Source organism: Pseudoliparis swirei, chromosome 2 (assembly GCF_029220125.1).
Source record: "Pseudoliparis swirei isolate HS2019 ecotype Mariana Trench chromosome 2, NWPU_hadal_v1, whole genome shotgun sequence".
NCBI classification, from domain to species: domain Eukaryota; kingdom Metazoa; phylum Chordata; class Actinopteri; order Perciformes; family Liparidae; genus Pseudoliparis; species Pseudoliparis swirei.
In genome coordinates, this window is record NC_079389.1 from 4,322,400 (window position 1) to 4,466,578 (window position 144,179).

The following is a 144,179-nucleotide window of genomic DNA, read 5'->3' on the forward strand; positions in this document are numbered from 1 at the left end:
CCAGGGGAACATGATGTGATAAATAGCATATGGCATTTTACATTTAACGTCCAGGGACTACAGACGAAAATTAACTGTGTAGCTGCAATCTGTACAGTGCATTTATGTTTTAACCGTACATGTTCCCTTTTAAATAAAGATATACTTTTTTTTTTAAAGGAAACGCATACAGTAGATGGTCCATTTAAAAAAAGGGTTTAAGGATGTGAGCAAAGTGCCACTCAGGCCAATAAAAAGCATCCAGATGAACCACAATAAACGAGACACACAAAGTGGCTTTCAGCCCCCCCCCCCCAGCAATCTCCTGCTTTGCTGATGATGATCAGCCTTGTGGTTCACCTCTCTCTAATCTTCACAGTAAAGCGTCTACTGCCACACAGTGGACACACACAGTGGAGACTCACAGTGGTCACACACACACACACACACACAGTGGACACACACACACAGTGGACACTCACAGTGGACACTCGTCTGAAGCCTCCACAATGAAGCTGGAGGCTTCCTTTGGGATTCAAGTTTCAAGTTTCAAGTTTCAAGTTTATATTGTCACATCCCCTTTTATACAAGTATAATCGGTTTGTGAAATTCTTATGTGCAAAACACCCGACAGCAGTAGCAGACTAAAAAAAGAATAAGAATGAGAATAAACTATACGATATCCACACAAAAAAGAAGAAAGTATTAACAATATATATATAAAACAATGTAATAGAATATACATCATGACAATATATATATATAAAACAATGTAATAAAATATACACTTTTTTGAGACAATATATATATATATATGTATATACATACAATATATATATACAATATATATATATATAAAACAATGTAATAAAATATACACCATGGCCATAGATATTCACAGAATATGTTCTGGTGTATAGTGTTAATGAGGGTCTCAGTCCTTGTCTCAGTCCTTGTTCAGCAGCCTGTTGTTGTTGTTGTTTTTTCTTTTTATTGTTGTGTGCCTTGTTTTTAGCTTCTTCGCTTATTTTACTGGCCCATATTTTCATAATTCCACCTTCTTATAATCCGTTTAAAGATTCAAAAATCTATACTGTCACCTTTTTTAGTTTGGTGTGTGAACGTGTGTGTGTGCACGTGAGTGTGTGTATGTGTCTATGTGTTCATTTAAATACGCCTCCATGTACACTGCAGTAGTGTACTATACCTCTACTACTGCTTCTTCATTCATTATTATTATTATGATTATTATGATTGCTATTATTATTATTATGATGATTATTATGTACTGTACTACGACTCCCACACAAGTGGGCCAGCGTGCTGCTGCTTTTGTTGTTGTTGTAGTAGTATTTGCTGTTGTTGTTGTTGTTGTTGTTGTGCATCCACCACGGACTCCACAGATCCGCAGCTTGTCACGTGGTCAACGCCGAGCATCCTCCAGCAGAGCCAGCGCAGGCTGCGAGGCGCGCGCGCGTCCTCTCTCCCTCCCTCTTGCAGGTTACCGGCGTGGACCCCCCCGCCCCCCCCCAGTGCACCTCACTCCCCTCTAACCCCCCCCCCCTCGCCGCCGCCGCCGGACTACCCCTCCGAACTCGCAGGTAAATCGGTGTCGCGTGACGGCGCCAAAAAGGAAGAAGGAAGCAAACTGCGACTGCGCATCGAGGCTCGGCTACAGCAACAAAGACACGCACGTGGGCGAGCAGCGGAGATGACTGGCGAACGTTGTGGGTATCTTTATCTCTATTTTGAGTGTGTGCATGTGTGTGCATGTGTGTATGTGTATGTGTGTGTGTGCGCGCGCGCTTCAGACTGAGATATGCAGTTAGCAGGTGTGGGGTTGCAGCTCCGCAGGCGGTGTGTGGCTTCTACCGACTGTATACAGTGTGTTTACGGCGTCTAGCTTAAAAAAATAAAATACATATATCTATAAATACATATGAATAATAACATTAACGAACATCTGATGCCGCGTGCAACAGTGCTGAGCCTCTAGCTCAGTCGTTGAGGTGGAGGTGGACTCAGGGTCACGTCTAGTGATGACTCAGCAATATCTCGACGTCAACTAATGGCGCCTCTGAGTGATCTTCCTCCACTGGACGGCTGGAAAATGCTGGTCGTCGTAACCCAACAGGATTGAGTGCACGTATTGATTATTTGTGGGGGATGTCCAAAGCCAAGCAGGGTTATATAACATAACCAATATGAAATTGTCATCTCTATTTTTTTTCATTTTACATGCAATGACACCGCGACGGCACCTTTTGGTTTCATCTGTCCTTCTGGTCAGCGCTGAGATTTATGCCCACGACCAAATAACAACAGGAGATGGATCTAAATGTTGTATTTGGGGCACGGTGTCGAAATGTCTCTTTTTATAACAAGACGTTATCTCTCCAATAGCCAGATAACGCCCGACTGCTCGATAGTGATCGATATCAGTGAAGGTTGCATAAAGATCAACTCATTAAAGACTCTGTGGACATTTATAAACATAGGGTTTGAGGTGATAGTCCATGAACGTCCATTGGGGGAGGGGGGCGTGAGCGTATCTAGTGGTATCAAGTCCCAGAGGGTTGAACTTCATTGAGTTTTAGGGATGGGCGCTACGACCACGGCCATATTGACGGGTGACTCGGTCGAATGCTGGATGTCCGGGAGCAAAAGAGCATATTTTTGATGCCGTTGGCTGTAAAAGGGTCTACGGTCATACGAATATTTCTAGTCGCTCTACTTTCGTCTTTGGCTTTTTCCGCCGTTGACGTCTGACGCCGGTGTAGAACTACGGTGACTCTTGAGTTATCTGGCCCAACTGGTGTCTAAGGGTACGATCACACCAGACGCGACTCTCAAAAACGCGTCGCTAGCAAAACCATTTATACCCTATGGTACGGCCTTTCAGACGCGCCTTTTAAATGCCGCGCAGTGCGTTTTTCAGGCGCGCTTAAAGTTAAAATATTCTAAATATTCTAACTTTAAGCGCAAGGCGCAAATCAATGTCACACTCGGCCAAGGCAGCCAATCGGATCAAGCAAGAGGCGGGCTTTCCTTCCTGTTTTCCCGACGAGGCAGCGGTATTTAATTCCGAAGAGCTTTATAATTCTAAATCGAAACACGACTCCAACTCACTCCTGCTAAGTCGGAAGTGCAACATATTTTTTGATGCCGTTGGCTGTAAAAGGGTCTTCGGTCATACGAATATTTCTAGTCGCTCTACTTTGGTTTTTGGCTTTCTCCGCCGTTGAAGAACTATGAAGAGTTACCGTGACACGATAACTCTTCATAGTTCGTAGTTTTCTGGCCCAACTGGTCTCTAAATATAGATATCTCCATATCTCCGGGGGCAAACGAGCATATTTGTGACTGATTCGCTGGCTGTAAAAGGGTCTGCGGTGATACAAATATTTCTAGTCGCTCTACTTTCGTCTTTGGCTTACTCCGCCGTTGACATTTGACGGCGGTGTACAACTATGAAGAGTCATCGTGATATGGTGACTCTTCGTTTTCTGGCTGGATTCGGCCTGGAGTTCGGGGGGTGGGGGGGGGACCGGTTGGCAAAGACCCGTTAATGAGGACTCTGCCGGTGGCCTCCAGTTCGGGCGTTCTGGTCGACGTGATTGCATTGTGCTCGCACAGATGGTATTTTTGTCAGCGTTGGCCTCGCTGCAGCGTGTTGGTGTGGGTTAAACATGACGACTAGATTTACAGACTCGTGATCGTACGTTCTCATTATGGACCGTGAAAGTCTGCGAGATGTCTTGGGCGCCGATGCCAAGAGTCCGTCTTGTGTTTCTGATCGTGGGTCTTAGGTTTCTTTCCAAGTTGCCGTTTCATTTCCGTTCTGATATTATGCGATACAGCAAAATTATGTCTGCAGTTATTTTTTGCCCTTCAATTTCATCGAAGAAGTCCAGATGTAAAGCAATCGAATTAACGGCTTGAAGAAATTATTGTTTATTGGCGTCGGCGGTGTCATCGTGCTACGCAAACATAATCGAAATGTATTTTATTTGCAACTTTATTAGTCACTTAACCCAACGGACAATATAGAGCCGAAACGGTTATTCAGTTAATATAAATAATGCACCGAAAAATGTTAGGTCAATATCTTTACATCAACACAATATGACATTGGATAGAGTAAGAAATTAATGAAAAATGTCCCTTCTTTATCTACTTTTATCTTCTGTACAAAATATTTGTGTTCACATTTTATTAATATTATTACTATTAAACCAGATTTTTTTCACAAAATAACTGTTAATTCATCGGCCACATATTTAATTATTATTAATATTATTATTCAACCTATTATATATATTTTTCGCAACATAACTATTAATTCAGTCACATATTTAATTAACATTATTATTATTCAACCTATGATATTATTTTTGTAAATTAAAATGTAAATGTGTCTCGGCCCTCATCCCTCGCTCTCTGTATTGTAGCCCTGTTATCCCCCCCCCCCCCACAACACACACCCACACACCACAACACTATCCATGTCAGTCACTTGTAAGTCATCGTCACCCTTCACACAGTTAAAGGGCGTGAGCCTTGCAGAGCTCTCTGATTACACAGCTGGTATGAAGGGGGCGGGGACTTCTGATATTACTGTAGACATGGAGGTGGCGGGCAGGAGCTCTGGCCAAGGTCGCCAACGCACTACGTCAGTGGACCAATCAGGACACAGACAATATAAGATACGGGGGAGACATGCATACAGGGCTCTCAAGTTTTGAAGACAGGCAAGAGTGACATTTCCATCAGCACTTTTTTTTGAATGGCTGATAAGTGGCTCCTCACAGCAGAACTCCAGGGGAGCGCTTGATTCCTCCACGGTGAGGGCGGCGCGGCCAGCTCATGTTTGCGCTCTTCGGCACATTAAAACATTAAATAGCCAAGAGTTTTTTTCAGCGTGAGAAATACGATGTGTGGCGGGAGTGCGTGACTTAAGACCGACATGCGTGAGTCTCACGCTCAATGCGTGACACTTGAGAGCCCTGATATATCCCATATTTACTTTTATATCCCGTCTATTTTGCCATCATTTGGCGTATTAAGCGGCCCCGAGGTGCCCTTCCCTTCCCTCGTTTGTTTGTGCTTCACTTCGCTCCAAATTTAGACCTGGAGGCAAATTTTAAAGATGAAAATAAAAAGGACTTTCAATTTTTATTATATAATTTTAACCTTCAGCGGCCTAAAGGTCAGCGATGACCGCGAGAATTAGTCGTGGTGGCGTAGAAAAAAACGCCACCGGACTAAAGACATGAATGAAATGCAGAGCACAGCGGAATTTAATAAATAAAATAAATAATCTGTTGAGGGTTTGATGGTTATTTATTTGTGCTTCAAAATGAGTCTTACGTAGCTTCCTAGTTCTTGTTGTACAAAAAATGGGCTTTAGCTCACGCATGGCGAAAAATAAATGAACGCTATTATTGCTCTGTGACGGCATCAAACTGGGGCAATTCATACCTTGATATTCATGATATAGATATACATGTCTCATCGTGGGATACCAGCCAGATGTAGAACAATCATTTTGAAATTAAGAATGATAAAGATCTTTTTTTTTTTTTTACCAGTACTCATTTTGCACATGGCGAGAAAAACACGACGATGATATATTTATTTTCATTTACGGTTTAAATCCAGCTCAGAGAAGCGTCTGCAGGAGAGGAACGGGGATGAAAACATACCTTAAGCATGTGCATATTGCACTTCGATGTGGCCAATCAAAACATTTGTTGGTTTCCCTTGTTGCAGGTTCCTGGCATATATGATTTCACACTCTTTTGTTAACGTATCTGTGTCCCCATCAATCATGATTGACAGATAGGAGCATCCTTAATCTTCTCGTACGTCTTCCGTTTCAGTGTATCTGCGATGATGCCAACAATGCTCTCAGGGTCGTAGTACATCGAGAGCATCACGTCCCCCTGGAGTCAAGCGACGAGGGGGGGGGGGAGCACCCTCTCTTTTGAGTCCAGGCAGCCCCCTCTCTGTCGCCATGGCAGCTGATATAAAAACACAGCAGGGAACCAGTGATTTATGACCGATTTATTTATTTATTTAACAAAAACACACATATATCCAGGGCTCCAGACTAACTTTTTTTACTAGGAGCACAGTGGCCCCTAACTTAAAATTGTAGGGGCGCAAGCAGAAAATGTAGGGGCACACACTATAAATCGACTTCCAAAGTTTTCCCATCATTTTTACTGTATTACTGATAAATAATTTGACAATATACAATCTTATAAACTTGTGCAATAGTTTTAATAACATACACCAGTTATACAGCTTAAAAATACAAAATGAATATTTATGCTCCACTGACAACAACAGAACAAGTTGTAGACATAACTTGTGCATTAACACTTCCTACAAAAGATCACCCCTTGGTGGGGGATAAGGTGCCTGTGTTGGCCAGCCCTTGTAATTAGGCCTCCTTGTACGTTGAGCCTGATTGAGCCACATGTCAACAGCCTCTTTGGCATCAAAATCATCGATGTTCGGTCCCTCCATACTAATTCTGATTAAGTCCTCAACAGTGTCCACATGAAGAGACCCCCTGACATCTGACTTAATCCTCTTCTGGGAAGAGAATCCTCTCTCGCACACAGCAGAAGACACTGGGAGTGCAAGCATCATGTGTACAAGATGTAGGATGTTCTACAAAGAATAGAATAATAGTTTAGGTTTCAGTCAATCAAAAAGTCATATGCCAATTAAATTAATGAGAATATCATATTTACTTTGTCGTCAGAGCAGAACGGCATTTTGGTCAACATCATCCCCCACAGGGCATGGTATGACTTGTCCATGTAGTTTGTAACAATGACAATTTTCATCGACTGATACTCCTCTCTTGCCAGCTTGGTATCACAGCCATTTCTAAAAATAGTGAAAGGAAAAAATTATCAAACTAAGTTTCTGTAGGATCAAGGTAAATGTTTGAAATGCTGTTCTGTGTTATAATTAGGGATGCACCGATCTGATCGGCGCCGATCCATATCGGCCGATATTCCCATTATCGGTTTTGATCGGCGTTCTCAAAACGGCCGATCAGATGACGTCACATCTGCGAAAACTATCAGACGTTTCAATCGCCGCGCAACGGAGACGATGCGCCTGGCGAGGGCCGCAGAGTGAGAGGTCAGAGGGGATCCTCACCACCGAGCGGCGTCCCCGTCCCCCGAGTTGAATCTCTGGGTCGACTCAGCCGACTCTCACATGTCTGAACCCCGATAGACTGATGCTCACGGTAAACGCATTCGATCGGGAGCGAGCGAGGGTTTTGATAGAGTTAGTGGAAGGATTTATGTGACAACATCCGGTTTTGCAAAGTTAGCGGAAAGAACCACGTGAAACAACATCCGTTTTTCAAAATAAGATGACGACAAATCATACACGAACATATAAAAGTAAACAATGAACTGATTTTGTATCTTTATAGATCTTTTCTGAGATTTAGCTTAAATTATGCTAACATTAAAACATGTTTACTGTACCAAGGAAGAGTTTATAAAAAGTCAGACTTTTGTATGTTAAGAAAAGTCCTGTATATAGATTTCCCCAAGAGTTCCAGGAAATGAATGATGCAGATGTGTTCCATACATATCTGAAATCCCCTACAATAGCAATCAATCAATTTTAATGTATCAATCAGGACATTTTTCAAAGTAAGTCCAAAATGTTTAAAGAAATCGGTAATTTCTTTAATGTTTGAGTTGCTTGATATATGTATTTCCTCATAGTCCTAGGCAATAATGCTACACAACAAATAGAATGCTTCAATCGACACCGTGATCGGTGATCGGTATTATCGGTGATCGACAGATACTGATTTCAGTGATCGGTGATCGGTATTATCGGTGATCGGCAGATACTGATTTCAGTGATCGGTGATCGGTATTATCGGTGATCGGCAGATACTGATTTCGGTGATCGGTATTATCGGTGATCGGCAGATACTGATTTCGGTGATCGGCACCAAAAACCTGATCGGTGCATCTCTAATATACACCTTAAAATGAAATCACATATTGAGCACAATTATTTATGTGTTAGTCCTACCACCAGCCTAACAGCTTCATCATTATGGTGCCTGTTTGCCTTCATGAACTGCAAAACATTCACAACAGAGAACTCTTCAGAAGTTACTGTATTGAGTTTAAACATCATTTGAGAGAAAACATACCTTGAGCATGTGCATGTTGCACTTCGATGTGGCCAATCAAAACATTTGTTGGTTTCCCTTGTTGCAGGTTCCTGGCATATATGATTTCACACTCTTTTGTTAACGTATCTGTGTCCCCATCAATCATGATTGACAGATAAGGAGCGTCCTTAATCTTCTCGTACGTCTTCCGTTTCAGTGTATCTGCGATGATGCCAACAAACTGTGCGCATGCTGTGTCGTTATTGTATGTTGCGTTTAGTTTGACACCATTCTTCCTTTGTAGATCAAGTTGGCCTTTAAATTTCGTAAAAGGCAGTTCTTCTTTGGCAATGAAATACGCCGTGTTAAACTTCAATCGCAATTCGGCCTCCTCGGCGCACTGGTTAGCCTCTTGTCTTCTAAATGCGACTGGGAGTGGAGCTGCACTTTCATTGCACAGGTCGCGGCACATTTTATGTTTCAGACTGGCGTTGTGTTTGATCAGCGTGTCGTGTTTTAATTGTGTAGTGCCAGTCTTATCAGCACATTTCGTGTTCCTCGCATGTTGTGGGAATCGACAGCAGAATTTACAGTTCATTGAATTGGTCTCCCTGAAATACCTCAGCCAGGTGAACTCGCGCAGCCACTCATCGCCAAAGCTGAACTTCCTGCCTTTTTTCGCCACGACTGTTTCCTCACAATCTGAGTCGGACTCATTCTCGGGATTTGTCTTCTCTATATCATTAGGTTTAGGAAGAAAGTACGAACTGATAGTCCGCTTCGCCATTGTTTACAGGAGACACCGCTATGTAAAATCTTTAGATTTGTGCGATAACCCCCAAGACCCGCCTCTTTTCACACATTAGCCTATAACCGTGATCATCCCCCCCTTCCCGCTGTCAATCATCCCCCCCCCCCCGCTCTCACACACAGGCCAGCCTTCTTCTTCTTTTTTCGTCTTCTTCTTCTGGAGTTGATGTCGCTTAGCAAACCAGTCATTCAGGCATTACCGCTAACTATAGTGGGCTGAAGTGTAGAACAAGTTTGTCAGCAACAAAAATATTTAATAACAAAAACCAAAAAAAATCTGCTAATTTACTGGTCGCGCATGCGGGAGTTGCTGAAAAATTTACTCGCACTGTGTCTAATTTTAGGCGCAAAATGCGACCATTTGGTCGCAGTCTGGAGCCCTGTATATCCCATCTTATGGGTTGGAGGGGGGGGGGGCAAGATGGATGATATTTGCAAACTGACATCTTGACACATTTTATTCCCGTCCACTCTCCTGCAGGTTATGCCCCCCCGAAGGCTTCCTGGACCCACAGCCGTGAAAGAGAAGGGCTGATCCTCGTTCTCCCCCAGGTTCCTGTTGCCCTGCGCCCCATCTTTCCCTCCCTCTCTCTCTCCTCCCAACAGCGCTGACACCCCCACCCGACCCCATCACCACCTTTTTAAGTCCGTCCAGACCCGTTCCTCCCCAAAGCCACTTCACACCCAGTCTCTCTCCACCGTTTAGTCGAGCTATCCTCCCCCCCGCTGGCTGCACGCCAGGCCCCATGGCTGCAGGAGGTCATGCCCCAGAGATAGATGTGTTGATCAACCTGCGACAGGTAAGAATACATAGAAAACACACACCAGACAACTTTAAATAAACCCCACTGTACATTACTTCAATGTCTGAAGTGTTATCAGCAATATCAACTGGTGGAAATATGTATTTTACAGTTCTAATAAGATAATCCTTACATTTTATATGACAAGATACAGGCAAGTCAATTCTGAGCTGCAGGGATTCTGTTACCTCTCAGGAGGTTCACTATCCAGAATGGCATCAGCTTGTAAAAAAGCCAAAGAAAATGTGCCCTAATTAGAGCTCCCCCAAGCAACTAGGTGAGTGAGAACCGCATTCCAAAATGTCAAATGATTCCCTGACCAGAACCCTGAAGAAGAATATCGTATTATGTCACAGTGGAAGCAGACAGACAAACCCCATCCGCGGTATGCAAAACAACTGGATGCAAACCAAATGATGTGATATTTTCTTTGCAGCCGGCGGTGCAGGTTTGCATTATGAGATGTAAAAGTGAGGGAAATGAAGCGAGGTTAATAGTTCATTTAGGAAATTGACTTGCACCTTTTCAAGTTTTATAAAAAAATGGATATGCAGAGTGCCGAGAACTAGAGGAGAATTTTGACTTTTCAATCCAGTTTATTTTATATAGTCCATTCTCACAAATTAAAATTTTTCCTCAGAGTGCTTTACAATCTGTACATATAGACATCCCTGTCCCAGAACCTCACATCGGATCAGGAAAAACTCCCAAACAACCCTTCACGGGGAGAAAAATGGAAGAACCCTTCAGGAGAGAACAGAGGAGGATCCCTCTCCAGGATGGACAGAACAATAGATGTCATGTGACCAGAAGGAATCATTTCAGAGTTACAACACAGTCAATGAATATGACAGAGTGTATGAATAGTTGGTAGTAGTCATGGACCACGATCCAGACCTCCATGATCCATCAGGCAGATGGAGGTAGAGAGGAGGGGGCGGGGCATCAGCAGGGCCACGGCATAGTTGGTAGTAGGCATTTTGATGGTGTCACTCTCATTGAGCCAGTAGAAGAAGCCTTCGTAACTAGAGCGGAATGCTTGCAGTGTATATTTTATTTTTCGCTGCATATTCCAAACATCAACTGCTGAAGCCAACAGAACGGCATCATCTGCAAAGAGTCGGAGGCCACCGAGCTCCCCTCCCACGCACCCTGAGATAATGTCCATCACAGTTTTGGTTGCAAGGGTCAATTCTAGGGGATACCAACACAGCTCTCACTTTTGGTTATATAAAGGCCGAATGGCTCACGCCAATGCACTCCGGTCCCACGCATAGGACTCTACCAGGAGACGGATTTGTAAGCCTTATCCGAATCCATCCCTAGGTTCACGAAACACACGGGGACTCAAATGGGCAAACTCCCATGTCCCCGCCCAAATGCTGGTCACTTTAAGAGAGCCAGTTCACTCCAAAGCCAGGAGGGAATCCGCATTGCTTGGCTTGTATCTAAAACAAGGTTCAACAACCTCTGTTCCTGATTGTTCAACGATGGCAAAGAATCCAATTTTGTGACCTTGAAATTGAAAGTCAATGGATTGGCAGAATTATGAGCCTAGAATGCCTTGAGGACTGATTCTCTCCCTCCAGTGTCACAAAGGGAAGAGTCACACATGGGTCTGTGGGATATGGTCACGCCATGGATGCTTCCGAGCTATTAGCTTGTGTTCTCAGGGAGAAATAGCGGTGCCACCTCGGTAGGTGATGTGTCACTCCGCACAGCGGGCACCATGTCATCCACAGTGTACAGCATACTGTGACACTGGCTTGAAGGAAATAATAGGCTGATTGCCTGGCTACATAAATGGACACTTCAATTCCCTACCCTCAATTACCTGTGCACTCTACTTACAGCACACACACACACGCACACACACACACACAGCATCCATAGAGAGACAGAGCAGCTTCTTTGCAGCATTATTGCTTAAAAATGATCGATGTCACTCTAACCTCTGACCAGCTTGAGTTATTTAGTTTTCTATGGTAGTTTGGTGTGAGGGTATGTGTGTGTGTGTGTGTGTGTGTGTGTGTGTGTGGAGGATATGAAAGCAAACCCATGTGGCCCAGCTGAGTGTGGGTTACCACAGAAACATCACCAGCTGCTGCCAGCTTACGTCAGCTGCAGTTTTTCTGAAGAGATCCTCTAATGCACAGGTGTCAAACGCAGGGCCAAATCCGGCCCGCCGCATCATTTTATGTGGCCCCTGACGGCTTGAAAGACATGTGATCCCCATTTCTTAAAGACATTCAAGAACATTTTCCCATGCTTTTATTTTGATGGTTTCAAATTAAATGGATTTATGTTGTAATATTAGAGACATTTTCTTCTGTACAATATTTCTACACTCAAATCAACAATAATCAAATGCAAAGAGAGTTATATAACAATGTTCGAGGAGTTTATAAAGTGTTTCCGGCCCTTTAAGTGGGCAGCCATGATGCTGATGTGGCCCACTGTGAAAATGAGTTTGACGCCCCTGCTCTTATGGGTGTTGGTGACTTTGGTCATTGCTTGTATAATGAAGATGTGAGACCGTAGGTGTTGGGTTTTGACTATGAGCTACGACAAGTTGCATTGCCTTAAGCTCCATTAGACACCGTAGTAAAGCCTCATAAAAAGCAACATGAAATAGTTCTTATTGTCGCAGTTTTATGTCTATTTTATTACTATAAGAGGGTGAGGATTACGGAGAATCTGCTCTGCTGAATCTGGTTCCTCCGTGTTGCTGCTGTTTGATGGCAGATTAGAAATGAAAAGGAGGCAACAGCAATGTGTGTGGTAGTCCGACGTTTGTGTGTGTGTGTGTGTGTGTGATTGGACCATATTTAAAGGCAAACTTGCAAACAATCCTAATCAGTGATGCGAACGTTTCGAAAATAATGGCTCATCAACATCAGCTGTGTGATGAAAAGGAAAAGCAAGACACTGACGTCGATATTTATGTTGGTTGTGATTTTGTGTCGACGAGTGCCAGCTCCTTCAATCAATGACGTCGAGATGATGGGAGATTTAAACACTGCAAAATAAAAAATATATAACAGGAAGCAACAGAAAGCGGCGTAATACCGAAAACACACTGATTGCATATTCTCATCCGTGTCACACTTTACACCGACTCTCTGGTGCTATACGATCCGCTCTTCCCGGCACTGGATTTTACAATTTTAGAATATAGCCGTGTACGTAGCGAACATACAAGTGACATGCTATCAAACAGTGTATCATACAATAGCCGAGGGCACGGGTGTCAAACACAAGGCCCGCGGGCCGAATCTGGCCCGCCACGTCATTTCATGTGGCCCCCGACGGCTTGAAAGACATACGATCAACTTCATGTACAATATGTCTACACTCAAATAAACAATAATCAAATGCAAAGAGAGTTTGTGGCAGCTGTGTCTGATTTGGCCTCGGCTGCTGGTGATTGGCAATCAGTCTGCAGCCGAGGCCACCCTTATAAAAGCTCCCACTTGAGAGTGGAGGAAAAAGGTGAGCAGAGGCGTATGTTTGGCGGTCTGCTCGGTGTGTGTTTCGAGAATAAAAGCATGTCTTCGAGCAAAACCTCTCTGTGTCTGGCAGATCCTTGGTGCTGGTGGGGGAAGCCCACGGGTGGCGGGGTCAGGCCTGCTACAGAGTTATTTAACGATATGTTGGGGAGTAGTTTATACATTTATATACTTCTGTTACAACCGGCCCTTTAAGAAGCGTTGTGGTGGCATCCATGATGCGGATGTGGCCCACGGGGAAAATGAGTTTGACACCCCTGGCCTAGAGGCATACACATAGACAACTCCCTTGCATGTGACACCATTGGGTTGATCCAAGGGGTAGTAGCCTCTTGAGTTGCGTCTCTGGCCATCTCGTGAATGCAAGACATTCACTTTCCTTTTAGCTTTGGTCTCCAAGAACTCCGGAGGGCACTAAATGCTAAAGGGATTCCTGTTTGGTGCAGAGCGGGTAGCGTACAGAGCTCTTTGAGGGTTATACTTAAGCACAGCTCGAAGTTGGTATGAACCTTTCGTGGAGATGAAAGTGCGAAATCTCGTGAGTCCTTTTACGTTACTTGGTTACTTGATCTATTGGTATCACAGCAATTTGATTGGCGTCACTTTCAAAACCAATACAGCCCACGATCACTGCCGACAGATATTTTTTTCGATATTGTTTCCAGGGTTATTGTAGGACAGAGATTCTTCACCGGGAACAATGTCTAGAAGAGCGTGACGCATGTCAGAAGGTTAAATACTCCCTGTGAAGGTTCAAGGATTTCCATATGCGGTCGATGCTTTTACCTTTTTGAAAATGCGAATGTTTTGTTGTCGTTGCCTCTTCGGCTTGAAAAATAGCTTTTACCTGGGGAAATTAAAAAAGGCAGAATGGGTATGATATTTCCTCTCGATGTGTGACTCATACAGAAGTAATCCCTCGAAATCCCTCTCGAAGTGTGTGGTGTTGGTGTCTGCATCTGCGGAGTCGGCGCCCTCGGCTTACGTTCACTTTTATTTCGCCGTCTTTGGAACTGGACAGAAAAAAACAACAGCAAATATGGCGAGTCGAAAACACCGAACACCGTTACCCAAACAGCCGTCAGGGGGGTCGTGCACTTCTTGGTTTCATTCGTCGATTGTTCCAACATCTGTCGTATCAGAGAGAATACAGCAAGCTACTGTATTATTTTGATTCAGTAGATACTGTAAAATTGTTACAGTAGAGATACTGTAAAATTACAGTAATTTACAGGCGTAACTACTGACAGTAATTTACTGTAATTTTGAATTATTACAGTAAATGACTAGAGATACTGTACATTTTTACAGTAAATTACTGGCAGCAGTTTCACCTGTAAATTACTGTAATTTTACAGTAAAATGTTTTACAGTGGAGGTTATATACAATGCCTATAGTTGAATTCATGGCTTGCACAGTGATTGCAGTTACAATAGTTCCAGGTTCTAGCATCCATAATTGAATTGTGTGTGTATATATATATATATATATACAGGACTGTCTCAGAAAATTAGAATAAAGTTCTTTATTTTCTGTATTAAAAAAAAAAAAATGCATGCATTCTTCTTTTCATACAATCAACTTGAAAATATTGCAAGCCTTTATTTTTTAATATTAATATTTATTTATTACTTAGCAACTCAAATATCCTATCTCTAAATATTAGAATATCATGAAAAAGTATACTAGTAGGGTATTAAACAAATCACTTGAATCGTCTAATTAACTCGAACACCTGGAAACACATTTTCAAATGTTTGATTTTGTTTTGCTGTTATAAATCTTTTTACTTGGTCTGAGGAAATATTCAAATTTTATGAGATAGGATTTTAGAGTTTTCTAAAGTGTAAAATCATAAATATAAAAAAAAAAAAAAAAAACTGCAATATTTATTTTTCATGTATATACCAGAATGCATGACATTTTTTTTTTTTTTTTTTTTTTATTAAATAAAGAGAAAAATTCTCAATCATCATATTTCTCTTGAGTATATAATTGAAGGTTTTTGAGGGAATTTGCTCTGCGTATGTTAATGGAAGTTTGGGTTTGGCAAAATGGAAGAGGTGTATTACAGCATTACATTGGTGGGCTGCCAGTTTGTGGGCAACTTAATCTAAAAGAGGTATGTGAAATGACATAGACCTCTCATCAGCGCAATATTGCACCTAATACACCATGATCCCCTGCAGCTGAGGCCAATTAGGCCTCTTCCTGGCACCTGTTCCTCAAGTCACTCCAAAAACAAGGCAAACACCCTTTTTCATATTAGTCAGCAGATGATGAATATTTTAATGCAGCACTCGGGCTCACCCATTCCATTAAATATGAAATATTAATGCTGCAGTAGATGTTGGGCAGTTGGCTCATGAGAAAAGGTTAAAGGCAGCATGTGTTTTCCTGAACAGTGATCACACTGTTAGAATCCTCCTCAGAATTGATTAGAAGTGGCCAAAGCAGCCACAGAGTAGTGCATGGTGACCCACGGTGCTAATACTCCTAAAGATGAAGAGTTCTTATCCGGTATTCATTATTTGGAGATTTCCTTCTCTATGTTGGCAACGCCACCTACGGAAATTGGATTATTTGATTCCTTTGTGCTGCAGTGGGTTTGTCTGTTGACGGCTGATTATTTTTTTGTTTTATTTGTTATTTTTGGTCCGACCAATAGTCTAAAACTCAAAGATAAATTTAAAAAAAACAAGTATTCATAGTTGAGAAGTTGAAACCAATGATTTATTTTTGTATTACTGCTCAGAAAATGACTTTTAATGATTAATCAATTTATCAAATTGTTGCAGATTTGGCCTTAAAAACACCAAAACATCAAATAATAATAAAACAAATGAAGCCGGTATTGATTATTTCTCCTGTGTTGTCCAGTTATCTCTTGTTACATTCAAACTATTTTCTCTCTTCTTGTAAAATAGGGGCATTTATCTTCACGTTATGATTAGGAGCAACTAGATAATCCTTGACAAGAGACCGTCAGCTGGTGGGAGGTCAAATAAAAAACATCCTCCTGATCTATCTACAACTCCATAACTCACTGCAGCTCATATTCAGACTGTATTTCCTTTTGAGAGACCCAACGACATTTTAAAGATTCACTTTAAATCTCTCTCGTAACAATCCCGCCCCGTTCTCTCCGCTCTCACATGGTGATACTGTATCGTTCGGATTTTCGATTTTTGTCTTCTTCTCTCACATCAGAGTTTCTCGCCAGACAGACCGACCGGTCCATCTGTGTCCGTGTGGATGAAAGTCTCATCTCGGTGTATCCCAAACACACCGGAATAAGAGCCTCTTCTAAAAAAGGCTACCGCTTCCCGTCGTCCAAAAAATCGGACTCGCGTCATGCCTCCGCCACCTGGGCACGGGTTAGCCCTCCTCCCCGTGCACCTCCACCTCCAACTGACTTCAAAGATGACATGAAAGAGTGGTGTGCCAACGGAGGACGAGCTAAAGCAACAAGCAGGTCGAGAGGATAATCCTTTTTGTTCCTGTGGCGTCTGCCACAGTTTAGTATTATTCGCTATGTGTTACATTCACACCATTATATCCAGAGCAAAGTAAGCAGGGGGATGACGTTAGAGGTGGAAGTTAAACCAGTATGGCTTCACCGGAATATAAAGCGACGAAAATAATGAGCAAAACGGAGCTGGAAACACCTTCTACTGCTCACTGGATTGAAAATACCCTATTTTTTTTTGGTATACTCTCTGGCTCCTTGTGTAGATAGGTAGCTCAGATCATTAAAACATATCCCGTCCCTTCCTCCCTCTGGTAATTAGGGAGTAATGGAGTCTCCTCGGCTCATGGGAAATTGGAGACCGCCAGAGTGCTCGCCGCTCTCGCCAGCACCAATCTGAGGCCCCCCATCCCAAAGATTCGACCTATCAGAGGCAACCGAATGGCAGGACACGCCTCCCCCTCCAGCCCCACGCCGGTCTCCAGGGGCTGTCGAGTGCATTAGTTCTTTGCTGCTTAGCACCATGTTGTATTGATCTGATGTCGTCAGGTGCAGTGGACGGTGGACAGACACAAGGTGCTTATCGCGCTGGAACAGGATTACAGGGCGCTACCTTCAGCACTCCGAGGAATGCAAAGCAAAAAAACAGGGTTTTGGGCCAACTGTGATTGTTTTTTTGGCATAATATTCTTTTCCGAGCGATATGCAATTCAAGGCAGTTTACAACAGTATATACAGTCCACACTGTAGAGGTTCCCACAGTATTTATTCGAGGTTTTCCCCTTTAAGGAATACTTTACCCGTAAAATTACCAATTCTTGAATAATTACTTTTTTTCTCATATGGCTTTTGAGCAAATGGAGACTCCGAAAAACACGGGTATCCAAAGACGTGCTTTTTTCACCATGATCGTACTATTCAAAACACTTCCTCCACGACCGTCTCAGGCACAGACCTGCAGCAAGCATGATACAGGAGTAGAGGAATTGTTTTTAATATATATATATATACTTACTTCGATTCGTCAAGAGTTATCTCTGTTTTTATGATTCTCCGTAAATCCGTCCGTGTAACTAATTAATTTCGTTGGGTGAAGTATTTGTTACCGTAACCAAAGGAAAGGGCTCTCCTCGTTCCGCTTTTTCTATCCGGTCCTTTTTCAAGTGAAAAGTGTTCTCCTTCTCCAGGTGAAGGTGGAGGAGGAAGATGAGGGTGGCTCGGCGGAGGAACCGGAAGGAGACGAGGAGGAGGGAAACTGGGAGAAAGCGTTGTCCGTCAAGCGCTTCGGCGACATCATCAGTGATTCTGCTTCCGCCGGCGGAGACAAGATGGGCCGGCACTACACCGAGAAAGACTTTGAATGTAAGCAGTAGTACTTGCAGCAAGCAAGTACTACGTAAACATTAAGATACAAGTCCACAATAACGTCAAAAAAACTTTATTTAATTACTCTAAATTACTATTAGAAGGCAAACTACTCAGTAATATAGAGTTCCTATAGTCATTTGACATCAACATTTTTTTATAACAATATCATAATTCGGTCTTTACATGCTCCTTATATTTTACGTTGTTCCTATGTATATCTTAGTGGACTCAAATGGACCACTTTTGTACAATATTTTGTCCATTAGATGGATTGACATTCATTCCACTTAACACAACGTGGCTGTCATCATCGTCACGTCACCCATCGGTTCGTGTAATGCCGTATTTTGAAGCCTTGAGTTTGACAATTTGGCGGTCGCCAATCTTGGTTTTTTATCCATCGCCATCTTGGTTTTTTATCCATCGCCATCTTGATTTTTATCCATCGCCATCTTGGTTTTTGACCATCTATATTTTTGTTTTGGAACATTGCATCTCGGTGGCTGGATGTCAACGTATCCGTGGCCTATTATAAAACAGATTATCGATTATAGATCTTTGGGACTACAGATGAAAAATAGCCTCTTGGCTAACTCTGGCACATTTACTGCAATGTTTTTATCAATGTGCACTGTCCCTTATTAAATAAACCATTTTTAAAAATTAGCTGACACTACGTTGCTCTAGCGGGAGATAATAGTGGCTAAGATTAGATAGCAGCGCCGCTTTCATCTGATGTGGATGAAACATTGCATTCCTCCATTATTGCACGTTAATTAAAATCTAAAGCGTTTGTGTCTTTCAAGTGCTTCATAGGGAATTCGATGGGGAGAGAGCATTTCCTCTGAGAATAACAGTGGGTTTTTTTCTGTGCAATTTGTAAATGATTGGGATCAAATCAGTAAGAAGTCAGTTTGTGGTTCTGTAAATAACAACGAATGTGGTTGCAATGTGTATAGAGATGCATTATTTTTGGTGAACATTTTTTTTGGGGATTGATTTGGAGTTTTTCTCACACATGGTAATTTCAGATTAAAATTTAAAACCTCATTCCCGACCCGCCCACCCAATGTGGGGTTACAGGCTATGGGACTCATACATTCAGGTAGATTCAGGGGACGGAGATGTCATGAAAGTTAAATAATTGCATTCATCAATCAGGCAAAGTAAAGCAATTTGGAAATGAAAAATAATAGAGTGAGAAGTTGCATGTAAAAAAGAGAACGAGTAATGGCTAGAGGAAAAATAGTAATAGGAAAAAGAAAGTGAAAATAGAAAAGATGCATGTTTTTGTGAGGGAACAAACATGAATAGGGCCACTAGCATTGTGACAAAAGTGAAGTACCTCCCCGTGTGATACTGCTGTCGTCATCGCGTGAAGACATTTAGAGAGCGATGATGTGTCAGCCGATCTCATTCGCTCTCCTGATTCCATTTGTCAATGTTGTTGAACACAGATCACAGACACACTTTTCACCACACGCACCACCCCTTATCCACCCACCTGCCCCTGCCCCAGCGTCTACGAAAGAGGGTGCACGGCACGGACCGGCGGCGCAAGAAGAAGCGGAAGAAAAAAAAGACCTCGCTGCCCCCGTCCGACGTCACGCCCACCATCCACGAGGTAGACGAAGAGGAGTCCGACGCCGACGGACGGGGAGTGGCCGCCATGCCCACGGAGCTGCCCGATACCCAACCACAGGTAAAATAGGACTGAGGAATCACAGAGGGGCTCTTGGGGTACAAGGTGATGAGATACACTCATACACCTTGAGATGCCCCAGGCAAGTTGGCACATTGCTCCCCTCTCACTAATCTTCATCTTCCTCTCAGTTTAGTTTGGGGAGCCAAGAGGACTTGGTGGAACCCCTTCCGCTCACCGCCTTCCACACGGAAAACGAAGAGCGTCCGTTGGCGAGGAAAAAGTCGCCCGTTCCGATAAAGGAGGAGGCGCACAACAGGGGAATTGACGTTCTCGGACCCAACGAGGAGGTGGATCGCAACAGGTGGGCTATGAGAACATCGCCGGGCTTTTTCCATTTGTGCAGAAGACTGTTGGCTGTTGAGCGGTACGACACCATCAGTAAGACCTGTACTTGCATCAGCGCCTTTCCAGTCTTCTGAGAGCTCAAAGTGCTTTTGCACTACGTGTCATTCACACACTTGAGGGCTACCATGTAAGGCGCCACCGGCCAAACAGTATTATGTCATCATTCATACACCGATTGCACAGTTTTTGGGAGCAATTTGGGGTTACGGTGTCAGGGTGTCATAGTCAGAGAGAGATTGAACCCAAATGTCGACATCCTTTCCACAGAAAGATGTAATCCTTTACTCAAAACAGGTCACGGACAAACACAAACTAAACTATACGAACCCACACTGGGGAATGCGATAAGCAGAGTTTAAATACACAGGGAAGGTGCAAGTGATGGGACTGAAGAAGGAGACACGGGTGGACACAATGAGGGCGGGGCTAGCAATCACACAGGAGAAAACAATTAGGAACAGGGCAGACAATCACAAGGGACAGGAAGTGCAGGGAAACAGATGACACGAGAGACAAGGACTTCAAAATAAGACACAAAAACTCTGGATCATGACATACGGGTCTTGGACAAGAGGAGCCGGGGCTAGAACCGCCCATATATTTTGATTGAGGGACGAATTGACCTTTTCAATTAGTTGCCTTTTGAGCCACACTCGGTACAGGTAGATAAGTAACTGTTACACTGATTCAGTTAAAAGAGAGGATTTGGAACACGCTTTGATATTACATAACCATTTGTGATACGAAAAGGTACCCTGAAAGGACTAGAAAGGCAGCTGTCTGCCGAGGCCAAATGCCCGATCTAGCCGGTTTTGAAAGCTTCCTCATTGGCCCTTCATCCGAGTTCAATGACCATCGGGCAAGTCGTTTTCCAAACAGACAAACACAACCTCGTTGGCGGAGTGAATTATCACCCGACTCTCCAGTTCCTCTCGCCTCCGCTAAGTCTTCCTCAGCTTAGCAGAGTTTTCTCTCTCCCGCCTTCACAGTCATTGAGCAGGAGTTCTTTTCAAGTAAGTTGTCATATTTCTTCTCTTGTTTTGACCTCCATTAACTTCTCATGTCTGTAATATATCTTTGTCCCGAGCTAAATGTCCATCGTGTCACTCTGAGGTCTGTTGCTGGTGAGGTTGCGTATAGTGGAATCAGAAAGGCCTTTTTTCGTTGCTGCTTGCTGTGCCTGGAAACGAGCCGTATGAGAGCAATGAGAATGAAATAAACCCGTGGGCCATGAAACCAAAAACAATCAGCTCGACGATGGTGAAACGCTCTGTGGAGCTAGAGGGCCTCGGCAGTGTGGGCTGAGCATTTCATTTGGGTTCGTATGAACAAGTCCTTCGACGTGACTGTATCTCAGTCCATTGCGGATGGTTTTCTATTCAGGGTTCCTTTTACTGGGGAGAGTGTGTTCTGGTGATGTTGGATGGTGGACCGCAGTTTAAAAAAAGCCTCAGATGAACAAGTTCTCTGGATTTATGTGTCGTCCGCCACGGCACAGGAGAGGATACCAAAGATGGAATTATTCAGAGGTTTATTTTTTTGCATCTAATATATCTATGAATCCCTTTAAAAAAAAAAAAAAGCGACGGATACAAGCAGCTTGACTAGAATAGAGCGGATAAGAGCTTCGGGTCGACTGTGGGTCAGTGGTTAGCAGGTCCGTCTCTCAATCAGGGGGTTGGCGGTTCAATCCCTGCCCTAGTCCATGTGTCCTTGAGCAAGACACTTGACCCTGAATAGCTCCCCATAGCTGTGTCTACGTGTTAAATATGATTGTTAGTAGCTTTGGATAAAAGCGTTAGCTAAATGACATGTAATGAAAGGAATAGCTCAGAGTTGTTTTGCATGTGCCGTGTACATGTAGGAATGTAAGCATCGCAGAAGTCAACACTAACTAGAAAATACATTTCCTGCTGAAAATATGTTGGAATGCTAACATCTGAAAGCTTGAAGCTGAAAAATAAAAACTAAATTGCTGAAAATGTTTGAAAATAGCTCAAATATGAAATGAACAACTGAAAATGTCTGGAAATAGCTGACAATGTCTGGAAATAGCTGAAATATTTTTTTTAAAAGCTGAACATGGCTGAAAATAGCTTAAACGTCTGAACATATCAAAAGGGAAACTTCCTGCTGAAAATGTTGAAGCACAAACATATTGGGTGGAAATGTATAACTGGAAAAGATAAGCAGAGCCTGTTTTCCATTACGGGGAAAGTTATAAAAAAAGTTTACAAAAGTTCTAAAAAATTATTAAAAAGTACTAAAAAGTTATACTTTTTTAAGTAATTAAAACGTTTTAAAAATTGAAGTATATAATTGAAGAAATATAAAGAAGCGAGGTTCATTCTTAACTAATATGAAAAACAAATACAGCTACTAACCAAGTAATTTACTTGGTATGAGTCTGCATTAATCTTCAGTCAGGAGCAGCCCCACCCATCTAACCGAAAAAACTAACCTCCATGTAAAAAAGTATGAAAAGTTATAAAAAGGTTACAACAAGTTAAAAAGTTATAAAAAATGTTAAAAAGTTATAACAATTTAATAAAGTATTAAAAACCATTCACACTCACATTCACACCTATAAGCAATTTAGAGACCAATTAACCTGAGCATGTCTTTGGACTGTGGGAGGGAGCTGGAGAGGGAACCCACGCTGCCAAGGGCAGAACACGCAAACTCCACACAGAAGGACCACCCCGACCAGGAATTGAATAGTCAGCCCTCTTGCTGTGAGGCGACAGTGCTAGCCACTTCAAAAAATATCTGAAAATATACAGTAAAAGTTGAAGATTATGTCAACATTTAAAAAAATAAATGATTGAATAAGCTGAAAGTATGAAGATCTTAGAAGCTTTTAAAGTTGAAGACTTTCTCCATTGTGATCCCATTCAAAATAATAAACATTAAATATTTATAATATCAACAGCTGAAGAGTTAGAAATATGAAAAGCTGCATTTTTTAAATATTTGAATGGTTTAAATAGCTGAATATATGAAGGACTAGAAGAGGGACAAAAAAGGTACGGAATAAATAGAATAATAAGTTAATTAAAGAAGACCAGAACAATAGTTGGACTGCTGAAGCATTCCAACTAATAACACATGCAGCAGCTCATAAGGATGGAGGTCCAGCTATCGGGACGAGGGATGGGTGTCGTTTTTACTTTTCCTTCGATACCGGTGCTAAATCGGTACTTTTAAAACGATACCGGTGCCTGAACCGATACTTAAAAAAATAAAAAAGAAGCACAAAACGAGGTTGACAATGACGACATTAAAAACGTCTTCGGTCATATTCCCTGTGAAAACCGTTCACATGAAGCACTGACAAAAAACGGATATCAGACTGTCGCGCTCGTAACTTGCGCTAGCAACGAGCTATGAGCTAGCGCTAGCTTAAACATGTTTATAATGGCTAATTTATTGTTGGCCTACTTTTATGAATGCAAGACTTGCAATCAACGTCACGGTACTAATCTGAGTTCAGGCTGCTCTTGTCATCATCGGTCTCCACGTGTTCAACGGGACCGTCTCCCCATCGCGCCCAGCCTGACGGTGATGTGTCGGCACAGGCTCAACACGGCGCACGCCTACGCTTTCAAAGTTCAATGATAGGCTATCGTAACCTGCTGACAGGGCGGAGTCACCAGAGAAGTTCAAAATAATTGTGTTTTTTAAAATTTCAATCGGCTCCGGCACCGAAAGGAAGCACCGAAACGGGAGACCATCTGGCCTGCACACATGCATAACATCGTAAATCATTGTTTGTGTTATAAAATATGGATCTTGCGACTCGGAGGTCAAGGGCCGCATGTTGAATCTGCTATTTTGGTCTTTGCTGATATCATTGGATTAAAAGCACAGAAACCCCACCGTGCCTGTGTTTGAGTGGAGGCAGCTGAGGATGACTCGGAGGGTTCGGTGAGGAGGCCCAGCCGTCCTGCTGTGTTGTGGAGCCCTCTAGTGGCGAAGAGACGGCAATGCAGCCGAGGAGCACAGCACAGCATTGTGGGTCAACGTGCTCCATTTGAGTTTGGAGTAAATCCCAACATCTGAACTGAGACACTTTGTATATGACATCATTCCCCGAATGCCTTTTATGACATGAAGATCCTCTCTGCAGCATTTGACAATCTTTAATCTCCCTTTAGCGTCCCTGCAGGATCGGACCCCACGAGCTCGACCCCGAGCCGCGGCTGGTTCCGCAGGAAGCCCGTCCACCATCGCCCGGCGGGCGTCCAGCGGAGCAACTACGACCTGCGGGAGCGGATCTGCATCGGCAGCATGACCGCGCTGGAGACCGCCGTCTACCAGCAGGTGCCCACCGACGAGGCAGAGGCCCAGATGTTGGCCAGCGCCGATCTGGACGACATGAAAAGTAAGGGAGGTGTCACGGAGGAGTGTCGAAAATCACTACTTTTCACCTCTGCTACTGTGGGGCATATTTCTGGGGGCCCACAAATATATATTTATCATTTATTACACAACTTTTTATCTTGATTATATAAAGGCTTAGGAGCAGGAGAATGGGAGATGATTTACTCTGTTTTGCTAAATGGAGAGATGACTCAGTTTCTACTTTTCACCCACGCCACAACGACAATGTGTGTGTGATTGTTACATAGCAGCCAGTCTCTGGGCTCTACCACTTCTCCATCAGATCGACATGATATCACCTGGTGTGGTTGCTAGGATATGTGTGTGATGTAACCTGCCAGGTCCGTGTGGCGGTGAGATGGAGTCATGTTTTTATAGCATGGGCTGCTGATTCAATTTCCAAAGGCTTACGTCCTCTTTTATTGTTCATTAAAGTGAGCAGCTGGTTAATTTTGCTTTAATACACACTACGCTGGTGATTATGGGCACCAGCTTAAAATGAGAATGCTAAATATTGGTATGATCAGAGATATTGATGGATGCCAGCGTCTGTTTTCACCTGACGGAGAGCCGGATACCGTTTTCATTGTTGTCTCAATGTTGTTGTGTGGAACTTGTGTTGCTTTGATTAAAACATGAGTGTGTTTTTTCCTGGTCATGGTAAAAACATGGCCGGGTCTCATCAAAGGATCAATGTCAGCAGGACAATATATTCAGTTTTGGTTTCATAGCTTTTTGTCACCTCCTTTGTGGTTTTGAGGCTGGATTCATTTCATTTCAATAACGTTCAGCGCCCTCTGCTGGCAGTGAGGAGAATATCTGCCAGACAATTTAATTTTACAATTAAAATATTTTAATGACTTTTGCCTTCTAACCTTCTAACCTACTTTCTTCTGTTTTTAAATGCTGGGCATAACATTTTAAAAAAAAAAGTAAATTACCCAATGACACAGACACACACAAACACACACACACACACACTGACTTTTTAAAAACTTTCTGCAGCTGCTTTTTAGTTTTCTCTCCAAAAAATGGAAAATAACTTCAGAAATAACAGCTTCATCTTATTTAAGAAACCTTCACTGTAAATACTGACTTTATGATTTGTGTGCATACAACATATATATATATATATATAGTTATATTCAGATATATATATATATATATATATATGTTTCTAAATATAATCTTTTCCATTGTTGCTTCCAGTTTAAAGAGAAAGAGTCAAATAACACATTAAAAGTAAGAGTACTTGTATTACACTTTTCTACTGAGCCTCAGTCACTGACCCATTCTAACTAACTGTACACTAAACATTAATACAATATTTTAACAATGAAAAAAGAAGAAGATTAGAAACAATATTACAACCGTAGAAATGTAAAGTAAAGTTAATGCAACAGACCTCTTGGACTGAACAATACTCCGTACTAGAGCATGTTCAGGATGTTCACAGTAACATCGTTATCATCTAAAAATCATCCTTTCATCTAGATTATAATAAAGTGTAATCTAAAATATAACTGGTCTCCACTGTGGGCGTCCCCACATCTTCTCTCATGAAATCAGCCACGCGGCTCCACGCGTTTCAAAATGGCACCATCCACTCGTGAGTTATACACATGGTAATCTCATTTACGGGATGATGATGAAGGGAAAACTCCGGGTGGATTTTCATTATCGAGTTCCTTTCTCCGTAGACGTGTAGACTCAGTGATCAGATATTGAATCCAATGCTTCAAAACTATGTTAATGCAGTGAAGAGTTGTTCTGAGGGGAGGGAGGAGCACAACTAGAGCAGAAAACAACAAACACATGTAGCTACACGTCTTATACCTCCAAAAGGCATCCCAAAATATCACATTAAGAGACATTAGGTGCAGCTTTTCATCCCTCTGTCTCTCTCTCATCTCTCTCTCTCCCTCTGTCTCTCTCTCATCTCTCTCTCCCTCTGTCGCTCTCTCTCATCTCTGCCTCCCTCTGTCTCTCCCTTTCTCCCTCTCTCTCTCCTTCCTTCTCCCTCTTTCTCTCCCTGTCTCTCCCTCTGTTGCTCTCTCTCATCTCTCTCCCCCTCTGCCTCCCTCTGTCTCTCCCTTTCTCTCCTTCCTTCTCCCTCTTTCTCTCTCTCTCTCCTTTCCCCTCTCTCTCTCTCTCTCTCTCTCTCACCCGGCATCCAGAGGGCATTAATTAAAAGAGGTTGTGGTCGATTCCCCTTCAGCGGCGACCCTGCCGGAGAGCCGAGTGACCATCGACTGTTGAGGAACCGGAATCCGGATGAACCCCGCGGTCACTCCAAAGCAGCGATCCGATTGGTCGGGAGCGCCGCTCCGCATTGACGTATCCCCGCTGTGTGTGGGCTCTCAGAGCTCCGGGTGTACGTCAGAGTGTGGGCTGGTGTTCGTCTGACTGAAGCTGAAGACACGAAACAAATGTTTTAAGTAAAAAATGTACCTTTTTTGATGCCGCTAGCTCCGTGATAACTTCCGCGAGCACTTCCGCTAATACCTCCGTTAATACATCGACTTATAAAGTGGATTCTGTATGTTTTTGCCGTCAAACTTTTGCAAGACCCGACTTGCAGCATTTATCGCGACTTTAGTTTTTGTGTGTTTGGGCTCCTCTTGTGAGAAATGCATACGGAATAAAAGGAAATCGATATTTTCTTTGCAAAGATGAGGATGTGGTGAATGCTGCGATACCAAACATGCCCATGTTTATTGACGTGGTCTGCGGGAGCAAGCCGTTCAAAGAGAAGGGGAGGGTCTTAAGGACGCCGGCGTCCTCGGTGGAGTGGAAGAGGTTCAAAACCACCACAGTGCAACTTTCGTAACTTGCAAAATGCCCTTTATCATATGTGTACTTTACAGTTTCTCTCACGACGTTATCCACTTCAGTCATCAATATGTTCACGCAGTAGGATTTATAAGCTGCCTTTTGAGCATCTCAGGACAATTTGCTTAGCTCCGCCCACGAGTCGTGACGCACAAAGAAAACGCAGATCATATTCAACAGTGTATTCAGCATTTCATTGTTCTTTTATTTGACTCTATACACTGAAAAGTTTGTAAATTAGTAAAAAAAGAAACTCCTGCTTTTCTATTAACGCTTGTACACACACACACACACACAAACACACAATATTCAAGCACGTCGAGCAGGTTTTAGAGGGTTGAGCTCACACTGGGCCACCTGGACCACGACATCACAGGGGACGCATGGTTTCCATGGAGACCCAGAGGCGGGAACGGTGCTGATTCTAAGGTGTTAATCTCATATTCTCGTCCTGTAGATTTCACACTCGCCACGACTTGTTGTCGGTATTCGTTGAGGCAGATCTCGGCGTAGACTTCTGCGCTGGTCTTTTTGGTGCTTTTTCTTTCCCCGGTTTCAATGAGTAGGCCACCTTTTTTTAAACCTGACCCTCATGCTCACATCACGTGGTTGAAAAGCGATGATGGCGGCGCTATGGAAACGAAAGGGCGTCAACTCTTCTGCTCGGATCCATTTTAATGTCGGATTTCCAAAAAAAGCTACCCGGGATCAATGGGACGTCGTTAAAAGAGGGCGGGGCTGCTATTGGGCTCTCACAAAGTAGACCACCCCTCATCAATACTCCCCTGTTGGAGCTGCAGCCCAGTTGAACGTTGCCACCGTTGATGCACCGCTCTGATTGTGGATACAGCGGGGGACTTCCTGCCTGAAGGGTGTAGCGGTAGGGTTTGGATTTAAGGCAAACAAACAACTATTTGGGACATTGAGGATCTTTTTTTTAGCTTTGTAGGACTTCCTTTTCAGAAGTTGGACTCCCGAGCGCCAGTTATTCTTTTCATGGCTGCCTAAGGCCAAAGTCTTTCACAAAAACTTCTGATACTGGAGCTCCATTTTCCAAGTCTACACACAGGTTATTTTTGCACCACCTGGAACATACAACCGAGGTCGGCTAGTGAGAGCCGGGCTCATCAGAACAGTGACCCCAGGGCGGTCAGGAGTTGGATGAGCAGTGTGTCCAATCGGAGATCGGAGGGTAGGAGGAGGTACCGACTGTGGGGATGACAGACGTTGAGGGACCGGAGAACCAGGGTCACAGGACCCCCGATAGGAAGCCCGTTATTGCCCACCCTGGACTGGAGCGTCAGCGCAGTGTCCAGAAAGGCTTGGGCACCCCGAAGCAGAAGCAACGGGACCACCACGGCTCGACGTCCAACGAGGAAGGGGACGTCGAATTTGAAGAGTTTGTTTTGGATTCCGACGACTATGACTTGCTCGAGTCGATCCACACTCAGCTGGGGTCCTCGCCCGAGACAACCCGTAAGTTGTGCGTCCAGTAATGCGCCTGTACGCTCTTGTCCGGTCAACGCAGAGCTTTCAGTCGTGGACGTTATTTGACCGCAGTGAAAGCTACGTCTCGCGTCCGATGAAGGAAGCTCTAATGCAATAGCAACTAGAAATTCCCATGGCTGATTCTATTTCCATATGACTGATCAATAGTCCATTGATTGTGTAGCATGCCACTCACTTAACGAATGGCAGTGCAACGCTCGTTCAACGCACAGAACAAAGTTGCCCTACGGTATTGAGCCAATTGACAGGGCGCTCCACTCTTTCCTGCTTTCCTATCGATCCAGTCGGCACCCATCTGGCTCCGGGTTGAGCCGCAGCTGGAGCGGAAAGACATTTCATTGACCAGCAATGTGCGGTTCCACAATTGTCATCCCGGGGTTTGGAACATGGGTGCGTATAGATCACGTTGCCATGTAGTGAAGTCGGTTTCCAACACATACAAAAGGTGATGTGGCTGTAATACCTCGGCACGGGGCTAATTGGTCAATTACCAGTAGATGTAGATAGGCCAAACAGTTCTATCAGCATATTTAAAAACAATTTTATTTCATTTTAGCTTTTGGCAATGATGCAGTTTTAATTTAATGGAAATAAATGGAAAAAGTAATACTTACACTTATTAGTTCCTTAGCACACATATTCAATTCAGTTTAATTTGTATAGTCCATTCTAACAAATTACAAATTTGCCTCCGAGGGCTTTACAATCTGTACACATAGACATCCCTGACCTTTGACCTCACATCGGATCAGGAAAAACTCCCAAGATATAGAAAAAAAAACTTTTACGGGAATAATAAAGGGAAGAACCCTTCAGGAGAGCAACAGAGGAGGATCCCTCTCCAGGATGGACAGATGAATAGATGTCATGTGACCAGAAGGAAGCATTACAGAGTTACAACCCATTCAATGAGTATGACAGAGTGTATGAATAGTTGGTAGCACTTCCCTTCTTGTGGCGGTCGTTGGACAGATGTTTTAGAAAAGCTTCTAAGTTGCGTCACACGAGAAAAACATCGATTCGGGAAACATACGATTGGCGTAGTCGCCCGATTGGTACCGAGCTGGTGCAACTCAACAGATAGGAGAAGAAAGCCAGACGCCTCACTTACTAGCTATGACACTATGAAGTGACGGGCCGGTCAGGGTTTATTTAATACCCACAACCACCCAACCTGCAACTATATGAATGAATGAATCAACCACCGGAACACAACCTGCAAACCACCAACTGTCAGGACTAAAACAAGAACAGAACGCCTGAGAGATGCTGTGAGACATACGACTGAATTCCGGATTCAGTAACTCACGCTTGGTCCTCCATGTTGCCTTAGAAATAATGCACATTAAGTATGAATGTCGGATATAAAATAGGCTATTTTCTAGCCCTAACCCGAAGTTGAGTCGTTAACAGTAAAACGTTGATTATGGCATTTTCCGGAATCTTCCGTCAGATATTTGGATAAAATTGAAGTACAATGTCTCCAAGTCTTTTTTTGTTCTTCTTTTTCTTTTCACATTTGTCATTTGTCAGTTACAACTTTTTAACTGCTCAACCAAAACCTCACACAGCCAGTTGCTGTCAGATGTTTTCAGCTACGATTTATTGAATCCTCGAGGCCGATTGGTGATTATAAATATTCGATTGCCGGGCAACTCACTGGGTCCCGAGGCGACATTACACTGGTCCAGCATTACATGAATCTTGTAAGTTGCTCTTGAAAACTTTCCCGACAGACATTTCCGGTTCCCGGAGGATGAATCATTCTGACGTTGTTGACCGTGATGCTTCCTATAGAGAGCCATCATCAGCTCAAAACATGGATGTTCAACAAAATTGCTATAAAACAAAAGAAAGTCTGGTCAGCTATAGTTTAGTGATAATTATCAAAGCCAGCTTCCAAAAGTCCTAAACGAAGATGGTGCATGACAACGTTTGGCATTTTGGTAACTATACTTAAAGAGTTTTGTTTATCGTCTTTGGGTGTCTGTCGCCATGACAACTTGTTTCATCAACAAGTCAAAGGAACCAAAGTGTGTTAGTTCTTCTAAATAAATATCCCTCTTCAGAACAACCCCTTCCATCCAAAAGGTTCATGACATGTCAAACGGTGAAGCTCTTCTTTTTTTTAAAGCTCCGAGCTACATGTCGGATGACGTGGTTAGAAATAACTTGTAAATTAGATTTGTACAACCATTTTGATTTCAGTCAGGTCCAAGAGGCCAAAGAAAGAAGACGATCAGATATCGGTTCCTGGCAAGGCGAACGCGTTGGCTTCACGACGTATTGATATTGAAGGGATTTGCCTGATTTCTGAAAAATGCACGTAGATCGGCGATATCAAAATCAGATGGTTGGTTACACTGAGATAGTTCAGCTGTCTGGCTCTACAATGTAGAACATGTGTGTCTCATCGGTGACACCAGAGAACAATGGAGTCCAGCCACGAGTCAGCTCGCGTTGCCAACGCTATAAGTCCTTTTCACAAAGAATAGCCAAAGGGTCTTTTTTTCTTCTTCTTCCAGCCCACTGGAAAATAAACAATAATCAAAAAAAGGTCACAAATGTAGAAAATAAAATGGGTGTGTGAACTTCTCGGTAGACGTGACATTGACTTGAAACGTCCCCGTCTATGATAGTCCCCCCAATTAACTTTTTGGTTTTTTTAAACGGTATATTGGTTTATTCGTATTTCCATTTATCTTAAGTGTGAATAATCTTCGGCAAATAAATTTGGAAAAAAGCCCAATCATATATTTTTTAATATAGATCACACGTATTATATATTTGGCTGCTGATCTTCCAAATAACCCATTACCTCACATAAAAAATAAAAAAAAAGGAAAAAAATTACATAGCAGCAAAACAACCAACTGTACAAAAAATCCGACAAGGACAGAAAAACACAGACATAAATCCTCTTGAATCATCCTCCTCCACATGGAACTATAATAATTATATTGATCTCATTCTGCTGATCTAAATTGATTTCAGGAAACTCCTCAGAGATTAAAAACATGATCATGATCGTGTAGTGTTGTTGGATCTTGACAATATGCGGAGTGCAATTTGATATTTTAATCACAGAGCTGTTTAAGATCAAAGACCTCATCCTGGGTTAGGTACCAGAGGAGGAGAGGGGGCGTTGGCGCTGTCCGAGAACATACAGCGGAGCGCTTCATACGAGGACGACTTGAAGAGCTTTTCGAGTTATTCGAGCTTCTAGACCTATCTAGAGCTTCTAGACCTTCTCGAGCTTCTAGACCTTCTAGAGCTTTGAGACCTTCTAGAGCTTCGAGAGCTTCTAGAGCTTTGAGACCTTCTAGAGCTTTGAGACCTATCAAGAGCTTCTAGACCTTCGAGAGATTCGAGAGCTTCTAGAGCTTTGAGACCTTCTTGAGCTTTTAGACCTTCGAGAGCTTCTTCCTCGCGAGAGACTCTGCATCATGAAACACGGCCAAACTTCGTCTGGATTTCTCTCTCCCTCTCTCTCTCTCTCTGTGGTTACCTCCGGCAGCTCATGTAAAAGATTTTAAAAAGTCTGTGTTCATTGAGTGTAAAAATGATGCATGAATGTTGATTTATAAACACCCCCAGATCTTTACTTCGACCTTAAATATCCCATTTTACAAGTTCACCATATATAACCTAACACATTACCCATAATGCCTACTTGCTGCCTGGAAAAGGATAATCAATCTAAACACTCTAAAGGTAGATAGTAGAAAGGCTAATACACCTGATTTGCAGTTAAGACATGTAAAACTACTGTTATGTTCCTTTAACATCTAATTTTCTTGTCTAAAATCAAGTAAGACATCCTTTTCTATTTCTTGGGAGTTTCTCCTGATCCGATGTGAGGTCTAAGGTCAGGGATGTCGTACGTGTAGAGATCGTAAAGCCCTCTTAGGTAAATTCATAATTTGTGATATTGGGCTATACAAAATAAACTGAATTGAATTTTCCTTGAAGGTGGTCCGCCTTTCTTCTTCTTCTTCAGTTCCCCAGTTGACCTCACAAGCTCCGCGCTCTCTTCCGTGGCGCAGTGATAGCCAAGGACATCGCTGTAATAAAGAAGACCTCCTTGTGATGCTACGTTCAATAAAATGTGATTTGTGGCTGAAGGAAATTGAAAATGAAATGACTCTTTTTGAACTGACAACATGTCTGCAGGCCAAAGCAACAGTTTCCCATGACTCACACTCATACACTGTGGATTCTCTCTCACCCGTGGAGCTGTCGCCTTCTCTCAGTGGATGTTTCTTCCGTCAACTGGAAACTCAAACCGACGGACCAATTACAATCCGGACTTTCCGGCCCGCGAGCACATTTTCTGAGTTGTAAGAAAATTATTATTCATATTATTCATTCCCGGTCCCTAGAAGAAGAGCATCTCAAACCTAAGCTAAGATTGGATTCTAGAAAAGTCTCCCAGAAAATCATCAGGACCTTTTTAAAGTTTTGTTGAGCGTGTACATTTTGACTTTAAAAAATAAATAAATGCTTGTGGCTATTGCAGGTCACCGATTTGAGGACAACCCTGGGGTGAGACGCCACCTGGTGAAGAAGTCATCGCGGTGCCTGGTGACCCGAGCCAGCAACAGCTCCCTACCGCTGGCGAGCCTGAAGAAGAAGAAGAGAGCGGCCGATAAGAAAACCCACGAGGTTTGCGGCACAAATGTTGTCCCCCTCCCTATTGGCGCTAGGGGAACACTTCATATAATGCAGGTCACGTAGAAACCAAAAAGTTTCCATGGCGTACATTTCTGCTAGAAACACGCTTAACCAGAGCAGTGAGGATGAACAAACAGGTTGTGGGCCAGAAAAGCTAAACAATAAGCTGAAAGAGGCTAAACTGTTTGAATCTGATCCATTGAAGATGTCAAAATGTCGATTTGTACTTGTTGGTGAGCGTTCGTGAGTCCGTTGATGGTTCTTGGAGTGGTGTCTTAGTTTCAGCCACATTTCTCTTCATTGACCTAAAAAAAAAACGTGCTCCTTGTGTTCCTCCTCATGCTGACCGCAGGAATCCCACAAGAAGCACCAATCCAATGAGTCTTATATTGCTTTGCTCCCAGAACGACTTTGCTAAAGGAATATTAAGTTGAAATGAGACCGAAGTCTTTCCGAACCATTTGGTTATCCTCTCAGTCCAAACCACTCTGAGATGGATCCAAACCACTCGGTTGCTCCCTACACAGTTGTGGGTCAGCCATGTCATTGGATGAGCTGTCTTTCAATGTATTTTCCCTATCAATGTAATGTTGTGTTTTTGAAGATAAACTATCCAAGATAGGTAGTAGAATCATTTGTAGGCTATAGGTTCTAACCCTTCCGTAGTTTTACAGTAGCAGATACGAGATGAGAGCTTTAAATGCTTATATATATATATATATTATATATATATTAGACATATATAAATATATTTATAATATATATATATTATAAATATAATATATTTATATATGTATATATATATATATTATATATAATAGATATATTTTATATCTATATATGTATAAATAAAGATATATAGATATAGATATACAGTATATCCGTGCTACTTCTTCTGCAGATGTTTGTGGAGCTGAACGAGCTGATTGTGGAGAAGGACCATGAAATGCGTTGGAAGGAACGTGCCCGCTGGATCAAGTTTGAGGAGGATGTGGAGGAGGAGACGGACCGCTGGGGCAAACCCCACGTGGCTTCACTCTCCTTCCGCAGCTTGCTGGAGCTTCGCCGCACCATCACGCACGGTAACTTGGCGACGGCGAGGCAGATGTGTTCACAGCGCCAACCGGTCTTGTGGTTTTTACCTATTTCCCCAATTCCATCTACAAGATAGTCACGATAATCAAAAAAGCAAACTATTGGCAAACGATATCTACCGAGTGCTGGATGTGACTTCTCATCTTCTTGTACCCTCCTCCCCTTTCCTCATAGGCGCCATCCTCCTGGACCTGGAGCAGAACACTCTGCCCGGCATCGTTCATCTTGTGGTGGAGACGATGATCATCTCTGACCAGATCAGAGCGGAGGACAGACCCAATGTTCTCCGGGCTCTGCTTCTCAAACACAGGTCAGCAAACCATGCTGACAAGTGGCTTTTTCATTTTATTTTGAAAGACATACAATTTAATGCATCTTTCTCAAAGAGAACATTTGAGTCTTTTAAGCAAACCTTTGACCGTATCTGAGGCTTATCAATCCGGTTTAACTTAGTCAAGACTCTCTTTGACACACACTAAGCGCCACTTAACCGAACATTAACTATTGGCATACCTATAAATAAAAAGCGGCGGAAAGAATTGATGAAATTCTACATTCTGGGATCGGGTTCTATAGGCCTCCACGAGTGGAACATTTAGTTAAAGACGCTTCACCTGATGCAATCGCTGTCAGAAACGCTGGAAAAGAACATTAGGACCAGCGTTATACTAAATGTTGCTATTTTCTAGAAACCTGGTTTTATAGACATTTAGTTTGGGTTTTATTCATGATCTAAACAAAAATCTTTATTATTTACATTTTTATATTGTCTGTCACAATGTTGTATTGTCTGAAACTTTGTGTAATGTGCTACTGCTGCTGTCTGGGCCAGGATTCTCTTGTAAAGGAGATGTTTAATCTCAATGAGGCATTTCCTGGTTAAATAAATGTAACATAAAAAATAAAAAGTAACATAAAAAAATAGTATAATTCTAAAAATGTATATTGTCTCGGAAAGTATTGCTACTGGTATGAAACGCGTTGCCCCGTGCTCTTACATTTTTTTTTCTAAATGCCAAAACCAAAAATTTATATATCCTATTAAAAATCCCCAAAATATGATATTCCTCTTAGCCATACAACTCCATTGTTGGTCCATGAATTATCTAAAACACATCAGTGAGCCAGATTGTTGCACTGGGTGACCATGAACACACAAACGTACTGTAGTTTAAATATATTTACAAGATAATAAAGTCCACAAAAAACGCCCCATTTATAGCTGCATGAGTTACGTTCGTTAAAAGCTACCGTGCGCAGCTACGGAAGGACATTATTTAGACTTAAACTCGACTAAAACATGCGTATAACCATGATTTATTTAAAAAGATTTATTAAAGGTTACGTTAAGAAGTTAGGTGACCATGAACACACAAACGTACTGTAGTTTAAATATATTTATAAATACTACAAGATAATAAAGTCCACAAGAAACGCCCTATTTATAGCTGCATGATTTACGTTAGCTAAAAGCTACCATGTGCAGCTATGGAAGGACATTATTTAGACTTAAACTCGACTAAAACATGAGTATAACCATGATTTATTTAAAAAGATTTACTTAAGGTTATGTTAAGAAGTTAATATTAAATAATACAGCCCGCCTTATCCTATAAGCATGTCTTTTAATGCCGACACATCATTATTTTTGACTGGTAGTTGATTGATGAGGACTTTCCTCTGTTATACGTTGTTATGTGTTAGATCTGAAGGCCTGTTTCTGGTTTGTGGTGTTGGTTACTTTGGCAACAGATCTCGATTGCATTCCATGTAATAGTTAGTTGTTTCTTTATCCGTGTATTTAACACACCTGCCAGTGTGGATGCAGCTTTGTTTACATTTTGAACACAGGGATTGTAGGTACGGCAGCATAAGGAATAAAACCCTAACCCTCATTAATCATTGGAGGTTGTTGTAAAAAGGCAAACTCGAGCAGGGGATTTCCAAATTGTGATGTTTAACACTTGGCTCATCCCTCTGGTGTACGTCCTCGAGGGATGACTGAGTTGCACATGATTAAAACTTTGATTCTTCATCGTGTGAGCTCTTTGATTTTACGTGTCAAAAATGTTTGGTTTGAAATGAGACAGAGTTTTAAAAACCTGGGATTCCAGATGAAAGGAGGCTGACTAAACATCCGGCCTTTCCGGTGTTGTCATTCCGAGGTTTTACTGTTTCTCGTCAACAGGGTCACTTGTTATTTTAGCCTTTGAGGTTTTTTGGGTGGTGTTCTTTTTTCTCTACCATCGCGCCCACTAAAACCAGTGTTGGTATCAAGTTCAAAGGATGTTGTTGTGAAATTATTGAGCGTGAAGTTGTCAAACCAGGAAGAAAAAAAGTGTTTGTGTGTAGATCTGGAGCGGTTTGTATTCGTCATGGGACACCACAACCTTTTTTACAGGTGTCAGCATCTCGATTAAAAAAAGACATCAGTGACCAGGACTGGCTCACTAGAAAAAGCTCAAACACACAAATTCCCTCAACTGAACATTTTACTTTCAAATCAATGAGAAATATAAAGTAAATTAAACACCGATGTGTTGACCGTGATGTCATCCACGCTCTCTAAAATGGCCACCGCCTATTGATTAGCACACGCACATGTGGCTAGGGATGGGTATCGTTTGTTTTTTCCCCCAATACCGGCGCTAAATCGGTACTTTTAAAACAATACCGTGCCGGCACCGGTTTTCGGTACCCAACCCTACATGTGGCCAATGCCATAGTCCGATACCACAGTCAATTATAGATTCCTCACAGTTACGTAACCCCCCAAAAGCTAAAGGAGTCAACTAAATATCAGCTGTCAAAATAAAGTCGTAGAGGGAAAGGTTAAAGGATGTTGTCATCATGATCCCTCCTTCCCCAGTTATTTTTAGTATCATCTCAGGCGTCACTTTAAATGCCACGCCGCATTGAATGGTCATTAGAAACATACAATGTATTATTATCTCTTAACCATCACTGTTACCATTGGAAAGGTTGGCATTACATTTTTATGTACTGGCATTAAAGGTCCCCAGATGAAACCTAAGGACTTCAGTGCTTCCCCGGACTGGCCCGCCGGTGCCACCATTAGTCGTTGTTGTCTCGACAACTTGGTTTGCCATTAAAAGGCATAAGATATTTCCCCAGAAGATACATCCAAATGATAATTGTTGGGTTTGGAGATTCAAAAATTTGCCAGACGATGAATCCTCGTAAGGTTTCTCCGGAGCTCCCGGCAGCTTGGCATTGGGTGAATAATATTTCTTTCTGCTTTTGGCATATATCAGTTTTTTCTTTCTTTTGTGATGACATCGAATGAAAGGTTTCAAGTTCAGAGATTTGGATTATCTGGGATATGCACACATAAAAAACAACTATAAATGGCCTTGACCATTAGCTAAAGGCAGACTATACCAATATGCACAAATAAATATGCCATATGCAAAGTTCATATTTCAAAGTTCATGAATTCATACCTCAAAAGATATCCGAGCGCATTACTATCGTTCTTTGAGTTTTCTTATCACATGAGACAAATACGTTTGATACCACCCAGAATTATGTTCCTAGTGTTTCACTTTAAACCAGACAGTAAATCAGAGGCTTCATAATGAGAAGTCTATTGAGAATAAACATCCACTCAGACCTGTTTCAGTTTTGTACGCCCCTCTTCTTGCATGGACAATGCATCCGTATGATGACGTCACAAAAGCTGCAGTAGATTTCTGTAAATAATTCAACATTACTGACATTGCGTTGACTTGCACGGGACTCATTTTCACACGCACACATACAAAGTGACTCGACAGATGCACACACAAAAAAAAAAAAAAAAGACATCCAGCAGACGCGGTGTGTTTATTCCATCTTTCACAGCCATTCCACATAAAGTCACAGCATGTACCCTGGCTGCTTACACAGCCGAGACGAAACACTCTCACTAGAGTCATCGCCGTGTCTGAGATACCAGATTTATGACGTGGAAACAAAAACATAAGAAAGGCCGCTGAAAATCTCGCTCATCGCTTACTCGGACCACTTTTAACCCTTGTGTTGCCTTAGGGTCATTTTGACCCGAATCAATATTACACCCTCCCCCCGACTATGGGTCATTTTGACCCGATTCAATGTTTCACCCTCCTGTTACCTTTATATTTACTAACATATTTTACCCTTTGGGTTCAATTTGACGCCAGCAATTAAAACCTCCAGAAAATTATTTGAATTAATATTGTTTTCCAAGTTTAAGTGTGAGGCACTTTATGTTTGTTTGTTGACTACCGAAAGAACACCGACATTAAACATTGAATGGGGTCAAATTAATCCTAAGGCGGGGGGAGGGTGTAATATTGATTCGGGTCAAAATGACCCTAAGGCAACACAAGGGTTAAAAGATTCTCTGGAAACTATTCGAGTACAATTCACTTTAGCGTCACACCTCGTTCCCTTTGTCCAATCTGGGCGCCTTTCTTATTGGACCGTGTGGACCTAATGAGGTGATGTCACCAATGACCGGAGCATGAAGCGGTGTTTAAAACCCCGGCCGGTTCGACCCACTAAATACCTCTCGCTAAGAGAGACAGAGAAACGTGCTGCACAGATTAGTCTCCGGGCTATTTTATTAACGTTTTAATGCACATTTTCCCTTCTCGAGGAATTCCCGCGTCAACTCCGATTTTTCCTCGTGAGAGTGTTCTAATTAACTTAAATTGAAAAGTGCTTTGGATTTGGATTTTTGCGGGGTGACTTTCGTATATTTATGAGCTGCATTGCAACGGCATGAGGTAAATGCTCTTCAGCGTAGATTAGGTTAAAAAGAATCGCAGCTGTGCTCGTCGTCGCCAGAAATGAGCCCTCTTCGTCAAATGTACTTTATGATGATGACTCTTCATTTTGTTTACGAGGTATACACGTACACTACCGTTCAAAAGTTTGGGGTCACTCAAAAATGGCCTTATTTTTTTTTTTTAAAGCACTGTTTAAAAAAAATTAAATGAATCATAAATACTCTCTCTACATAGTTAATGTGGTAAATGACTATTCTCTGGTGTTTAATAAAGTCTCTGAATAGGTGTATAAAGGCCCATCGCCAGTGTTCTAATGGTACATTGTGTTATCGCCTTAGAAGACTTACGGAGGGGTAGAAAACCCTTGAAACTCCTTTTTATGAGCGTAGCTGAAAACAGTTATGCTGGTGAGAGAAGCTATAAAACTGGCCTTCCTTTGAGCCACAAGTTTAAAGAACAACATCAATATTTCAATTAAAAATCATTATTTCTAACCATGTCATGCTATTTTTTTTTTAATGTATGTTTTTTTTTTTTTTTTTTGTACAGCCACCCGAGTGACCTGAAACATCGCTTTCACCGCCGTCAGTCGACGAGCAGCCTCCACGGCAGCTTCAATCACAACAACGTGGACAGCAACCTGCCGCTGGTGGCCGAAGAGCCGGAGGATAGCCACGACAACAAGGGGCCGGTGTACGACCCCAAACAGGACGTGTTCGTCAGCCTGTTTGTACGTTTCAAGATTCAAGATTCAAGATTCAAGATGTTTTATTTGTCACATACACACACAGGGTGTGCAGTGAAATGAAAGTGGCAATGCTCAGCAGGAATGTGCAAGGGCAACAAGTACACACTATTTACAATAAAAAACAACACAATATTTACAGTAAGTGTGTGTGTGTGTGTGTGTGTGTGTGTGTGCCTAAGAGGGGCAGTTGTGTGGGTCTATGTGGGGGTCCTGGTGAGGTCGGAGTTCACAGTCCTGATGGCCTGAGGAAAGAAACTCCGTCTCAGTCTCTCTGTTCTTGCAGCGTGACTACGGAGGCGCCTGCCTGACCGCAGCAGCTGAAACAGTCTGTTGTTGGGGTGGTGAGGATCCTTCATGATCCTGCCGGCTCTGGTTCTGCACCTCCTGGTGTACAAGTCCTGCAGGGTGGGGAGTGTAGTTCCAATAGTGCGTTCAGCCGAACGCACTACTCTCTGCAGAGCCTTCCTGTCCCGAGCGGAGCAGTTGCCAAACCAGGCTGTGATGCTTCCTGTCAGGACGCCTCTACAGCTCCAGAGTAGAAGGACTGAAGGATCCTCTGGGAAACTTTAAATTTCCTCAGCTGCCTGAGGTGGTAGAGGCGCTGCCTTGCCTTTCTCACCAGAGTGTCTGTGTTCGTTGACCATGTCAGATCCTCGGTGATGTGGACTCCCAGGTATTTATACCGCTCACCCTCTCCACAGTAGTCCCGTTAATCCCCAGTGGTGAGTACGTCCTCTGTTGTTGTACCCTCCTAAAGTCCACAATCAGCTCCTTAGTTTTGGTGACATTCATGATGAGGCTGTTGTCCTGGCACCAGAGTGACAGATCAGCAACTTCCTCCAGGTAGGCCTTCTCGTCGTTGTCGGAGATCAGGCCCACCACCACTGTGTCATCCGCAAACTTGATGATGGTGTTGAGCTGAACCTGGCCACACAGTCATGTGTGTACAGGGAGTACAGTAGGGGCTGAGGACGCAACCCTGGGGATCCTGTGTTCAGGGTGAGGGATTTGGAGGTGTGTCTGCCCACCCTGACCACCTGTGGCCTGGCGGTCAGGAAGTCCAGGATCCAAGCACACAGGCGGGTGTTCAGTCCCAGCTCAATCAGCTTGCCGGCCAGTCTGGAGGGACTATGGTGTTGAAAGCTGAACTATAATCAATGAACAGCAGTCTCACATAGCCCCCTCTGGCTGTCCAGATGAGAGAGTGTGGTGTGCAGTACCTGGGAGACAGCATCATCCGTGGATCTGTTTGGGCGATAAGCAAACTGCAGCGGGTCCATGGAGGAAGGGAGGAAGGCGCAGATGTAGTCCTTTATCAGCCTCTCAAAGCATTTCATGACCACCGAGATGAGGGCCACCGGTCGGTAGTCATTCATACATGCTGGAGAAGCATTCTTGGGCACAGGGACAATAGTGGATCTCTTGAAGCAGGCGGGGACCACGGACTCAGCCAGGAGAGGTTGAATATTGTGGTGAACACTGGAGCTAGCTGGTTAGCACAGGTCTTCAGTACTCGCCCAGATATGCCATCTGGACCTGCAGCTTTCCTGGTGTTCACCCTCAACAGAGCCCTCCTCACACTGTGCTCGGTCACAGAGAGTGTGTGTTCATCCCCAGCGGTAGAACTCACCTCGGCTACGCTTAACGGTGTTGTTGTTAGCCGGCGAGCTAGCGCTGTTGTTGCTAGCCTCAAACCGTGCATAAAATGAGTTCAGGTCGTCCGCTAGGGATGCGTCGGCACTCACCATTGCGCGGGTCTGCTCTGGTAGTCTGTGATAGTCCGTAGCCCCTGCCATAGGCGCCTGGTGTCGCGCTGCTCCATCTGTGATTCCACTCTGTCTCGGTACCTCCTCTTGGCCTCCTTCACCGCCTCCTCAGTCCATAGACCGCTGCCTTGTACTCGTCCATGTTGCCGGATACAAGACCGGAGTTATAGGCAGCAGTACGGGCGTTCACAGCTTCACGGATGGATCCATCAACCCACGGCTTTTGGTTAGGAAAGACCCTAACTTTTACCGTGGGGACGATGGTGTCCGCTAGCGTTGCTATGAGGCTCATTGCTACTCAAGAACTCGCTGACGCCACTGGAACTGGATTGGATCATGTCCCAGTCGACGACACGCAGAGCGCCCTGTAGCTCAGCCTCTGATTGGTCAGACCACCGCTTCACGCCCTCGTCACTACCGCTTCCGCGATCTTTTGCGGTACTCGGAAGCAGGAAAATGGCGGCATGGTCCGATTTGCGAACGGAGGGAGAGAGACAGCCTTGTAGCCTCTCTTGAATGGCGATAGCAGTGGTCCAACGTTCTTTCCTCTGGTAGCACACGTAATGTGCTGGTGAAAGTTCGGCATGACTTTTTAGGTTTGCCTATTAAAGTCCCCAGCCACCACCACAGCCGTCGGGATACTTGTTCTGATGCCGACATAACACATCATGTAGGTCCGATAGTGCTACGTCGGTGTCCGCTTGTGGTGGTATGTAGACGGCTGTGGTGATGACCGAGCTGAACTCCCGGGAAGGTAGAATGGACGGCATGAGATCGCCAGATGTTCCAGGTTCGCGAGCAGGAACGAGAAAGAGTCTTAATGTCCTTGGGGTTGCACCACTTGTTGTTAGTCATGAAGCAAACCCTCCACCCTTAGATTTACCAGACTCTTCCGTTCTGTCTGCACGGAAAACAGAGAAGGACTCGGTTGGGCATATGACTCGATCCGGCACCAGCGGGTCAGCCATGTTTCCGTCAGACAAAAGATGTTACAGTCCTCATGTCCCGTTGGAATCTGATCCTTGCCCTAACATCATCCATCTTATTTTCCAGAGACTGGACGTTAGCAAGAAGGATGCTGGGCAGAGGTGGACGGTGGGCTTGAACTCTCAGTCTGTTCCGAATTCCGCCCGCTTCCCTCGATGTTTTCGCTGCCTCCCGTAGTAGCGGCTCCACTGTTGTTGTTGTGGTTCGCCGACGATCTCTGCCGCCACGCTGGATCGATGGAAAAAGTGGACAAAACCCTTGTTTTGCGCAAAGTTTATGTCCAAAAGTGTGCTGCGTTCGTATGCTGTTAGTGCCGATGTGTTTGTGGCAAAGAAAATATTAAAAATAAACACAAAAACTAAAAGAGCGCACAATCTCCGCGGAGCTACCACGACGGCGTCTGGACACAGCCGCGCCATCATATCCATTTCCCTGGTATTTGACTGTAATTCCCTCTACAGGCGATACTTGTCCTACACACCTTCACTCTTTGAGTTGTACTCCACATTGAGCTGTCTTGTACTAGTTTATGGTTTGCATTAAGTTCTGATAATCACCAGTAAGCATGGATTTAAGAGCGATTACGCTATATTCCTGATTGTTATTTGAAATTCCACGAGGTCAAAGGTCATATTGGTGGTGCTTGAAGTCAGAAGGAGAAAAGTCTCTCTGTGCCACATGTGTTGAATTATGTTCTTAGTCAGCTTACAGGTGCTTCTTGTTAAAGCTTCTCGATGCGTTAACTGTGAAAAACGTGGTTTTTCCCCATGGCTTAAAAATGTTGGCGAATTTAAAAACAGCCTATTAAAAAAAAATGTGTGCAAACTTGAAGAAGCAAGTCGTCCCAAGTTGGGCGGTTTTAAAGGGAATTCTGCCCGGGCCATTAGAATATTACCGTGTGCCGTTCCCACAATAAGTTGATGTTATTGGTCCCGTGCTACGTTATGGTGTCACGTCGCCCGCAACAGTGTGGATAATCTTTGTTCTGTTTCTCCTCCCAAGAAATCTCTCCACCCACTGCCTCCCGAGAGCCATCCAGCTGCAGCCAGATCGATGAAACTCCTCGCCAAGATTCCCAAAGATGCCGAAGCGGTCATTGTTTTAGTTGGTACGCTCCGAGAGGTTTTTTTTCCGACTAAGTAGATTAGTTGAAAGGAATTATGTATTTTCTTTTCAATCTGCTTCTGGCACATTCCCTTGGAGACTGCGTTTAAAATACCAAAATCAAATAATTAAATGACATCAATATGACACCAGGTGGTTTTTTAGTGTGTCACAGTGCTGTTAATCTGAAGTCAACCCTTCTGCAGCTGCTTTTCTACGCCCCCCGAAGGACCTCGAAACCTTTCGTTGTGAAGCTGCAGGACGTCTTGTTTTTCTTGAATGGCAAAAAAAAAGAAGTCTTTCAGCGAAGAAGAGATTCATGTTGAGATATTGGAGAACAAACTGTGTGCTGAACGTAGCAATGGCTGAAGCCAAATACAATGTATTGAACTTTTTCCACGTTTCCTTTCAGGCTCTGTTGACTTCCTGCAGCAGCCGGCCATGGCCTTCGTCAGGTTGAACGAGGCGGTCCTTCTGGAGTCCGTGCTGGAGGTCCCGGTCCCCGTTCGCTTTATTTTTGTCCTGCTCGGTCCAAGTCAGTCCAACGTTGACTATCACGAGATCGGACGCTCCTTCTCCACGCTCATGTCCGACAAGGTAGATGTGAAACTTAAAAAAAGATGTGATATTTAAGCCAACCCTTTTCTCTTGCATCTCTCAGGGCATTTTGAGCTTTTTTTTATGTTCAGAATGTCCAATCATGTTGTCTGTGTTGATGCATAAGGAATGCAGTTCAGGCAAAGGTGGGAGTTTTGAAACCTTCTCGACGGTCAGAAAAGGTTGTTTTTCGTATTTTCAGATTTTAGAAGTTCAACCTCGGCTCTTATAATAAGTCTGTAATAAACTGTGTGGCCAAACTACAGAACTACAACTCTTACCCAGTAACATATCTACTGATATGTACACATCTGAACAAAACACAAACATGTTTAACCCTTGTGTTGCCTTAGGGTCATTTTGACCCGAATCAATATTACACCCTCCCCCCGCCGTTGAGTCATTTTGACCCGATTCAATGTTTCACCCTCCTGTTACCTTTATATTTACTAACATATTTTACCCTTTGGGTTCAATTTGACGCCAGCAATTAAAACCTCCAGAAAATTATTAGAATTAATATTGTTTTCCAAGTTTAAGTGTGAGGCACTTTATGTTTGTTTGTTGACTACCGAAAGAACACCGACATTAAACATTGAATGGGGTCAAATTAATCCTAAGGCGGGGGGAGGGTGTAATATTGATTCGGGTCAAAATGACCCTAAGGCAACACAAGGGTTAAAGAGGTACAAATTTAAAAATTATTAAAATAGCCCTAGTGGTTGCTGAGATACAGCCTTTTTAGTTTGGGTATGCACTTTTCGGAGCAGAGGCCTAAAACAAAGCTTGGTGCTCAAAAGGTTAAAGACAAACATGTTGCCATTGCAAACTGTTAAAAGCAGACGTTTTTATCCCACGGCCATTACAGCACAACATATTGTATTCTATTATATCAGACTTCTAATCTAGAGCACTGGTTTAAACATTTTCCACCAGATTAAACCATTTTCTCATGTATGCCTTAGGGGCCAAATGCATGCTATGTTCCTGGCTGCCTTTCATTGACGTGGGGGTGGGGAAACATTGAAAAAATCAGCTTACTTATCCCCCGTAAAATAATGTATGAAACAGCCCTCTGGATGTCTTCGTGTTACATTCCAATTAATTCCGGCGATGACACTCGATTGTACGTTGTCGCAGAATTTCCACGAGGTGGCCTATTTCGCCGACGACAGACAAGATCTCCTGAACGGCATCAATGAATTCTTGGACTGCAGCATCGTCATTCCGCCCTCGGATGTGGAGGGCAAAGACCTCCTGAAGACGGTGGCCGACTTCCAGAAGCAGATGCTGCGCAAGAGGAAGGAACGTGAGCTCAAGAGGCATCACTCCACGTTCGGATTAGAGCAGAACAACAAAGGTACTCGGTCGAGAGACAAAGGTACTTGGTCGAGAGACAAAGGTACTCGGTCGAGAGCCTCTTTGCAAAGCCGAATAGCACGATTACGAGGTTTTGCAGGAGGCACATTGGTATCTACAAACTACTGTTTGTCCTCTTGTGCAAACACAGATCAATCCGCAAAGACAGATTTCTTTTAAATTGGGTGCAAACTAGTCCTTTCAAATCAACTGAACAAAAAGAACTAACTGAGAAAATCTGTTTTGGAACTTTTAGTTGTTTTAAAATTAGATAATTCTTCCCATGACCTCAGTAAACACAACTCAAGTGATCTATTGGTTAGACTTGTGTTTCAGTTCAAAGAGCTTGAATTTCATTGATTAGTAATTACCCTCTCCATTCAAAAGGAATGAACCCTGGGGTCAACCCAGTACTCTATTTTTCTTATGAACTACACTAATCCATCGCTCAACTGTGTTAGCCAACTAAAGAGGAACATCTTAAAAAACAGCCCCAAAATTTTATTTTTTAATTCTCGATAATCGCAGCTGGCCATTGTAGTTGTCTTTATATTTCACGCAAACAGGAGTAAAGATTTTTTTTTTCATCTGCAGATTATTTGTTGAGTTTTCTTAGGGTTCCAGGACAGTAAAATGCTCAATTATAGTGACGCCGACCGGTAGCAGCTTGTCTAATGGAGTCCGTAACAACCCCCCCTAGAGGTGATTCCAGAGGAAGAGGAGGAGGGAGACCAGGAGGTGGACCCATTGACGCGCTCCGGGATCCCTTTCGGAGGCCTGATCCACGACATCCGCCGCCGCTACCCACATTACGTCAGCGACCTCAAAGACGCCGTGGACATGCAGTGCCTCGCCGCCGTCATCTTCATCTATTTCGCTGCGCTGTCGCCCACTATTACTTTCGGAGGCTTGCTGGGTAAACTGAAACTATGGAGAAAATATATATGAATATAGATCGATTCCATGTCGCTGCGCTCTAAAAAGGTGTGTTTTTGGTCTGTTTTCTCATCCAGGAGAAAAAACAGAGGGCATGATGGGGGTGACTGAGCTCATTGTGTCAACGGCAACTCTCGGAGTTATTTTCTCGCTACTCGCTGGTCAGCCTCTTCTCATCATCGGCTTCTCTGGACCCTTACTGGTGTTTGAAGAAGCCTACTACAAGGTGCGGAAAAATATCACGTGTTTTTGATAACATATTTCCCATTTTTGCTTTCCCTGAACATATGACCAACATGTCCGTCTCCTCGCTCAGTTCTGTCAGGCCCAAAACGTTGAGTACCTAACCGGTCGCGTTTGGATTGGCTTCTGGCTCGTCTTCATCGTCCTGCTGATGGTGGCGGCAGAGGGCAGCTTCCTTGTTCGCTACATCTCACCTTTTACCCAGGAGATCTTTGCCTTCCTCATCTCCCTCATCTTCATCTATGAGACTTTCTCTAAGCTCTTCAAGGTACATCGTACTGGCACAATGAGCTCCAGAGGAATTTGGACAATAAAAGACACTTTTATTGTCACAAAATACGTTTTAGTTGACTGAGCCACTGCAAACAATCAGATACGACTACCTTCTTGTTTTTAGGTGTTTAAGGAGAATCCACTGATGGCAATTTACCCCAGTGACTTAAACCCGGCTACTGCGCATCACAAGGTGGATGACCAGATCTACAAACAGCCCAACACTGCTCTCCTGTCTCTGGTCCTCATGATCGGCACTTTCTTCGTTGCTTTCTTCCTCAGGAAATTCCGAAACAGTCGTTTCTTAGGCGGCAAGGTAACCCAACCCTAACCCGAAACAACTGATGTCCGACTTATCACGGGGCCTTTAAAGACACCCTGTTGTGTAAATACACAAATGCATCCAATGTGTATGTGATCAGACGTGTGCTGGATGTTGATTGATGTTGGGTTTCTCAATATCCTTCAGGCTAGAAGAATCATTGGTGACTTTGGCATCCCCATCTCAATTTTAGTTTCAGTGTTGGTGGATTTCTCCATAACTGACACTTACACACAGGTAACGTCAATGCAAATTACTTCAGCCTCGGTAACTGTTGAAGTTCCTCTTCATTAAGAGTTCCAACAAATCTTTTTTACTTCTATCCCTAGAAACTCAATGTCCCGTCGGGCTTCTCCGTCACCTCCCCCGACAAGAGAGGCTGGTTCATCAGTCCATTTGGCGATAAGAAACCCTTCCCCACCTGGATGATGGGGGCATCTATTGTACCTGCCATTCTGGTCTTCATCCTCATTTTCATGGAAACACAGATCACTTCGTACGCATATGATTATCTCGAGTCGTAATGTTTTGGGTGTAAAACCTGTGGAGCTATTTCTAACCTGTTAAATATTTCCTCCGATCTACCAGGTTGATAGTCAGTAAGAAAGAGCGTAACCTGGTCAAAGGCTCCGGCTTCCACCTGGACCTTCTGCTCATCGTCATTCTGGGTGCCTTCTGTCCTCTCTTTGGCCTGCCGTGGCTCACCGCGGCCACCGTGCGCTCCGTCACTCACGTCAACGCGCTCACCGTCATGAGCAAAGCCACGGCGCCGGGCCAAAAGCCCGTGATCCAGGAGGTGAAAGAACAGAGGCTGACCGGGCTTTGCGTGGCTGTTCTCGTTGGTGAGAGAGGGGAAAGGGATTCTGGGAAGCTGACATGAGTAAATAAAATTTTTAATCACCTGCCAGAACTCTTCCCCCCCCCCCCCCCTCTTTTTCCACAGATGAAAAAAAGCAAATCAAGTATGCGAGTAACATTTTGTTGCGTCTTAGGACTCCAGAAGTGAGCTTGTCAATACATTTCCAGGGTGACTGGGGGTCAGTGGTTAGCAGGTCTGTCTTTCAATAAGGGGGTTGGCAGTTCAATTCTCGCCCTAGTTAGTGTGTCCTTGAGCAAGTCACTTAACCCTGAATTGCTCCCTGTAGCTTTGTCGACGGTGTATGAACGTAACATGATAAGTCGCTTTTGATAAGTGTCAGCTAACTGAAATGTAATGTAATGTCAACACATTTCATCCAGTTTAAAAGAGACTAACTTTCAATTAAAGTTCAGATCTGACTAGTTAAACACTATAATTCACAAACAATTCTGCTCCATTATCATAGACTGGTGAGAATGCTAACTTTTTGCCCGGGACATGCCTAGTTGTTGGTTTTTTTAATCGTGGGAAAAAAGCCATGCGACTCTTGTACAGAGTTTCTTGTTTCTTGTTAGTAATTTCCTGGAAAACTACAAAAAAACTAAAACCAGAGACAGAGTTTTCGACTAATGTGCAGAGTTTCAACGTTAGCATAAATTCACACCGGCTACGTTTGGAAAACCACGCCAGCAAAGTCCACGGTTGTCGGCTAGAAATAAGAACCCTGCCTTAGTTTGCCCTCGGCGTGTAACTGGAGACCCGTTGTTTCAACACCGAGAATGCATCACCGTTAACTTCAAACACGCTATAACAAAGAGCTTCTAAAGACAAGGCAACGGTAACCGGGGGGGGGGGGGGGGGGGGGTTGCGGTTTAGCAAACAGTCAATTGGTTGGTGGAATTCTCCTCTTGGGTACCGTCTCCAATTTCGTCTTATTATTAAATTTTTTTTTTTGAGAAACAGTTCAACTTAAATCATAAGAGGTCTTTCATTCTACAAAATAGTGCTCTCATTAAAAAGTGGCAATAAACAACCAAGTGCAACTGGATGGAGCTGGAGGAATCTGAACTGCTGACCACTTGCAGAGAAACTGTTTAGTTTTATTTTCTGGCTGCGCTTGTTTTCTTTAACCGCATTATTACAGCGCTGGAATTTCCGTGCAATTATTTGTCTTGAAAGGAAACACAAGCTCCAAAAAAGGCACAGGGTGCCACCTCTGCCGAGACATTCGCAACCTATGAATCAGCCCATTGCGAGACCTCACAACGATTTTACAACCCGTTTACAAATTGCCCTCAACGTAAACCGAAAACAAGACATTTTCCCAAATGAAAATTGTTTAAAAAAAAGAAAATGACAATGCAACATTGTTTTCATCCACTCAGGAGCACTATTTGGCCAGCAGGATATCGTATTTAAATTACGGTAGGGTTCCCAAAGTAGTCCGAATTATTCATTTAATCCAGTTTGGGTAAACAACCACAAGGACTCATCGTGATTGTTGAGCCCTTGTTTGATTGAAGTGCTGCTTGAGCTTTTTGAAAAAGACGTTTTTTGGGATTAGCCCAAAGAGTCTTTCAACCCTTACAGCTTAACTGTGAATGTGCCGGATCGACGAGCATGTTTGTCACGAGGGCTGTTGGCTGAATAATTCTCTCCGCAGTTGCAAACAATTGTTTCACGTGTGCCTTCGAAAACAGTAAGACTGCCATTTGCTAAAAAAATAACCCTTTTTTGTCCATTTTCTCCCCATCAGGTATGTCCATAGTGATGACGGACGTGCTGCGCCTCATTCCTCTGGCGGTGCTCTTTGGCATCTTCCTGTACATGGGGGTCACCTCTCTGACCGGCATCCAACTGTACGAACGCATCACACTCATGGTCACGCCCGTCAAGCACCACCCTGACCACATATACGTCACCAAGGTAACGTATAGACGAGTCGTCAAGCCGCTCGTCTTCTATACGATGATGTTGTCCACTGCATTGCCGCTGTCACTTCAGCGTGTTGATCGACATCAAACCTGGATACGGTCTTTACATAACGCCCAGGGGCAAAGTGTCAGGTGCATGCACCTACAAAATGTCAAATAGACACAAATAGAGACAAAAAATGAGACACAAATACGTCAAAGGACTACAAAAGACACAATGATCTCAAAGAGACACAAAGGAACTACAAAGAGCCTCAAGATGACCACAGGGCCTCATTGTACACATAGAGGTAATAATACAAGGATAGGCTCACAGTTTAAAACAACAGTTCGGATCCCAAAGTGACCATAAACACTAGGTTGTAATCATTCCTCCTCTCCATAGAGGCGATTACGAGATTCTCAATTTCTCACTGGCTTTCATTGGAAGTGATGAGGGCATTATCTGCAGTCCCTGCTCTGTATAATGTAATAAATCTTTTGGTTATGAACTGCGTACTTTGTATTTCCACATCCCAAAGTTTCCTTGCTGAGCTTCTTAGTGGAGGGAGAGTAAATCAGAGTGAATTTAATAACACAAAAATGTACCCATTTATTATGTCTATCTCTATGGGTTGCAGCCTCATATGAACTTTTAGATAAACATAAAAGTGTGTTTTTTTTCACGGCACCTACAATAAAATAACCTTTATTTAAGCTTGGGGGAGGCTTACATAATAAATGGAAATATAATAATATTTTCACATAAACAACAGCCAAAGCACTGCAATACTAAACTAGCTTACTCATTACACTGAGAAGAAAGTGGGAGGATGACATACACATGACTAGAACCAATTCCAAAGGAACAGTACATTAAATCACTCCCACGTGAGCGGGAACGTCTGTATTATGTCAGTTGCAATCAAAATGTACTCGGAAGATCCCGCTAATGACACATGGCCCGCCCCCGCATAATTGTTCACAGTACTGGCAGCAAAATTATGGATTTTGATCTGCGTTTGCCTTAGTATCGGATTGAAACCACATTTTTTTTGACACATGGAAAACAGGAGAAAGACAGGAAAGGTTGACACAGAGTTCAGTTTGACTTGACATATATTTCAGGAAAAATCCGATGCAGGATTTTCCACTAGATGGCGCCATAAATATGTAATACTTTCTCAGCGCAAGGGAATAGTTTTGTGAGTATCTCTGTACATCTGTACCGCGCGGCGATTTGTTTTCGACCCTCTAACCACCTCCTGTGTGTTGTTTTTAGGTGAAGACATGGCGCATGAACATGTTCACCATCATCCAGCTGGCGTGCATTGTGGCTCTGTGGGTAGTGAAGTCCACCGAGGCCTCGCTGGCGTTCCCCTTCGTCCTCATCATGACGGTGCCGCTTCGCCGCCTCATCCTCTCGAGGATCTTCGAGGAACGGGAGCTCCAGGCGGTAAATTGTCTTTGCCACAATAATCTGATCTCCACATTGCTCCCCCCTCTCCCTGGACTACTTATTATTTTACAGTAAAATGTAATATATGGATGTTGGCATACTTTTTCTCCTCGGTGACGATAAACAGCTTGCATGCAAATATTTTCAGATGATGTGCAGATATTTCTTTTTCGAAACCACAAGGAGATTCAGTCCGACCTGAAGCCGTGCTCCATGTTTTCTTGGTTAGATCCCCTAAACCCATACATGTCAACGCTGTCAGATTAAAGCCTTCCACTTCCAAAATGTAGACTTTTTCAGGAGCTAGTATAAACAACTTTGTTCTTAACTTGACCACCGTCCGTGTTGTGTTCATCCAAAGGTCCCATGAACCCCGAGACACTGGAGAATCAAACTACATGGAAATAATGCAAAAAGTACCATAATTAGACCTCCATGATATCAAATCCGTCACCTCTCTAACCGTAATCTCTATATTAACCAGATTGTACACACCATGTGCTCTCTTTCTATTCTTTGTTTTCTTCTTTTCTAACAAACACGTTTAGGTATTTCTGAGTCTTTCACACCTTGTTTCATCTAGTCAGGATTACGGAAAAAAACACCCAAAAAAACCATTGTTGCCCTTGTGTTATGGTCCACTTCCTTTTCCTATCAAAGGACTAGCACAACGTTTCAGAAATACTTTGGCTTTCATGCTGAGAGTTATACGCCGATATCGAAACGCAGTCATGTTTGCTAAGTATGAAGCTATACCGCGAGCAGTTGGCTAATTTAGCTTAGCACAATGATTGGAAATAGTCCGGCACATAGCACTCCGTGTGACGGTGAGTTGTTTTTTACACTTTGTTATTTGTAATACATTGTGATGCGTTTGATTAGTGGTCTTCGGTAGTGCCAGGAGGCGCATTGCGACACAGCCAAGATAGCTGATTCTACTAAGCTAGGTAGTTCTTTATTATACAGTTCTCAGATAAGCATAAAGTGGTTTAAACAGCATCAAAAGAGTTTCAAAAGTATCCTCAATCCGTTGCATAAATTGGGGCCTTTGAGCAAGTTTTGAATGAACTAAAATTATTGAAGATAATTTTGTCTTTTTCGCAGCTGGATTGCGACGAGGATTCTCCCAACTTCGATGAAGATGGACGAGACGAGTACAACGAGATCCACATGCTTGTATAAATATAAAAATTGGACCCCGCCAGTTTGAATTTCTCCACCCTCCAGCTCTGACCAATCGGAGCGAGCCTCTCCGGAAAACCTCAGTTGTCTCTGAGTAGTGACAAAGCGAAAGGAGCGACAGTACACGGTGCTTGTAAAAAAAATATACAAAAACTAGAGCTGGAAGTTCCCTTCAAACCTTTGTTTATTCCAGTGTTGTGTTCAACTCCCTGAGTCGGAGCACCCTACCTGAAGTGGATGGTGCAAAATCTAGCAAAGGAATCAGCCTACATGAATACTTTATTGAACTTTTTTTATCCTCTCCTATCCCTTTAATTACTCTGCAGGTTCTGGGGCTCGAGTGCAATGATCATGGCGACCTACGGCCGGATCATCTAGACTTATTTTCGTCCTGAAAGGGGGATAGATTTGCTTTCATTTAATTTTCTTCCAGGAACCAGATTTTTTTTTAATCAAAATGCATAATGATGAATAACTTCAAACTCAAAGCCCTTGAATTTCACCGCCTGCGTTAGCTTAGCTGCCTTTATACTACTGCCCTCGCCGATAGGTTGCAATGATGTGCAAACAAGGAGTTAAGTAGTCCTTTCCCTTTCTGTACAGACTTTTAGTAATGATCACTTTGACTGGGCAAAAGTTCACTTCGGTGGCTGCCAACTGAGCTCCTGGCTCAAAGCCTCCTCTCTAAATGTAGACTCTCCCCTTGAAGCCAACCAGAGACTGTGCAAGCTTCTTCAAGGGGGGGGGGGGGGGGGTCAACGCCCAGCATACCAGCCCACTGACCCCGTTGTTGTGAACTCGGATGTAGAAGCAAATAGTGGACACGGGTGGTGTCAACCTTATTTTTCTACTCTGATTTATTTATTTTGTGACCTTTCGGGATTCAACGCCATGCCAGAAGTTTGTACTCCCGAAAGTTCAAATCGCTGGGAGAGTTATTATACAATTTAAGAAAATAACATTGTGTAGGTGGACAGATTCAGACGTTTATTCTTTCAGCTTCATCCGGCTATATTTCCAACGCGTCGTGGTGCATTTTTGTCAGGGATGTCGTGAATAATGTAGTAACGCACTTATCATAGGCACTGAGCGCACACACAAGCACTGGAAACACCGGGACACGGGTAACTGATGCGTTATACGGTAAGCTTGGAATTACAATGTACCATCTGTTTTGAAATACCACAAGATTTATTCTTCGCATCCCGTATTGCCGAGCCCGCTGTAGGATTTGAAATAACCGAATAGTCCTGACACGTGATCGGAGAAACACCAGTTGTCAGAGCTACTGTACATAGAAATGAAATAAATTTTCACAAGAGACTTACACAAGTAAAACACTTTTTATTTTTTTGCGACAGTCGTATTTTATGAAGAAGAGGAAGACGTTGATGGGATTTGGGCTCAAAGGCCGGTGAGTTAAAGACTCCACTCTCACACACTTTCCACTCCAAATACTTAGTTTCGGAGCATTCTATGGATGTTGTTGGCGCTAGATAGGAAGTAGAAAAAAGGTGTTGGCACTGTCACTATAAGTTTATATTTTGTCTCTAAACATGACTTTTTAAGTAATTTGCACGGTCCTTCTAGCTTCTATCTTTGCCCCTTTTCATATTTATGTGTGTTGAATTCTCCACTGTTAAAGACATTTAAGGTGGATTTAGGAAAAAGACACCGTGAGGTTTCCATAAATAACTATTAAAAATGGCAAAAATAGAAAACAAAATCATGTTTTTACCTGATAATAATGATTGCTCCTGCACGTATACACTCAACTCCAAAATTAAAGCAAAATTGCATTCTGAGTGAAAAAACAAATATTCAGGGTCAGAAGTGAAGAGTAGTTTTTGTATGCAAACCATATTAGTGTATTTCATTTCACATAACCATGTCCAAGCGAGAATTCTGTCTCAGGGGAAACTGACCTTCGATCTGTAAATATCACTCCCACGCCTTTTAGTTTGTTGTCTCTTGTGTGTACACAAAGCGGTCAAGGCAATCAACACTCGCGATGTAAAAACATAGTTATGAAATGGAGAAAATGAATACAAGTGAAGAGAATTGATGTGGAATTATGCTGTGAATGAATCCCCCAATGCTACACCTGCTGTGGTCTGTATTTAATGATGCAGCGAACGGGTCACAGAATGTGGTTTAGCGCTCTATAGGAGCGTCATTCAAAAATAGGCTCAATGGACCTTTTCAACCACGTGTTTATGTGTCAGGGTTTAAAAATACAAGGGCAAACAGAGTTATCTTCGTTATTCTCCATTACACCTTGGCCCGTGATATTATTGAATGTAAATGTTTTCCACGTCGGAACTGGCAAAGCTGATTTCCCATTTTTCTGCGGTCCAAAAGCTATTGAGTGACCAAAAAAAGACGTTTGAGCACACAAGAGCTATTTACGTTGTAGATACAAGCGATTTTAAATACTGAGATTTAGCTAACCAAAATAATTGTAAAAAATGTGTAATATAAATAAATTACCCCCTCTATTCAAATAATCTACAGTTCTATTATTAGCCTATTTTTGTAACGTTTGTATTCATTTTGAACAATTATATGGAAGAGTGACATTATCACCCCGTCTTTTGATCAGTTTATTAACATAAAATAGTCGCACACGTAGCATTGCTCTACAGCGCTACTTGTGGTGAAAAACGGTTCTTTCTTAAATCCACTTAATTAAAAGGTTTAAAACCAGCGCACCATATATTTAGTTTCCTGGTTGTGTGTTTTATTACAATCCCCCAAGGCGCCACGTTAAGACCGATCCAAGGATATCGGAAAAGTAAAAAAAGAAAATTAATAATGTGATTTGCAAGGCGGTGGCGATGTGACTCCTGATTGAAAGATGAACTGTAGCTACAATTCCAAATTCCAAGAACAAAATTCATGAACTCTGTTTTGCTGGAAGCGAGGCTTCCTCTTCACTCCATCTTCGAAGTCACGCTCCGGGTTGTTTTTGGCTCTTCCCATCCCTTTGATGTTAACTCTAGCTGAAAGCTGAACGGGCCAATGTAATTGACCTGGAGTCTCATCTGGTAGGAAGATTTTAATTGTGACCTTAATAGCTGGACGCGTCTACGTCTCGTTGACGGCGGTTGGCCGACGTGTGCTGGCGAGCAGTTTGACGTTTTCAAGACCTCAGGCGGCTGAATTAGCTCGAGAGAACAGGGTCTTACACAACAACTTTATTTCGGGGCTGATGAATCGGTCCATGGCGACTCTCAACTTTATTGAAACGTTGAGTAATGTTATGCTCAATTCCCCGCGACCCTAATGAGGATGAAGCGGTATTGATAATGGATGGATGGATGGATTTTACATTTTTGTTATTGATTGACTTCCATGCTAAAGCAGCAAGCTAACAATCTCATAAGTGGACAATGTTCTGAAAAAACAAGTATTAGATGGGACACTTTAGGATTAAAATCATGATTCATGACCTTTGACCCCGGTAGCTGGCATCCCAGTCTGGAGCCCAGTGGAACGGTATTATTTGGTGAGCTGGTGAAAAGAGCCATACGGGTCATTGTTCTCTTGTCTGATGATAAGCGTGGAATCGTGGGTATTATTAAAGATAATAAAAGAAAAAACTTTTTTTTTGTGAACCTCAAAAAATGTCTATGTCAATGTTCTGAGTTCACCAGATTTAGTCACCTTATACCACCACGGTAGCGGGGTAGACCACCCACCCCAAAATCTAAGAACTGGCTGCGTTATTAATTTATAACCTCTTTATAATTCAACATCTTTTGGTTTGAGTGAAGACGTCTGGAGTGGTGCGTTAGCTTCAACCATCATTTCACTATAAATCCATATGTGAGCAATTCGATCCGCTATTACGAGGAAGGTTCACAGTGACAGACGAGCAGAATTATAGTCGATGGGTTATTTTAGAAACTGCAGGAATGCCGTTCATTTTTCTTTAATTGCACTGCATACCAAAAAGGATTAGTTCCTCACCAGGAATATTTTCCTAAATCCGGTTTTCATTGTTATATTTGTGTTGATTTCATGGGTTTTGAATTAAATACTAATCCTTTGTGTGTGTGTACTCTTTTTTTTTTTCTTAATGGAAATTCTCTCGTTAATATAAGGAGGTTTTCATTTCATAAAGGTTTTATTTCAATGTTGTGACTTTCAGGAACACATACACATTTTTTTACATCCAATTAAAGCTACGATTGCCATAAAAGTTGCATTAAGCAATTGTTTAAATGTCCTTAAAAGCACAGGAAGTAACTTTACAACAAGCTTATAGTAACTTCCAGTGGAAACAGAGTAACGTGGCCATCCCATTGGATTACTTTACGCCCAACTATTAAACGCTTTCTGCTCTACTTCCTGTTTCTGCCATGCTGTGCGGACAGACTACAACTATGATTTACATTTTCAAAATTGTCAATAGAGGCGACATTGAAAACATTTTTTTTTTTATTGTTTTGATGGCACACGGCGCTACACAACAATCCCTCGATGTACACTCTTCTGATGACATACTTGTAAAATGCAGATTGTGTGCCTCTAACGCAGACACTTCTAGCTGTAAAGAGGTTTTCAGTCAACAGTTAACATTGTTTTTTGTCTGGAATAAATATTTATTATGTGTTTCAAATACAAAAATAACCTCTTTTTTTCAATACAATACAGATTATTCAAATATAAAGTTGTCAAACATTAAGGTTTTATTTTCCTCAACTCACTCGGTGTCAGATGGGCGGAGTTCATCATATATGACATAATAATGAGTTCCAGAAAGTTCATTCACAGCTACAAGTATTTATACAGTCAAGTATGAAGCTCTACCAAATGTATGTTATATGTGTGTGTATGACTATTGGAATAAAAGTATCCATAACTGTTTTCATTCATATATAATCACCTGAAAATATACAAATGGCACAGCCATCCATTAAGAGGTATAGATCATTTAAAATATTGAGGAGAAAAAAAGGAAACAAGAAATATCAGCCATGGGGTGCACATTTCTTATTTCTTTAGGAGGAAAAAAGAGAAAAGAAAGAACACAATGAATATATTCTATCTACTATTGTCTATATGTGATAGACTATAAATTTATAAATTTGTAATTGTTTTTAAGAGTGTATAGATAGAATGTATAGTGGAGTGGTATTATGTTGGTATCTAAGACTTGAATGGAAAACGCAATACTTTCATAATTGTGGGTCGTGCCAACTTTGCACTTACAACGATTTTGTGAAGATTACATTTGAAACAGTTGAACTTTTAGTTCTACATGAATCATATGTTTCCAACTAACCATTGTTCAAATTAGGGTTTATGTACAAACGCATATGTTATGGCCCGTGGTTTGTTTTGCCGTAGTCCACGGGTCACGATTTTCTCTCCTCGGCAGGTGGTGAGAGCGAAAGTTCCGTCACACGCTCACTTCCAACTCATCGAGTGGAGGTCTGATCACAACCTCGGTAACTACAGCGGTAGAAAGACTTCAATACAGGGTATTAATATATATTAATATTTAAATATATGAATACTGTGAATTCAAACACAACTACTTGGTTAGGTATATGAAAAGTTCAAGGTTAAACTAAGTGTGTCTAAGTGAGATGGAGTTAAAAAAAACATTAAAAATATTTTTTGCGCACGTTTTTGTAGCGTAGGATCCCCTTTACTTGTTATTTTAGTTTAACTACTTCAGCAATAAGGGGTTCAGCTGGCTAGCTAGTTCCTCCACCACAAAAAGTACGTAGGACACAAAGCAAAACACAATCCGGAATACAGTTCATACAGTTTCTTTAAATCTTCATGATTCTTCGGGAGACTAAAAAATCATCGTTAAATACTGAAAAACAAAGTATGACGTTTGCTAAAGTAAGGTATATCCCGGTTTTAACCAGTACCAACCAGTTTCAACCAATCATTTCATGACATCCATCAATCAATCAATCGTGTAGCTCCATATCACGCTACCACCCTAGTCCTGTATCCGTTGGACTCGACCTCTACTGCGTCACCTGACTTCCTCTTTCCCTCCCGTCGTAATCTCAGCACATCAGAGCCCCGGAGAGTCGAGCCAGTATGCGTTCCGGGTGGCGAGGTGAGCGCAGACGATCGGCAGGAAGAGCGTGACAACAACAACGGGCGCTATCAACGCAGCGAGAGTGGTCGGCGAGGGATCTCGGAACTTTTCGCATCGTTTGAAGTACGTCTTGTGAACCGCCAAGAAGATGTCGTCTTTCAGAGAGCCGTGACCCCGACAGAGAGTCGCGTTCGCCCAGTCGTCCACGCACGTCTTCAGTTCGTTGTAGTTGCTGGCGAGAGGAGTCAAATGGTTAGTCGTTAGTCAGTGAAGCAATAAAAGCATCTCACAGAAATTAGACGGTTCCAGCTCACAGCAATATTGTGCGACGGGGATATGAAATGGGACAGGAATCCAGTCGACGGGTGTTGTATTACCAAACTGACATGGTTCAAGCCTGCATTGACTTTCATTTCATATGGAAATATGTAAGGATAGCTCCAGCAGCGGTTCCTGAAGTGGGTGCTGTGTTTGGAAGAGCGGTCGCTAATATGATAGGAAGAAGTTAATCGGCTGTCGCGGCCCTTTTAATACTCAAAGTCAAATATTTTATGATATAGGAGGCAGCTTCTTACATTTCATGCACACGGTTTTGGTGCGTCGTGTCCTCCGAGGTGGAGTAGCAGCCATCTTTGACTCGAGCCTATTAATTAATCATAAACCTAAATTAAACTACAACTCATCTTTCAAATCCAACCTGGAAAACATTACAGCCAATAATATTCGTGATACTGTACCGGCCCCAGGTCCATATTCAGAATTTATATCTGAATTTTCAGAATTTTGATCAAGTTTCGCCCTTAAAACTGATGTTTTTATTACAGGAGATTTTAATATTCATGTAGATGTTGATAATGATTCCCTTAGTGCTGCATTCATCTCATTGTTGGACTCGATTGGCTTCTGTCAGAGAGTACAGAAACCCACTCACAGCTTTGGCCACACGCTTGATCTTGTTCTTACTTATGGCGTTGACATTGAGCATTTGAAGGTCTTCCCACAGAACCCTCTTCTGTCAGACCACAACCTCATAACTTTTGAGTTTATACTACACCGTGTACACCGTTAGTCAAGATTTAATTTAATACCACGTCTTAATATAAAAGAGGACTCCTGGTTTCAAGATTGATCATCTTGTCGATAGTGCCACAGGCTCACTGAGAATGACACTGGACTCGATAGCCCCTCTGAAGAAGAAGACAGTGAGGCAGAGGAGGTTTGCTCCCTGGTATAACCCCCAGACCCACAAACTAAAGCAAACATCATGAAAGCATATGGCATTCTACTAATCTTGAAGAATCCCGCTTAGTTTGGCGAGAGTCTTAAAACATATAAGAAGGCCCTCCGTAATGCCAGTAAAGCCTATAACTCATCAGTAATAGAGAAAAATAAGAACAGGTTTCTCTTTAGCACTGTAGCTAGGCTGACAGAGAGTCACAGCTCTGTAATATCGGGTATCTCCGATACTAAGTCTGATTGGATACGTGTATTTACTTGATAATACCAGTTTACTTAATCTGGCACCTTGTTTATTTGATCTAAATAAAAGAGGTTCTGTTTTAAAATTATTAAATTAATAATCTAAGATATAGATGAAAGATTAATTTGGACAATTTAACTCAGAACCCAACAGTTGTGTCAACTATAAATAAAACGTACCCTTTAGCAGTCGGCCATGGGCAACTCTCCCGATAGCCACTGGACTCCATGCTCCTGTTGAAGTCTGACAGGCAGTCGTTGACGCCGCTGTCGAACAAGTGCGGGTCACACGGCGAGACGACGAACTTCGAGGCCATTCCTGGAGAAAACAGACACATGAGTGAGAAAGACGGTCCAAATCCTGCATACGGTTCAAGACCAGCAGCTAACATCACAGACAGTGTTTAAATGTGTCCATGTGCATTAGTCTGAGTTTGATCATAATCCAATGGGTCCAACGTAAAACCACCCCAGTATTTTTTACTATATATATATAAATATATATTTTTCTTAACCTTTATAATTGTCACATATAATGCATGATATACTAATTCTCTTTTTTTTCCATTAGAAAAAGTTAAGAGCTGGTTCCTGGTACTTCTTAGGGTGCCACCTCAGTCGAGGTTCCAGACAAGCAACCATCAATAGCCTAGACTAGGGCTGCAACTAGCGATTATTTTGATAATCGATTAATCTGTTGACTATTTCTTTGATTAATCGGATGAACATTTTTTGAAAAACTCAGCGACTTATTGAGTGCCGTAATAATTCGCTACTGGACGAATCAATAATGAAATTCTTTGAGAGCGTCATGGATGGGAATCATCCACTTTCTTCCCTGGTGGTCTGAATAAGTCGCTAGTTGTGTTGCTGGTTGCTTCGTAGAAGTCTGACGAGTCGCTTCAATGTCACGAGAAAGTTACCAGGTTGCCACACTGATGATGATGATGATGATGATGATTGTTGCTTTTGAGCCGATAATGATGAAAATAATCAAATTAACTTCAAACGCACATGATTATTTCTCTTTTTGGTATAATGACTGACCTTCTGCTGGCAATCCAAGTACCCAGATGTATTGGAGTTATGGCTTACCTGTCCAGATGAAGGTAAGTGCCAACAAGTAAACAGACAACACCATCTATAAAAAAACATTTTAAAAAATCATGGCATTCACATACATTGTCATTAAGGTTACACGTGAGGTAATCAAACTTTTTTACATGCATGTATAAGATGAACAGAAGATGACGAGATGAAAACTTGATACGAAATTGCAACAATTACAACTTAAACTAACACATGTATACCCTTACTTTTACCATGCAGAATGCTGAACATGGTTAAAAGTCCAGCATAAAAATGAAATCAACAGACAAAAATAAATCCTGTATGAAACAGACATGGTGGCCATCGGCTTTCTGGACCCACCCACAAATTAATTAACTTATCTTGCAGGAGGCAGGCACTGAAAACAGATGTTACATGGGAATGCAGTAAGATAAAGATTTTATATTTTTACATACACGTGTGATGTGTTCGTCTGAAGCAAATGTGCACTGTAAATGCCGTGAATTCTCAAATGTGCATGTTAGTTACAGGTCCATATTAAAAAAACAAAATGGATGAAAAATGTATTAATTATATACATTTACTCAGTTGTATAATATGTACCTCAATAAAACCAGAGCATCAGTGATTGTATCCATTATAAAAGCAGGTTTAAAATCCTAAAAACCCAAACTGATGAAGCAAAGAGAAAGAGACGCTCTGTGAGCACATACCCCGGCTTTTACGGTGCCGTTTGAAGCAAAAATAGTTTCCTTTTCCCCAGGCAAAGAGATTTGATTAGAAGCCGTGCTGAAGATGCTTCAAATGTGTTTCACCAGCCAGCTAACGGACGCACGGGCTGGTTAAAAAAAAAAACCCGTTGGTCATCCAGTCCGGTTCTCTTATCGATGCGACTCAGGGTTAATTGGATTGTGCAACAGCAATGGACAGGCTGCTTCCTTTCCCAGACTGAGCTGGCCTTTCCCATGCTACCCAAAGACACGTTCCACATAAAGCCTCCCCGGAGACACTTGAACTGAGAGGCCTCTCTGTCAACAAGCCTGTATGGTAGCATCTCACAGAGACATGCAATGTCAATGTTTACATGTTGTGGTCAATCGTACTCCTAAAGTCAGATGGCCTGGGGTGGCTGGACTATATTCTGCTAATCCAGAAGGCGCTGAGCAAAAAAAGGATTTTGGGAATAGTTTGAACAGGGTTGCCAGGCGGAAGGCACAGAAAACGGAACATTCCCATCCACATTCAGCACTCCCACGACTGGCTAGAGATGCACATATTTAGGTGTGAGCATCACTTCCTGGTACGCCCGTCTTAACCTTTAGCTAACATAAATCACGACCTGAATTAAGTTAGAAACCACTCAATCATGCAGAATGCAGGTGAAACAAAATTGGGGAAACAATTTTTAAAAATATCTTTCTGGAGTTCAGATAATCATAAAACAGACATGAATACATTGAATCTTTTTGTCAGTTATAATGTCTATTCTCGAAGATTGTAATGCAACTTGTAGACCGTCTGAGAATTTCCATTGGTGTCCTACAGGGGGGTCAAGGGTATACACCTTAATTTTTAACATTTTTCTTTCCCTTATTTAAATTCTTAAATGTAGTCTGTCCTGTTATTTTATTTTATATTTGTATTTAAAAAAATTATTGACGCAGCAGCACATTTTCTTTTTAGAAATATACAAGTATAATCTAATATAATCAAAAACCTTCCATGAGCAATGTGTATGATAGTCAAACATATTGAATATGAATACATAGGCATTCTTTTGGGTATCAGCTGCCTGTAATAATTGTGTTTAATTTGTTTTACTTACAATGAGTTGTTTACATGGACATACAGAGCAGATAGCTTTTAATGAAGCTGGCCACCCTGTTTTCTACAGTGCCCCTTAGGAGACAAACACAATACATTAGCATTTTCATGTAGTTCTCCTGAACCAGGTGTCAGGAACCTTTTTGCCTGGGAGAGCCATAAAAGCCAAGTATTTCGAAATATATTTCATTGAGAGCCATATAGTATTTTTAACGTATAATAAATTAAATATGTCTTGCTTTTAATGCGACTTATGGTGCTGCATGATGCTACGGGGGGGGGGGGGGGGGGAGACTATGTTTTGCTCCGCCCCGATGCGCGTGCACACGCCGGCATCGGAGCTCTGCAGTGCCGGGAAGTGTTAACGCAACACGTAGAGACAGAAATGACATGCTGTTGTGTAGATACGATCAATAACAGACGTTTAGTTTAATAAAAGAACAAAGACGTCTTTAAGAAAAGGACCTTAAATTACTTCTGGCGCGAAATAGAAAATTACAGGGGGGCGGGCGGAGATTTTTTTTTTTCAACGCAAAATTGTCTGGGAGCCATATGCCGTCACCGGAAGAGCTATAGGTTCCCGACCCCTGTCCTAAACGCTCGACATACAACCCAAAAATGTTTCGGTTGGTTATAATCGGCAACAAAAAAAATACAAAAATAAACCCCGATAAGAATTATGTGGGGTTGTCAGTATCAGCAGAGAGCAGGGTCTCTGCAGGCAATATCTTATTCTGATGTGTTTGGGACTTTTCTGGGCATCACTCTCCATAAGAAATGTTGCAAACATGTGCCAGATCATCCAAAAGCAAGTTATGAAACTCGAAGACGCGGCATTGAAAAAAAACCAAATATGGCGAAACAGCCTCGCGGTTAAAGCTCGTTCCAAAACCCATCTGACCACTTGCGAGCGCCTTAACCGATTGGTCGGGAGGGCGCGCCCCCCTCCGGCGTCGCTGGCCAATTTGACAGAAGACTCCGGAACACATCCTGTCCCAGCTCTTCGTGTGCAGACACTGTGTGATAAAAATAAGTCTGGACACCGTTCTGGCTGCGCTGCTATTTGGCGTTCTCTGGAGTAATTGCATGACGATCCGCTTCCACAAATCAGCTACTGAGCCTTCTTCCCCAGGGCACCCAAACACTGCAAATACCTAAACATCTTACATAACAGTCATTTGAATGGGTCATCAAAACTATTAGAATGTGTTCCCCTGTGTGGGGAATATTGATTTAAAAGTGGGCTAGCAAGAGACACTTCTTGTTCTTCAGATGATACTTTATGATAAACCATTCATAATACTACAACCTCATTAACCTCTTGTTTGTATTAGCGTCCTCCCAAAATATAAGCCTCATTTTTTACTCTTCTATCCATGACTGAGGAAATTTACTTGACTCTGGAAAATGGGACCACCTTTCTTTCTTTGGTATTCCATTTGTCTCGGCTAAATGAATCTCAGTTGAAAAATCTCTCAGCGCTACTCTTATCAGGTCGTTCCGCTCATGTGCAAAATTATAACGATTCAAAAATTTTCAGCGAGTGCCCGCTCATTCGGGATTGCTAAGCAACGTCTACACACATTATAATCAAAATGTATTTGTGAGTGGAGAAATGCCGAGGAGTGGTCGTAGGAAAATAGTTCCACTTCCCTAAATTGAAAGCATAGGTGACAGAGCAAATGGATTACACGGCAGATAAACACGGTTTTGTAAAGGCTCCGTGCCGGTGAAAGACAACACACTTGCTGTTTGCACAGCGGCTGTCATTTTAAAGTCATGGAAAATATTTTGTCAGGTAGGAACAGGAGTAGAAGAAAGAGGCCATGTACTTTGAAACCTGTAGTTTGTTTTACAAATTAAGGAGGGGACCATACATCCTTGTTCTGGTACGCAAAATCTACTTACGGCAGAATGAGGAGGATATTTCTATGTTTAGAAAAATAACCCTTCTCGAATTTATGACCCACTATTGGTGTGTGGTAGTGTTTGGCTGTTGGGACATTTCTTGGGGAGACACGGGGAGCCGGGGGTGGCGACGGGACACAGGGAGCAGGGGGCGGCCGGGGTGGCGAGGGTACACCGAGAGCCAGGGCGGCGACGGGACACGGGGACGGGAGCCAAGAAGCCGGGGGCGGCTGGGGCAGCGACGGGACACGGGGAGCCGGGGGCGGCGACGAGACACAGGGAGGGCCGGGTCTCTGAGAGCCAGAACCGCCGTGGGCTGCGGTAAACAGGCGGCAGCGGGAACTGCGGTGGGCTGCAGCATGGCCGCAAAAAAGGCTTGGAGGGACTCCATTATGTCCCAGGGAAGTCTGTCGTGGTGGACAACAAGTGCGCATTACGAGGCGAGAGCCTGATGGGCGAAACTGGAGTCGGCTGATTCCATGTTGGACAATGTGTGCTTCTCCCCCACTGAGTCTGTCTTGGCCTGATCTTTCTGTCACGTTAGCTAACGTTTCTGAGGGCGATGGCAAAGACTCGGGAAATTAAACAATTCTTTACTTTGCAAAAAGACACAAAGGCGACGAGGAACACTGGAAGTAGAAAAACGATCTGGCCCAGAACAAGGAGTCGACACAGACTAAAGGTGGAAACAATGAGGGCGGGGCTTAGGGCAGGTGAAGGGAATAAACAATCATGGACAGGGCAGACGATCACAGGAAGTGAAGGGAAACAGAAGACACAAGAGACAAGGACTTCAAAATAAAACAGGAAACAAGACACCAAAACCCAATCAGCAGCCGTTACCAACGTTTAAAAAGAACCAAATGTCTCTTTGCACACAGGTGAGAATTGTCACCGGACGACAGCTATTCATACCCAACCAAGTGGAATATCCCACTTGACTTAACAATTTGCTTGTGACAAGTTAACTATTGCTAAATATTCGAAACATGGCCTCACTGCAGAAAAGTAGTTTGTCACCGTGTTAGATGCTCGTATCGCCAAGAACTCAAAGAACCGTATAGGTTGGACTCATTGATAGTAGAGTAGTTTGGGCTATGTTTTTGTCTTTTTAGTGGAAGGAAACATTTATGTCACATTTTTACTACGCTTTGACTTATTAAGTCTGTAGATTTCTCCGAAATTCAGCAAAGGTTAACATTCAATGCCTAATTTGCCAATACGTTCCCAGACCAATGCATCAAATAACACAGCTTGGTCATTGGCCCTAAGCCTTAAACTGAGCCTGGATCAGTTGTGCATCAGTGAAAAGTTCAGGCAACAAAACTACTTAGTTAGGATCAGGAAAAGAGCACAGTTGACGTTAAAAAAAGAACATCTCCTCAGCAAAGAGATACTCCAGAGTTGATTTGATCCCATTAGCGTCATCACAACCTTTAGGGATTCAACCTTCAAAACAAGTACTTGGAGGTGATCTATGAGTGATGAATGATCCACGTTGCAGCCCTGTCAAAGCTACAGATGTGTTCCAAAGCTCTCGCTGAAGAAAGGGAGGAAGTCGTGAATTAGAGAGCCGAGAAGAAGGACAAGCTGCTCATTCTTACCGCCCTCGAGCCGCTGTGCCAAACACTGGTTAGGTTTCCAAATCCATCCAAGATCTGCAAACAAAAAATTAAAGGCACAAAAGTCGCCTCACAATGGCTCTCAGTATGGCTCAATATGTTGCTTCCTGCAATGTGCTGCCAAAATGCCAGTGGGGCAGACAAAGAAAATATTTTCTGGATAAGCAAGAAGTCCTCCAGTTCTGTTCCAGGGACAACATCATGATCAGACTGCGCTACAAGTCCTGCCCTGGTGCTTGTCAATACAGAGAAAGAATTAATCTCAGTTGACGGCTATCAAAAAGACAAAAGGCGACGCGAGAGGAGATGGTCTGTTCGCCCCTGTTCCTGGTCGATTCACATATGTCTGAGAAATCACGTCAGTCAACTCCTGATGGACCTTTTGGGCATTCGACTTCATCTTACAATGTACTTTTTGAACCTACCATACTGACCAAAATCAGTCAATCAAACATTCACTTTGAAGTAATGGGCCCTCTTGTTCCTCATTCACAGTGAGGCAGTAATATGAGAGGAGATAGGACCCTGTCAGTGGCATCGCAATGTTTACACACACACAGTTGACTTTCAGTCTACTGAGCTTGATACTATTAACTTCCACGGGTCATTTTGACTTGCAGCAGTCACTTAATAAACCAAGAAAGCATCAGAATGGTCATGTATTTGACTTACAGGTGGCTGTTTGCGTACTTTGCATTGCCTGGATTCTTACTCGGGGATCTGGCTTTCCGATGCCAAAGTTGTACCGCAGAGCGTCTGGCTGTGTGTCCCAGAGTCACGACGCCGTGTCCAGAGATAGTGAGGGAGCCGGGCTGTGGCTGCTGCCCGCTGTGTGCCAGGCAGGAAGGGGAGCTTTGTGGAGTGTACACGCCGAGGTGCTCGGGCGGCCGGAGGTGTTACCCAAGCACCGAGTCCGAATTACCATTGCAACAGCTCATCCACGGTTTAGGACGATGTGGACAACAAGTGGACTCGGATGTCACGACAAGTCTGGACCAGCAGGCTACGAATGGTAAGTTATTTCCAGAAAGAAAAGTGCAGAAAGATGAAAGTTAAAAGGAAAGCTGCACTAGGAACGAAAAACGTGAATAATGGAGCAAATGACAAAAGTGTAAAAGGTCACTCGCTGATGAACTCTCCAGACTCTACTGCTAGTCTGAGCTCCACCGAGCGTTTAAGCCTTTTCAGTTCATTGGTTTGGCTCACGACTTAGCTGTTGGTTCAGTTTGGTTCTCATCAACATTGTTTCAAGCAACACACAGGCAGCTATTTTCATATTTAGTCATTAAATAGCCAGATATTTCCTGAAGGAGTTGGTGGATACACAAACTGATCCAACAAAGCTTGAATTTTAATGTTATGACAAATGGCAGAGCAAAGCTTAGGTGGAAAAAGTCCAAGGAAAGGTAAATAAGAAGATTAAAATAAAAGCCTGCACGATGAATAAACAACATACCATATGAAATACTAGCATTTGAAAATGATATCCAAGACCTTTATTGTGAAAGGTAAGAATTGACGGATATATGGCATTTTCGCCACGTAATATTCCTGGTGAAAGAAAAAATAAATAGTAACGTGATTAACATAGAGTAAATGGAGATATTTCCTGACAATAACCGTGATATCAAAGTCTCATATTGTGACAACCCGACACGTTAAATACCTGCATTAAAAACATTAAAGTGGGGCCACCCATTTTCTATTTCTGAAGAATATAAATTAGGTCTATTATCAGATTATAATTATAGATGCATTCCTTTGCTAATCCTTTTCATGCTGAGCTGGTAAAGGTGGAGCAGTAAAAATGTTTCTTCCTCTTGGTAGTTTCATTTATGACTAGAGGAGTTCCCAGAAACAAAATAATATTTTCCCATCAAGGCCATTATTCAATTACTTAATTGTGGTTTTTCAAAGGATATTTCACCCTAATTGGAAATGGCATGCAGACAATAAATTAAACATGTAAGATGTAGCACAGATCAAAATAAAAAATAATCAGAAATCCACACTGGATCTGTGAAACCAAAACATGTTCCTGACTGGACAGGAGACATTGCTGCTGCTTTCAATTAGCTCGAGATGATCAGATCCTTTGATTAACTTATTACTTAATAGAAAAAGACTTCCTGATGTTTCCTTTGAGAGTGGAGGCAGTTGATGGCTTCTCAGAAATTAAGCCAGTGTTTATGGCAAATGTTACCTTGATTAGTTAATTTATGGATCATGATACGGTGTGATTCTATCACCTTAAAGTGCTGTAGCACTGTGAATGCGCATTATCTTTCTTTGGAGATTGAGTGGTCCAATGCCAAATTCATGCTGTCATTTTATTACAAATCCCTCCAGCATTCGTCAGGGATTGTCTAGTTTATTACTTCATATTCTGCATGTGTGGCAGTGTCACCAAGCCAGCATAACTGAGCAGAATGTTGAAATATTTACCTTCAAATAGTCACTCAATAAGACTGCGTTTGTTTAGAATCAGGACTCAGACAAACCATATCTACACCAAACATCTTTGGTCACGACGACAACCCAAAGTACTTACGTCGTAAATCCTGTAGGGACACAGAGATGTGGAGCTTTGCTATCCCACGATACAGTTATTGGGGTCAAAGGGTCACCATTGATTCCTGAAGATGAATATTGACACGTGATTTGTTTTGCGGGCGGGTGGCAAACATGCAGCATCCCTCCGATGAACCCATCACGTGTCTGTGACCCACTTATCCTCCTCGCTCTCCTGTTGGGAGAGCTTTATTTTGAAAGGATGATGTTTATGGTTCTTGAGGGAAAGCGATTTCATACACATTTTAAAAAGTAATTGCATTTGGGAAGTTGTAACGTGCTGTAAATATGGAAAACCAAGTGTGCCCTTCAGTGTTGGGTAAAAGTTGCACTTGTCCACGGTAACATGTGCCACCTCATTTCTTAATCAAGCCCCTTTTCTATACTATCATCTCGGGTAATCTCACAGAGGCACGTAACCGATGAGTTCCTCGGACTTTCATACAAGCAAAAACTGAGGTGAACCTAATTTTATGCAGGAATCTTCAATTGCTTTTTCCTTCGAAAGATTCTTTGAGGTTTCGTTAGGAGAGGTGAGGGAAAACAGCCGCGGGGCCCAGTAACGTTAGCTCAGCGCGATGTGCTTGTCTGCGCCCTCCGCTGTGATTTACTGTCTTTGGTGTTCAATCCAGTCAGAACACATAAAGCTGAAAGCTGAAAACGAGCATCGGCTCAGCCGGCGGTTTGCCCTCGCTCCGCTGTGTTGTGCTTGGCCTTTTTTAAGGCTGAGCAACTGCAGGCTATCGGATGTCGACATCTATCTCCTTTGTCGGCCATTAAAATGCATGTTTTGGGGACGTTTCCGGCATTTTGTCGTGATTACATTTGCGAATTTCGCTTGAAAGAGAAATGCATAAAAATAAAAAAAAGAGGATTTCATTGTGGTTATTTGATGTGATTCCGAGTTCTTTCTCGCCTGCCTGAACTAAACAGAAATTACACGGCGTGACGACCTGAGTAAAGAGTCCGGAGTTCAAATCAACCACACCGCATAAGCCTTGGTGTGAGCACACTTTACGTGACATCATTCAGATCTCAGACGATTCCAATCCATCGTTTGAATTCTTCCGATAATTGAAAAGCGTGTCATATAGTTATGGTTTCCACTTCAACCATTTTTGCAATGGGGGCCGACTTCGAAGCGGCCACAAATTTTTCAGGCCAGTAATGAGTTTGTCTGTGTGTGTGTGAGATTCGGTCTTGATTTAAAATGTTTTCTTTCTTTTAAACATGGAGAAAGACGATTAATTCACTGTCTCGGGGAGACCATGGATCATCTATCAGTGACCCGGATGCATCGCTTTTCATCTGATATTTGTATTGTAATGTGTCAACATGCACTGTGTTGCAGGGGAAGGTCAGTTTAGTAACGTGTACTCTTTATTCAGCACAACTCTCTGTGCACTTACTTGAAAAGCTGAGATCAAATACTTCGATTCCACAAAAATGGCACTTGGCTTGTAAAGAAAAGAAAAACTCAACATCAATGTGTCCGTGTTTCTTCATGAAAGTGCTCGATAAACGCAGTCTGAGGTTTATCTTGATTAAGCGGGTTGTGATTTCTTGAAAGTCACATTGCTCTGGAGTTTCACTGTATTTCTTGGCGCTGAACAGACCCGAGCCACTCTGACAGTGTTATCCAAATGTGTATGTTTTTACTGCACAAAGCCAAAAGAAGGGCATTGTGTGTATTCTACAACTCGGTCCAGTACATCTAGGAATGACATTAACAAACAATTCCCTGACTTTAAAGTGGGTGTTTTTTTTAAACCATCTCTTAAACTTCGTTGCCATGTTTAGATCATGTACGAGGCAAAACTTTTACAAACATTGCGTTGGAACGCAGTCCGGGATATCCAATGTTGTTTTTGCCTCGCTTATCTCCGGCTGCGACTATCAGATGGAACAGTTTGGCCTTTTCCCTCAAGTCCAAAGCACCACTATCTGGTAACAGAAGGGCGTGTGTGTGTGTGTGTGTGTGTGTGTGTGTGTGTATGTGTCTGTGTGTATTCCACGCAATCTAAAACTATACAGACCACCAATCCCTTACTGACAAGCCCCTCCTCCCCCAGCCAATAGGAAGCCACGGCCCTTGTGCGAGCCTCGTTTGCACTTTCCATGCACAACCCTCTCCCGTCTGCTTCTGCCCTCCTTTTCTTTCTTTTCTTGTGCTGTTGATGGTCCGTGACAGCCCTCGTTGCCCTGCAGGTGATTCTGCTGAGACATGCTCCTTCTCCCTCAGCCGCACTCAGGTCTTTAATTACTCGATGTCGTTGTGTGTGTCAGCACACAGCCAAAAAGGTGAAGACGTAAGAGATCGCTTTGGGTGAGGAGCATGTCGGGGCCCGCAACTCAGAGAAAACTGCCTCCCGAGGTGTTAATAGGAAGCCCCTCCCCTCTTCGTGCTAATCTTAAAAAGAGGTCATGTTGGAAAGTTACATGTTGCATGATATTATTACAACAATAATGAGCTTGATTTTACTCTTAGAACAAGACTGGTAAAATTACACAAGTACTCTAATTAAGTACAATTTTGAGGCACTCATACTTCAATCATCAGTGGATGAGTTTTAGTGTATGCTTGTATATAATATAACAAAAATAATAAGATACTTATGTACTTATACAAATTCTAATTAGTATGGTAGTACATGTATTTGTATAGCACTTATCTAAACAAGGTTACAAAGTGTTTTATAAAATGCAAATTTGCCTTTCAGATTCAGAAAAAGATCAATATAGTCATTTTTATTAATCTTGTCTGCCTCAAAAAAGAGCTAATAAAAGTGTTGAGACCAAAACAGGAGAGTAAAACCCTGTCAGACATTTTCACCTATTTGTTGGTGAAGCCTCAAGGTCTGCATTTTAGCCGTCGCCATCTTGGTTTATTTTAAGCTAAGAAGAACAAAACGCTGAATCAGACATTTTTTAAGAAACCAAAATGTTTTAATTAACACGTATGATCTGAAAGCACACTGGTGAGATTATGGTGAGATTATCGATCACATGAGAAGTAGGGTAATTTTCTCAGAGGCTTCGAGAAAATCTAAATATTTGTTTGCAACCAGAGGAGTCGCCTCCTGGTGGTCATTAGATAAAGGAAAAGTTTAAGACACTTATAACATTGACTTAACTTTTTCAGGTAAAATTCAGACGAGTGTAAAGACACATCTTTTAAAGAGATTTGGGGAACTACAGAGTTGGGTGACAATCATTTTATTTTTTTAGGGTCCTCGTCGACTTCGTCGGAGAGGAACCTATTGTTTTTCAAAGGTTTATTATCCTTTGTCGTGTTCAAACGTCGTCTGGCCGCACACTGTATGCCCCAGCAAACTGAAATTCCACATGAACAAGCAGACTGGCGAAATTTTTTTGATTATTGAGTTTTCATATTTGTTTCTAATTTTTTTTTCTCTAGCGCCCCCTAGAGTGTTCGTACCCACGTTTTTTTTCGCCAATGACGGATTGACCTGAAATTTTGCATACAGGTCCGTTCGGACCTGCTCTACAAAATTGCCAATGTAACCCCTAAACTCCGCCTTCTTAGATTTTCCGCCATTTTGAATTTAGTAAAAAACTGTTTTTTTGCACTTTTCTTCAAAACGCTTGTTCCGATTCATACCAACATTTCTGAGGTCCATTATTGGTTCAATTTAAATGAATAATTTTCAGGAATTGTTGATATCTCATTGCGTTCAGAGGATATGGACCAATGAACATCCAAAGGGTGTGGCCTAATATATAAAGACACCTAACTTCCAAATCACTTTGACTATCTTCACCAAATTAGTAGTCTATGTCCACAAGGACACACTTAACCTAACTTAATTTTTTCATAATATTTGAACGTTAGGGGGCGCTACAATCAATCCCTCAAAATATGCCTTTTTGGCCTTTTTTCATGATTTTAAGGGTTGTAAAACAGTTAACTCATCCTAGAGCTTAAACCCGATTGATTCCAAACTTGGACAGTATGGTCTTGAGACCTTTGTCTTGAAAAGTCTTTGAAGGATTTCAAAAATATTAAAATATGTGCGTTTGCCGGACCGGCAAAGAAACGCCATTCGCCATGAAAATGTACGTAGTTGTAACTCGACCATACATTATGTAATCTGCTCCATATTTCTCATACATCATGACATACTGACCCTGAAGACATCCATATGCTATTTTCTAATTATGGTCTTAGCACCACCTAGTGGCAACGGGAACAAAAATCGTTTATTCTTTGGCTTCCTTCTCTGAGAAGGTACATCAGATCAACATCAAATTTGTTCCACATGAAGGTTAGACTTTCATGATGCCAGAAGAAAAAGCATTTTATGTTTCGTCTAACACTGTTGCCGTGGCAACCCATTCTTCGCGTCAAACAACGAAGGGGCTTTAGAAGGACTTAAAATGCTCGAAACGTAACTTAACTTAGCACACACATTTAAAGTCAAAGATGTAGTTACCTGATATGATTTGAAAGCTTTGAAATGCTAATATGGCTCAATAGCACCCCCTAGACTGTATTTTATGTTCAAAAGGCTACGTTATTTGCCCCCGATGACCGATTACCTGAAAATTCATCATACTGTCCCCTTAGACCTGCTCTAAAAAAAATTACATTATGACCATAAGCTCCGCCCACTTACATTTTCCGCCATTTTGAATTTTGTAAAAAACACATTCTTTTCAACTCCTACAAAACGATAGTTGCTATTCAAAAATGTTTTCACCGTGTACAATAACAGGGCGAACGCATTAATGCTGAGCAACTCTGGAAAGACATTACTCATTCGGTGCTAGGAGAGAACTGTGAAAGCATTGCTCAAAGGCAATACCCAAAGCCAACAGCTCGAGACAGGTATAGTTTCTATGGTACTAAAGACAGAATCAATAACGCAGCAGTTAGATGACAGCTGTTGGCTGAAGACGTGTTTTTGGGTGTTTTTCTTTCTCTCCCTGGAACATTCTGTCACGAGAGATCTTCAGCACAACCACTACACCTTTACAACTTGTCTATAGTTGCATCTCGCGTCGCCCTCAACAGTCACGCTCCACCGGGTGTGGCCTTTTTTGCTCTGGCACACACTCGATATCGCTTTTCACCCACGTTTTCGTCATTGTTTTTTTTTGTTAGAGCAACAGACGTTTAAAATGAAATAATTAAATCAATCTCTCGCTGCCTCTTGAATGTGTTTTAATGTGTTCTGCAGAAGCTCTCACGACATGTGAGGAATGATTCCACTGTTAGTGATTTACTGAACAAAACCTGGATCAAAATGTTAAGCTGTGTGTGTTCAGCTGGAGGTTGGAATTTATGACTTTTGAGTCGCGTAAAAAACAAAACATAGAAAGGACGGAACAAAGATTTGACAATATACAGTACAGTCGATTTTGGGTGTATGGGACAGCGATGTGCGCTCGATCCAGCTCTTGCATCTTGAAACCCAAAGGAGGAAGACTTTTTTTCTTTTGGATTATTATAAAAAAACTATTGAAAAAAATCTGTGGTGGTATTTTCTACCCATCAGTGAAGAGATGCATTTAGTCGCATTGAACACTAGGCGGCAGTCTCTGTAAACAGAATTACAAACGCGGAAAAACAAAACTGCGTTAACTTGCCTTCGCTAGATCTGGCTAGCTTTCCGGTAAAGTCAGTTATGAGTGAATTACTCTGAACATCTCAGTCTCCGACTGCATTATTAATAAATCATGTCCCTCATAGGGAACTTCATGAGATCTAGATGCCTACTAAAAGCACCTAGCTTGAAGCGTCCTCTTGATACAATGAATAGTCTTTATTTACTCTTTAACAACTTAATAAAACTTAATAATTTAACATTTGCATGTGAAAAGATGGGTCTTATAAAACACCATCATTTGGACAGACAGTAACAGAAATGTGTGTTGCCCAAAAAGTCACGTGGACCGACATATCAGTGCTGAAGAAAGGGGGGGGAGGCCTTTCCCTCTCGAGTGTGATTTACAACTTCGGGGTTCTGCTGCGGTTTTAATAGCGCTAATTATAGACACACACACACACACACACAGAAAAAAACCTGCTCACTCAGCATTAAAGGCCTTCATCAAAAGTGATGAACTTCCTTACGAGTCTGGACTCACTGCCAATGACTCGCTGTGGAGCTCGGCTCTTTAATCGTTCCCTGTTGAACGGTGTCAGACGATCTCGGGGTCATTTAGTCTGCGTCGACGATGACTCGGCTGATAAAAATGTCCGGACGGTGTTCATCCCTCTTTTGTGTTTTACAGTCACAGGAAGGATAGGTCTCATTTTCCGGGACTGCCGTTCTCTTAATAATGTGTCATCCCACTTTGTGTCTGCTCGGGATTAAGTTGCTATCGCCCATCGTTTGTGTTTTGTCTACAACGAAATGCCTAGTGACCCCCATGGGCCTTTCCATGTCGCCATAGTAATTACAGCCAGACTGTCCGGTATAGAATTAGTGACACGAGGTACAAAAAGGGATGCCTTGAGGACGTGGAGGCGTCCTGTAATTTTGGGATTAGGACGAAGGGTCCTCTGTTAGATCAATGTGTGAGTAGAGAAAAGATCCTCCTCTATGCAGATGACTTTGCGTTGTTTAAAGAGATGTAGAGACGGTAGTTGAGGCAGTTTTGTGAGCCAGTGTAACTTTTAGGACGTGGAGTCGTCTCGTAATTTCGGGATTAGGACGAAGGGCCTGCTGTTGGATATGTGATTAGAGAATGGATCCTCCTCTATTCAGATGACTGCGTTGTTTAAATAGATGTAGAGAGGGTGGTTGAGGTAGTTTTGTGAGCGAGTGTAACATGTGTCCTTTAAGGCGGGAATAAATAATGCTCAAGCTACTTTTTCTGAGAAACCCCAAAGTATGGAATGTTACACTGCTCCGCTCAGGACAGGAAGGCTCTGCAGAGAGTAGTGCGTTCCCACCCTGCAGGACTTGTACACCAGGAGGTGCAGAACCAGAGCCGGCAGGATCATGAAGGATCCTCACCACCACAACAGACTGGCGGTCAGGCAGGCGCCTCCGTAGTCACGCTGCAAGAACAGAGAGAGAGACGGAGTTCCTCAGGCCATCAGGACTCCTCACCAGGACCCATAGCACAACTGCCACACACACACACACACACACACATTTTATTTGTAATAGTGTTGCACATTCCTGCTGAGCATTGCCACTTTCATTTCACTGCACACCCTGTGTGTGTATGTGACAAATAAAACATCTTGAATCTTGAATCTTGAATCTTGATTAAAACCAGAGAGTTCACCCAAAAGGCTTTGAATAGATTAGCGTTTCCAGGAAGGCCCGGGCAGAGTTTATGGTGCAGATGCTGCAGATTAACTTGGCCGTCTTGGGTTTGTGTCTTTGTTCTGTTGCGTAGAGGTCCACGGGACGGAGAACCCCTTCGCCAAAAGACCCGCCCTGGATGCTTCGGTGTGGCAGGAGTCCGCCAGAAAACAACACCTGAATGAGCGCAAGGCCAAGATGAAGACCAATCAGCTGGAGGACCCTCGGACCCAGAAAGTGTTCCAGGTCAGATTAACAAAATTCCTTCAACTGCTTTTTTTCACAATTCACGATGAGCTTCCTCACAGCTTTTTTTTTCTGTCACTCAAATTCAACGTTGTTCAGCGGGTAAGGTACCACGTCACTAGATTAAACATTTTAAAAGGACATCTAGGTACTTGACCTTCTTACAGGCATAGAGCAGATATTTAAGTTTTTTAAAGTCCAGGGTAATTTAGCATGAACGTAGGGTCCCGTTGCTCTCGCTTGGTTCCCCCCCTCCCAGTTCACATTGTGTATCGTAAAGCTGGCGGTCAATAATGAGCTGTGTGAAACCCATTGTCTGGTACAGTAGTGCCCTCCTCTGGGCGCTCGTCCACTCAAGCATACGTTGGCCTTACGTTCATCCCCTGGGCGACCTGTCTGAACCACGCTCTCAACAACCCCCCGAACTTCACCCTCGCTTTAAACCCAAACTGTTACTGGCTTACCTGGTGTGGAGCACATTTTTATCCCTATTTAATATAATGTTAAATTACATTTTGGTCCCGACAACGTGGCCGAGTTCGAGTTTATTTATAGAATTGTTGTGTGAAAATGAATCTGTTGACATTTCAATTGTCGCCCGACACATTTTTTTAGAAAAGTGTTTCGTATTGAATAACGGTTCAAAATAAGAATAATATGCTCATATTATTTATTTGTAATTATTCCCCGAGCGAATCTCCTCTGTGCATTTAGTGATGTATTTCCAATGATGCATGAAGAGAGTTTCAGTCTCGTTGTTGTTGTTTTGCCCTCCACTGTGGAATGTGTGTTGGCAGTTTGATGCAGTCTAAAGATTACCCCCCACCCCATACACACAGACACACACATGCACACACACCCACACACCCCAATTATTGCGTCTCGAACGCAGCTCCAAGGAAAAAGTAAAAACAACAGTTCCGGGAATCCCTTAATAATGGGGCGGCGTACAAAACACTTGTATTCTTTGTTTCATGCAAATGAGCTCAGGCCCTGTATGTGTGTGTGTGTGTGGGTGTGTGTGTAGGGGGGGACAGGGCGACACATGTGGAGGCTCATGTATGTCTCGACGCGGCAAACAATTCTCAACAACAACAACAACAACAACAACAAAGTAAAAAGAAGAAGAAGAAGGAGGGAGCAACATCGCTGGAACAAAAGAGAAACGCTGTAGAAGAAGTGGTGCAGCTGGTTCCTCGGGGCAGCTGGTGTTGGGAATGGATGACCTTTGTTCCGCTTGTTCTTGTGAGGTCACGTACTGTAAGTCATCATGCTTCAGATGTCAGCTGGGCTTGTGTCACACGTGGAATAACCTCCATTCCTTGAATACGAGCGTTCATTAAAAGTCTCGTCTGCGCCACATTCCTCTTATTGTTCTCACACAAAGGCCCCGCAACGCCAGTTTACTCCTCTTTGTTTTATTATTCTTAATCTTTGGCCTCATTAAAACCTTTTTGTTTTTCGACACGCCACTTTATGCATTACATCATGTTATATATATATATATATATATATATATATATATATATATATATATATATATATTAGTGCTGTGAAAAATAACGCGTTGACGCGTTATGATTAAATAACAGGATTAATTTTATTTATTTTTTTACGCATTTAACGCATGCGCAGAATGAGCTTACAATCCGTCTGTTGTTGGTCGTCTCTAACCAGCAGCATGTCATACTGTCTCTACGTGTCGCGTTAACACTACTCCGATCTCCGTCTCGCGCGCCGCAGAGCTCCGATCCGGATGAAAAAAAGTCACTTGCCCCCCCCCAAACACCATGGCTGTGTCTACTACCGCGCACTTAACGAAGTACACTGCAATGCAGTGCACTGCAATTCAGTGCACTGCATTGCAGTGCACTGCGTCGCTGATGAAGTGCTGTCTCAAATGGAACACTTACGTTAACCACTTGGCGGAAGTGACGGACGCAAATCTGTTCACGGCACCCGCGAAATTAAGCCGGGAGTGACGTACGCAAATCTGCTTGCGATACCCTAACCCTTAAACTGACAAAATGAATGCACTTCTTGCCCTCTTGTTGTCCCTTGTTTACCCTTCTCCACCCCATGTGGAAACTGCGATACCTCCACAATCGCGGCAGGAGCCTCCGCCTTCTGGCTGAAGTCGAGATGGTATATGTAAATTTAATTGTGATTTTGCCTTACCTTCACAGCATAGCTTCATGTAGTAGTTGCAATTAAATTCTCCTCGCTAGGTATGCTAAATTCTCAATTATTTGTCAGAAGTAGCCTTCTTCTTTGCAATCCACAAACACACCATATGGAAATAAAACATGATAAATCTGTACATGTTTGTCCCTAGATTCCAATTAGTTTTAAGAATTATCCACTGAAATGATAGGCATCATCTGCTTGAATTCACACAGTAATGGGCCTACTTTGACACACATCTCTGTTGTAGTGAAGTTCACCCTGATACAGGAATCAATTAGCAATTGAACACAGGCATATTAATTATTGTTACAAACATGCATCAATTCTAATATAAATCAGAAAACGCAATAAAAGACTACACAACCTCAATGACAACATTTTATTGATAAAATGACTTGCATATTAATATAATCTTCCCTTCCCCTCCCCACACACTGTACAGCAGCCACCCAGTCCCAGCGGCGCTGCCGTATCAATGTTGCAATGCCACTGCTGGCGTTGTATTGTGATGGCCACAGTGACATGAGGGTGGACTTCAGGCTCACCGAGTGTCATTCAACGCCCTCATGGCTGTGCTGGGCACTGACTGTGACCACGGTTGGGGCCCCGAGATCTCCTGTCTAGTTTGTATTTTTTGGCTTGCCAGCGCCACCTCCTATCGGGTGGTGGCCAGGGCCTTCGACAGGCCCCGGGCTCAGTGCATGATGCCAGGGTCCTGAATAACAGCCCCATCTTCTATGAGCAGTCATACCCTCCACCAGGATACTGTATCCTTGGGGATGGTGGCTATCCCTGCCTGTCCCAACCCATCTGCCTCATGACCCCCTTCAGGCAGCCTGTCCACCTCCAAGCTACAACTGCTGCCTGTCAAAGGCGAGGTGTGTTGTGGAGAGGTCCTTCGGGATACTGAAGACGCGATGGTGGTCCATCTTCTTAAAGGCCCTGGAGGTGGATGTGAGGTTTGTGCCAGAGGTCATTGGAGCCAGATGCAGATGTCGGGAGGGCAGCAGAGGACCAGCACCAGCACCTCCAGGAAACGTCTCTGGGGCAGGAAACAGAAATAGGATAGCCATTCAATGCTATGTCCCAGACCACGATTACATTTAAATTAATACATACACGACATTAAAAAAACAACACACAACGATGATTGAAAGCTACAATTATTTCTAGAAGGATAAGCTTAGATAGCTATCGTAACGGTATTAATTATCGGGCAGCGTGTGTGCAAACGTTCGCGGTGTCATGTTAACCCGTTATTAAACTGAGCATATCCATTGTTAATCCATTATTAAAATTGCTATTTCGATTGGTTAACAGAACAGCCGTTGTTTAACACTGTCCGACAGGGCTGGACTGGGACAACAATTAGGCCCTGGCATTTTTGGCCCAGACAGGCCCACCCCAATCGGTCGGACCACACCCACCAGCACAAAAATACTCGCCTTATATACTCGTCTTATATAACGTGCTGTACAGTCATATATATACAGTATTCCCCCAAACCACTACAAAGATGACTACATGCAGTAAGCAATGGTACCAGTGCAAATAGACCAGTGTACTCACTCACTCTTGACTGGCGGTGGTGGCCATGGGGTACACAATCTCCATACTTGACTCAAGTACAGTAGAAGTAAAATGTTATCAAATAAAAAGCACCAGAAGTCAAAGAATAATTTCAAATGTTTTATTATATTAAATAATAAATTCAAATAATTTAGTACTAGTAATAAATACAGCATACTGTAAACTCACTGCTAAACAAAAAAGAAAGTGTGAAGTCCACTCCAGTGAAATTTCTTCTCTTCAAACAAATGACGGCAGCCTTTGAGAGAGACATACAAAACAAACTGTGACGTCCCTCACTGTATGTCAGCCACTTCCTGCAACTTCCATCTCTGGTGAACACCTTCCTCACAACAGGGCTTTTAGCCTCTTGTTTGGGATGGTAGTTTAAAAAAGCCTGCCTCAATGAAGGGTCAGGACGGGCAAAGTAATCTACACCCTGTTCTTCCTCATTGTTTTTATCCTCCACTGCTCCGCCTCTAGCCTCCACTCCAACTGCAGCTTGACTTGCCTGGACATACAGAGTCAAGGAGAGATGATTACAAGTAGGCCTAACTTTAACTTAACAAGGTCCAAAACAATAAGAAAGCTATTAAAACTATAAGTATCTGCTCCTACTTTGTACTACTGTATTTGACATAGTGGCTGTCTGTATACATTGGCTCTTTGTAGGCTATACATGTTCTATTCTCTTTGTATGTTTGTTAGTTTTGCAATAATAATAATAATAATAATAATGCAGCTTTTTTGTTCTTGTTGCCATACTGTAGGTCACTGAATGACATCACTGGAGTCATCATGCATCACACATCGACATCTTTATAAGCCCTCTAAGATGATTATTTGTTGAATTGGATCCCCATTAACTTATTTGCCATCTTGGTGACAGCTATTCTTCCTGAGTTCCGCACATTAAAACAAACAACATTCAACATATATGAAAATGTGACACCCAACAACAGTGTGTGCACACTATGGGTATTTTTTTAAGCTGCCAGCGTCCGTTTTACTATAATCCTATGGAGTAGACCGTGCTGAGCCCTCATTTCTCCACCATCGGGAGCGTTTTTCTGCAGCTCAGAGCGTCTTTTCCAGTTGAAAAAGTTAAACTTCTCAGAGAAAACGCCCTACGCTACGTCAAGCACTTTTTTGACAGCTGACCAATCACAAGCAAGACCTGTCCGGCTGAAAAGCTAAAAGGTAGCTAGCGTAGCAAGTAGGTTGGCTAGCTTGTGTGGTTGGCTAGCTAGCTAATTATATTGTCATCAAGTGCATTACGACAAACACATCAACTGATTATTGATATGTGCATGAATTCAAACATGTTGACAGTGTTGTTGTCTTGGGTAGTTAGCTTATTCACCTGTTTAACATTTTGTACTATCGCGAAAATGTTGTAGTAACATTGTTATAACAACAAAAGACGCTCTCGGCTGCTTTTTGTAACAAATGTTGCCAGCGTCTTTTTCTACCTGAAAAAGCGCTCCGGCCGGAGTTTTTCATTTAAAAAAAACGCCAAGTGTGCACGCCTAAGCTAGCTGTGTAGTAACGTCAGCCAGCTGTAGCTATAGTCTGTAGCTATATTTTCCTTACCGGATCAACTAAAGTTCGAGGCTGACTCGGCCCTGCTTCCTCTGTATCTGTACCCTGCTGCTCCTGCTCCTCTCTGCCAGCCTCCTCTTCAACCTGTTGCTGCTGTGGTAATGTTAACATTAAACTTGTGGGAGCAGCAGCAGCAAACATGTCCCTAATGTTGACACATTTGGCAGTATCTGCCTCGAGTCTCTTTTTCTTTTTCTCTATAATTTTTTCCCAGCCTCCCTTCCGTTTTTGTGTGCTTTTTCCCCCTCCATCTCTCAAGTATCCAGGCTCAGCACCGTGCGTAAACCCCCCCCCCAACCTCTCTCTCTGTTGATTGGGCCAGCCCTGTGTCTGTATAGAAAATGGACCAATGGGCCGCTGTCCCCGATTTATGGGCCATTTTTTTTTTGACCGGCCGGCCGGCTCGGCCCAAAACTACCGCGGCCCAGCGGGCATTTGCCCGGTATGCCAGATGGCCTATCCAGCCCTGCTGTCCGATGACTGACATAGCTATCTGTCGTCGGACTTGCCGCTGGAGCAAGCGCCTGGAGCCGACCTGCCCCCGCTCGTCAAGCGAAAAGTGTCCGATAAAAGTGCACCTTCGTCGGACTGGCCGGGTGGTGGATTACCCAGCTAGTTTATCATAACTGCCATGCAGATCCAATGGCATCTAATGCTACCTAGGTATGCTCACTAATCTGAGAATGGCATGTTAGTAGTACATTGTAATACCAGTACAATGTGTACTAATTACCGCTGATACTTACATTTACGGTCCGTAGCTTCGTGGTCTACCGCTTGTGCTGTCCGCCATTGTTTTAGAAATAAAATGAAAAGCTGGCGAAAGGGCTCCTCCTCTTCCGCTACGTCGCCAAGATGGCGGCCGCTTGGGCGAGTAGTGTCCATCGTTTTACACTACATTTTTTGCCCGTTTGCAGTGCACCATCCGGGTACTTTCAGTGCACTGAATTCTGCTGGTTTTTTCAGTGGCGCACTTCGAACACTGAAAGTCAGTGCTCGAAGTGCTCAAGTGCGCGGTAGTAGACACAGCCCATCTCCCGGGACTCACCTGTGTAACTCACTGAAAAAGTTATGTGCACCCCTGTATATACACATATATATTCAGAACCTCTTGATCTGGCTGATCCCGCCTGCTGCCTCATGTTAGCGGGAGCAGAACCTCATTAATGCGTGTGTCTCGCAGCGTAAGAAGGGATATCAGCAACCAATAACACTTTATATTCATATATATATATATATACATATATAAATATACACTACCGTTCAAAAGTTTGGGGTCACTTAGAAATGTCTTTATTTTTCAAAGAAAAGCACTGTTTTTTCAATAAAGATAACATTAATCAAAAATACACACTATACATTGTTAATGTCCATAAACTTTCATTGTTATGCAGATGATACTCAACTGTATTTATCGATAAAACCAGAGGAGAGCAACCAACTCGGTAAAATTCAAGCATGTCTTAAAGACATAAAAACATGGATGACCTGCAACTTCTTGATGTTAAACTCAGACAAAACCGAAGTAATTTTACTCGGCCCTGAGCACCTCAGAGATCAATTATCTGGTGACGTGGTTTCTGTAGACGGCATTGCCCTGGCATCCAACACCACTGTAAAGAATCTTGGCGTTATCTTTGATCGGGACTTGTCCTTTAACTCCCACGTAATGCAACTCTCAAGGACTGCATTCTTTCATCTACGTAATATTTCAAAAATCAGGCACATCTTGTCTCAAAAAGATGCAGAAAAATTGGTACACGCGTTCGTTACTTCGAGACTGGATTACTGCAACTCCTTATTATCAGGCTGCTCTAATAAATCTCTTAGGTCCCTCCAGTTGATCCAGAATGCTGCAGCTCGTGTTCTCACTAAAACTAAGAAAAGAGATCACATCACTCCTGCACTAGCTGCTCTGCACTGGCTCCCAGTAAAATCAAGAATCACTTTTAAAATTCTTCTCTTAACGTACAAAGCCTTGATTGGTGATGCACCATCATATCTTAAGGAGCTTGTAGTACCATATTGCCCCACTAGAGAGCTGCGCTCACTAAATGCGGGACTACTTGTAGTTCCTAGAGTCTTAAAAAGTAGAATGGGAGCCAGAGCCTTTAGTTATCAAGCTCCTCTTTTATGGAACCAGCTTCCAATTTCAGTCCGGGAGGCAGACACAGTCACCTCGTTTAAGAGTAGACTTAAGACTTTCCTCTTTGACAGAGCTTATAGTTAGGGCTGAATCAGGTTCACCTGGTCCAGCCCCTTGATATGCTGCTATAGGCTTATAGCTGCCGGGGGACGTTTTAGGATGCACTGAGCACCTATCTCCTCTTTTTTCTCTCCTTAGGGATTAATTTTCATCTCTCAATCACACGTTACTAACTCTGCTTTCTCCCCGGAGTCCTTTTGACTTCACGTCTCATGGGGTCATCGGACCCTATGAGACGGCATAGATCCTATCTGCCTGATGGATCATCGAGGTCTGGGTCGTGGAAATTCCTGCTCCTGACTACGCCACTGTCCTGTTGAGACTCCGCCCACTCCTCCCCACCGCCATCTGCCTGATGGATCGTGGAGGTCTCCATCGTGGAATATGCCTACTATGAACTATTCATACACTCTGTCATATTCATTGAATGTATTTTAACTCTAAATCTGTCCTTCTGTACACATTACATCTATTGCATCTGTCCATCCTGGAGAGGGATCCTCCTCTGTTGCTCTCCTGCAGGTTTCTTCCCTTTTTTTCCCCCTGAAGGGTTATTTGGGAGTTTTTCCTGGTCCGATGTGAGGTTTTGGGGCAGGGATGTCTATGTGTACAGATTGTAAAGCACTCCGAGACAAATTTGTAATTTGTGAAATTGGGCTATACAAATAAACTGAATTGAATTGAATTGAATTAATGTGGTAAATGACTATTCTAGGTGGAAACGTCTGGTTTCTAATGAAATATCTCCATAGGTATATAGAGGCCCATTTCCATCAACGATCACTCCAGTGATCTAATAGTACATTGTGTTTGCTAATCGCCTTAGAAGACTAATATCTGATTAGAAAACCCTTGTGCAATTATGTTAGCACAGCTGAAAACAGTTATGCTGGTGATATAAGCTATACAACTGGCCTTCCTTTGAGCTTGAAGTTTGAAGAACAAAATTAATACTTCAAATATTTATCATTATTTCTAACCTTGTCAATGTCTTGACTATATTTTCTATTCAATTTTCAATTCATTTGATAAATAAAAGTGAGTTTTCATGGAAGACACAAAATTGTCTGGATGACCCCAAACTTTTGAACGGTAGTGTATATATACGCACACATATGGCATGTGATATATTGTGTGCCATAAAAAAATAGACTTAACTTAGCCTTTAATAAACGGCAGCAGGGAGAAAAGCAGTAAAACTGGAGGGTTGTATGCACTGAGGTGATGGTTTATGAGAGAGAGAGAGAGAGAGATCGAGAGAATCAAAGGCTACAGGAGAACGTGTTAAAAGAGTGAGCCGGAGGAAGAAAGAAAGATTACCTTTCATCCATATGTTCAGATGTCAGATAGGGTTCATGGCAGACTCTCTCATCTTCAGCCAACTAATTTCATAGGACCAGACCTTTTGATCCCACTGGCAACCTGATACGCTGGTGTAACTGGGTGTTATATTGTGTGTGTGTGTGTGTGTGTGTGTGTGTGTGTGTGTGTGTGTGTGTGTGTGTGTGTGTGTGTGTGTGTGTGTGTGTGTGTGTGTGTGTGTGTGTGTGTGTGTGTGTGTGGTGGTGGTGGCGGCGGGGGGGTATTCTGCACTGTATTTAACATTCAATTCAATCTAGTTTATTTCTGATTGCCCGGAATCACACATTTGCCTCAGATGTTTACGAGGCACATACACCCGATGAATCCCGCTGTCCTGGCTCCTCCCTCAGAGCGCCTGTCACCAGGAGCTGGACGGCGTCCTGGAGGAGATCTCCAAGATGACCTCGGAGGACAGCAGAGGCCCGCTGGAGGACCTGTACGGACTCAAGTTCCCTAACTGTGACAGACACGGTCTGTACAACCTCAAACAGGTGAGTGCGTCTCCTAATCTCATAAAGCTACTATCCAAAATGGTCGCCATACAGGTGAGCAACTTCAAACACGAAGCGACTATCCAAATTGGCTGAACTGGACACCTGTCCAATCCTACACCACTCTCCGTGTCATTACTCGGCTCACATTAGCGGTTATTCCATCTCTCTCTCTTTCTCTCTCTCGCTCTCTGGCTCTCTCTCTCTCTCTCTCGTAAAATCACATCCCTCCCCCCTTCACTCCCACCTGCCATCATACTTTTTTTTTTTTTTTTACAACTCCCCCACACCTTCCTCTTGCTCAACACTCCGTGCGTACGTGTGTGTCGTCATGGCGAGCGAGGCCTCGGCCCCCGAGCCCGAGGTTACGAGGCAGTAAGCCCGCTTGGCGTTCTTCATGGGAAGACTTTTGTTGAGCCCGAGGGAACGAAACGTGTGCTTCCGACCGGGGTGGGGGGCTTGAATTTGAATTCTGCTCGTCCATAGAAATCAGACAGCGGAGGACAAACAAGGTCACGTATCCAGCGTTTCCCTTTGGGGGGGGGGGGAGTTGCGCAGGAAAAAGAAGATTTAACAGGCGCCATAGTTTTCCTAATTCTCAACCACTCGGCCAACATTTTCATCACCGGCCACAAACAACAGCATTGTTTGGGTTCCCAGGGAGCAACGCTGCACCTCCTCAACGCTCGGCTCCTCCTTGTCCCTCCTTGTCGCCGGGTAATTACTGTAACTGTCACTTTATTTGTTCTTTCTCATCGAAGGAAGAAAATGGAAAGTCTTTTCTTTCTGTCCCCCCCCCCCCCCGGCTCTTCATTCTTTTGGGCCGCCTCGCGTGCGCCGTACACTGTGTCCACTTCAATTACGACCTTGTTCCTGAGTAGGGGGGGGGCTGGTCTTCTGGCATGTGGCTGTGTGCGTGTGTTTGTGTGTGCGGTGGTGGCATGTGTGTGTGTGGGTTGTGAGTTGGGGGCATTCAAGATTCAAGATTCAAGATGTTTTATTTGTCACATACACACACAGGGTGTGCAGTGAAATGAAAGTGGCAATGCTCAGCAGGAATGTGCAAGGGCAACAAGTACACACTATTTACAATAAAAAACAACACAATATTTACAGTAAGTGTGTGTGTGTGTGTGTGTGTGTGTGTGTGTGCCTAAGAGGGCAGTTGTGTGGGTCTATGTGGGGTCCTGGTGAGGTCGGAGTTCACAATCCTGATGGCCTGAGGAAAGAAACTCCGTCTCAGTCTCTCTGTTCTTGCAGCGTGACTACGGAGGCGCCTGCCTGACCGCAGCAGCTGAAACAGTCTGTTGTTGGGGTGGTGAGGATCCTTCATGATCCTGCCGGCTCTGGTTCTGCACCTCCTGGTGTACAAGTCCTGCAGGGTGGGAGTGTAGTTCCAATAGTGCGTTCAGCCGAACGCACTACTCTCTGCAGAGCCTTCCTGTCCTGAGCGGAGCAGTTGCCAAACCAGGCTGTGATGCTTCCTGTCAGGACGCTCTCTACAGCTCCAGAGTAGAAGGACTGAAGGATCCTCTGGGAAACTTTAAATTTCCTCAGCTGCCTGAGGTGGTAGAGGCGCTGCCTTGCCTTTCTCACCAGAGTGTCTGTGTTCGTTGACCATGTCAGATCCTCGGTGATGTGGACTCCCAGGTATTTATAGCCGCTCACCCTCTCCACAGTAGTCCCGTTAATCCCCAGTGGTGAGTACGTCCTCTGTTGTTGTACCCTCCTAAAGTCCACAATCAGCTCCTTAGTTTTGGTGACATTCATGATGAGGCTGTTGTCCTGGCACCAGAGTGACAGATCAGCAACTTCCTCCAGGTAGGCCTTCTCGTCGTTGTCGGAGATCAGGCCCACCACCACTGTGTCATCCGCAAACTTGATGATGGTGTTGGAGCTGAACCTGGCCACACAGTCATGTGTGTACAGGAGTACAGTAGGGGCTGAGGACGCAACCCTGGGGGATCCTGTGTTCAGGGTGAGGGATTTGGAGGTGTGTCTGCCCACCCTGACCACCTGTGGCCTGGCGGTCAGGAAGTCCAGGATCCAAGCACACAGGGGGGTGTTCAGTCCCAGCTCAATCAGCTTGCCGGCCAGTCTGGAGGGGACTATGGTGTTGAAAGCTGAACTATAATCAATGAACAGCAGTCTCACATAGCCCCCCCTCTGGCTGTCCAGATGAGAGAGTGTGGTGTGCAGTACCTGGGAGACAGCATGACCCGAGGATGGACTGTTATTGGGTGAGCGTCGTCGGCGTCATCGCACCCGGACCACGGCCCTCACGCTCATCCAATCGCCCCCCCGACACCAGAAGACCCACAATAACCCCCCCCCCCCCCTCTATTTCCCACCCCTCCCTCTTTCCTCCCTAGTGTTTTCCAACTGGTCCAGCTTGTGTGTTTTTGTCGTCCTTCTTTCCAGTGCAACATGTCCACCCACGGCCGGCGGGGCGAGTGCTGGTGCGTGGACCCCGTGACGGGGGTCCAGATCCCGGCGACACCGAAAGTAAGAGGGGATCCCAACTGTGACCAGTTCCAGGAGGAGCTCAGAGAGACGCCGACAGAACCGGCGTTGTACTAGTCCAGCGCGACCTGGGAGGATTTGTAGAAGAGGTTGCGATGTCGGAAGGCTTTTTTCTTTTGTTCTTCAATAGGTTAAAGGTTTAAATATTGTTCCTGGAGTTGACGTCTCACATAAAAAGACCGAACCCAACAGTGTGACCATCTCATCAATGCTTAACAGACGACTTCCCCGCCTTGTCTTTGGGACTCAGATGTGTAAAGTGAACATTTATATCTTTAGACAGGTGGCATGGATATATAATGATATGTTTTTGTTGTTGTTTAGTGAGAAGTCAATTGTTTATTTGTTGGAAAGTATTTTTTAGCGGCGGACTTACGTTAGCTTCACTCAAACTACAGCGCTCGATCTCGTTGTAATAAAGAAACATGCCAGGAAAAAGTAATTACATCATGCTATATGGATATATAATAATATGTGTTGTTTCGTGGTAATAAGTAATGCCCTTAAAACTAGTTTTCAAAAAAGTTTCATGAATTTAAATTGTTTATTTGTTGGGAACTATTTTTAGGGGCGGACTTGTACACATTAGCTGAGGCGGCGGGGTGGTTTACGTTTACGTTTCTAGTCGTGTTCTGGTTTTAAGAAAGTTATGTCCAATATTCACACTTGTTTTTTTAAACTTTCGCCACCAACTCCTGGGGGACAAATATCTGGTTCTTCAGCCGCTAAATGCTCCACTGTGATTGGTCGCTGTGCAGCTAGCGTGCAGTGGGAAGGTGAAGGAGTACGAGTGCGAATTTGATTTATTTGTTTGTGTAAAATAATTCAAAAGGATAGTCCAATACAGCTTAAAAATATATTTTTTGCTTTCAAAAGACGTGTATAATATCTCTTTAACTGTTATGATTTTTATGATGACACTGTCCTGAAATAAATAGCCTCTTGGTTTACTCTACATGTATGCGTGTCTAACGTAGATTGCCACTTGTACATAACCCAATAAATAAAAACATTAAAAACAAAACACTTTAAAAAAAGGATATTATCTTCATATTATAACTGTATAGTAATCAAAGACATCGTTTTTTCTACTGACAAAGAAGAACCTGAACCTGTTGGTGGATATTAATGCCAGATTCGATGCTCCGCTCGTGGAACGACTATTTTAAAGATATGACCTCTCAGTGCACCTGAGCCCGGTCTTACAGGACTTACAGGTGCTCCTTGAAATCCTTCACAGATCGGCACACGCGATCCAGAAATAATGATGTGCCAACAGGTTGTGTAACCGTGTTTCCACGAGTAAATACTTTAATTAGGAAGGTGATTAAAAAGCGCTGTCATACTCCTCACTGACGGTATCTTGTGAAATCCCCCCGAGGCGACAGCTTCCTACTTCAAAAGCTGTGATTTCAACTCAAGATGTCAAAATCTGACACCAGACATGAATCCACACTCATCACTTTGGTTGGCTGCACAGAGTTGTTGTTGTTGTTTGTCAGCATTTTTTTCACCATCAACTCCAACTTACTTTTTTTTTTAAAGCACTCACGGTAATAACGCTGGAAAGTTGTTGTGCGGCTTAACTATTTCTATCATTGCTGCGTGCGGCGGACGCACGTGCATGAGCTTGCACACGCGCATGTGTGTGTGTGTACCTACGTGTTGCCGAGGTTACTAGTGAAGTGTTGACACGAGGAGGGATTAGGATGAGGGGCTGACTTTGACGAATGTGATACTAAGCGGCCGGCTATGAATAAACCAACCCCAAGTACGCAAATACACGCACACACATTTGGGCTGCTGATCAAGGTCTAAAGATGGGTAACCACCAAAATGGATGTGTGTGTGTGTGGGGGGGGGGGGGGGTATTGTTGATTCTGAATGCCGCAGACCAAACTGGATGTTTTTGCAATGCAACATAACAACAGTTTTTTAGTAAACTTGTGATTATGCCATGTCCAGGTCAAACTGGTTTATTACTCGTATGGCATTAAAAGAGTTATTGGTACCCTGAGTGAACTTCCTAGAAAGATGACACCGTTAAAAAAAATATGAGCCAAATCCCAGGGTGGTTCCTAAAAGTGCTATTTTCTAATTTGGATTGTGTTGAGTGTGAGTTTACTAGTTTTTAGAGATATCGGAGATATTGTCTTGAATAGGTTGGGACACAAATGGCACTCGGATATTTGTACAGGGTTCATACGCATCTTGACCAGTGGATTTCCAGGACTTTAAACCAAATTTACATGACCAAACATTTTGTGAAATCTTGGTGTGAATTCAATTCAATTCAGTTTATTTGTATAGCCCAATTTCACAAATTACAAATTTGTCTCGGAGTGCTTTACAATCTGTACACATAGACATCCCTGTCCCAAAACCTCACATCGGATCAGGAAAAACTCCCAAATAACCCTTCAGGGGGAAAAAAAGGGAAGAAACCTTCAGGAGAGCAACAGAGGAGGATCCCTCTCCTAGGATGGACAGATGCAATAGATGTCATGTGTACAGAAGGACAGATTTAGAGTTAAAATACATTCAATGAATATGACAGAGTGTATGAATAGTTCGTAGTAGGCATATTCCACGATGGAGACCTCCACGATCCATCAGGCAAATGGAGGTAGAGAGGAGGAGTGGGCGGAGTCTCAACAGTGGGCGGAGTCTCAACAGGACAGTGGCGTAGTCAGGAGCAGGAATTCCACGACCCAGACCTCGATGATCCATCAGCAGATAGGAGATATGTCGTCTTATAGGGTCCGATGACCCCATGAGACGTGAAGTCAAAAGGACTCCGGGGAGAAAGCAGTTAGTAACGTGTGATTGAGAGATGAAAATTCATCCTTAAGGAGAGAAAAAAGAGGAGATAGGTACTCAGTGCATCCTAAACGTCCCCCGGCAGCTATAAGCCTATAGCAGGATATCAAGGGGCTGGACCAGGGCAAACCTGATTCAGCCCTAACTATAAGCTCTGTCAAAGAGGAAAGTCTTCAGTCTACTCTTAAACGAGGTGACTGTGTCTGCCTCCCGGACTGAAATTGGAAGCTGGTTCCATAAAAGAGGAGCTTGATAACTAAAGGCTCTGGCTCCCATCCTACTCTTTAAGACTCTAGAAACTACAAGTAGCCCCGCATTTAGTGAGCGCAGCTCTCTAGTGGGGCAATATGGTACTACAAGCTCCTTAAGATATGATGGTGCATCACCAATCAAGGCTTTGTACGTTAAGAGAAGAATTTTAATAGTGATTCTCGATTTTACGGGGAGCAAGTGCAGAGCATCTAGTGCAGGAGTGATGTGATCTCTTTTCTTAGTTTTAGTGAGAACACGAGCTGCAGCATTCTGGATCAACTGGAGGGACCTAAGAGACTTATTAGAGCAGCCTGATAATAAGGAGTTGCAGTAATCCAGTCTCGAAGTAACGAACGCGTGAACCAATTTTTCTGCATCTTTTTGAGACAAGATGTGCCTGATTTTTGAAATATTACGTAGATGAAAGAATGCAGTCCTTGAGATTTGCTTTACGTGGGAGTTAAAGGACAAGTCCCGATCAAAGATAACACCGAGATTCTTTACAGTGGTGTTGGATGCCAGGGCAATGCCGTCTACAGAAACCACATCACCAGATAATTGATCTCTGAGGTGCTCAGGGCCGAGTAAAATTACTTCGGTTTTGTCTGAGTTTAACATCAAGAAGTTGCAGGTCATCCATGTTTTTATGTCTTTCAGACATGCTTGAATTTTACTGAGTTGGTTGGTCTCTGGTTTTATCGATAGATATAGTTGAGTATCATCTGCATAACAATGAAAGTTTATGGAGTGTTTCCTGATAATATTGCCCAGAGGAAGCATATATAAGGTAACTAAGATTGGTCCAAGCACAGAACCTTGTGCATACCTGCAAACTCATGAGGGGTGAAAAAGGTGACAACGGGGGGGGTGCAGGTGACTTTTTGTTGTTGTTGTCACCACACCACATCCACGTTGTTTGAAGCCTCAAAGCTTTTAGAACCACAACTTGTCATTTTATTGTTCCGACCACAAATCTAAATAATGATAATAAACAGTTTAAGAACAAAAGGTCCTCCGCTCTGACTCAGCCCTGTAATGATAGTAATAACAAATATACATTGTCATTTTATATAATATGGTTAAAGTCATTAATAAACCAACTTCCTTTTTTGTTGCCTGAACAGTCCTCATGGACTTCTCCCTGAATCTGTTCTGTCTCTACCTGTTTGTCACGATACTCATATTATAACTTCTATACATATTACATACCTGCCATAAATATCATGATACCCGATACCAGAATTCTATACAATACCATAAAAACAATATGGTACCATAAATACGAGACTGGTATATTTATCTATAATAGTAATAAATAAAACATCTGTATGGTTCACTTTTTACCAACTTTTTCAACACTTAACAAATGACAGTAATATTAGTCTTAATACAGCCAGATATGAATGAAACTACATGGTTCCATCATAGCATTGATTATACACTATGAGGCCATTAGTCTCTGACCAGATGATACACAGTTCATCAGGATGAGCAGCTGGAGAGTTACACAACTTTACAGACTGAAACATTTCACTTCTGGCATCTTTTTATTTTTTAAGCCAAAGTCGGTCTCTAAAGCTGCGCCACTTCTCTCTGTGAGCTGCGCAGCGCAGTGTGCGCAGACAGCTCGACACGGAGCAGCGCGTGCTCTCTGATCGCTCTCTTAATGAAGTATCGATACTAAAACTATGCTAAATCACATCGTGTTTAACGTACGGGTACTTTGTTAGCATCACTACACCGTGCAGCGTGACAGCAGCAGATGTAGCGGGCTAACATTCAAGCTAACCTGAACCCCCAAACGATGTCGACAACTGAACGCTGATTGGCCGAGACACGTCCCATCAAAGATGTTTCATTGCGAAGAAGAGCACCATTTCACACTTTTCTCCGCGTCTCACTGTAATCTCAACGGCAGCGGGCCAGGTGACCCCCCCCCCCCCCCCCCCCAAAAACAAAAACTCTTCGGATCTCCACGATTCACGTGGATGACCTATTTTGAGTTCAAAACGGTGAATTTCACCGAAAGGTGACAAGTTTGCAGGTATGCTTGTGACTAACGTTGGTGGTTATCGAGGCTTCATCGTTTACAAATACAAACTGAGATCGATCTGATAAATAGGATTTAAACCAACTTAGTGCGGTGCCTGAAATGCCAATCGACTGCTCCAGTCTCTGTAATAGGATGTCATGGTCAATGGTGTTGAATGCAGCACTAAGGTCTAACAAGACCAGTAGCCTACAGAGATGAGTCCTATATCTGCTGCCATTAAGAGGTCATTTGTAATTTTCAACAGTGCTGTCTCGGTGCTGTGGTGTTTTCTAAATCCTGACTGAAACTCCTCAAATAAACTACATGTATACATGGAAAAGTGAGAAAATGTCCTATTTAAACTAACAATGAGAATTCCAACGCACACAGTATATACACCGCGCACATTAACATATGAATATTACAAATTTCCATGACTTTTCCAAAACTTTTGGGATTTTTTATTTTTCAAGGACTTCTCCAGGCCTGGAAGTAACCATTATAAAATTCCATGACTTTTTCAAGTTTTCTATGACCGTACGAACCGTGTATGTATTTGAAAAACTCAACAGCAATGCAACGTGCGATTGTTCCGACGTACGTGAAGAGTTTACATGACGTACTGTACATTCAAACCGAGGCTTTTGAAAAGCTCCCCAAACAAAAGTCGCCATTGATTCGCAATCAAATGTTTCCGGACTCGGGGGTGTAAAGAAAGCCTTCTTTGAAGTTCTGGCCAAGAAAGTGCATCATATGAGCCTGTGTAGCCGTATATATATATTTGCCCGTTAGCTCAACGCAAGTCACAGAAACGCTCTTTCGCAACAGCTTTACAGCGCTGTTCACTTTTTGTGACACACCGTTTGTCTAATTTCCTTTTATGTTGTCTTATTAATGCTGGGTTTTTTTTGGCAGTCACTTATAGCTTTAGAAAAAACAAAATGTTGACAGCTTGGCCCGGTGTCGCGCGTTGGACCTCGGTGTTTCCTTCGGTTGTTCCTCACATTTAATTGTAGCTTGGAGCTCGGCCTTTTCTGAAAACAAATCAAAACAAGCGTCTTTTGTTTTGGGGTTTGATACATCCGGCACAATGAGCTGAGGAGGGTAGTTTAGCAGTGGGAATACTAGTGGGGGTGAGTGTGTGTTTGTGTGTGTGCAAAAAGCACATGTGCGCGTGTATTTTGGCCTGGAGAGCCGAAGATCTGGCCTACTTTCAGGCGAGTATTTCCTTTGTTAGCGTTCGACAACTTCCCCCTCGATATGCCGACGGCGGGGTCGACGGCGGGAGACTTCGCAGGAAGCTGCTCTTGTTGAACGTTAACACAAAATAATTGTTGTTTTTATCTTTTGTTCAAATGACACGGCGCTTCCAACGTAGGCAGGAAGTGCAACGGCGGAGACATTCCTCCGTGAATACGGACAAAGGAGCCGAGTGTTGTTGTTTCAGGCTCGTGGAAAAAGACTTATAGAAAAAAGAAAAAATGTGCGGCGTTGAGGCTGGTGGAACCCAGATGGTGTGTGGAGACGTTTGCTCAGTGCCTTGTTCAGAATATATACAAAGGTTATAATGCACTTGTGTAAAAGGGGCGAGAACAGAGGAACAAGTTATCATCTTAAAGCTAATATGTGTCCTTACATCGTGTGTCTTGGGTGATCGGATTGCAATCCGACGACGGTGCTCGACCACATGAGGGTCGACGGTGTCAATGCACCCAAAAACTGCATCGGTGACGGATCCGATGAGCCGCATCTAGTCGTGACCACAATGACCCCCGAGTTCAATTGAGAACGTTTTCCATCCACAGAACTACGTCGGTGGGACGAGCTTAATGAACATTGTTTGGGGCGGGTCGATTGTGGCAAAGCCACTAACTTACAGAGTCATTGCCTTCCATCTTCTCTTACTCTCTTTATATCAATACTAGGCATATGCGATCGGGTTGATTTATACATCGAGATATAGCTGGAAGCGGGACCTATTTTTAATGTGTAAGGAAGTGACGGAGACCGGAAGCAAAAAAACAACAACCTCAATCTCAAAGGAAAATGTGGGTCAGTTCCGATGCGTTCTTCTCTCAGATTCTACGAACTAAATGGATTGCCGAGTTCTCGGTGCACATCGACATTGCTAAAAATAATAATTGGATAGAGCAAGAATCACGAAGGGCGTACGACTAAAGTAAACCAAGAATAGTGTTTGACGGACGATTGTTATAATAATTTATAATTTCACTGTTAAATCATCGGTCTTACGGGCTGGGGTCTGTCTACATAGTCAAACCCAGTCAAACCTATTTTTAGCGAGGTATTTGAATTCTGAGATATCAGCAATTCCTTTGAGAAGCTCAACCGATGGCCAGAACAACTGTCAGATTATTTTGTTTTTAAATTAGCTCTTCTTCCATCAGGATGTATTTTGGGATGAAAATACAGGACTACCGCCCGCCCCTTGGCTGAGAGATACTGCAATGCATGGCAGCCCGAACGGGAGCATTACATCCGTGACTTAATGCCTGTTATGCCTCAATGTCGTTTTACTTAACGCGCAGTCGAGTTTCTCACAGTCACATCCGATCCACGTTGAAGAACCCACCATTAGGGATTCCCGGGGGTCTAAGTCCACGTTTGATGAAAGGGCTCGGATGAAGAAAAAACGAGCAGAAGCTTGTCTGCCGTTTATACCGCCAACCGGCGTCGCTAAATCACGAGATTTACTCTGTACGTTCTTTTCAAAATCTCCTTTTCATCTGCATCCCGGCGGATGAAAAAGAGCCACCGTTACCTCTTTAAGAGATAGTCTCACGCAAGGGCAAATTTACCCGAATTATGCAGCGTAAACATCTGCAAGCCATTTGTACCGCTTTATGTCTTTAAATGCATTGTTCCTGTAAGTCACAGTTAACGATACGAGCCACCGGCAAAGTGACATTCTCTCCAAAGCTATTGCACGTGATAAATTTGTTTATCCAGAAGAACATGCAAAGAGGGAGATCGGCAACCCTTCTTTGTGCAAGTCGATGTCAGATGTAGCGTCCAACGTCGTTCCCTAATCATGTAATACAAGGGGGAATAAATGCTTTGAAGCGCTAAGTGCAGTTGTCAGTTACTTTGAAGGCCAATAGTAATTGTCATGTTCATGACCTCACAAATCAAATCTCCCGCACGTTCCCCCCCCCACCCCGAAGTCAAAGCATGCGCCGTGGCAACCTTTACGGCGGCCTTGATCCGATCGTGCCCTCCTCCGCCCTCTCACGGCCTGCGTCAGTCGCCCGACATCTGTTTCTGGTCTCAAAGGCCCCCCCGAGTTCCTCAGAGGGAAACACTTTGGTGGCCCCACCAACCCTCCAAAAAAAGAAGAAAAAAAAGTCCCATTCCGTCAATTCCTGGAATCCGTGAGGGAATAAAGATGGCCAGACGTCCACAGACTTACGTTCCACTGTGTGTGTGTGTGTGTGTGTCTTAATGAATGGACATTTACTCACAAGGAGTTCATTCAGCTTTTAAGTGGTGATAAAAGTAGTAGTTTTATTCCCCCTCCCGCGGGGCTATGAATCCCTTCTTCACCACCGTTGAAGTTCAAACTCATGATAAAAATGACTTCCTTGTTCCTGTGCAACCTTTTGACGGTGTTGTTGAAAACCAGGTGATTTTGCCCCTCAGGGAGGGGGTGGGGGGTTAAAGTCACATCCTGCTGCATGAGATCCTGGTACGGCCAGACGTACGTCTCAGGCCCCGTTTACACGATGGGAAAACGCATATATTTTCATGCGTTTTGGCCTTTCATTTACACAAAAACGGAGGTTTTATCACGGAAAACGATCATTTCTAAAAACTCCGGCCAAAGTGGAGATTTCTGAAAACTCCGTTTTTGTGTTTGCGTGTGAACTAAGTCAAACGGAGTTTTAGGTTGTCAAACGTCACAGTATGCGACTAAAAATACTTCACGTCATGTGAGCGACCTATGTTTACAGTTAGTTTGGCCGCTCCTACCAGGGTTGCCAGGTCTGTGTGTACCAGCCCAATATCAGAACTCAAAATATGCCCGTGCCAAACCATATACACTGCTTTTAAAGTGTGTGTATGTGGACGTGTCCAATATCCATGTGTACGTGCTGATCTGGAGTCAGTTTGGTAGGATTTGTGTATAAATAAATTATTTCATTTAAAATATGGATTTTTATTTAAAGATATTCATGTAATTTGCATGCAAAATAGGTCTACCCGAACCAGCGGACAACAAATTCAACCCGCGGCAACACTTTAAAAGTAGCCCAATTCCGCGGAAACCGCGGACCTGGCAACACTGGCTCCTACGTCCAGTGTCGACTGCCTTCATTTTCGTTGTCAGGTGCGCCCGAGTTATTTCCTCTTTGACATGAGGATACTCCTCGGATGTCTCGAGTCTTGAGAATTCTGATTGGTTTGCATGTCTTTATCCTTCTCGTTACACTGCCGACTACAGGTTTGGCATAGTTATGACGGCGCCCGGGGGCGTATTTATGCGGGTTCATATAAACAGAAACTTTTTTGAAAACGACCTTGTGTGTACGACGTTATTTTCGAAAACGGAGGGGCAGAAATCTTCGTTTCTGTAAATACCCGGCTATGTGTAAATGTGGCCTAAGAGGTTTATCAGCTCGTGCCTCGTGAGATGAGTCGGCGCTTTACGTGACTCCAAACTTTTCCAAAAGCCATTTTTTTCGTGTCTCCTCGCTCCTCTTAAACTTTTCAGCACCAAGCTTTTTTTAGGCTTCTGCTCTGAAAATTGCACACCCAAACTAAAAAGGCTGTATCTCTGCAACCATTAGGGCTACTTTAATAATTTTTACATTTTTTTCTTTATAAACATTTTTTCTCTTCAGATGTGTACATATCAGTCTATATGTTACTGGGTAAGAGTAAATGAAGATGGCACACAGAAAAAATATGAAAATGTCAGGTCCGAATTGAAAAAAAAGCACGTCCAGGATGGTTATATGTTTGGAATGAGGCAGTTGAAAGGTTTAAAACTCTCACAAATCATTTAAAAATATGATAACATTCTCTCTGAAAAGTTTGGGAAAAAAGTGAAGGAGAAGTGTCAAAGCGGCCATTTTGGCAAATTGGAAAATGTAGAATAGAAATGAAAAAGAAAGCCTCACCAAGAGTGTTTAAATGAATACATAACTTTATTTAAATAAATGCTTTGTCATAACAAAAAAGAAACAAAAAGACAAAGGTTAAAAAGAGTACATAAATTACAAGTTGAATAAATATTACACAGTGATATTCACTTTTAATAATTTGAGATTTTTTTTGTTTTTTTCTCTCATCTGTTTTTTTTTCATGTAGTTCCAAATACTGATCATTTTTTTATTTCCCACTGTCCTCCTTGCCACCGATGGGTCCATTTCACAAGCCAGTGAACACACCAGAATTATGGAAAACCCAATTGTGTCGACTCGTCACATCTGGAAAAAGTGTTATGTACTCAGGAAAAAAAAAAATGCTGTACTGTCGTTACTGCGCTACTGAATTATGAAAAGTGAATATGATTTTTTTTTAAACCAAGTAGGAGACGTGAAACCTGAGGAAGTGGGTACTCGCAAAAACAGGAAGTAGAGAAATACCTGGAACATTGAAGTATTCACCCAGACAGTGAACATTCCCAAATGTCAGATATATAGTATATAGTACCAAATTAAAAAGTGATACTCAATTCCTCGTTCCCGTATTGCATTCCCCAGATATCCGTGACTCCCGGTGACTGTCTCTCTAACTGTAATCTAATGTCATGCAATTGGTGACCCCCCATATCCGGGGGGGGGGGAGTGGCTAGGCCCTGATTATGACCACTGCCCATGGCGCGGCTCCCTCGTCCTCTCTCTCTCTCTCTCCTTTATCTCCTTCTCGACTCTCATCTCTGTGCAATTGGCCACGAGAACATCTCTAGCTGCTGTGTTACTTTTTTTTTTAAATTCTATTCCTCCCTAAAGGATGTTTCGTCGTTATCGGAGGTCCCGGGGCATGGGCTGCACAGCCCCTGTCGACAAACAATATTACCTCGAAGCTCCACCTTTAAAAAGCGAGCGCAAAAGATAACGCAACGTTTAGCTTTTGTGGCAGTTTTTTTTTTTTTTTCTTGTTCTTTTTTTTCATATATATATTTTTTTCTCGTTCCACAAACTTCGTGAAACCACATCTTAGGATGCCGTTGTGTGTCAATATCAATAGTGAGTAACTGAAATAAGTGCAAGCTGCTTTATTTTTTTTCTTCGAAAGTGGTAGTGGGGATTTTTCGTGTTTGGAAGTGGGGCGAGGATTCTCGGTAATACATGTATATATACGGATATATATATATATCCGTATATATATATACTCACAACCCGGAAGCCTTTAAGGATGCATTTCTCTTTTGGGAGGACGTGGTTTGATTTACCTACAAAAACATCCTCTGGCTTCCCCTCTCTGGCAATATGCATTAGCATGAATCATAGCTTAAAATGTATGATCGTTGAACTCCTGATTATTTTCTATTTTTGGTTGGGAGGGGGGGGGGGGTTGTCTGAAAAATCAAAAAATTGCCCAGTTCACTTTCACGTCACTGTTTAAATGTAATTGCATGTAGGAAGGCACTGTGACTTGCACACAGAGAGAAGAAACTCAACTTTAAAATGACCCTGTTGTATAACCTGTAACCTTGTTGTAGTTGTGATCATGCTCCACCTTTAGATGTACCACCTGGAGGAGGCATGTGAGCGGAAGGCTTCCAGAGGGTTAGCTTCTTTTGACTGGCCCGGTAGCCCCAATGACCCTCATGGTCATTCTGATGGGGGCTACGAGGAACTTTACGGGCTAATAAATCGTGTTTTTTTCTTCTTTTTTTCCAAGCACAATTACATTGTTGTCATACTATGTTTTCTACAGGCAAAAAAACAAACATTCAATAACTATTTTTAAAAAAAAGTAATGTAATACACAGGTGGTTACACTGTAGTAGCAGGTACTGAGGGGAGAAACCACTCGATAAAAAGGAACATGGCTCAAAAAAGTCGGGCAGTCTTTACTTTACTGAAGGCAAAGTAAACGGCGCAAACGGAAAAAAAACAAAAGAAAAACGTACAAAAACTACACTTCACACGACAAGAATCCGAGAGGCGACGGGGGGGCCGACTGGCTGAGTTTTGATTACGCGCTCGACTCGAAAAAAGACGGGACTCGGAACTTGAGTCCCAAGGCTCGGAGCTCTCTGCCGCCCCTCATGGCAGTGTCCGTTTAAAATAGGCACAGTTGGCATATCAGGCTAGCTACATTATCGAAGAGTTTACGCAGATGGGTTCATCCGGGACCACCTTTTTATTTTTATTTTTTTAATAAACGCTCCCGAGTCCCGAGGCGCGTCTTTACATCGGTTACAGAGAAGGCCAGCCCGAAGACCACGTCAAGCGCCAGCGTTACTCGTGACAAAAATCCAACAAGAGAAGGGGGAAAAAAAGGCCATTCTTTTTTTGGAATAGGCTCCATCACATACCACACACACTGTACACACACACATTCATGCATGCATCATTTTACACATATATCTAAGCAGGTTCCTCCTCTTCATTAAGTGCTCTGACAGAAACCACGTATCCAGATAGAGTCAACTGTTACAGCATATCCCTATCTATTGTTTTTTTTTGGAAAACGGACGACAACAACAAAAACAAATTTTTTTTTTTTTTTTGCCAATCAACAGTTCCACAGTGGCGCCGTGTTCCACGGCCTAAGAAACACGTCTCTGTTTTCAAATCGATGTGCCTGATAATTTTTTGGGATTTTCTTCACACTTGATTTTGTGTCGTTTTTTACGTCGTACGAGTGTCAATACAAAATTATATCCATCGTGTGCGTATATATTTTTTCATGGATTTGCAAAAGCCAGAGGGGTCCGCCTCACACGAGCAATAGTCAGGTGTCTTTTTTTCAGCCTGGCCTTTCATTTTTGTTTTTGTTGATTTTTTTGTCCTTTCCCCCCCCAGAAATGTTCAGAAATCTCGAAGCCAATGGAGAGGGTGGAGCACACGGGTGTGATTCAGAGAGGAGACATGGGCCCCGGGTAACGGGGCGGTTAAATGGGTGGTGGTGGGGGGGGGGGGGAGTGGGGAGTGGGCTTGGGGGTCTTTTCACTCGTTGTTGTTGCTGTTGCTGTTCTCCAGGTCTTTACACTGAATGTCCCCGCCACTGTAGTCTGTCCCGGGGAGCTGGACGCCGTACTTGTCCACGCACCAGCAGATGCCTCGCTTGCGGCCGCGAGACGGCTTGCACTGCGGGGGCAAGAAAACAAGGGTTATGGTTTTGGTGGAAGCGAGACGTGGTAGTTGGAAAAGGTGTACCCAACGCCAGAAAGTGGCACAGAATATTTCATTTGCACGTCTTAAGAAAACAAAAAATGACTCAGTCGGGGAACGGTTGCAGCATTGCCAATTCTTGAACTTTTATATAAGTAGATTATGTCAGGTTTTCGTAGCCAGCGACAGATTGGACCCAAATGCCAAAAACATTTGCACAGAACATTTAATCCTTCACTCAAAACAGGTCAAGAACCAACACAAACTAAACATTAACAAAGACACAAACTAAACGGTACGAACCAACACGGGAATGAGACACAAAGGGTTTAAATAGGGAAGGTGCAGGTGATTGGACACAGGGGAACGAGACACAGGTGGACACAATGAGGCGGGGCTAGCAATCACAGGGACAGGAAGTGCAGGGAAACAGAGGACACGAGACGGGGACTTCAAAATAAGACACAAAAACTTCGGATCATGACAGTTTATTGGCGCAAAATATTGCCAAATTGCTTAAATCGTGCTAGAAAAGTCGGAAAGATCAATAGTTTTTGACGGCAATGCAGCTAGCATGCGTGTTTCCTGTGCAGCGTAAAAAATTAGATGCTAAATTATACGATAACGTGATATCGGCTCGGTGCTTAGACTTGTGTACTCGCCAACACCTGACCCAGCGGCCATATTGGAAGCATTTCCAATCCCCATATTGGTGTCTGGACAACTTTCATGCTGACAGTTCAGTGACACGTTAGGCATGGTTTATTGAAAGTTTCTTGAAATAAATGACTGTTGCTGTTTTTTTTAGCGAATCCACTGGAGTGACCTTAAAAAGGTTCAGTACCCTACTTGGAATGATCGTGAGTATAATTTGCAAGATATCCTTGATACTTTTTCAGCAAAACCCACCTGCTTGCGCTTGAAGAATCCTTTTCTGTCACAGTTTGGGAGATAGAGAGACAGAGCCATCACACGAGAAGTGTCCTTCATCCCCTGAATGATGCCGTCCAGTTTCCTCCTGCATGGACCCTTTAGCGGTGAGACAGCAGCGCGGGGGTCACAAAGGTTGCTCGGTTTTCAAACTCAAATTAAAAGTGCATCAAGATATATACACTACCGTTCAATAGTTTGGGGTCACTTAGAAATGTCCTTATTTTTCAAAGAAAAGCACTGTTTTATTCAGTGAAGATAACATTAAATTAATCATAAACACACTCTCTACATAGTTAATGTGTAAATGACTATTCTCTGGTGTTTAATGAAGTCTCTACAGAGGTGTGTAGAGGCCCATCTCCAGTGTTCTAATGGTACATTGTGTTATCGCCTTAGAAGACTAACGGAGGGGTAGAAAACCCTTGGAAATCCTTTTTATGTGAGCGCAGCTGAAAACAGTTATGCTGGTGAGAGAAGCTATAAAACTGGCCTTCCTTTGAGCCACAAGCTGGAAGAACAACATTAATATTTACAATAAAAATCATTATTTCTAACCTTGTTAATGTCTTGACTATATGTTCTATTCATTTTGCAATTAATTTGATGAATAAAAGTGTGAGTATTCATGGAAACAAGAAATAGTTTGTGTGACCCCAAACTTTTGAATGGTAGTGTCTATAACGATGAAGGTTTGGATACGACCCCTGAAACGTGCACATTCTCCACGCGGTAGCGTTAAAGATCAGACAGAATCAAACTTACAAATTCGGGCTCGTGCTTGTCGATGGGCAGAGGGGAGTAGTCCATGGGGGAGCCCATGGAGCGCTGTTTGCCGAGCTTCCTCTTCTGCTCCTTGCGCAGCGCGTGGACTTTTTTACTGTTCACAATGTCTTTGGGAAGCAGCGGCACTTTGGCCTGCTGCATCTCCTCCTTGATGTCGGCGGCGGCGGCGTCCTCGTGCTCTCGAGACTCGCGTTCTGCAAACACAGAAACACGGTATTCATTGTCAACTCTTCTAAAAACAATGGAATAAAACCCTAAAGTGAGAGAACATGTTTGGCAAGTTGTGCCTGCCCTCTGCTGGAAGATAAGAGAAGTGCAAACGGAGTTGATAGAATGGCCAGATTATCACGATGTGAAGATGTTCTAAATACATGTCGGCAAACTACGGCGTCTTCACACATTCAACCAGCATTCGTCAGCATTGCAGCAAATGTAACAAAACTATCTAATAACTCTTATCTTTCACTCTGTTTTGGTCTCCACCTCCACCTGAGGGATATATATATATATATATATATATATATATAAATATATATATGGCTTCGTAGAGTCCAGAATCCTCTATTTCTAGCAGCTCGTCACTAACCAAGCAATGTTTGTGTGAATATTCGTCTCTCAACTCCAACTCATCTCTAAAGTTGCTAAGTGGATCGTACAAGTGCTGCACAAAAAATGAAGTCTTGGCCCTGGTATTGCCCCCCCCCCCCCACCCCACACACACACTGAGGCTTATCCTTCATCAGACAGATTGAGATGACTGCAAGATAGAAGACAGTGAGACATCTGTGTCTGATGTGTGGATCCATTGTTGGTCAAGTGATATTTAAAAAGACCCCCCGTGGGGATACAGTTAAACAAATCAGTATTGCGCTACCCCCCCCCCCCCCAGTTTGTTTATTTAATCTCTGGAATCATTGCGTGATGAAACTCGTCTTAAAACGAGCATTAAAAATGAACATTAAAAAAATTCAGGAATGTCAAATGTCTCCGTACCGAGTGATGTCATCGTAACCGTATAATTAAGTATTTACAAGGAACCGTTAGATTGTAGATACACGATTGCAACATTTTACAGTCACTGAAATAAATGAATAATACGTAAATCATTCGCTATCTGCATATTGCAGCATTTTTTTAAGCTTGCCAGTCCGTCCCAAGTGAATACAACACCAGATTTGCGCCCCGAACTGTGTGTTTATAGGGGGGGGGGGAGGGAGGGGCTGGACCTCCGATCAACAGCCAATGAAGCGTAAGCTCCCTCCAACCCCGACGTCCAACCTCGTTAAACACAAGTATAGAAAAGTAATCCGACAACGTCCCGTCGTGCGAGGCCAGTTCCTTCTAATCTGCGTCCATAAGAACAAGAGATGTATTTGTAACGTCTCTGATGCATCACATCCGCGTTGATCTCAAAGCTAGCCGAGGTCAGACAGACTGTAGATACAGTATCGCGAATACCGCACGGCCGTCTACGCAGTGCCAGGACCGTTTTTTTGCTAGTGCGTTAGCTGGACCGCTAAACTTCCCCCGAGGGGGCGCCGAGGCCTCGTAACTGTACAGCGACGCACCTCCGTTAAACGGATTCAAAATGTCAGCCTGAGGAAATTGGGTTGCTCGCTTAGATGTCATTTTGGCTTCAGGGGGTGGGTGTGTGGGGGGAGAGGGGGTGCACTGTAGACTCTTGATAGGATGTTCACAGGTTGAGGTCCTTTATCCTTAACCTAGAAGACCCACCCCCCCGCCCCTCCCTCCTCTCCTATGTTTGGGGCTCAGCCTCTTAAGCCTGGACCCCCAAGCCAGAGGTTCTTTGAGGGCACAGAAAGAAGCCCTGAGCTCCCCCTTCCCCCCTCACCTCACCCACATTTGGCTGAGCTGTCCCATAAGTACAGAGTTATTGTGGGGACTGGCCTGACGAGACGGTGCCAGTGGATGACCCTGGTTATATTTATCCGACGAGGAAACCCGCCGTGGCGCGCGGGGGCCGGGAGCGCTGAACCAGAGAGGAATGTTGGCCGCGGGTTGCCGGGCCAACTGCTGCCGCCGGGAGACAAATCAACTTCCCTACTTGTATACGAGAGAGAATAGGCTCGGAGGGGGGGGGGGGGGGGGTTACCAGAATCAGGGTCTTTTGGCTTCTGCTGTTCCTCTTTGAAATTAATCTCGCAAACTCATGACTTGGCAAGGCCTCGGTTTTTTTGGCGTTTTTAGATACGTCCCCATCCCCCGCTCAAGACGACGAGGCTATTACACTCGCTATTAATAAATACGTCAAACCGGCATTCTGATGTACGCCCATTTCCTGCCCTGGTCATCTTCTCAGGGTGCTTAATTGAAATGCCACATATTTGGCAAGAAAATGTGGGCTGTGTTTTTTTATTTCTGTGCATCCTTGATTCATGTGAGAGGACCATCGATTATATTCATGTCGGTAACTCTGAACCGTCTCTCTTCAAACTGCAAATGTCATCGATATTGTGAAGGCGACGGCGTCTTCTCGACTTCTTTTTTCCTTCCTCACAACATCGACTAGAACGGAGCGAACGCATCGGTTCTGGAGAGGTGTGCTGCATCGGTTCTGGAGAGGGTTCTCTTCGGAGGCAGCCACAAGAACCCAAGTCTTTTTCTTCCCATGCTCAGGATACCCGGCCTGTAAAGGAGGCTTACGGGTCGATGTTTAACTCCTGAAACTCGGCCAAGACGCTGGGCCGGAGCCAAGTGAACCGAGTCATGTGCAGCTCTTCCATTCAGCTGAGCCTCTCTCTCTCTCTCTCTCATTTAAGATTTCATGAGGGCGAGAGCAGCGGAGTTGCCAAAGGAGGTGCAACTGATACTTTTCCGTTTAAAAAATTAACATCTGCACACAATTATGCTTCATGAATATCCAACATTTCTTGCGAGGCAACCGGGTCCAAGAATGAAAGATAAGCTTCCCCCCCCCCCCCCCCCACCCCGGAATCTTTCAGACGATATTAACACCATTTAGATAGCCGTAAAATGTCCCGCTTTTGGGTTCGGTGCATCTCGGCGCATCTGAAATGACGTCTTTACGAGATGTTTAAGTGTCGTGAATAGAACCGCTGTCTGATCCCAACGGGGGGGACGACAAGATAATGTGGGGAGAAATGAGCCTGTATAGCGTTAGTAAACCATCCTCAGGCCGCAGACTACTTAATATTTGAAGGCCACGGCCCGATGACCTTGCAGTCTATTGAGCCGAGCGGGAGGAGGCGTGCACTCACCAGAGCTCATGTGGCCAGAAAGGGAATTATGGGTCATAAAACTCTGATAAGTGCAGATCAATAAATATATATTTATTTATAGTGAGCATGACCGTGGTGAAACGCTGTTATGGGGATAAGATAAGAACAGCCGGGGCCCGTAAACAAAAAGCCCAACAGGAAGCCGCTCTTCCCACGCTGCCGTGTGCACGCACAATATGTTCACGGCAATCAAAAAGTTTCCTGCTTTTCTGAATGACCCCCGGTCTGAATATAAATATAGAGGCGAGGACAATTCGAAAGGGAATTATGAATCACAGAAGCAGGACCCACGAGAGGAAGGGGGAGGTTGAGGTGGGGGAGGGGGGGCTTCTTTTCGACGAGCTGTGTGGACAGGCGCAAACTCTTTTATTTGGGGGGGGGGGGGGGGTCGCCATCATTGCAAGACAATTGCCAGGTGTTTGAACTCCCCAGCCGTGTGCAGGATTGGATGCACTGCCACTTTTATCCCAAGCACATTTTGTTGTTGTTGTGTGCGTGTCCCAAAGATGAGCTTCCCCACAAAGCACGAAACCAAAAAGCTTTCGCTTTGTTGCCTCGCGTTCCCAAGAAACTGGAAGTCCCGCCCCCCCCCCCGGAGCCTCCATTGTTTCCCAAAATCCTGAAGAAAACCCAGAAGGCCAATTCCCGTTCCTTTTTTCCTCGAGCGTGTAACCGTGTGAGATCACGGCTTTCCAGCGTAGTAAAGACTCAAAACACTCATTTCTTTCCCGGCTGTTGCCGCCGGCCGGCTGTCGGTGTCGCCGACCAAAGCGCTGCACGAGCACCGCTGGAGAGTTTTACAGTTTCACTTCTTTCGTCCTCCGTCGGGATCGGTCGCGGCGTGCTAAGCCGTCGCCGCGCATCGCCTCGGAGGCTCAAGGTGAGACGGATCAGAGAGCCTCGTCCGGTCTGTCCTTTGCTTTCCGTGTCACGAAGCTTTGGGGCAGCTGCGGCCCACACGTGACCCCGGGGGGCTATATCCGCCGCGGCATGTCTGCACGAGCACGCTAGCGTCCACGGGCTGACGCCCCCCCCACCCCACTGGTCGCTGGTTCGCATCAGTGTATATACGCCGGGAGAGAACCGGCGCTTTGATTCCTGTGGCTCTACGAGCCGGTAACCAGCTGTGGGGGGGAGAAAAAAAGCAGATGGCCGTTCTAAAAGTTGAAAAGTTCCGTAAAAAAAAAAGCGAAAAACATAAATACCTGACGACTGAGTGGTTCTGTACGCGGCGATTTCTACGCCACGAGGTGTCTTTTTTCCGGTGGGGGGGGACCGCGAGGCGTCGGAAGTCTGCGTTTTCCGCTACGACTCGATCGTGATCGTAAATTCCGGAACGACGGGCAAAAAATACAAATAAAATCCCAGACTACCGACGAAAGTGCCGGAACGCCACACGAATGCTAAGTATTACAAGTCGTACAGCGAAGGCACCGGGTTTCCTGTTGCTATGCTAATACGCGGGCATCGTATTTATATACATGTGTGTGTGTGGGTGTGAGTATTTTGGATTTGGAACCACTCCATAATCATCTTTTGTTTCTTGGCATCGAGCAATCCGTTTTAAAAACACGAGGCCCTTGAAGGAGCTTGAAGGACGAAGGTGGTTGGGGGCATTCTGCTATCTGTTGGCGAGCTTTCGGGGGAGGGGGGGGGAGGCTAACAAAGTCAGAGTAAACACACACCGCCTCCTGTGTGACCCCTGGGATCGAGACGTGAATTAATTTTGGGGGGAGGTGGGGGGGGACCAAGGATAGGATAGCCAAGATTACTCTCACCCTCCCTCCCATTGTTTGGCTGCCCCCGGTCAATATTTAGCAGGCTGCAGACACTCGAGCTCGTCCTCCTACTCCTCCCCGAGTGTTTGGCTCGCTCAGCTGGTCGAGCTCACTGACAGCTGCAACTCCGCACCGCAGGAAAAACCATGAGGTACCCCGGTCCACACCGAGTGTTTGACAGAAGGTCCTTCAAGAGCAGGGGGCGAGAGAGAGAGAGAGAGAGAGAGAGAGGCATTCTCTGATCACTGTGCAGCGGCTGCAGTGCCAGAGGCAGGAAAAGATGCTCTGATTACCTCTGGGCACACAAAAGAAGCCAGAAACGGTGTGTGTGTGTGTGTGTGTCAAGAGTGAGACACACACACAATCGCCCCAGGGTGTCATCGCTCACAACCATCACAAGGGAAAGTGCGCCCGCCCGCCCGTCCCGCAGCCCCGCCCAATAAGAAGCAAAGTTATCCTCAGAGCATGCGAGGTTCCTCAAAAAACAACCCTGTTGCATTGTGGGGGAACAGACCACGCTGGAGCTGTGATGTCATTAAGCGTCGAGGTGTTCGGGCCTAATGACTCTTGTCAACGGCCTAAAAAAAATTAGTCCCAGTGGCAGCCGACTTTATGGCAGGAGGCGCGGGGCCAAACCCTTTGTGGTTACCACCTACTTATCTGGTTGTTGACAAGCTGCTGAAACTCTCTGAGTGACAGTGGACCCCCCCCCCCCCCACTAGAGAAACACCGTAAACCATTGAGACCCCCCCCTACAGCGAGGAACACCTTAAACCATAGACCCCCCCCCCCTAGAGAAACACCGTAAACCATTGAGACCCCCCCCCCTACAGCGAGGAAAACCTTAAACCATAGACACCCCCTTCTCTTGTCTCTCTCCCTCTTCTTTCTATCTCTTCCCCCCCAAGCTGCATCTCTTTGTACGCATACTCTTTAGCTTTAGCCTGCAGACCTAAACCCTCTTATTTTTATAATTCTCCAACATGTACACGCGCTCACCCCGGGGTCTGCTTCATATTCCCACAGACGAGCGGCTGCGTCGCGCGCGCGGCTCCGTCATTTATAAAAAAGGCGGAAAAACACCACGGGCAAAAAACGCGCAATGCGCGAGACACTTGTTGCAGCGGTGGACATCAAAGGGCGGCGACCAGGGTTGCCAGGTCTGTGTGACAAAACCAGCCCAATGGCCAGTCAAAACCAGCCCAAAAACCAGCCCAATATCAGAACTCAAAATATGCCCGTGCCAAACCATATACACTGCTTTTAAAGTCCAACAGCATTGCTATCATTGCCAAATGTATTGTAATATCTACAAAGTAACACCAAATGTTTAGTATGCCAGCATTAAAAGAAGTTTACGGTAGGATTTGGGTATCAATAAATTATTTCATTTAAAATATGGCTTTTTATTTAAAGATATTCATGTAATTTGCATGCAAAATAGGTCTACCCGAACCAGCGGACAAAAAATTCAACCCGCGGCAACACTTCAAAAGTACCGCGGACCTGGCAACACTGGAGGCGAGTCGTGCACAAACCCCCTTTTTCATAAAAGTTTTTTTCCACTCGTTTTTCCACTTTTCTTTTTCTCGTGAGACCTCTGGAGAGGAAAGAATGCGTTGAATAATTCGCGCAACCGTAAAAAAAATATTTTAAAAAGGAACTATGATAAAACTGAAGTGGTCTTTAGTTTGACAGCCAACACGTCACCTCCGCCGCGGAGGCTTAAATAAAGACAGATAACAACCTGCGCACTGCGCGCGCGCACGGCCCACCTTGTGCCAAGACTCCGGCCACTGTGCGGCTACACAGCCCCTTTATCCACGCGGGAGCACTGCGCGCGGCCGAAGGTACATTCAAGGCACGCGGAGAGGTGGAGCATTTAAGCCCCTCCAAGATAATCAGACGGCACCTCAAACCATCTGTCAAACAAGCGCTCCTGTTCTACAACGGTGCCCCCCCCCCCCCCCCCCCCCACACACACACACCTGGGGAGAAATAGGCACCACCTGGATGTGGCAACAGAAAAATAATATATATATACATATATATGATGTGAATAATGTAATCTAAAAAAAACAACGAGATTCTCGAAGGTGTTTTTTTATTGATGTCCCGCTACAGCCGCACGCAGTGGATCCTCTCCCGGGGGACACTATATGATGGAACACCGCTGTCCCCAGCCTGGACGACGCTTTCCGAACACACACACACACACACACACCCTCCAGGCAATGCATTCGAGCCGGTGCGCGTCTTACCTATGGGCCGGCGGGCCGGCTTGTATCCTTTCTCGTTGGTGCACGCGCCCCTGCCGTGGAGCAGCGCGTGCAGCGGCTTCTCCTCGCCGCTCCGCGGCAGGCACCGGAGTCCCTGGGTGCACGTCCCGGTGTAAACGCCGCACGCCTGCCCCTCGGACAGGGCGCACGTGAGGCAGCAGCCGCAGCCGGGCTCCTTGACCAGCTGGCAGCCGACCGGCACCGGGGGGCACATGGACAGCGCCTTCTGGTCACAGGGCTCGCACGGCACGTACGAGCCCCAGCAGCCGGTCAGCCCCAAGAGAAACGTGAGCAGGAGGCAGGCGCTCAGAAACATTGTCGGTGTTCTCTTCAGGTATGAGCATAAAAACCTCGAATGCGAGGAGGAGGAGGGGGAGGGGGGAAACACGCGGAGACTGGACTAATGAGCACAATGCCTCAGTCTGATAATCCGATTTTTTTTTTTTTTAAAGCTAAAGCCAAGAGTCTTTATCCAGAGAGTGTTGCTATCTGTGGAAAACACGCACAGGCATGGACGCGGCGCCGCGTGCACCCTGCTGCAAGGAAAACAAAAACAAAATGAAAATAAAGAGTTTAAACGAAATGCACAGGAAAAAATAAAATTAAAAATATCTTGTGTTGTTGTTTCTATCCTCTTTCTCTTTCAGAGATGTTGTCCTCTGCAAGAGCAAAAAGCAAAATTATTTGCGCAAAAATCTCAAACTTCTTCTTCTTCGTCTTCTTCTCTTCTCTCTCTCTGTCTCTCTCTCTATCTCCTCTCCCGTTTCCCGGTTTCTGTACTTTTCTCCAGCAGAAGTTCTCGTGCGCAGACTGATCCACCGGAGCGCTGCCGAGCCTTTTTAAAAACAGCCGAGCCCGAGTCCAAACCCCTAACTATGAATACGCTTAACAGCGGGAAGGGAGGCGCACTTGTTCCACGGCTTGGCAGGCGGCCAAACTTCTTTTTTTTCTTCTCTTCTTTTTTTCTTCTTCTTCTTCTTGAATCTCCTTGAGCAGCAACAGCAGGAGGAGGAGGAGGAAGAGGAGGAGGATCGCTCTTTCACCCTGAAGGGGTGCAAGGAGGCAACAGCAGAGAGCCTCATCCAGACATCTCAGCACAGGGAGATGATATATATATATTTATATGTATGTATATATATACTACATATACAAAATAGAAGAAGAAAAATCTTATATTTTTCTTGCAATTTTTTATATATAAGATTTTTTTTCTTTTTCTATTTTTTATATATAATATTAGATTATTATTTCCTACAATTTTTTTTCTTTATATTTTTTATATACAAGATTTGTTTCTTTATATTTTTTACATACACATTTTCTTTAATATATGTAAATATATATATATATATATATATATATATATATATATATAAAGATACACGCCCATCCATACACACTTATGTTTGTGTTAAACAAGTTTTTTTTCAATTTTTTTAAAAACAGTGCAGTGAGTTGTTTCTCCTGGAGATTCATCCTAGAAAAAAAGATCCCAGATCAGAAAGATCCTCTTCTTCCACTAAAGGAGAAGAAGAGAAGTTCTGAATCACCAGATGACGTGCGCATATCACAGAAAAGCATCTTGAACTTCCATCTAAGTCTCAAGGAAAATACATTTTCTGACATCACGATTATTTCGTTCTCCGTAAAAAATAAAATCCTCGTTAACACGGTATTATTTTACCATATTGTTCATTAGGAAATGTTCACTCGCATCAGCGACGGAGCAGGAATTTAGAATTACATTTCATTATATGTTTTCGTCCAATTTACGTCTTTTTGTCTTTTCCTGTGGAGATGACCTGCCCCGGTCCATAAGTCACCTTTTTATAAAGCACCTGTTGTTTCCAAACCCACTCACACACACACACACACACACACACACACACTGAGAGAGAGAGAGTCATGTCACCAGATAATACAAGGGGGAGGATGTCATGAACTTTGAGATTCGAGGCAACAGCCTGACAAGTTAAATGCAACTGGGCCCTATTATTTTATCGCCCGTATGTAGAGCGATGCCTGATTGCTTCAGTGTGCGCTCTTGGAGCGCACATGCACTCTAAATCAGCCCGGCCTGCCCCCTGGGGGGCTGTTATTTCCATCTCTGTTACGTCAGGGGCAGATTTCTCTTCCTTAAGTAATAGAGGAAGTGGTATCGGCCGTACCTTCCCATATCCACTCACCGCTTGATAAACGTGGCTCTCGTTTAAAAAAAAAAATTCTACCTAAGCCATGCCTTTTTTATGCAGGGTGAGGCTTCACAGGGTTCATCTATCGCGGTAGTTCCACAGTTGACCACTAGAAGGCACTGTTAACAACGACTAGCTCTCACAGGGCAGCTGACTCACGTGTCCTCTGTGTGTACTTGGGGGGGAAATCAGAGAAGTGACACACACACTAACTGATAGATGAATACCCCATGAGGGCTGTAATAGCACAGTGTGTGTGTTGCATGGACACACACACACACATCTATAAATAGAGCAACTGAGGTATTCGTTTTATACCAAAAGTGTTCTCCGTGGAATTAGTGACTGGGTAACTGCATAATCTCATTTACATGACATTTAATTATGGCGGACATTTTTGGATTTGATGTTCTCAGAAATGTGTTTTTTTGTTTGTTTGTTTGTTTGTTTTCACCACAACATTAGCACGGCAGATGTTTGGTGTTTCCTTTTTACTTCAATTCAGCCGCGATTGTTTTAAACACGTCGGTTTACAGAGGATGTCGAAGGGTTCCGTAACCACCGTTTACATATCCGGACTGTTTTTTTATTTATTTCCATGGCTTTTCCTCTGGTTCCTCTTACACGCCTCCGTGCATGCTTATCACTTCCCCATCTTTTTGCATTCGACCGTAAACTCTGGATCGGACTCCTTTTTTTTGTTTTTGTTTTCAGAGCTTGACAGAAAGAGGCAAAGGGGAAAAAAACAACGAGATTCCAAATTAATCCAGCAGCCGCAGGAAACTTCACCGAGTGAACTGCGATGGCTTCGACTTCTCACCGGCCGCCGGGCTCCGGAGCGGAGGAAGAGGAGGACTGTGGTGTGAGTCAGCGCTCCTTCCAAAACCAACACCAGTGGTGTATAATTTTTTTTTTCAAACGACGAGAGCAAGAAGCGAGACATAAATCTGAGCTACCCTGAGCAGCGATAATGAACGGGATTACGGCGGTTAAAGCGCCGTTGGATTAACGGTGCGTCCAGCAAAAGGAAATATGCTCCCAGTGCAAGTTCCAGTTGCGGATGTAAAGCAGTACGCATGTAACCGTCTTTGAAGGGACACTATGTTCTCCTCTAAGAGCTCTTCATGCACCAATCCATACATCCCGCCCCCTTCTGCCTGGGACAGAGTCAACGTAGACTTCTAGTTTCACACAGGACACAAACACGGTTCTCCTGGGTGATGGTCCTGTGTTTGACCTCCAGTCCACCCGACCAAAAAAGGCCCGTTGTGTAGTTTGTACTGTGTGTTGCCGACATTGGAGTGACAGGTGACAGCCAGCAGGAGATAAAAGGTGTGTTAGTGTGTCGGTATCAGATGAAGACTCACCACAAATTAAAAAAAATATTGTGTGAACCTAATTCAGTAGTTTAGCTAAATTACCTTTTTTTAACGTTATTTTGTTCAATAACCGATTTTTATTTACGACAATGTCAACAATATCTTACGTTTTTTTAACGTTATTTTTTACACTATCTGCTTCTTATTTATCGGAACGCGTCAATTACCGATTTTTATTCACGACAATGTCAACAATATGTTAAGTTTTTTAGCGTTATTTTTTTAACGTTATTTTTCTACGTTATTTTGTACACTTTCTGCTTCTTATTCATCCAAACACCAGCAATCTGTTTACAGAACGCGTCTATTCACGATTTTTATTCACGACAATGTCAACAATATCTTACTTTTTTAACGTTATTTTGTACCGTTATTTGTTTACGTAATTTTTTAACGTTATTTTGTACACTATCTGCTTCTTATTTATCCAAACACTAGCAGTCTGTTTACAGAAGTCAATAAGCAATTTTTATTCACGACAATGTCAGCAATATAGAGCTGCTGAGCTCTCATGTGCCGCGAGCACAAAGCCTGTGTACGGCTGTGGATGTACGCCCACTTCCTGTGTGCATTTGATTGCATGTTAAAGTGTGCGTAAAAGAGCACGCCAGTGTGGTCGTCATCAATTGTGCACATGTAGGTGTGTGTGTGTGTGTGTGTGGGCAGGTATATTTGTGTTTTATGTCCCTCGAAATACCCCATAGATGGGAAAATAGCAAACAGCAAAAAAAATGCAGCTTGTAATTTGTCTTGTTCCACTTCGCCGAGTCGTCACTTTACATATACAGCTGGGGAGCGCGCCGTACACAAACACTCTCGGACACACAAACAGTCGCATTTCCGAGGACACGTTGTTGTTGTTGTGCGTGTATCTGTTGGGGGGGGGACCAGACAGCGTGGCTCCAGGAATCGAACACACTGCGTTCTTTCATTTTAAAAAGTCCGGAATTTAAAAAAAAAAATCGGTCCGCCGGCAAGAGGCGAACGTTTCATGAAAGTGTGAGAATGACCCCGGGGATGCGTGAGCGTGCAGGATGGAGAGCAAGTAAGAAAGAAAAAGAAAAGATTTGACTATTACTCAGTCTCTGCTGCAGGGAGCTACCAAACCCAACGTTATTTCACTTATCTGGAGCGCTTTAACACCGTATTATGGTGTAAATGCTGTTTCGAACTCTTGTATTCCCCAGTCGAGAATAACAATATTGACTTTTACGAGTATGACTTTTAACTTTAAATGGACCGCATTGAATATCAGTGAATATTAGCCATTGACGGCGCCAATAGAAAACATTCATATCGGTATATCAGCCTTCAAGCAATTGAAATCCACATAACTGGTAAACTGGTTATTTGGTGACTGGGAAGAGAAGTCGGTTCTCGGCTGTGTGAGCGCCGAAAAAATAACCTTTACATTTACTGAAGAGTGAGAAAGATTGAACTTTGGATTGCACCTCCCCGTAGTTGACTGTGTTGCCATAGAGACATCATCAACAGCACGGTGATCTCCGCCGGTTTTTCCAATCGACCTTTCGATGTCACCCGCGAGGAAAAACCTGCAAGGATCTCGTAAGGCGACACGACGGCGCTAAGGCTCAAACCGAACGCCGCCGCCGCCGTCGGAAACTCCGCCGATGGAGATAAGCTGGCTGCTAAAGTTTAAATCCTCACACGATCCTCAGCGCTCGTCTTTTTATAGCCTATTAATGTATGGTGGAGACCGAAGAGATGTGGCGTGTGTGTGTGAGCACCGCGGCGTGGTGGGGGAGAGTGGCTTTGTGGCCTGGTCCCTGGCCAAAACCGTAAGCCTGAAATGGCTAACGCCGGGTTTTGTTAAAAGGTGATGTATTTGTGGTTTCTCCTTCAACACCACAGATGATGTACTTAAGGCCTTATTTCTCTCCTGCATATTGTTCGTTAATCGTTAATGTGTGTGTGAGTGTGAAGCCAGGTTCAAAAGTGACAAATCATACTTCAAGTGCTCCTCAAGAATTCGGTAAACACATCCAAACAATGTCTTCGATTTGTCAGTTAAGGAATTTTTTGAATAACGCACTTATCCATAATGTCCTACGCTAAGATCAACATTTGAATTCCTCCTCTGTAAATTAAACCAAATTCCTCGACTGGCGACCGTTCAAGAGAACACGGAGTGTATAACAGTTACACACACACACAAACACACACACACACACACACACATACACAGTTAAACACAAGCCTCATTAATCATACATATTTTGTAAGTGCTTGACTGAAATTAAGAGGTAAACAAGAAAAGATATATATATAAAAACTGAGCGGACGTGCCCTCTAGTTCCATATAGTATATCTTTTTTATTTTTTATTCATTAGAATAGCTAGAAGCAAAACTGCAGCTGTCAACTGCATTCATGCATTTACAAGGACAAGTCTAAATTAATGTAAGTCTCCAGTCGAGGGGAAAAAGAAAAAGAAAACACGGATGCTGTGATCTTTTTTGGGGGGGGGGGGGGGTCTAAGTACTGCTTCTATCCAGGAAGTGCCAACATGCCCCCTTTCCCGTGCCAGCTGCAGCGTTAGTACGGTAACGGCTCCAAGCGAAATACTTTGATACCGGACAGCCCGGGTGTATGCCGACCTCTGGGTATGAACGGCATGTTGGAACCTCAGTACCAGGACTCTGCTGAGAGATCAAGCAGATATGAGCATACTTATGCCAGGTTGTGTGTGTGTGTGTAGTCAGTTGGTAGAATGAGTGCATAGCTGTGCAAAATGTAAAAGTTTGGTTAATAATTGTAACAGTCGCTGTCCTTGGCTCGCAGGAGGAGGGCGGGGTTGGACCTTCGGAGCTGCAGGTAAGGTGCAACTCCAATAAAGCAACACATCCAGTGCTTTTTTCTGGAGGGAAGGTTGTTACTACGACACTATACACTAGGTCAATTTTAATTCACGCAAAGTTGAAACATCTAATATCCATACCATGAATATCCGTTATGATCTATTTTCCCAACCTGTGAGGACAATTATGAGCTCAGATTTTGTCAATATTCTCCATTATTCCCCTGTGTATTTGGTCTGAAAGCAGGATGTGTGCCAGAGACAATGGGACCAGTACACAAGTGTACACTGGGACGGGCAATGCTACAAAAGTACAACCATATTTAATGAGTTCAAAGCACCATATTACTTGATCGCGTGATCGATCGGCCGAACCCCTTCTACACATGCATTTAACTTTTCTTTTTTAAACAATGAATAACGTGATTGGTCCACACAGGTTCATACAGTTTACTGACGCCCATTTTCACAGTGAGTGAAATCTAGACCATCCCATAGTCTGTAAAAACACCAGCCCACAAATGTTAATGAGTACCACTGGTTTGTCAGAGGGAGAGGGATTCCATTTATCCCATTTAAAGTTTTTATTGAGTTTATTCTTATCTGCTGGGTCAAAGGACAGACAGTGTTGAATGTTGGGACATCAGTTTTTTTAACCTGAAATCAGCGATGGTATGATTCTAACAGGCTGGGCTTTGATTGGCTCACAGAGGATTCAGAATGGAGGAAACTTTGCCGAGGGGCAGTCACGATGTTCGACCACTGTTGTTGATCACAGGGGTGTTAATATAGATATAGTCGCACTTGGTCCTGTTGGAAGGGACACGTGAGGCGGGACCCCAGCGACGCAGCAGAAGAGACAGCTCACAGCTAGCGACAGCTAGCGATAGCTCGTAGCTAACGACAGCTCGCAGCTAACGACAGCTCGCCACTAACGACAGCTCGCAGCTAACGATAGCTCGCAGCTAACGACAGCTCGCCACTAAAGACAGCTCGCAACTAACGACAGCTCGCAGCTAACGACAGCTCGCCACTAAAGACAGCTCGCAGCTAACAACAGCTCGCAACTAACGACAGCTCGCAGCTAGCGACAGCTCGCAACTAACGACAGCTCGCAGCTAACGACAGCTCGCAACTAACGACAGCTCGCAGCTAACGACAGCTCGCAACTAACGACAGCTCGCAACTAACGACAGCTCGCAGCTAACGACAGCTCGCAACTAACGACAGCTCGCAACTAACGACAGCTCGCAGCTAGCCGCAGCTCACAGCTAGCGACAGCTCGCAGCTAACGACAGCTCGCAAATAACGACAGCTCACAGCTAGCGACAGCTCGCAGCTAACAACAGCTCGCAACTAACGACAGCTCGCAGCTAACGATAGCTCGCAACTAACGACAGCTCGCAGCTAACGACAGCTCGCAGCTAACGACAGCTCGCAACTAACGACAGCTCGCAGCTAACGACAGCTCGCAACTAACGACAGCTCGCAACTAACGACAGCTCGCAGCTAACGACAGCTCGCACCACGACGACAGCTCGCAGCTAACGACAGCTCGCAACTAACGACAGCTCGCAACTAACGACAGCTCGCAGCTAACGACAGCTCGCAGCTAACGACAGCTCGCAACTAACGACAGCTCGCAGCTAACGACAGCTCGCAGCGACAGCTCGCAGCTAACGACAGCTCGCAGCTAACGACAGCTCGCAGTACCGACAGCCCGCGACTAACGACAGCTCGCAGCACGACAGCTGCAGCTAACGACAGCTCGCAGCTCACAGCTAACGACAGCTCGCACACCCGACAGCTCGCAGCCAACGACAGCTCGCAACTAACGACAGCTAGCGACAGCTCGCAGCTAACGACAGCTCGCAGCTAACGACAGCTCGCAACTAACGACAGCTCGCAGCTAGCTGCAGCTCGCAGCCAGCGACAGCTCGCAGCTAGCGACAGCTCGCAACCAACGACAGCTCGCAGCTAACGACAGCTCGCAGCCAACGACAGCTCGCAACTAACGACAGCTCGCAGCTAACGACAGCTCGCAACTAACGACAGCTCGCAACTAACGACAGCTCGCAACTAACGACAGCTCGCAGCTAACGACAGCTCGCAACTAACGACAGCTCGCAGCTAGCAACAGCTCGCAACTAACGACAGCTCGCAGCTAACGACAGCTCGCAGCTAGCGACAGCTCGCAGCTAGCAACAGCTCGCAGCTAACGACAGCACGCAACTAATGACAGCTCGCAGCTAACGACAGCTCGCAACTAATGACAGCTCGCAGCTAACGACAGCACGCAACTAATGACAGCTCGCAGCTAGCGACAGCTCGCAACTAATGACAGCTCGCAGCTAACGACAGCACGCAACTAATGACAGCTCGCAGCTAGCGACAGCTCGCAGCTAGCAACAGCTCGCAGCTAACGACAGCACGCAACTAATGACAGCTCGCAGCTAGCGACAGCTCGCAACTAATGACAGCTCGCAGCTAACGACAGCTCGCAGCTAACGACAGCTCGCAACTAACGACAGCTCGCAGCTAGCGACAGCTCGCAACTAACGACAGCTCGCAGCTAACGACAGCTCGCAACTAACGACAGCTCGCAGCTAGCGACAGCTCGCAACTAACGACAGCTCGCAGCTAACGACAGCACGCAACTAATGACAGCTCGCAGCTAGCGACAGCTCGCAGCTAGCAACAGCTCGCAACGACAGCTCGCAGCTAGCGACAGCTCGCAACTAACGACAGCTCGCAGCTAACGACAGCTCGCAACTAACGACAGCTCGCAGCTAGCGACAACTCGCAACTAACGACAGCTCGCAGCTAACGACAGCACGCAACTAACGACAGCACGCAACTAACGACAGCTCGCAGCTAGCGACAGCTCGCAGCTAACGACAGATTGCAGCTAACGGCAGCTCGTAGCTAGCCACAGCTCGCAGCTAGTAACAGCTTACAGCTAGCAACAGCTAGCGACAGCTCGCAGCTAGCGACAGCTCGAAGTTAGAGACAGCTCATAGTTAGCGACAACTCATAGCTAGCAACAGCTCGTATCCAGAGACAGCTCGCAGCCAACGACAACTTGTCATTCAAAAATCCCACGAACTTAATTTGACCTTATTTAAAAAATGGTCGTCATGAAAGGGGGGATATTAGCTATAGAGACCCAAATGCCCTTTTCTTTGTTCCAGATCTGTACCCATGCTTATTTCTGCTGGACATTTTAAACAGGTGGGTCTGTTGGCTCACTTTTTTGGAGCCGGCCTCAAATTTGAAAAAAGATTTTCTGGCTCTTCGGCATTGGCTTCATTTCTCTAGCACCGGAGGTTCGCCGCTTGGTTCACATCCACGCCAATGAACTGAAAGCGGGAGGGGAGCACTCAGTACTACGTAGTCTATGTGTTTAGGATTCAATTCACTTCATTTTATACGGTCCAATATCACAAAGAAAAAATGTGCCTCAGCGGGCTTTACAATCTGTACACACACGACATCCCTGACCTTTGACCTCACATCGGATCAGGAAAAACTCCCCCAAAATAGAGAAAACAAACTTTTACAGGGAAAAAAGGGAAGAAACCTTCAGGAGAGCAACAGAGGAGGATCCCTCTCCAGGATGGACAGAAGAATAGATGCCATGTGTACAGGAGGAATCATTACAGAGTTACATGAACACATTCAATGAATATGACAGAGTGTATTAATAGTTGGCAGTAGGCATGAACCACGATCCAGACCTCCATGATCTATGCGACAAAAGCAGGTCGAGAGGAGGAGGGGGATTCAGTTGGATGCTGAACATTGGGAAGATTCTCCTATACGGCTTGTGCCATATCAGTCTCTGAAAGATCCTGAACAATAATCTGAAGCATGCTTCAACCTGCATGACGGCGACCATTTTGTTGACAGCAGGCCCCCCTCCACCCTGGTTTTAAATGCCAACTGTAATGACGATACATGTTTTGCAAAGGCACTGCAGCGTCTCGGCCCGGGGCTGTTTTAGCCAAGTGAAAACGAGAAGAAGAAAAAAAAAATGGTTGGCAGAGCGGCAAATCAGAAATTACACCCCAATTGTTGGTGCAAGGATATTTAGCAGACTGCAGACACACAACGTTGCCTCTGGATGTGAGTCTTCCAGTTCTTTGGGGTACGTGATTAGAGAGTGGGTTTGAGTTTGGATTTGGTTCAAGCTCCGGTTGTGACTGCGATGCTACCGAGGATCCCAAATGGTCCCCGAGTGGACACGGAGGCTTTTACAGAGTATGTAATTACACAGTAAATTATTCAGCGGGACCAAACCAAAAAAAAATTAAAAGGCATTCATTTTTAAAACCAGCTTACACAGGATACCTAGAGCCACACAGTTAAAAAGGAAAGAGACCTTCTGTGTGCTGGAAGCCGTGTACATGGAAGTGGTTTATTGATTTTGTAAAGCAGGAGGATGAAGTCGAGCATTTCCTTTTATTTATGGGGGCCGCCGTGAAAATTTCGCCGAGACGCATGAGGTGACCACAGTTTATATGTGCAGGAGAGGACGGAGAGAGCCTTTTATCAGCTCTTAGCTCGCACGGCGTGTCAAAAAAAGTGACGGCGGAAACTCGGTCGTGACGGAAAGCGAGCGAGCGAGAGGACGAGGGAGGGAGATATATTACACGGGTCCGATGAGATCGGCCTCGACTTTGATTCTGTGAAAGCAGAGCCAGCCGGAGTGTTTGTTCGGGCACACGTATCCATTGGCTCCTGTTTCCAGAGGATGTAATAAGAAACACGACCGGCTGCTGCGGTGAGTTCAATGCGCATAAATTAAGGCGTGATGAAGCTGGGTTTCTTTAAACAAAAAGATATTCAGATCACATTACAGACTTGAGGATCTGTGGTTATACTTCTAACGACTGACCTTACCGATGACCTCGTTTTTTCATAGCTCAGCTTTTCTTCAATGTTTAAACATCTGACCTTAATTAATAAAAGAGATTTCTGTTTGCAGAGGTTTCCACGCCATAATGTTCTAACGGGGAATAAAAACCTTCTGAATCTGACTGACTGACTTCTCCTGGGCTTTGTGGGCCGATGTTATGGTTACGGATGGTCGACGGTGAGGCGATGTGGTAACTAGGAGGTTCAGGAAGAATCTTGGTGGATGGTACCGTTCCATCTGGGTGCCACACACACACAGACACACCACACACACACAAACACACACACACCATGTTGCGTTCACACCAAAAGTGTTGGGAACGGTTGCGTTGCGTTTGACGAGAATTTTTGCCGGGCTGTGCGAATGACGCGAAACAATTTGCCTCATTCAACTTTAAGTTTAAATATTTCAACTTTGCCGAACAATTCGCCAGATGCCGAGTTGCGAAAGCCAATCAGCGATAAGATACTCCGCCATTGATGAATCTAAGTGGCTGAATATTCGCAACGCTTTTGGTAGCGTGCATGAGTGCCATTACGTCTTTTTTATTTTATTACTATTGTCTATTTCCAATTGTCAATGCTAAATGTCTTTAGTGTGTGTTTTTAGAGTGTCGAACAAATAGAGAACATTAAAAAGTATTTACAATCTATGTATGTATGTATTTCTTTTTTTATGATAATTTCTTTAAATTATTCTTTAAAAAAATGTTTTGTCATTTTCAATGTTTTGTCGCATTCTTTAAAAATAAAAATAAATAAAATATATTTAAAATCCTAAAGAAAATGAGTGGCCGTCATTGTGTAGCTTCCTGTGGCAGCAGTAGCAGCCACATCTTTTCCTCCCAAACTTACATTGACCCCACAATTAGCTCAACGTTAGTCCCACTCTGCTCGTGGCAACATACGATATCGTGCCGTCATTAGTGGTCGACTTGAGTATGTCCGTGCTGTTTATCGCGCAGCTTGGATTGATCTTCATTTTTGGCAAACAAACACCTGATGATGAAAGAAAAGAAAATAGGACAACGTATCGCTATCGCTTTCTTGGTCCCACGTGTGCGAGAGATAAACACATGCTGCTGCGTTGAGGGAATAAGTGCTCAAACTTACTGAAGTAAAAGTAACAATACCGTATAAAAAATACTGCATTACTTGTGAAAGTCCTGCATTCAAGTGTCAAAGTACAGAAATATCAACAAAAGGTCCTAAAAGTATGTGTCTTATAAATTATTATTAATCAAAATCAATGCATCGCTGCAAAAAGTACACGGAGACCTTATTGTCATGATTTTCAGTGCAGCACTGTAAACAATAAACATAACATAAATGCAATTACAACTCAGAAAAACAGATGTTTATAATCACAATATATCTATATATAAGACATGTGTTGTACATCTCTATGTATTGGCCACATCGGTGGAACACAGCTTGTGAAAATCGGTGAATAACTGAACTTTTAAAGTAGCATGTAACTGGTGTTATTAGTCCAGGAGGCGCTAGTTTACTATATAGGTAGTTTAGGCCAGTGGTTTCCAACCTAAGGGTCTGGCTTCTTCTTAGGGCCACAAGATACACGGGACTGGTCCTGAGATGATTAATGGGAAGAGGGGGGTGGGAAATGTCTCTAATTGACGTCATATGCAACAGGACCAGGGGCTCTGCAGCACCCACTGCTATTCATATTGTTGTTGTTGTTTATCATTTATTTATAGGTCAAAGTGTTGTCAGATCTAATGTAGTCGTAGTAATTGAGTAACCATGTGCACCTTACAAATGCTCCTTTCACATGTTTCCACTCAGGAGAGAGAGAGAGAGAGTGAGAGAGAGAGGGCGTGAATGAGAGAGAGAGTGAGAGAGCGAGAGAGAGCGGGAGAGCGAGAGTGAGAGAGCGAGAGAGAGAGTGAGAGAGCAAGAGAGAGCGAGAGAGAGAGAGCGAGAGAGAGAGAGTGAGAGAGCGAGAGAGAGAGAGCGAGAGAGAGCAAGAGAGTGAACGAGCAAGAGAGAGCGAGAGAGAGAGAGAGCGAGAGAGAGAGAGTGAGAGAGAGAGAAAGAGAGAGAGACCTCATATGTGGAGATGAACACAGTGCTGTCTGATGTTGTTATCGTATGTTTTGCTATGTTGCTGTACATACACTACCAGACCTCTCTCTCTCGCTCTCTCTCACTCTCTCTCTCTCTCTCCCCTTCTCTCCGCTAAAAGACTGGAGATAAAAACCTGAGTAGGCGCAATCAGCCCAACGTATATATAAAGTGGCTCCATCTGGTTTTGCGAGGGCCCCGGTGTTGACATTATTAAGTCAGGAAAAGGAGAAGCTCCGCCTCCAGTGCGGTGGAGCTGGACTCCACCAGAGAGTTGCATCTGCTCCTGGATTTGTCACGAGACACCAGACACGACATCTCGGAGTCCCTCATTAGTGGCGAGTATCACTCCGCCTTGATAAATACATGTGAGAGTTTAGACTCCACGATGCTTGATTCAAACGTTACTCGGGGGATGCCAAATGGACGTCTCTGAAGGAGAAATATTACCAGACCGGGGTCCAAATCCTCAAGTCTTTGTTTGCAAAACCCCTGATTGAAGAGGGTTGGTTGTCAAATAACAGCAATTAACTGAGATATGGAAGCCACTAGACTCTACTGAACTCTACTGGAAACCACTAGACTCTACTAAACTCTTCTGGAAACCACTAGAATCTACTGGAAACCACTAGACTCTACTGTACTCTTCTGGAAACCACCAGAATATACTGGAAACCACTAGACTCTACTGTACTCTTCTGGAAACCACCAGAATCTACTGGAAACCACAAGACTCTACTGTACTCTTCTGGAAACCACCAGTCTCTACTAAACTCTTCTGGAAACCACGAGACTCTACTGTACTCTTCTGGAAACCACTAGACTCTACTGGAAACCACTAGACTCTACTGAACTCTTCTGGAAACCACCAGTCTCTACTAAACTCTTCTGGAAACCACTAGACTCTACAAAACTCTTCTGGAAACCACTAGACTCTACTGAACTCTTCTGGAAACCACTAGTCTCTACTAAACGCTTCTGGAAACCACTAGACTCTACTGGACTCTACTGGAAACGACTTAACTCTACTGGAAACCACTACTCTACTGGACTATACTGGAAACAACTAGTCTCTACTGAACTCTACTGGAAACCACTTGACTCTAGTGGTTTCCAGACTCTACTGGAAACCACTACTCTATTGGGCTCTACTGTAAACAACTTGACTCTACTGGGGACTACTGGAAACCACTTGACTCTACTGTAAACCACGACTCTATTGGCCTCTACTGTAAACCACTTGACTCTACTGGGGACTACTGTAAACCACTTGAATCTACTGGAAACCACTAGACTCTTCTAAGTATTTGTCCTCCATTATTTTCTCCATTGTAACTGGACATGAAGAAGTCGTCCCTGGTCCGAAACGAGTTTCCTCACAATCCCCTAATTACCCAGAAGCCTCAGGGGGTTGTTATCTGTCGGCACACGTCGTGGCCTGGAGGGTGAAGGGGCTGCGCTGAGGCGGTGTGTGTGTGTGTGTGTGTGTGTGTGGGGGGGGGGTCAGGGGGTCTTCATCAAACATGTGGGCCTTCTTTCAGCACGCCACTGCTGACCGTGCGCTGTATCACATTGCACTCATTTAAAAGAAGGTCAAGACTTGTGGTGACCTCCGGGGCCTTTTGCCTAACCCCGACCCCTCGACCCGGTGTGGACACTTGCTCCGCTTCTAATCCCCAACAATAGAACCCATTTAGAGCCCCGACAACCTGCAGGACATCTGTTTCTGTGGTCAGGAGAAGAAAAGCACAGATCAGCAGCGATGGGGGAGGAGTCAGGAGCGAGGGGGAGGAGTCATCTGAAGGTGCTGCCCTTTTCTTTTCTTATCTCTTAGCTTCCAGAACTTGAAGACAATGAGTTTGTTTTGTACGGGAATGTTTCCGTTTAAATGTGATTCATAAAGTAAATCATTTCCCTTCTTCAACCGTGTGAATTAGTTTGAATGTGAATCTTTTTTTATGAAGATATAGAGATGAATCTGAAAATAGCACAAATGCTTGTCCATAATCTCAGTCAACACTAATTCATCCAAATGCTCTTGCTCAAAATGCTTTTTTAAATATTACACTTTTTTCTATTTTCTAATCATTACTGCACACTGACTTGTGTTTAAGAGAGTTCCAGTTCCCGCTTGACTCTACTGGAAACCATTCCTCTACTGGACTCTTCTGGAAACCCCTAGTCTCTACTTAAAACCACTACTCTATTGGACTCTACTGGAAACCACTTGCCACAACCCATAGACTCTACTATAAACCACTACTCTATCGGGCTCTACTGGAAACCACTACTCTATCGGGCTCTATCGGGCTCTACTGGAAACCACTTGACACTACTGGACTATTCTGGAAACCCCTAGACTGATGGAATGGGCCAACCTTGTGATTAAAGGTGGATTCCCCCACAACCCTCATCTCCCCTCCCCCGAGCCACAGCCAGCACGTAAAACCATAAAGCTGGTCGTCGTGGATGTAAACAGCGCTGTGTTTAATACGCTTTAAAAACAAAAAAGGTCTGGGAAACAAATTTGTTGGACCTCAAGGGTACACACAGTGCGTTTTGGTTAGCACCGTCGAATGTTTACGGGACGAATCCACGGGGGAACTTTTAAATATGAGGATTTACAGGAGGATCATCCTGTGCTCCTAAATCAAGCCCATCTCTGCATTCAGGGGGAGAGAGACGTCGGATTCCAGCCGACTCCATTGCTCAAAACTAACTGGTGAAATACAAAAAAAATAAAGCAGAGAAGTTCTGTGACACCAGAGTTGTGTCGAGTCAGTGTCTGTGATGTGCACTCTTAATCTACATGACATGTCATTTAGCTGAGGCGTTTACCCAACGCCACTTCCAATAAGGGAATTCAACTACGAGTACAAACTCATAACAACAAGGATCAAGAAAGTAACATTTCTTCTACTTTACACGCAAATAGATCCCATAAGCAAAGTCAACGTACAAACGCCAGTGGTTGCGATCGATGCGAAAGCCAATCGGCGTTGAGACACTCGACGTTGGTGAAACTCGCCGTTGGTGAAACTGCTGCTGCTCTAGTCATTCAGACGTAGTCGGTGAAAGTCAATGAGCTGCGTGAGCCTACGGGTGATGTCATGTATAAATATATTCATATGATATTAATGTTATGAACCCAAACACGAGGGCGTTAGATGTTCAGACGTGAGCGGGATGTCCTCAACAAGTATGAAGCAGAACTAGTGGTTAGTTCTTCCGCGGTGGATGAAGGAAATGATAACATATTTTACGGAGACGAGCCACAGAAATAAGCCCCGCCCCTGGCGAATATTCGCAACGCTTTTGGTGTGAACGCGGCTTAGGCTAACAGGAGTTAGCCATGTCCACAACAGTTGTGTAACACCCGAAAAATATGTATCCTATTGTAGACAGGGCAACCTTATTATATATATATATAAACACATTATTATTATTATCTATCTCATCAAAATATATTATCAGGGCTACCGTTAGCTAACAGTGATGCAAGTTCCAACAGTAGTGCGCTAACCACTGTATGCAAGGAATCTATAATCTAGTGGATGTCGCTCATGTAACATCCTGCTGTGTCCTGTACGGCAATCAAAACAGGAAGTGACCTGCCTTGACCCGGATATTCATCTAAGATGCTGGTGCTGGATTGGCCAATGATATTCGTTTGTCTCAACGAGCCAATCAGCGGGTTACACATAGCTAGAAAGAAAACCTCGCCACATAATCCCAAAACACTGTCACCCTGTAAACATAATTCGCACATGCAAACACATGTCGGGCTCCAATGAATATGACATTTATGATAATTAGTATGTACGAGTCTTTTGAACTCACCCGTTGAACCTGCTTAAACTTTGGATTTAAATAAAAATACGCGTTCATTACCGAAGGAACAAAAAAACACTGTTGCAGATGCATGTTTTTTAAGTTTTTTTTTTACTCAGCAGCAGCAGCTGTATACTCGAGGATTCAGTTAAACATGTGAGGCTCTAGCTGCTCCTCTCGTGACAGGCCTCGTACGCCTCGGGGGAGCTGCGATGCCTGCGAGCCGCAACAAGACGCGATGAGCCACTCTGACAAAAAAAAAGAAGTGCTGACTCGCTTATTCCTCACTCCGCCGTCAACAGTCAACGTGAAACTGGCTTTTTTCTTTTGGAGATTGTTTGTCGTTTTTTCCCCCCCGGTATTTCTTCCTGTCATATTTCTGGATTTCGTTTTCTTCTCTTTAAATTGCAGTACTAGTCAAGGGAGTTGGCTGCTTCGCCGATGCAGAGGGGCATGCACAATAGGAATATATGTGTCTCATGTGTATCTCTCCCGAGCGATTACATCATGTCACTTTTCGTGCATCGGGGACTGCGGCGAATCAAGACCACATGGGGTCTAATCAAATGTCACGGACGATTTAAAGCATGGAGTTTCTCGTCAAATTTCATAACCACCCTACATTTGTATGTTTTCATCAGTTTCGTGAATAGACCAAAAGAGAAAGAAAAAAGTTTACAAAATCTACAGGATTCCAAAAAATTAACAACTCAAACAAACATTTAAATCGATGATTCGAATCAAGACTATATCATGGAAAACTTGTCTCGGCAATAAGTAATCTTCTTCAATAGTCCAATGAAAAAAAGTTATACAACAAATCTACAGCATCCCAAAATATTAACAACTCAAACCAATGTTAAATCAATGGTTCAAATAAAGCCTATATCGTGGAAAAGAACAAGGAAGCCAATGCTGAAGTGCCTTAAAGCTGCAATCTCTCTAATGGCCATCAGGGGGCGACTCCTCCGGTTGTAGAGAAGTCTATGAGAAAATGACCCGACGTCTCGATTTATTACCTCCGTAAATATTGTTAATGTTTCAATCTCTAGTTTCAAGTCTTCTTCAATACAGCACAACGTTCATAAAATACTAACAAAATAAAACGGATAACATGTGTGTGTGTGTAGATTGTGTTATGTTTGCATGTGAGGACGCCAGCATGACGTCGTGCCAGTTTGCTAAGTATGAGCATGTTCCACTGTCTTTGCTATGGGCGCCTGTGTGGTAAGAAGTTCCATGTGCTCATCGAGCATTTAATACAGTGAAACGATGCACAGGTACTCTGAAGCAATGACACAATGATGCTAATCCGATTAGCCTCAATTATGGGGAAACGTATCCCGATGACGTGCTAATGATTCTCGCACAGATTGCCTCATGAATAATCCGATTTTCTTTTCCCCACTGGCTAACATTGAGTTTTGATAAGCAGTAATTCTAAAATGCGTAATGAGGGGTGAGTGGATTGTTTCTCTTTCCCTTTTTACGGTAACCAGAACCTTCATGTTTTCCTGGGTATACTACATTCCTACGGAGGTTGTTTTGTGGATGATGTGATACGTGCAGTAGAAGTTTTTACGACGCTTATCCACATTTTCCTTATTTCATCTAATGCAAAGAGAAATGTGTGGAGTTGGTGAGAAAGTGTGTAACATTGATACAATCACATCAACACACACCTTGTGGTTAAAGGTCAACAAACCTCACCAGAATTTATCAAAGATTTATTGACTTCACTGCTATTAAACATGCATGTACCTCTCCTTTTCTATTGTTCCCTTATTTATTTCCATTATGGCTAGAGTCATCAATGACAGGTGATAGTATATGATCTGAAATATGTTCATCTGGTTCACAACATTGGTCTCAAAGCAGATTGAACCTCGGACAAAATGATGATTATCTTGTGGAATTTAGAATTTTCAATCTCTTTTAAACTTAATGTGGTTGACTTGCCGGTTAAAAATTGAACGATATGAAGTTCCATGTCATGAGACCTTAAATTACTTGAAATAAAAAAGAAGTATTGCTGATGCTGAAGCTTATTTTGTAAAAGCTTTATTTAAATGTTTTGGTCATTTCTATACTTACAGATCTTGGTGTCCTTGAAACCTTGTTATACCACCTATCCATTGTTATACCACCCATCCATTGTCATACCACCCATCCATTATCATACCACCCATCCATTATCATACCACCCATCCATTGTCATACCACCCATCCATTCCATCCATTCTGCCTTTCTGGATGCATTGTGGTTGCAAACTGTGAACCATCAATGCTTCTCGCCCTAGATAAATTCTTTCAGCTTCTAATGCAGGGATCCCCAGGCCAGATGGACAATCCCTATAGCATGTCCTGAGCATACCCGAAGGTCTCCTTACTCTTGAACATGCCTGCAATTGTTCCACAGAGCAGGGTCAAGGGGGCCTCCTAGCCATGAACACATCCCTCCCTCAACGGACGCTCTTCAGTGTGAAGGAGCAGTAGTTCTACTACTTGGTCCTTCTGTGGAGGATAATCTGCTTGTATACGCAATATCATTCTTTCATTCACTGCCCAACGCTCGTGAGAGTTGGAACGTACGGTATATCAACTGGTCAATCGAGAGCTCCGCTTTCTTGCTTAGCTCCTTCTTCATTGTACAAGTCTGGTGCAGTGGTCCACAAGGAACCAGATAACTCTTTCACTTTGAGCAATTACCTGCTCCCAACCCACACGAGGCAACCCATCATGTTTCTGGCAGAGCGCCACGGACTCTAATCCCACTTGCTTCACACTTGCCTTGAAAGCTACCCGATACGCGGCTAAACGCTAGAGGTGCAACAGGCTGCTACATTGCTGGCACTCCCCACAGCCATGCAAGACTAAGAAGTTGCCTTGAGGTGCAAACAACGACAATCCGGGGGAACCGTTCACATTTCTTCTGAATCCCTAAAAAATTACATAAAACTCCTTTTTACGTAAGCGTACTTCAAACAAGCTAATCGGCAGCTCGAGATAGCTCTATGACATGCTAATGGGCCTATTGTAAAAAAACACTCGACTCTATTGGAAACCACTGCTCTACTCGAAACCACTAGACTCTACTGAACTATTCTTGAAACCACTTGACTCTACTGGAAACCACTAGTCTACTGGAAACAACTAGTCTCAACTGAACTCTTCTGGAAACCACTAGACTCTACTGGAAACCACTACTCTACTGGACTCAACTGGAAACAACTAGTACCTACTGAACTCTCCTGGAAACCACTAGACTCTACTGACCCATTCTGGAAACCACTACTCTACTGGAAACCACTAGACTCTACTGAACTCTTCTGGAAATTACTTGACTCTACTGGAAACCACTACTCTACTGGAAACAACTAGTCTCAACTGAACTCTGCTGGAAACCAGTAGACTCTACTGGAAACCACTCCTCAACTGGACTCTACTGGAAACAACTAGTCTCTACTGAACTCTCCTGGAAATCACTAGAGTCAACTGAACTCTGCTGGAAACCAGTAGACTCTACTGGAAACAACTAGTCTCTACTGAACTCTCCTGGAAAACACTAGACTTTACTGAACTCTCTGGAAACCACTAGACTCTACTGAACTCTTCTGGAAACCACTTGATTCTACTGGAAAGCACTACTCTACTGGAAAAAACCAGTCTCTACTGAACTCTTCTGGAAACCTCTAGGTTCTACTGGAAACCAGTACTCTACTGGACTCTACAGGAAACTACTAGTCTCTATTGAACTCTTCTGGATACCACGATTCTACTCGGAACCACTAGACTCTACTGAACTCTTCTACCACTTGACTCTACTGGAAACCACAACTCTACTGGAAACTACTGGAAATGACTAGTCTCTACTGAACTCCTCTGGAAACCACTAGACTCTACTGAAAACCACTACTCTACTGGACTCTACTGGAAACAACTAGTCTATACTGAACTCTCCTGGAAACCACTAGACTCTGCTGAACTCTTCTGGAAACCACTACTCTACTGGAAACCACTAGACTCTACTGAACTCTTCTGGAAACCACTAGACTCTACTGGAAACCACTACTCGACTGGACTCTACTGGAAACAACTAGTCTCTACTGAACTCTCTTGGAAACCACGAGACTCTACTGAACTCTTCTGGAAACCTCTAGACTCTATTGTCTCTATTCCCTCATCTGAATACACCTTTTGTCTTTGCTTGACAACAGGGATGCACTATTTGATGATGAGGGCATAACCATGCCACATCATACTGTAAAAATACATTGGATATGCTTGGATGGACGGGTAACATGCCTTCTGATCTCATTTCGATTGAAATATAAGGAACAGGCTAAAACATGCTGAGGATACAATCTGTGCACCATGTTGTTAGGGTGGGTTGATTGACACATGACGATAAGCCAACACATGGCTGAACACACTGGCCCTTTCTGCCTCTCTGCTTCTCAGTAGAGGTGGAGCACCGAACGTAACGGTATGGTCGGTGGCAGTAAAGCTGATAGTCGTTGGGATGTGGGGGCCAGTGTTAAAGGGAACATCTGGGGATGGATGATAATCTAAATCTGATAATGCTCATGTACCGTGCAACTGAGCAGGGAAAAAGTAAAACATGATGCCGCAGAGCTCACTCCCTTTTTTCTTCGGTATCTGGGTTTCATTGCCTTCCCTCTGTATACGTCACCATGATGCAGACTACAGTTGGACACAAAGACGCCCCAGCATAGGAAAATCATGTGCATTGACACATTTATTTGGTGATACAGACAAGGCGGTGAGGATCCAGTGCTTGCAGGTTTAGGGGAAAAACCCTTTGTGTTTGTAATAAGCGGAACATTCAGTCGAATACAATACTTTTGTATATTTTCTGTCTCCTGTTCCCTTCACCAAGTCAGACATTCCAGGATTGTGTTTCTTCTGCGTTGGCGGGCAAATGTGTGCAAACCAATCTTTCATTGTGCGGTGCTACATATCACAATCTTGCCGCAAAGAAACAGAGAACATGATACACAATATATTCAGATAGTGGGAATACAGCAGAGCACAATATATAAGACAATGGTTTTCTTTTTCTTCTTTACAATTCTGTTTTTGGATATAATGAGTCAGACACATTGACGTATTTATGAACACGGATTTAGTGTTACAGAGTTGACACAATAACAAGTATTACTGACACTTCTGAGATGTACATCTAATTACACAACGGTATGGATTTTACAAATACAGATTGGAAAGTGATTGGCTTCAGCAGAGATATATTTAAGCACTCTGAGGCCAAATCTGGCCCACCACGTCATTTTATGTGGCCCCTGACGGCCTGAAAGACACATGATCCCCTTTTCTTAAAGAAATTGAAGAAAAATATCCTGCGCTTTTATTTTTAAGGTTTAAAAATTAAATGGATTTATGTTATAATATTAGCAACATTATCTTATGTACAAATATCCTGCGCTTTTATTTTAAATGGTTTAAAAATTAAATGGATTCATGTTATAATATTAGAGAAATGTTCTTATATACAATATTTCTACACTCAAATAAACAAAAATCAAATGCAAAGAGAGTTATTTAACAATATGTTTGAGTAGTTTATACAGTTACACTGGCCCTTTAAGAGGGCGGCCATGATGCTGATGTGGCCCACGGTGAAAATGAGTTTGACACCCATGATCTCAGCCTTCTCTTGCAACCAGAACAGCATTCCAATATACAATGCGAAAATAAACAATAAATTGCTTGTAAAGAATCTACACAGTAGAGTTTCCATTTTTCGATGACGCCGTGCTGCAGTTGGATATAAACCATTTTTTGTGTGATTGTTGTTGTTGTCGTCCTGATGGACTGCCGCCTCCGGCCAGAGTGAGGGATCCACGGCATTGGGTCCTTGTCAGTGAGAGCAGCGTACCAGCACGTCATGGACGAGGACGGACTCAGTGACGGCAGCGTACAAGTTGGCCATCTTGGTTTTTGGAAGGTGACCGTTCTTCCGGGTGACATGATGGTACATCCAGAGGGATGATAATGCATTGGAAGCGGATGGACACCACAGAGTTCACTGGGGAGTCGCATAGGATGAAATGTAAGATGCCGTTCATATAAAACTCATAATTGGGGGACCACCGCTCTACCCCCTGAGCCACAGACGCCCCGAAGCAACCAGAGCAAAATCCTTGATGCTCAACATATTCCGTTATATTATTATTATTAACCCTGAGGATATTTACTTATTTTGACAGTACATTATAACTGTATTATATATATTAGTAGTCAGTGTCTATTTAAAGTGGATAATTATCCTACCTAAGAGTATAGCATGGCCTCGCTAGTAAAATCAATGAATTGGCGGTTTAGACTTTTTATTGGATTAGCAGAGTGTAATTCGGAGTCTCTCTGGATTGACGTTTTAAAGCATTATACTCACGCTGGCTGCTGTTGGAATAGTTTAAACAGCTGATGAGGCCGACATGATGGAGCTGTAGCTTGCATGTGACAGACTGGTGGATGTCGATCGAACATCGTCTTCGATCGAAAGGCTGACTCCCTTTACGACAACACTTCTCCCATGCGCTCTTCTTCTTTGTGACTAACACTTTTGTCTCGGTTCAGGGAAACATTGCAGCCCGATGAGGTTAGAGGCCTCGTCCTGGCCGTGGGTAGAGATGACGAGCACAGACGCCGTATCGGACGTGATGAAGGTGGAACGGGCTGACGAGAAAACAAAAAGATGTCGGCTGGCGGAACTGGATATTAGAACAACATGGCTCCAGAGTAGCGTGACGATAAGGCCGTGTCGATGTCTTCGCCAAGCAACCAACACCCTCGAACCACCGTTAGTCACCAGATAGAGTCATGGAAAGACCGTGGCAAGTCGTGCTCCAACATACTCAGAGAAGTACTTACTCCCGTATTGATTTGGGAGAGCTGCTGAAGCAAGGCAAGAAACATTTTCATCTTTCCTCCGTGTCATGTTGGCCATGCTCACAGATCCTCCCTCGGGGGGAAATTGCCTCAAAAGAAATATGGGCGAGACCACCATCGTTTGCTTTTTGGGAAATTCATCAAATGTGTTAAAGTTCATTCTGCAGCAATCTCACAAAAAACATATATACAGGGAATACAACTGTGGGATGAATAAATCCTTGCAATGAAGAAGAAGAAGAAGAGGAAGAAGAGGAAGAAGAAGAGCCGCCCAACCGCGTCATTTCAGCCATAACTTCTCAACTTTTGGCACGCACTTCAAAAAGTAGATAAATCGTCTCTATGTAAATCTGTGTTAGAGCTAACACAGAGCGGACTGCGTCCACGCACATTTGTGAGAGGCTCTAATGAGAATCACAGTGTGTGAGCGCATGACTCAATATTTTTGGGAAATATATAAACCGGGGGAGTTGCACGTATAAAAAAAAGACGCTTCCTCCGGTCCGCTGATTGCAATTCGGGGCCGCAAGGTCAGCACATCTCTACGTGGTACAGTCTCCTCCTGCAGCCCGGCGGACCACGGTTATGTGTGTCGTCCTCGGCAGATATCTGAAAAACATAAAAGGTATGTATCTGGTCCTCTGCCCTTATCTGTCTGACGAACTGTAACTAAACCTATATACTTAACTTTAGTTTTACAATATTGTACTATGCAAACTGTGAAAGAATATGAAGGCCATGGGTGGGGTGGGTCTGTGGGTGGGTGTTTCATTATTCATTATTATTATAATTTTTTATTTAGTTTTGCCTTTGTTATTTTTATTTATTTTTCCTGTTTTCCTCTTTACAATTTTAATCTGATTGAAACATACACACACAAAATGAAAATACTTGTTCTTTGATCGCTGTATAACATATTGTGCAATGTCAATAAAGTACATATATTTATTAGTGCTGTGAAAAATAACGCGTGAACTCAGTTAATTAAATTACAGGTTTAACTAGTTTTTTTTAAACGCATTTAACGCATGCGCAGAATGAGCTTCCAATCCTTCTGTTGTTGGTCATCTGGACGAAAAAAAAGTCACTTGCAAAATGAGCTTCCAATGCACCACTTCAATCTGAACTCTGTCCGCTCTCATGCAGACGGTCTGTTCATCGGTAATGATCCTTCCGCAGGTTCACCTACGGAAACCTTGTTACGACTTTTACTTCCTGTAGATCAGGGTCTCAACACGTCGATCGCGACCTGCCAGTCGATCGCGGCGTAGTGTTGGTAGATCGCATGACATTAAAAAGATTGGCCCGCCCCCTGACATGTTCTCTATAGCACGTCTTTGTTCTTTTATGAAACTAAACGTCTGTTGTTGATCGTATCTCCACAGCAGCATGTCATTTCTGTCTCTACGCGTCGCGTTAACACTTATCGATCTCCGTCTCGCACATCGGGACCGAGCAAAAAAAAAGTCACTTGTCAATCTGTCCACCTGTCCGTGTCCGGGCCGGTGAGGTTTCAGCTTTGCAGCGGTGTCCCCGCCGTCCCTTTCATCACGGCCCAGTTCATGAAGAAAACCCACACAGTCAGTTTGCCTCAGCAGCTGCTAGAGGAAGACTAGAGGCCTTTAGATTGTATCATGGTGGAGTTAATGGTTGAGAAAAATGTTCTGTTTAACCCTCCTGTTACCTTTACATTTACTAACATATTTTACCCTCGGGGTCAATTTGACCCCAGCAATTAAAACCTCCAGAAAATTATTAGAATTAATATTGCTTCCCAAGTTTAAGTGTGAGGTACTTTATGTTTATTTGTTGACTACCTAAATAGCCCTTTAAATAAATAAAAAAGTTGATATTTCTTATATGTTTGACACAGTGAAAAACAGCCTGGGGTCAAATTGACCCCAAAGAACACCGACATAAAACATTGAATGGAGTCAAATTGACCCGAAAGGTAACAGGAGGGTTAAACATTCTGTTTAGGATGAAGATGTATTAATGTTCCATATGGAAGAAAACTGCTAAATAACTGCTGAGTTGCAGCACCATTGTATAGAAGAATGTATAAATGTATATATCCGTCTTTTGTCATAAATCTCTATGTTCTCACAAAATATACCGAGAATATCGGTAATATGTGATTAATCATGATTAATCCACAAAAACCTGTGATTAACCCGAGTAAAAATTGTAATCGTTTCACAGCCCTAATATTTATATACAGGACTGTCTCAGAAAATTAGAATATTGTGATAAAGTTCTTTATTTTCTGTAATGCAATTAAAAAAACAAAAATGTCATGCATTCTGGATTCATTACAAATCAACTGAAATATTGCAAGCCTTTTATTCTTTTAATATTGCTGATTATGGCTTACAGCTTAAGAAAACTCAAATATCCTATCTCTAAATATTAGAATATCATGAAAAAGTATACTAGTAGGGTATTAAACAAATCACTTGAATCGTCTAATTAACTCGAAACACCTGGAAACACATTTTCAAATGTTTGATTTTGTTTTGCTGTTATAAATCTTTTTTTTACTTGGTCTGAGGAAATATTCAAATTTTATGAGATAGGATTTTAGAGTTTTCTTAAGCTGTAAACCATAATCAGCAATATTAAAAGAATAAAAGGCTTGCAATATTTCAGTTGATTTGTAATGAATCCAGAATGCATGACATTTTTGTTTTTTTAATTGCATTACAGAAAATAAAGAACTTTATCACAATATTCTAATTTTCTGAGACAGTCCTGTATATATATATATATAATTAAAATAAAGAAAAACATAAACACATCAGTTGAAAGCTGGTCAACGTTGTAGTCATTGAGCAAAATGATGATGGTATTATTAGCATATTACTTACTTTTAATGTTTTTTATAATTTACTTTTGACAGTGTTTATTACTTGCTTTTAAATGGTTTGTTCTTCTTAAATTTAAAATGTTGTACTGTAACTTTGCATCGTGTGTAGGGACTACAGATGCAAATTAGCTGAAGCTATACTCTGGTCCAGAGCATCGAATGGTGACATTTATGTTTTGACTGTCCTTTTTAAATAAAGATAATAATAATAATAATAAATAAATTTCACACGACTGCTGTATTTCCCCCCCCCCCCCCGATTTATTCACATGTAGGCTGCGCTCTCATGAGTGTACGCATAACCGACTCAATACTTTGTTTTAGAGTCGACGGCTTAAGCGTTCCGCAAGTCTTTAAAACTACAATCCAAAAGGGGCGTGGCCACGTGGTGTCATCAGAATAACAAGCAGGGCCTAAGAGTTAGAGTTCACGACTCGCAGTGTGAATAAGTCTCGGCCTCCCGATCGGACGCATATTGAGAGCGAGAGACACTTAAGTGATGGAGCAGGTGGAGACGAGATCGCCCTTATCAAGCGGGGGTGACGGAGGTCGGAGGGGGCGTTCGGGGCGTCGTTTTGAGCACAAACAGCGATGCGGAGCCTCATTTAGAAACTTCCGGTTTGGTCAAAAAGTCTGAATTCCTCGTCCCCGAACGACGCCTCGCACGGACGAGAAGAAGCCGGTGATTCATCGTTGTTTGTTTTTTTACAGTTGCTGGGGGGATGTGACTCAGAAAACGGGGCTATTGTTTGACATTTACGCCACAATGCGACAAAGCAAACCGGGCAAAAGCCAGGGCGACTATTTGTGCCGTTGAAGCCGCCGTCACAGCGTCGCTTCTCTTTAGAATCTCGGAGGACAAAGGACTGGCGGACACAATGAAGTCCGGTTTCTAAAATGTTGTTATAAAAGTAAAGGGGTACCGGAGAGCCCACACGCAGACTTCCAAAAGGTCCTTTTAGATTGAACAATGGCTTCCTGGGTTTTTTGTGTCAGACTGACGGTGTGGCAACGTGGAAACGGCCCGCACGGATTAACAAGCTCGAAGGGTGGTGGGGGGGGGGCACAAAGCTCCGGGGCAGCGACAAACTCAAATATCCTGCATGTCATGGACCTCTGTTAAACAAGGACTACGTCAAGACCCACTGGACTCCTAAGGCCCTGAAGGCCTCCACCCCCCCTCGATTGGACTTCAGTGATGCATTTGATTGCCCTTCAGGTCTGAGTCGCCTCGTGATGGCTGCGTGGCTGTGGAGGCCTTTGGATCCGCTCTACTGGGTTAATATAAAGCTTCCCACTCGTTTGGATGAAGAGTTCGGACTTCGCCGGCTCAAGACCAGCAGGACGAGGGTCCTGGAGTCCCTTCAAATGTGGCAGAATCAGTAACTTTGTTTAAATCACTTCTTAAAACCCATTTTTATAGAACAGCTTTTAAGCTTTTCGTCCTTTTATGCAGTTCTTTGGTTCCCCTGTTTGTCTGTTTTTAATTACAAATTTTAAATTGATTTTTTAATTTTATATTTATATCTTACTATTCTATTTGTTCACCTTGATTCTCTGGAGAGCACTTTGTAAACTTTGTTTTTAAAGGTGCTATATGAATAAAGTTATAATTATTATTATTAGTATTATTTTTAGTAGTAGTATTATCTCTGTCCAACACAAAGTGACCAGGAAACCACAGCTTCAGTATTATGCAAACTCACAAAGGTGACTGAGGGTCCTCGTCCATGTGCCCTTGAGCAAGACACTTAACCCTGAATTGCTCCCCGTAGCTGTCTACGGTGTCTGAATGTAACGTGTATCCTTGAGTGCCTTTAAAACTTCCACGAAGTACTTTTAAAAAGGACCCAAATGTCATTACATTCTAGTCTCCGTGTTGTCCCCCAGATGTTCGTGTCACACAACTGTCATAACAAAATCTACAGATGTTGCTCAGTTCAGCGCGTTGCCTTTTTTTTCTTTCTTCATTCCTCTCCGAGAAGAAGGAAGATCTCCACACGTTGTATTTCCCAGACCACTTGTAAAATATAATCCGCGTATAGCATCAAATCTCCAATGTGATTTTTTATTTCCGGATGACGTGTCAACATGTCGGCGTCAGAGCAGCTTCCCTCACACAGGTGTCACGTGATGGATTGCTTGGTGTTGAGTGTGTGCGTGTTGAGTCGCTTGATATCGATGAGGGAGACGACATGCTCATAAAACTGTTTTTTTTAACGAGAAGCAGATTCATATATTTCTCCCGTTTCGCTCCCGTCCATCGTCGGGTGTTTCAGAGGACCGACCGACAGCTTATTGGCAGCAGACATTTTGGTTCAGAGGGGCTATCCTCCAACCGAGTGGTTGAGAAATGAAACTAAATACTAGTTCATGAGACAGTAAAATCAATTTGTTCTCTTTCAAAAACCCAACAAAACCCAGATTTCTCTTCATATGGGAGAAAAAACCACATTGAGAAATGAAACTAAATAGAAGTTAATATCACAGTAAAATCTACTTTTTCTCTTTAAAGAAAACCCCCAAAACAGATTTCTCTTCATATGGTGGAAAAACAACATTGAGAAACAAAACTAAATTAATGAGACAGAAAATCTATTTTATTTCCTTCTTTTTCTTCATCTTTCAACCCCCCCCCCCCCCCCGCCCCCCAAAAAAAAAAGATTTATCTTTATATGGGGGGGAAAACAACATTGAGAAATGAATCTAAATTGAAGTTAATGAGACAGTAAAATATATTTTTTCCTTCTTCTCTTCATCTCTTTCAATACCACAAAAAAACAGATTTCTCTTCATATGGGGGGAAAAACAACAACGTTGACAGCGAGTGCGTCGCTTGTTATTAAGTGTATCACGGCTGTGATGGAGGCTTAAGTGTATCACGGCCGTGATGGAAGCTCCGCTGTGCAGTATCCAGTGTTCATTCTTTTGTGACCAGCTGCAAACGCCTGATTGATTACAGCACAGATATCCATCTGTCTTGTTAAGTGCGGCAAAAAAAAGGGGGCCGGGCATTCCAACAACACTCCGAATGGTATCAAATGATATAATATACCCATCCGAGCCAAGTTCATGACACTCTTCAGGCCGCTCGGTTTATAGTTTACGTATCTATCCTTATTTACTGTTATTGCAACCGGCTCGGCCGGAGCACATGTGAGCGATGAGAGGTGAATAGTGAAATGCTGTTTTGTTTATTGCATCGGATAAACGATGATGACGCCGTCTTGGCCAGATTGATGAAGATGATTAAAGTCATAGTTAGTGAGTTAGATGAGAACATTTTATATTCGGGAGTAAAATGTGAAACTCCAGCCAACGTGACAGGGCGAAGGGGAAATATTGAGCCCGACGAGCGGTATCGTTTTTCTCATCTGTTGCGCAATGGGGCAATTATGCATATTTCACCATAAAATTTCAAACTATTGCAAAAGAAAAGACAATATTTAACTTTTTTTTACACCCGTTACCAGGCGCCACAACCTGGTGAGGTTTTCACCATCGTTTTGTGAATATGATTTTAAGACTTTTGATTAGGGTCAGTATTTATCTGGTTACTATAGATGTCTGATGTCATGGAAGCCCATTGATATACAGATATATATACATGACCCAATCATTTAATAACCAACTTCATCAAAATCCTTCATTGTGCCTATTAAGTGCAACTCTGCTCGTCAGATGGCGATCATTCATCCCAAAAGCTGTAAAAGTTTGTTTTTAATAGATATTCATATGATACGAGTGTAATTCACCGATATTTATTACCCACACTCTGATTTTAAAGAGACCACCTGGTGTATGTTTAATGTTTCTAAGTGAAGCTGCGAAACCCAATGAGACTCTCATATTGTTCACATTAGGGCGGCGTGTATCTGCCAAGCCCAGTTTGAAATTATGCTGCTTTTTTAAATTTATTTGGCAAAATCAGCAGTCATGACTTATCTGGACGAGTCACGTTTGCTCAGCCCTACCTCTTTCCCTTGTAAAAAAGCATGTCCATGTTTTTGGGAATATCATGGGGGGGTTGTTGCTCCAATTAATGCATTACTTCCGTTAGCTTGTTACTTCTGTTAGCTTGTTACTTCCGTTAGCTTGTTATAGAACAATGTAACCTACTTCTGTTAGCTTGTTACTTCCGTTAGCTTGTTATAGAACAATGTAACCTACTTCCGTTAGTTCTGTTAGCTTGTTATAGAACAATGTAACCTCATGAATAAAGGTTAACTAGAGATCACATGAAGCTTTAGTTAAAGGAGACCGCACACATCGATGAAACCATCCATGCAATTTGGAAGTATTTCGAAAATTCATCTCTCTTTAAAAATATAATCAAATGGTTTCAAGTGTGTTGGTTAGGAAACATTAATGAGCGGCCATCAGCAAACAAAGCATAGCAATGTTGCAGTCAGTTACCCCCCGGACCCTGAGGTTACTTTGAATGAGAAGTGCTTTAGAAAAAAAAAAGCGTGAATATTTTATTTTATTTTGAATTTATTTAACCAGGAAATACCTCAACGTTTCAGACAATGACAGACAATATATTTAAAAAAGAAAGCTATTTTGTTTAGATCACAGCATGAATAAAATCAAAACTAAGACTCAAGTCATCATAACCCAGTTCACACAGTTGCACATACCTCCGTCAAAGAAAACATCTACAACCAGATAAACCTACCTCCAACTCTTTACATCTATTTTTAAAAACACCTCAAGAGAGAAGCGGCTCCCGTAGACCAGATCAGTCTGCAGCAATTCCGAAGCTGCAGGAACAGCAAACCTAAAACCTATTTTTCCCATTTCTAGACAGATGTTAGGAGAGCAAGAGGAGGCCTTGTGCATATGTCACAGAGCGAATTAACAAAGATAAGATAGAAGTATGTTTAGAATAGCTTTATAAATAAGGACATGCCAATGATTTTGTCTACGGATGGACAATGCAGTCCAACCAACCCTAGCATACAGGGAGCAGTGGTGAGTAAGAGCCTTAAGATTAGTGGTAGACAGTATCTAAGGAGTGAAGAGGAGATGCATGCATGTGTCAGACATCACCATCATCAATCACAGGCATAACAGTAGCAGCAACAAGTCTCTTTTTAGCATTAAAGGAAGAGCAAGACTTATTTCTGAAATAGAAACCCAGCCTCAGCTTCAACTTCTTCACAAGTTGCTGAATGTGAGGTTTAAAATGTATGTCAAATGTAAAATTATAAATGGACCTTTCAGTGCATGTGGTCGTGACTGCTATGCTAAGGGGAGAATATGTTCAGCTTGACGTCTTACAACATCCTTGAGCAACAGCTGTGTCACTCTGATCCACATTTGTGGCCCTTTTCACTGTTTTTTGATGAATGTAGGATGACGTCATCATTCTGACTCTCGCCTGGCAACAGTTCTGATTGGTCGACATTGGCGGTGATTCAGATGGAGCCTGGCTGACGTGCGTATTCAGGTCCTTTTTGAGTTTGATTTGATTTGACACGCTGACTGTTTTCCCCCCAACAAAAAGGAGAAATAATGAAAAGAA

General features: G+C 43.5%; 4 protein-coding genes and 1 long non-coding RNA gene across 13 annotated transcripts; 2 read left to right on the top strand and 3 right to left on the bottom strand.

The window, feature by feature from the left end:
* The first annotated feature begins 1,548 nt into the window (after positions 1-1,548).
* On the top strand, positions 1,549-58,047 carry slc4a3 (solute carrier family 4 member 3). Of its 7 annotated transcripts, none has more exons than XM_056437039.1 (23): positions 1,549-1,706; positions 9,441-9,759; positions 17,929-18,103; positions 19,567-19,811; positions 19,943-20,115; positions 24,317-24,543; positions 33,403-33,548; positions 34,459-34,639; positions 34,827-34,962; positions 39,977-40,157; positions 43,931-44,036; positions 44,445-44,629; positions 45,770-45,989; positions 46,689-46,904; positions 47,002-47,150; positions 47,241-47,435; positions 47,565-47,756; positions 47,910-47,999; positions 48,092-48,258; positions 48,351-48,604; positions 50,378-50,547; positions 51,817-51,990; positions 53,098-58,047. In XM_056437039.1, exons 2-23 carry the CDS (start codon positions 9,706-9,708, stop codon positions 53,173-53,175), a joined length of 3,714 nt encoding a protein of 1,237 aa, XP_056293014.1. In that variant the 5' UTR covers positions 1,549-1,706; positions 9,441-9,705; the 3' UTR covers positions 53,176-58,047. The 7 variants fall into 7 exon arrangements, with proteins under 7 accessions (XP_056293014.1, XP_056293024.1, XP_056293042.1 ...); XM_056437049.1 differs by having other exon boundaries at positions 19,629-19,811; XM_056437067.1 differs by lacking the exons at positions 51,817-51,990; positions 53,098-58,047 and adding an exon at positions 48,706-48,764 and having other exon boundaries at positions 50,378-50,455.
* On the bottom strand, positions 57,847-65,697 carry LOC130208144 (receptor activity-modifying protein 1-like). 3 transcript variants are annotated; one of them, XM_056437125.1, is made up of 4 exons: positions 62,041-65,697; positions 61,820-61,865; positions 60,905-61,043; positions 57,847-59,477 (listed from the first exon to the last, which is right to left on the bottom strand). In XM_056437125.1, the coding sequence occupies exons 1-4, from the start codon at positions 62,047-62,049 to the stop codon at positions 59,219-59,221; spliced, it is 453 nt and encodes a 150-aa protein (XP_056293100.1). In that variant the 5' UTR covers positions 62,050-65,697; the 3' UTR covers positions 57,847-59,218. The 3 variants fall into 3 exon arrangements, with proteins under 3 accessions (XP_056293100.1, XP_056293109.1, XP_056293091.1); XM_056437134.1 differs by having other exon boundaries at positions 62,509-65,693; XM_056437116.1 differs by lacking the exon at positions 62,041-65,697 and having other exon boundaries at positions 60,905-61,865.
* Positions 65,698-67,726: 2,029 nt separating this feature from the next.
* Positions 67,727-90,144, top strand: LOC130208134 (insulin-like growth factor-binding protein 2-B). Its single transcript, XM_056437106.1, has 4 exons — positions 67,727-68,161; positions 77,098-77,249; positions 86,526-86,666; positions 89,088-90,144. The coding sequence occupies exons 1-4, from the start codon at positions 67,801-67,803 to the stop codon at positions 89,244-89,246; spliced, it is 813 nt and encodes a 270-aa protein (XP_056293081.1). The 5' UTR covers positions 67,727-67,800; the 3' UTR covers positions 89,247-90,144.
* On the bottom strand, positions 79,802-86,309 carry LOC130208165 (uncharacterized). The gene is made up of 2 exons (XR_008834369.1): positions 83,354-86,309; positions 79,802-80,478 (listed from the first exon to the last, which is right to left on the bottom strand). It is a non-coding gene; the product is annotated as an uncharacterized LOC130208165 (long non-coding RNA).
* A 9,294-nt stretch (positions 90,145-99,438) lies between the features above and the next one.
* Positions 99,439-112,483, bottom strand: LOC130209051 (insulin-like growth factor-binding protein 5). Its single transcript, XM_056438579.1, has 4 exons — positions 111,618-112,483; positions 104,298-104,512; positions 103,512-103,631; positions 99,439-102,578 (listed from the first exon to the last, which is right to left on the bottom strand). The coding sequence occupies exons 1-4, from the start codon at positions 111,949-111,951 to the stop codon at positions 102,438-102,440; spliced, it is 810 nt and encodes a 269-aa protein (XP_056294554.1). The 5' UTR covers positions 111,952-112,483; the 3' UTR covers positions 99,439-102,437.
* Between the last annotated feature and the right edge of the window lie 31,696 nt (positions 112,484-144,179).

What these genes read in the sequence shown, in the direction of transcription:
- slc4a3 (XM_056437039.1), top strand. Translation starts at nt 9,706, where the DNA reads ATGGCTGCAGGAGGTCATGCCCCAGAGATAGATGTGTTGATCAACCTG. An exon ending in ACGTGTTCGTCAGCCTGTTT is followed by an intron (nt 40,158 to 43,930) that starts GTACGTTTCAAG and finishes TCTCCTCCCAAG; the next exon opens with AAATCTCTCCACCCACTGCC. An exon ending in TTGCGTGGCTGTTCTCGTTG is followed by an intron (nt 48,605 to 50,377) that starts GTGAGAGAGGGG and finishes TCTCCCCATCAG; the next exon opens with GTATGTCCATAGTGATGACG.
- LOC130208144 (XM_056437116.1), bottom strand. Translation starts at nt 61,116, where the DNA reads ATGTTAGCTGCTGGTCTTGAACCGTATGCAGGATTTGGACCGTCTTTC. An exon ending in CCATGGCCGACTGCTAAAGG is followed by an intron (nt 59,478 to 60,904) that starts GTACGTTTTATT and finishes TCCTCTCGCCAG; the next exon opens with CAACTACAACGAACTGAAGA.
- LOC130208134 (XM_056437106.1), top strand. Translation starts at nt 67,801, where the DNA reads ATGGTCATGTATTTGACTTACAGGTGGCTGTTTGCGTACTTTGCATTG. An exon ending in GGACCAGCAGGCTACGAATG is followed by an intron (nt 68,162 to 77,097) that starts GTAAGTTATTTC and finishes TCTGTTGCGTAG; the next exon opens with AGGTCCACGGGACGGAGAAC. An exon ending in GGACCCAGAAAGTGTTCCAG is followed by an intron (nt 77,250 to 86,525) that starts GTCAGATTAACA and finishes CTCCTCCCTCAG; the next exon opens with AGCGCCTGTCACCAGGAGCT.
- LOC130209051 (XM_056438579.1), bottom strand. Translation starts at nt 111,951, where the DNA reads ATGTTTCTGAGCGCCTGCCTCCTGCTCACGTTTCTCTTGGGGCTGACC. An exon ending in GCCGGCCCGCCGGCCCATAG is followed by an intron (nt 104,513 to 111,617) that starts GTAAGACGCGCA and finishes CTGTGTTTGCAG; the next exon opens with AACGCGAGTCTCGAGAGCAC. An exon ending in ACAAGCACGAGCCCGAATTT is followed by an intron (nt 103,632 to 104,297) that starts GTAAGTTTGATT and finishes TCACCGCTAAAG; the next exon opens with GGTCCATGCAGGAGGAAACT.